Source organism: Cetorhinus maximus, chromosome 18 (assembly GCF_964194155.1).
Source record: "Cetorhinus maximus chromosome 18, sCetMax3.hap1.1, whole genome shotgun sequence".
Taxonomy (NCBI): domain Eukaryota; kingdom Metazoa; phylum Chordata; class Chondrichthyes; order Lamniformes; family Cetorhinidae; genus Cetorhinus; species Cetorhinus maximus.
In genome coordinates, this window is record NC_135896.1 from 92,373,636 (window position 1) to 92,481,591 (window position 107,956).

Consider the following 107,956-nt stretch of genomic DNA (forward strand, 5'->3'; position numbering starts at 1 on the left):
CTCACTACTCGTAAATGCTATGCCATTATCAGAAATGACTACTTCTGGTAGTCTGTGAATGGAAAAACCTTGATGTAGCTTCTCAATTGTAGCAGAAGACGTTGGTGACTTCACCTCATATATGTCCATCCATTTTGAATAGGCATTGACAATGAGCAGAAGCATTATTCCCATGAAAGGTCCCACAAATGTGTAACCGCACCCATGGTCTTTCTGACCACTCCCAAGCGTGTAACGGAACTTTTGAAGGCAACTTTTGCAGTTGCTGACATTGCACACAATTCTTCACTAAACTCTCTGTTTCACCATCCATCTCAGGCCACCATAGGTAGCTACGTGCTATGGTCTTCATTTGGGATATTCCTGGATGTGCGCTGTGTAGTTCAATTAAAAGTGGCTCCCTTCCCTTTGGAGGTACCATCACTCTTGCTCCCCACAATAAGATGCCATCCTGGCTGGTTATTTCATGTCTTCTGTTGAAGTACGGTTTAATTTCATCAGATACGGGCTCCTGTGACCAACCATGAAACACTTGTTCTCATACTTGAGATAGGGCTAGGTCCTGATTTGTCCAGTCTCTGATTTGTCGAGCGCATACTGGCGAGGAATCTAAGAAATTTAATAATAAAACAAGTTCCTGTGGAACTGGGGCATCCTCATCATTTTCTTGCAAAGGCAAATGACTAAGAGCATCGGTTTGCGATTTGATTTCAAGGCCCACGAAAGTGTATTCATATGCAGCCAGGATTAAAGACCATCATTGTATTCTTGCCGAGGCTGTGGGTGGTATAGCCTTGGCCTCACTGAACAATCCTAGCAATGGTTTGTGGTCTGAAACAATGTAAAATCGCGGCCGTGTACGTACTGGTGAAATTTCTTGAGACCAAAGATGATGGGCAGGACTTCTTTTTCTATCTGCGAGTATCCCTCTGTGGTGAGCGTTCTTGATACGTAACCTATAGGCCATTCCGTGTCATCGTCCATCCGAAGGGAAAGCACTGCTCCCAATCTGTTGTCAGCACCAATTCTTTCGTCTGGTCATAATGCACTAATAGATTAGATGAGTGCAACAATTGTTTCACCTTTATGAAAGCTTCTTTCTTGGGCGCTTCCCGAGACCAATGTTGGTTCTTTTTGAGTAGATAATGCAGGAGGGCCGACAGTGTAGACAAATTGGGTAAGAACTGCCCATAATAGTTGATCATTCCTAGGAAGGATTTGAGCTCTGAAGTGTTTTTTGGCGCAGGTGCCTCGCTTATGGCTTTCACTTTCTCCTCAACTGGGTGGAGGTCCTGTGAATCTACCCGGTGACCCAAATAGATTACCTCCCTCGCTTGGAACGTGCACTTTTCTTCTTTTAAACACACTCCAGCTTGCAAGAAACGTTTAAGACTTCTTCTAAGTTTGCCAAGTGTTCTTTTTCAGTGAATCCTGTCACCAATACATCGTCTAAATAGACTTAAACCTGGGGCAGTCCCTGAAGTAAGCTTTCCATTGTTCTCTGAAAGGTGGCATAAGCGGAGGTGACACCAAAAGGCAATTGTGTATATTGTTATAAACCTTTGTGGGTATTATTTGTGACGAATTCTCAAGAGGCATTATGTAACTCCATTTGTTGATAAGCATGACTCATGTCAAGCTTTGTGAATGTTGTCCCTCCTGCCAGCTTGGTATACAGGTCTTCAATTTTTGGAATGGGGTGCCTGTCTAGCTTAGATACTTTATTAACTGTCAGTTTGAAGTATCCAGAAGTTCGGACGTTTTGGTTGGGTTTAAGGACAGGGACTATGGGTGCTGCCCATCCTGAGAACTGAACAGGTTGTATAACGCCCAGTTTCTCTAGTCTGTTCAGTTCAATGCCGACTTTTTCATGCAGTGCGTACGGCACTGGTCTTGCCTTCATGAAGTGAGGGGTGGTTTCCAGATCCACATGAATCATGGCCTGTAGGGCCTGGATTTTCCCCAGTTCGTCCTTAAAGACAGTGACGTACTTTCAAAGTAGCTCTGGTAACTCACTTACTCTCAACTGGAAAATTTCAGCCCATTTTAACTTAATCTCCTTTAGCCAGTTTCGCCCCGGGAGGCTTGGCCCCTTGCCTGCTACCATCACCAAGGGTAGCTTTGCCGATTGGCTTCTATAATGGACAGTTACTCTACTTATACCTCGGACTTGAATGTCTTCACCTGTGTATGTTTTTAATTGGGCAGTTTTACTTCTAAATTTAATTGATGTTCCCCATTATTTAGATTCCTGAAGGTATGTTCCCCAATTACTGTAGTGGAAGCTCCTATGTCCAGTTCCATTCTAACGGGTCTGCCATTTACTTTCACCGTGACAAATATTGGTTCTGTCTTTCCAACCTTCAGATTAAACAATGAGCAAATATTTGAATTTGTTGTTTCAGGCTCTTCTACATTGTAGATTTCATTGGGCTTCTTTTGTTTACAAGCCTGCTTGAATCTTTCCTTGCACTGACTCATTATATGTCTGTTTCAGTGACAATAAAAACATTTGATTTTTTTAAACTGCCAATCATTAGAAGACTGTTTGTTTCCAACTCTATTGAAATTCATTCTTTGTTTTTGCTGCTAAGTCATTTTTTTCTCATTTTCCGCTTCTCGGCAGAGTCTTGCATTCTCTTGCCCTTTTAGGCTGAGGTTTCCCGCCCAATGTGGAGGACAGCACCATTTTGCGCGCTCTGTATGGCTTTTGAATCTCTTACTGCGCTTTCCATGGCTAGTGCTATCTCTAGCGCCTTCTTGAAATCCAGATTCATTTCAGGCAATAAACTATTCTGAATCATGTCCTCATTCACACCGCACACTAAACAATCTCTGAGCATGTCGTTTGGAGATGTACCAAACTCACAATGTGCCGTTAACTGCTTCAAACTTGCCGCATAGATGCAATTGCCTCCCCCGGGGCTCTATTTCTCGGGTTAAACTTGAACTTTTGCATCGTTACTGAGGGCTTTGGTTGATAATGACCCTTCACGAGGTCCACCAATTCATCAAAATTTTTTGAATCTGGGGCACCGGGTGTTGTCAAACTATGGATCAAGCCGTAGGCTTTATTCCCACATGTACTTAAGAGGATTGCTCGCCTCTTTTCTTCCCCTGTTTCTTTCTCTTTTCATTCACTTGGAAAAAGACCACGAGGCATTCAATGTAATGAGAACAACTGTCTGTGGCTGGATCGAAAGGATCAATTCTTCCCAATTGCGGCATTCTGAGAGGGAATTACTTCTTCAATTCGAACTGAACTTCTATTTACAATTACTGGGCGAGGTATAGTGCTGATTTCTTTTCACCCAATTTCTTCTGTTAAACTTGCTTTCTTCCTTGTTGTCAGTTTGTTGTGAGTAGTGGCCGAGTTGGTACTATCGATAGAGTTGATCAGCAGACACTTTTTAGGTGGAAACTTTAAGTTTATTTACAAAGCTACTCAGCAGCAACTACACGTGTGCTTTCACTTCAAACTCTATCTCTACACTACTAACTACTAACTACAGAGGTAGCCCACGCTACTCTCCTATTGGGTACTAAAGATCATGTGATCTTCCTTAACAAGCATTATTCTTAAAGGTATATTACGCACTAAATAAAACCATAATTACCGCAAGTATGCACTATCAACATATCTTACGTAACAAGAATAAAGTCAGCAAACATAGATCGTTACTTATACCTGAGGCAAATGTAGTACTACAAGTGCAAGCTTTAGAGAGAATATGAACCACACACTTTATTTCATTCAAAAAAAAAACATCGGCTTATGTTAGTGTTTTGACACATTGTACATAGAGGAGAATACAACAGCACATTTTGCAGTTGTCAATATGGTTGTGCAAACAATATACACTGGTGGGTGGATAATTTAGCAAGAATCCCAGGGGCATAGTTGCATCAGGGCACATAAATAGGAAGTGGCCTTTTGGGCTTGGGTCATTTCTCTGTGTGGGCTTTAACATTAAATTGTTGTTAAAATGTGACCACTTCTCCCTGACTTGTGGAAGGATGGAAGGGTCTTTCTTACACTATGATAGTTTAAAGTAAAATGCTCCATACAGCTTGGTACATCCACTTCTCCAGGTTGAGTTCTCAGTAGAATGCTTTCTATTGGAACCAATGGTTCAATATTTAATCCTTGAGCTTTTTTTTGCTCTGGTGTGTTCATCTAAATCTTTTTTAATACCGCACCTGAACGACATTACAGATATGTCAAGCAAATCAATTAACAAGCTAGGCGTTTTGAAATACACATAATGAAATCTCCGCATGAATTGCAAAAAAAAAATGGCCAGCCACCCAGACAGGATGAAGCATCAAGCGGACCCCTGATTTTTAATTTCCTGAGCTGTCCTTTATATGTTGTGCACGAACACACAAGGTATGACTCATGGTGTTCAGCAAAGGGGTAGTCGCACTGAGCTTTGTGCAAAATTACCTTTAGCTGAACACAGATCACATCTACCGCACTATGAATAAGGTGATGTGTGACTTCAGAAGCAAACTTAAAATCCCAGCCACGTAGTCTAGTTCTTTGCTCAAATCCTACGGCAAACTTTTCAAGAACCAGGGAGCATTTACACTCCACTCAGATCTCCAGTAGTGTATTTTGTTTGGACTGTCAAAGGTTTCAAGTGGTTTCTTATCATATACTCAAGGCCGATTCGCTCCCCATGTTTTGTGGGTTAATTATTCACTCATGAGCATGAGGGACGGAGGGCAGGGAATGAAACATTTTCCACTGTTAATATTGAAAGCATTCCCAAGACTGGTATAGCTCAGTTAAATACAGAATAATGTTTTTGGCCCAAGAATGTAAAGAAAGACTTGTATTTGTATAGTGCCTTTCACGATCATTGGATGTCCCAAAGCACTTTACAATTAATGAAGTACTTTTAAAGTTGAAATATATGGGGAGGTGGTGTAGTGGTATTGTCACTGGACTAGTATTCCAGAGACCCAGTTTAATGCTCCAGGGACCTGGGATCAAATCTCACCATGGTAGATGCTGAAGTTTGAATTGAAAAGACTGATGATGACCTCAAAACCATTATCATAAAAACTCATCTGGTTCACTAATGTCCTTAAAAGAAGGAAATCTGCCATTTTTAGCCAGTCTGGCCTACATGTGACTCCAGACCCACAGCAATGTGACCAAGGGAAGATAGGATAGGCAATAAATGCTGGCCTAGCCAGTGACGCCCACATCCCATGAATGAATGAAAAAAAACAAATATAGGAAATGTGGAACAAAAACAAAAATAGCTGGAAAAACTCAGCAGGTCTGACAGCATCTGCGGAGAGGAACACAGTTAACGTTTCGAGTCCGAATGACCCTTCATCAGAAATGTGGAAGTCAATTTGCACACAGGTCCCACAAACAGCAATGTGATAATGACCAGATAATTTGTTTTTTTTTGTGTGCTCTTCATTGAGGGATCTATATTGTGCAGGCCACCAAGGATTACTCCCCTGCTATTTTTTTTATTCATTCATGGGATGTAGGCATCGCTGGCTGGGCCAGCATTTATTGCCCATCCCGAATTGCCCTTCTTCAGAGGGAAATTAAATGTCAACCACATTGCTGTGGGTCTAGAGTCACATATAGGCCAGGCCAGGTAAGGATGGCAGATTTCCTTCTCTAAAGGACATTAGTGAACCAGTTGGGTTTTTACGACAATTGGCAATGGTTTCGTGGTCATCATCAGACTTTTAATTCCAGATTTTTATCGGATTCAAACTCACCATATGCCATAGTGGGATTCAAACCCAGGTCCCCAGAGAATTACCCTGGGTCTCTGGAATACTAGCCCAGCCTATGGAATACTAGTCTAGTGATAATACCGCTATGCCACCTCCTCCCCAAAATAGTTCCATGGGATCTTTTACATCCACTTGAAAGATCAGAACAGGCCTCATTATCACAATTCAAAACTCTAATACTCAAATATACTGCACCAATGTGGCAAATTTCCATTTCCCATGCCAGCCAACTTGCAGTCTCTCTCAACAAGACATGGATTTAAGGACCAAACTTAAGGCAGTTGTCTATGATTAAATGGATTTCAGCTGCAAATCATTTCAGACAGTTTATATTATTATAAAATTAATTTTACAGAGCCAAAGTGATACTTTGCGCCAAAGGAACCCATTACCAGTCCACTGCTGGCTAGTTATTGTTCGATGAGGTACTCTCTCACAGACTAGCTTAGCGAAGTCCAGAATTTTGTTGCTCCAGTTTACACACTTTTTAGTAGTGCCTAGACTTGGCAAACCTCTCACGTCTAGAGATTCATGAAGCAAACAAAACACACACTTATGTCTCTTTCCGTTAGCTTGTTTTTCCTGGAATGGGTAATTAAACAGGAGCCAGAGTTTATAGCTTGAGGGGCACCAGTCCGCATCAAGCATGTCTGGCTGGGACTCTCTCCAGCTCTTACCGCCTGCCATAGGCACGTTGGAAGGATTTGAAAGTTGTTTTGGCCATGTTGTGAACACACCTTCCACGGCCATCAAGTGGGACTTGAACGCAGAGCTTCTGGAGTCAAGGTGGGGTGTTACCCAGTGCGCCACAAGACCTCACAGTTCACACCATTTAACTGACTGTAGAAAAGCAATAATTAAATCTGTGCTGCTGCCTCATTGTGTGTGATTTTAAATTTTTCCATTGGCTTTCCATCAGCTATTATAGGCTTTCAGTGAGGACAGGGAGTGGAGAAAGCCTAGTTCATGGATTGACAGAGATGGTGTACTGAACCAACTACCTGGAAACTGTGTATACTAGAACTTTCAAAGAGTGAAGGATGCTGCACCTGTTGGCCTAGGTGAAAATTGTTTTCAACTGTCTTCCTGTAGGCTGCCAAATTTAAATTTATTCAGAGAGTGAATCTGACCCAAGTTCCTCCAAGAAGAGTCCAGGACTTAGGGCCAAATGTTAAAGTTAACTGGATAATTTTCTTTTCAGCATGTCTCAGAAATGTATTGCAGGGTTACAACTTACAGGGATAGAAAGATCACTCTGGGGCCAACCAGCAGCACACACCTGAACTGAGAGGTCTAAGGCCTGCCCAAAATTAGGCCTGAGCCTCACATTAACATTCAAAGTTTCAATGGGACTGAAGATCAGGATGTTATGCAAAAATGGCAGCTGATTCCCTATCACTCATTTTACACCAAAGCCCAAAAGTCAAAATGATCCCCCTACTGTGCTATTAGTGAATTTGCCAACCTACAAATCAAGTCTTCAATAAGTATAAATTTTCACAAACAAAGAAAAAGTGCTACATAAAACACTACGAAAGCTAATTGTTATGCAGTTTCCAGGTTTTTATGTTAAAATGTCTAAAAAAAGGTCCAGAGGAGAAAGTTTTTTTTTAACAAGTTCACCAACAAAATAGAGGGAACGTGCTGCGATCACTCACATGGCCATCAGAAGCTAGTTCATCTTCCAACTGTATAAAATGCCAGTTAGGCCACAGCTGGAGTACTGTGTGCAGTTCTGGTCGCCACACTATAGGAAGGATGTGATTGCACTGGAGAGGGTGCAGAGGAGATTCACTAGGATATTGACTGGGTTGGAGCATTTCAGCTACGAAGAGAGACTGGATAGGCTAGGTTTGTTTTCCTTGGAGCAGAGAAGGCTGAGGGGGGACCTGATAGAGATATACAAAATTATGAGGGGCATAGATAGGGTAGATAGGAAGAAACTTTCCCTTTAGCGGAGGTGTCAATAGCCAGAGGGTATCAATTTAAGGTAAGGGGCAGGAGGTTTAGAGGGGATTTGAGAAGAAGTTTTTTCACCCAGAGGGTGGTTGGAATCTGGAACACACTGCCTGAGAGGGTGGTAGGGGCAGGGACCCTCAAAACATTTAAGAAGTATTTAGATGAGTACTTGAAATGCCATAACATTCAGGGCTATGGGCCAAGTGCTGGAAAATGGGATTAGAGTAGATAGGTTTTTTTTTGTAAAAATATACTTTATTCATAAAATATCTTCAATCACATTCCAAACCATTTCAAAAACAACATTACAAGGGTACAATCCAGGTTAAACTTTTACAAAATGTATCACCAGGTGCATCAGTACAAACAGTATTACAATCATTTACAGCCTTTCATTTTGATCTGTACAGCCCGAGGGGCTCTAAACAGTTCCCAGTCTCTCGGTGCGCTGTGGTAGAAAGGTCTTAGACAGCGACCCTTCCCCATTGCGCCTTTGCGGCAGCTGCCCCAAGCTTTAGTGCGTCCCTCAGCACGTAGTCCTGGACTTTGGATTGTGCCAGTCCGCAACAATCGGTCGGGGACAACTCTTTGTGCTGGAAGACCAACAAGTTTCGGGCAGACCAAAGCGCCTCTTTCACCGAGTTGATGATCCTCCAGCTGCAGTTGATGTTTGTCTCGGTGTGTGTCCCTGGGAACAGCCCGTAGAGCACAGAGTCCTGTGTCACAGAACTGCTCGGGATGAACCTCGACAGCAACCACTGCATCTCTCTCCAGACTTTCTTTGCAAAGGCACAATCCACAAGGAGGTGAACAACGGTCTCTTCCCCACCACAGCCACCTCGAGGGCAACGTGCAGAGGGGGTGAGCCTCCTGGCGTGTAGGAAGGATCTGACGGGGAGGGCCTTTCTCACCACCAGCCAAGCTACGTCTTGGTGCTTGTTGGAAAGTTCTGGCGATGAGGCATTCTGCCAAATGACTTTGACAGTCTGCTCGGGGAACCATCCCACAGGGTCCACCCTCTCCTTTTCCCTCAGGGCCTCTAGGACGTTACGTGCTGACCACTGCCTGATGGACTTGTGGTCAAAGGTGTTTTTCTGCATCAATTTTTCCACCAGGGACAGGTGGTACGGCACGGTCCAACTACTTGGAGCGTTCCGCGGCAGCGTGGCCAGACCCATCCTTCGCAACACCGGGGACAGGTAGAACCTCAGCACGTAGTGACACTTGGTGTTTGCGTACTGAGGGTCTATGCACCGCTTGATGCAGCCACACACAAAGGTGGCCATCAGTATGAGGGCGATGTTGGGCACGTTTTTTCCCCCTTTATCTAGAGGCTTGTACATCGCGTCCCTGCGGACACGATCCATTTTCGACCTCCAGATAAAGCGGAAGATGGCTCGAGTGATCGCCATCGCGCAGGAGTCTGGAATGGGCCAGACCTGCGCCACGTACAGCAACAGCGAGAGTACCTCACACCTGATGACCAGGTTCTTTCCCGCAATGGAGAGGGAGCGTCGCTCCCACATGCCCAGTTTCCTTTTCACCATAGCCACTCGCTCCTTCCAGTTTCTAACGCATGCCCCGGTCCCTCCGAACCATATCCCCAGCACCTTCAGGCCGTCAGCCCTGACAGTGAAGGGGACAAAGGATCGGTCAGCCCAGTTCCCAAAGAACATGGCCTCGCTCTTCCCACGATTTACCTTGGCTCCCGAGGCCAGTTCGAACTGGTCGCAGATGTGCATCAGTCTGCGCACCGACAGCGGATCCGAGCAGAAGACGGCGACGTCGTCCATGTACAGGGAGGCTTTTACCTGAGTGCCTCCACTGCCTGGGATCGTCACTCCTCTTATGCCCGGATCCTTCCTGATGGACTCGGCAAAGGGTTCTATGCAACACACGAAAAGGACAGGCGAGAGAGGACAGCCCTGCCTGACTCCAGATTTAATCGGAAAGCTATCTGTTTCCCACCCATTGATTGAGACTGCGCTACTGATGTTAGTGTAGAGCAGTTGGATCCAATTTCGAATTCCCTCCCCAAACCCCATTTTGGAGAGCACATCCCCCATGTAGGTGTGCGATATTCTGTCAAAGGCCTTCTCCTGATCCAAGCTGATGAGGCAGGTATCCACACCCCTGTCCTGTACATAGGCAATCGTATCCCTGAGCAGCGCCAGGCTGTCAGAGATCTTCCTGCCTGGCACAGAGCAGGTCTGGTCAGGGTGAATCACCAATTCCAGAGCGGATTTGACCCGATTGGCGATGACCTTGGACAGAATCTTATAGTCCACATTCAACAGTGAAATGGGTCGCCAATTTCTAATTTCCTCCCTTTCCCCCTTGTGCTTGTAGATGAGGGTGATGATGCCTTTCCTCATGGATTCTGACATACTACCGGCCAGGAGCATACTCTCGTACACTCCTAGCAGGTCTGGGCCGATCAAGTCCCACAGAGCCGAATACAACTCCGCCGGCAAGCCGTCGCTTCCGGGAGTTTTACTCTTCTCCAAGGACTCAAGGGCCTTAGTCAGTTCATCAGGAGTTAGCGGTTTGTCCAGGCTCTCCCGCGTACTGTGGTCTAAGACCTCCGTGATAGAGGACAGGAAGGACTGGGAGGCCGTGCTGTCCGTGGGCTTCACGTCATACAATCCGGCATAAAAGGATTTGCTGATCCTCAGAATGTCGGACCGTGATGACTTTACTGAGCCGTCTTCTTCCTTCAGGCTGCTGATCACAGAGCGCTCTCTGTGTACCTTTTGGAAGAAGAAACGTGAGCACGTCTGCTTGATAGCCAGCATGGACACGATGGGCCGAAAGGCCTGTTTCTGTGCTGTATAACTCTATGACTCTATGGGTATAAACCGCTTTAAAGTATAAGAGAAGATCCCTTTTCAATCTTTCTAAGGAAAAAAAGAAGCAAATTTTAAATAAATAAATCATGTCAACAAATTAAAACAGGGCTTGTATGGAGCATAAACAGACCTGTTAGGCCAAATGGCCTGTTTCTGTGCTGTGAATATTACGTAAGACTATGTACTGCTTATTGTGGTCTCTGTTAGCAGTTCAAAGCAGAAAAGGAGTAAATAATATTTTAAATCTGAGACTTCCCTGAAATAAAGTTTTGAGAATTCAATCTCCAATTTTTTTGGGAAAAGCAATGAAAGTGACAAGTATCCACCAGATAAAGGGATTCATGCTGGTGCACACTAGAACATTCAGAACACTGCACTGTTCAGAATACAAAGAGTGATGTTGGGACATTCTGCAAACTTTGAGAAGAGGACAGCGCAAACTGATTGTCTTGGGCTGTCTTTGAATGGCGGCTTGGGATCAACGTTCTTCTGTTGGAGAATTAAGAACCATTTTTAGTCAGTAGCAAATATGTGAACTTCACAACAACAGCTGCAAGACTGTATGTTTTAAATGTTTTAAAGCCGGCCTGCAGTTTAGCTCAGCTAGATTTCAAACAGTCGCCTGTTCCACAGGGAATGAAGTGTGTCTATATCTGAAGGTGCATCAACGCTGGTTACGGAGTGATGGGGCATGGTCTGCCTCTCTTCGATACCTGAGAGTCAAAAGGTGGCGCCGGTCCAATACCATGCTCAAATATTCCTAGCTAATAGTTGCTGTATGTTCCTCTGAGTTAGTTCGATAAATGGTATGTACTGATTTGTTTGGGTTCATGTTATCCACCCTTGCGTTCCAAAATTAAACTGCAATGCCACAGGAAGGCAACTAGCAACATATTAAAAGTCTGTCAACATTAATGTTACTTCATGTGTAACAATTCTTGAACTACACTTTTAATGCAAACATTTCCTCCTCCTCCTTCAAGTATCATGCCCTAAGAGGGCATTGTCAACCAAGGACTTCCATTAGATTAGTCAACGATTATGCTTGGCAAATGACTGTGGTGGTTTGCTGTTGCCTTCCACAGTATGGCTGCACAGGAAATTCTCCCACTCTCACCCCCTGCCATCAGGTGTTTTGGAAGGATTTACAGGCTGATAACCAACCTGTTTGGCCACATTATCAATGCACCTTCCATGGCCATCAAGTCCTGAAGTGCAACTTGAACCAGGAGTTTCTGGCCCAGAGACAGGGACACTACAACTGTGCCACAAGACCTCCTGTGAATGTTTATCCTGGGAAAATTGTATTTCAACATATCAATGCTGACATTTTGCATCACATTGTTGCTAAACTAACTGTATCAGTTACAATTGTTGTTAGGGAAGAAAAAAATCAGCTATTTTTTTCAGTAACTGAAATTCTCAAGCTCAAAAGTTGAAAATTACAGATTTGATTTTGTGTCATTCAATGTCTTCCTTCATTTATTTTACTTCAAAACTCAAAAAGGACGTAAAAAGAATTTCTTAACATATTTGTGCATTCTGAGCATGTACAGTTTGCAGACTGTCCCAGCAAAATTCTGTCTGTGCTGAACATGTGCAACCTTCTGAATTTTCTGGTATGCACCAGCATGAATTGGCGTGCATGATGTGCAAAGTGTAACCCCTTATCAGGTGGAGATTTGTCAAGTTGCATTTCTTTTTCCAAAAGACTAAAGTTTGAATTCTCAAAGCTTTATTTCGAGGCAGTCTCACATTTAAAACCACAATTGGCCCTATTTTTGATGTTTCTAGTAATAAGACTGCACAACTTAAATAAAATTCAGCAGAAATAGTATATTTTTGCACTAGTGGCATTAATGCAAATGCTTCTCACATTTGGCTGATGATCTTTCGTCGACCTGAAACATGGGCCAGAATTTTAGGCTCGGTGTGCGGGTGAGCGCCCGACACGCCCAAGCGTAAAATGACGCGCGATGATGTCAGGCATGCGTCCCGACGTCATTGCGCACTTGTGCGATATTTCGTTCGGCAGGCCTGCGCCGGAGTCAGCTGCCCGCCCACCGACAATTGAAAGGTTTATTAAGGCCTTTAACAAGCCAATTAAAATCAAATTTACACTGCCCGTCCAACCTTACGGTTGGCGGGCACGCGAAATAGCCAAGTGGCCTTTAGATTTTTTAGGAAACCTCATCCATGAGAGGGATGAGGTTTCCTAAAGCAAGTAAACATTAAATAAAAACTTTATTTTGGAGTTAGAAACACGTCCCATCTCATGTGACAGAGTCACGTGACGGGACATTAAAAATTTTTTTTTACTGTCTTTATTCATTTTTCTAAAAAGCGCTTCAATCTCCCTGAGGCAGCTCCCTGTCTCGGGGAGGTTGAAGCGCTCTTTCGCGCACATGTGCGCCAGGCCCGCTCTCCCTCCTCTCCCCACCTGTACAGGTAGCGCTGAGCACTGCTGCTCACGATCCGTGCAGAGATCGCGGTGCGGAGCCGATCGTGGTCCAGAGCCGATCGCGGTCCAGAGCCGATCGCGGTCCAGAGCCGATCCCGGTCCGGAGCCGATCGCGGTGCGGAGCCGATCGCGGTCCGGAGCCGATCGCGGTCCAGAGCCGATCCCGGTCCGGAGCCGATCGCGGTCCAGAGCCGATCGCGGTGCGGAGCCGATTGTGGTGCAGCGGTCGGCTTCCCGACCCCTCCCCCCACCCCCGCCAAGCCCGCCCGACGAGGGAAAAATTCTGGCCACGAATTCTGTTTCTCCATCCACAGATGCTACTAGACCTGCTGACTATTTCTAGCATTTTCTGTTCTTATTTTAGATTTCCAGCAGCTGCAGCATTTTGCTTTTGTTGAAGTACTTTCTGAAGCGCAGTCACTGCTTTCCACACAGAAGCAGAACAAATTCCAGTGTAATAGTCAAGAGACTCACTGGAGAACATATTGAGCTACCATTAACAAAAGCTCACTAAAGCATGAGCTTGTTGTGGGGCTGGTAGCAGTGGGCGTGATACCAAACTTGCCCGTGCAAGGGGTTGACTTTTTATTGGGGAATGACCCGGCAGGCTGGACGGTGTTATCCCTAACAATTCAGGGACGGTACGTAAAGACTGAAGAGGTGGGAGAAAAACAGTAGAATTCTGCAGGGGTTCAGAAAGCTAGATAAGGTTCAGAGACCCTGCGGGGGCAGGGTAATGTAACCTATGAGGGGTGAAGTGCCTCAGGAGAAGCCACTCGAGTCAAAAGAGGACGAAACTAGGCCAGTGGAATTAAAATAAGTTGAGGAAGGACCCGTGGAATCTAAAATAGATGATGAAAGTGCTCCAGAAATCAGGGTGGCAGGCACAGTCTTCTCAGAGTTAAACAGGGACCAGGGAAGCTTCAAAGCAGGCAAAGGGACAGTGAGAGAGATGCCCCACTTGGTTGAAGAGCCAAAGGGCAGAGCAGGCACCTGTGAGCAGTGAAGTCCCAAAAGACATGGGGCAGATTGGGTTCCAACCCATCCCCACAGTAACTGAACTGGGGAAATCATTACCACTTAAGCAAAACTGTGCTTGTAACAGCCCAAAAGGGAGTTCAAGTGCTGCGGACACCTCCCAGGGGTTGAAAACAAATGCACCCTACTCCATCACATTAGAAATTCAAATCCTCAGTCAGCTGACATTTGAGTTAACAAGCTCCTGGATTTTGGATACAGCCAAGCAAGAGTTAACAGATTTACATCTCCTTTCCCAATGCAAGCAACATACTTTGCACGTTAAAAGCCTTCATACCAAAAGCAACCTGGTGACATTTGACACTGCTTTAAAAGCCAGCTCAAATTCAGAAATGCCTTCCAATCTTTACTGCCCTGAAACACCTGTGCCCAATGAAGTCACCAGTCTTAAAATGTTGCGCTTATAACCATTGATAACACATCACTGGGGAATATTAAGAGAGAAAGAATACATAGGAAACTGTATTGCATCAGCCAATTGTATGAGCGCTAAAATAAAACAGTGTTTGCGTTTCTTTATGTTTTGCTTTTTGAGGGAAAACGTAAAGAAGGAAAATGGAACTTCAGTTTTTCCCCATGATGGGCGTGTGTCACGAGTGTTTTTATGACAAGTGTTATAAATTTTGAAAACTGCATTCTTAAAGGTTACATTTTACAAAACAAGTGACTGACTTATAAATGGCTCCCAGAACATCCAGCTGGGAATTGTGGATTTCATGCTGCATCTCATCTTTCAACAGAACAAAGACCATCTTTAATTTAGTTATGAGTCATTGTAATCACATCCAGAAGGTAACAAAGTCTCGCGCCACATTGTGGGAATGTAAATTTCGCCTTGGTAAGAACAAAGGACTTGACCACTTAAAATACCGCAGGTGGGAAATGACTTCAGGTTGCTAATTAACATTACCCCCCACCCCCTGGCAACCCCCCCACCCCCCCTCCTCCCCACCTTAAGAGACTGCAATTTTGACCAGGTCAAATGGTACAGCGGCCATCTTAGCTTACCCGCTAAGAATACAAAAAAAGCAGCAAGCTGCTGAGAGACAGAACTCCATCACAGAAAGACTGCATCACACACACAGAGAGAGAGAGAGAGAGAGAGAGTGTCCAACAAACGCATTGAACTTCTGTAATCAACCAGGCTAAGAAAAGGGCAACACCGCAGTTTCTTGTAGGAGAAATAAGGGACTTCTTCGTTCTCCCCTACTGTGTCCAACCTTACCTCAAGCTTACCTGAGAAAAGCAACCTCCTGCAGATCGACTAAGGGAGCCATCGCAGCTGCGGAGGCAATCCTACCACCTCAAATCCTCCACTTCAGCCAATGTAACAACTCAACTATGAAATAACAGACCTGTATCAAAACAGAGACTGAGAACCATTCCATTTTTTTAATGTGTCATTTTTAAAATCTTCCTCTGTGGCTAATGTTGGTGGATGTATGTGTTAGTAACTTAATCTTTTCTTAAGTGACTTCCAGAGCAACAGAGTGAAATAAACTAACCTTGACTATTTTTAAGTGAAAAAGGGCTTTGCTGCTGGGTTAGTATAAATTGAATTACTCATTCCAGGGGTAAGAGATACACACTCACATACGAATACGTTGTTCACGGGCGACTTTGGGAAACATCTTTGAAAGCTTCCGTGACATAACGTTGAGATCCATCTTCCAGAGATAATCTGAGATTTGATCAATTATAAGCAGAGATTTCTGTTACATGCCTTGTGGGTATTAAAATAAATTCTTAACTCATTCAAATACTCAATACATAAATAAATAAGATCTTTTATCACATAAACGTGACTATGTCATGCAATGAAGGGATGATGAGGTGAGATTATAGGAATATTCCACTGAAAACAGAGAGCATAACAAAGCTCGGCAATAAAATTCAAGATGTTAAAGCATTGAGCAATGGGGAGATGGGGGTCCAATATGTTGTGCCATGAATTGGCAGGACACAAATGCTTGTTCTTCTTAAAGTTGTTGCAGAAGGAGTGGCACTTACGATCAGTAAAAGTGAAGCAAAAAGGTGAACCTGAAGTGTAGTAAATTTTGTAAGCGTGAGGTCTTTAAAATAGGCTTCCATTCTTCACTAAAACGTACGAATAGTTCTCCGAGGAAGAAATATCTGGTAGATCAGTGGGTTCCCAATGTGTTAAGTTCTGTTCGCTGTGGTAAAGGGGTGAGGGCCAATTGATTCCCCATGGGGAAGAGTGTGAAATTCTTGGGGAAACAACTATGGAAGCCATTATACATTTCATTTCAAAGCCGCATTGCGGAGGGCAGTGGGCTATCAGGGGAGAAATATGTGGAGAAAATAACATATTGCAGGAAAAGATGCCTCTTTTTATCGCAGTTATAAGGCAGAGGGTGTAAAATTGTTGATGAACTTGTAGTGAGGTTGACCACAATGATCCCAGCTGTTTCAAGCGCCCCCTCCTGGAAGTTCGTCTAGCAAATCTACAGCTGACTGAGACCCCAATTGAGCACTTGTACTTTTTATTCCATAAAAAAATAATAACATGCTGACATGAGTTCAAATGACACCAGGTGTGCAAGTCTCCCTCCACCAGCTGCAGTTCCCAGTCCAAACAAGCCCATATTCCAAGTACAAACAGCACTTTAGGCCTGGGAAATATGGATCTGCTATTTTGTTCTCAGGTTAAGGTGCCTGTTGGAGTAAACTGATTTTACTATCTTGGTCTCTGTGTTAATAGCAGAGGCCAGGTTGCCCATGGTAAACAGTTCCTGGTGTCCAGAAGTTGTTCCTGTAACAGGATCCTTAATGTTCAAGTACACAAGTGGAAGCGCCAACTGAGAAATGGGAGAATATAGAAGGCTATAAGATTTATCATGGAGAACATTTATTTCCCAATCAACATCACTAAAAGAACAGACCAGTCAGTATCGCGTTTGCTCGTAGTTGGACCTTGCTGTGTGCAAAGTGTCTGTTGTGTAGCCTACATTACAACACTGACAACTGTAAACATCACAAGGTTGTGGCAGCTGCTATATACATGCAAACTTTTAGTTCTCCAACTTAGATTCATATCACATTTAGTTTGTTTGTGGATTCCCATTTTGATTCAAACCAATTTTTAAAAAATTTATTTGTTCATGGGATGTAAATGTCGCTGGCTAGGCCAGCATTTGTTGCCCATTCCTAACTGCCCTCAAGAAGGTGGTGATGAGCCACCTTCTTGGATTGCTGCAGTCCATGTGCTGTAGATGCGCCCACAGTTGTGTTAAGAAGGGAGATCCAGGATTTTTGACTCAGTGATAGTGAAGGAATAACAATATAATTCCAAGTGAGGATGGTCTGTGGCTTGGAGGGGAACTTGCAGATGGTGGTGTTCCCATGTATCTGTTGTGTTGTCCTTCTAGGTGGTAGAGGTCACAGGTTTGGAAGGTGATGTCAAAGAACTCTTGGTGAGCTGCTGCAGTGCATCTTGCAAATGGTACACACTGGGTGGAATTGGCCCAGATGTGCATTAAGAGCAGTAGCGGGTGGAAAAAAGGACGTTTTACCCGCCAGCTGCAGTGGCGGGATTTTGTGTCATATTGTCCCAATCCCACCTCATTGATCATGCATTTCCGGGAAACACGCTGTTTCACTGGTGGGTGGCCTCCAATTCGCCTGCCACGCCATCACCTTGCTTCTTCCTCCTGCCAGCCGCCATATTTAAAGTGCAGCTGCGCGCACACCTCTCAGTGTTTCCAGCCCAGGACTGCTGCACAGGAGACCTGGCCCCGAAAGGCAAGAAGGCTGCAGCCCCCCGATTCAGTGACGCATCCCTGGGACACCTTCTGGACACCATTGGAGCCCATTGCGATGTCATCTGCTCTAGCCACAGGAGGCCCATCAGTGTCACCACTCTGGCTTGGGAGCTGGTGGCAGTGGTAATCAATGCCAATGCTGCACAGAAGAGGTTGGCCATCCAATGCAGAAAGAGGATGAATGATCTCATCCGTGCAGCCAGGGTAAGGCAGCCATCTCATCACTCTAAACTCACACACTCACAAGCCCATCACACATTCACTGACATCTCACTCACTGCCAGCTCAAGGGACATCACCACTCACTCTCTCACACACACCCTCACATCACCATCTGGCCTCATCTCCTCTGGAGACTGCCTCTTCAGCCCTCACCATCTTGAGGCCACTTGCACAGATCAACATGTGCCCCCACACACACCGTAGGATACCCCTCTTCCCCAGTAATGCCCTAGCCCTGCAGCTTCTTCCCTTACCTGAGGCCACTTCTCCCACTTCCCCAAACAAGTCCTAGCCCTGCAGCTGTTGAAAAGCCACCCCCGCCTTACGGCTGGTCTGGTAGGTAGAGACCTGCCTGTGAGCCCCCCTAAAAGTGATGTGGTGCTGTCTGTGAAGCCTGGCGCTGATGACTGCGAGTGCTGCCCGAAGCAAGGTAGGCAAACAGACCTTGAAGTCCCAAATGAAGTGCAGCTCTCCAGGTGCACGTCGCTTATGTTCAGTTGTGAAACACGTCGGTGAGCAAACATGCCGATGTGCCTGGATAATCCAGCGTGGAGGAGGCATGATTCTGGCGAGCTGGGCTTATAATGATATTCAGATGTATTACAATGAAGTTCCTGACATGTGGTGGTGGGAAACACGGCACGCCATTGACAGGTAGAGGGGACGATTGCAAACTGATTTCACAACGCCGTGAAACTGATTTTCCTGCCATATCGTCCGCTCACACATGCCAAGACGCCTGACGCCAGGGGGGTACGGAAAATTCCACCCACTGCTGCCATTGTCTGTCAGTAGTTCTCTAGTTAAAAATGCAATTAACAGAAACCAGCCAGTCTCTATTATGAAATTCTCTCATATTGACGTGCGTATTTTACCTCGTCTACACGCTTCAAGAGGCTAAAAAAGATCCTAACACAAAATGTAACAATGCCTTCCACTTTAAAAATACCACAGACTGGCCTTGCTTCAACTTAACTGAAAGGATATAATGGAAGTTTTTTATATATTATATTGTTTTAATGGACGCAGCACCATATCTGACAAAACCAGGTGGATCTCCATTTCATCAGATGTTTCTTCACTAATCTATTTCAAAATAAAAATGCTCTGTAATAAATGTAATAGTCCCTTTGTACAGTCAGTTCCATAGTTGAAGCTGTTATTAATATGGTGTCAGCTATGATTTTATTTAAACATAAGATTTAATACACACAGTATTTGAGCAGCAGTTTAAAAGGGACAATTGAGTTATATTCCCCCATTGGTCTTTGGGTAGGACTCTAACTTAGTCCCTTGCACTCTCTGCAGTTTGACCTCATCTATGTGCCTGTGTTACAAGCTTAATGGGCACAGTGCTTATTGTACGCTAACTTTATTAGGAATGAATGTAACATGGCTGCTTCCAGTCAGTGCCTCATGGTAGAGGTCATCTGAATACAGCAAGCCAGGTAGGACCTGTAGTACATGATTGCACTTCAATCCAAACATCCCCCCCTTTCATATTGAACAAAAGACAAATTAACATACTCTTTCATGTGCAACTGTGAGTTGCCTGAGTTATCCCCCTTTACAACAACTGTTCTCATGCATTACCAACTTGGTCATTATTCTAGTCAGTGTCTGCACCTGCATTGTCCAGGTCTCTTAATGGTACGAATGTGTGTTCCCATTGGCTGTTCATCCGGGTGATGTTCCCTCTACGGGGAGTGTCATTCCTTTGGCACTTTTTGTCGTGCTAACTGTTCTTGTTGTTCCATTTCCCTTGTTGGGGACCAGTGGACCTCTGGGGGTGATGGTCGTTCCATACTCTGCGCAGCTGGTAAGATCCCACCTTCCTGATTTTCCACCTGCAGTCAAGGAACAGCCTCTTTAGTTGTGCGTATATGCCTGCGGTTGGGCCGCTATATTTGGTCATTCACATCCAACATGTACAATCGAGGTGACAACTTCTCTACGCATGTCCCAAGTTGCCATGTGAGCTGACTCCTGTTCAGAGCATTGAAAGTTGTAGCCTGACTGGCTCTCTAATGCTCAACTCTGGCAATGGTCTGGCAGTTTTGTTGAACAAATTAGCCACCCAGCTTAAATCGCGGTTTGGGGCCAATCGCGGTTGGTCGTACATTTCCCGGCCGCTCCCGGGCCCACCGATTGCATGCGCCCGCCAAGGGTAAAATTCAGGCCCTTGTTTTTCTTTATTCACGCCCGTGACTACTTCTGGCTTCAGTACATTTATTGCTATTGTAAAAGGGTTTAGCTGCAGCGTGACATTAGTCTTTGGACTGGTCTACTTTCCATGCCTTCAGCCAGTGAGTTTCTCCACTTGATGATTGCTTTGCATACATCTGTGCTAGAGTTGCTCAATTTCATGATGATTCCTTTAGCGATTTTCACTGCCGTCTCAGCCTTTCCATTCGACTCGGAATAGTGCAGAGATAACGTGTAGTGTCAAATTTCCCAATCCTTTATGAAGCGGCTGAATTCTTCACTCATGAACTGAGGGCCATTGTTGCTTATCGCAATGCCTGGAATGCTGTAATGACTGGTGAACTTTCAGGTATTCTACAATCTCACCGGTATTTGTTGAAGTCAGCTGGTTTAATTCCCAGTAGTTCGAATAGTACTCTGCAGTGACAAGATAATCAGTTCCTGCTAGATAACATCTACTCCCAGCTTCATCCATGGTCTGTCTAGAATGTCATGTATCATCAGTGGCTCTCTAGTTTGTTTAGCTTGGTACTCATTACAAGCGCCACACTGGCTGATGTGGTCCTTAATTTCATTGCTCATGTCTGGCCAGTATAGCACTGCTCTTGCCTTCCTCAGACTCGACTCAGTTCCTTGATGGCGTTAACCGGATGCTGTACAGGCAGTGAAAAACGTACGTTAATTGAGACTTTAATGGCCTTAACAGGCCTTTTAATCGTTGGCGGTCGTGCTGCCGATTCCGATGCGCTCCTGCCAACCGAAATATCGCGCAACTGCGCGTTGATGTCAACGCGCGTCATTTTACACTCGAGTAGGTTAGGTGCGCGCCCGCCCACCGAGGTGAAAATTTTGCCCCATGTTACAAGCTCAATGAGTACAGTGTTTATTGTACTCTATCTTTATTAGCAATTAATGTAACATGGCTGCTTCCAGTCAGAGCCTCATAGCAGAGGTCACCTGACTACACCAAGTCAGTACATGATTGCATTTCAATCCAAACAGCCTGGTTCCTCCTGTTAAATCCTCTACCCTGAGAGTGGCCCAAGCCCCTACAAATATATCCTAAAAACCAAACTGCAGCAAAATTCATCTGATTATATATCTTCTATATCTCTCATTCTACCCAATCATGGGATCAGCAGATACATGTCTAGACCCAGACAACACCTCATAACCCCTTAGCTTTGTTTTTGGCCTCTGTAAGCTTTCCTTGTTTCTGCTTCTAATTAAACAAATAAAACTATAATCTGACAAATTTATTATTAAACTGCAATCTAGGAAAGCTTTAATACTAAAAACAAAGAGGGGGATTATAATTGATTATATTTCAACAAATACCAAGAGTCCTCTGGTGCACATGGCAACAGCTATGGCAGAAAACGAGATCACACTGTGGATAACTTCATGTCTCAAAGCTTGTAATAACAACCATCAGTCACTCTGTATCTTTTTTTTGTTCATTCATAGGATGTGGGCATCACTGGCAAAGCCAGAATATGTTGCCCATCCCTAATTGCCCTTGAGAGCAATTATTGTCTGGAGTAGGCCAAGCCAGGTAAGGACAGCAGGTTTCCTTCCTTAAAGGGCTTTAGTGAACCAAATGGGTTTTTATACAATCAATGGTAGCTTCATGGCTGAACTTTTTCAATTCCAGATTTTTATTAAGTGAATTTAAATTCTACCTGCTGCCATGGTGGGATTTGAACCCGTATCCCCAAAGTATTAGCCTGGGCCTGTGGCTTACGAGGCCAATGACACTCCCACTCTGCTACCATCTCCCATCTGCAACGAATTAATTTGAAAGCTTCAGTTTACTTTTTCAGGACAGTGGGCCTGATCTTACCCCCGTGCAACTGTTTTGATTGTATTAAAATTTTGCTTTAGATTTTTTAACCCTATCAAACCTAGTCCCTCTAAATACCCTCCTAAGTCTATGCTCTAACAACTGTTACGACAAGAGGAATGTTTTTTCCTCTTTTAAATAGTCAAAGTTTTTTTGTGGGGGCTGGGGGGAGGCATGTGGGAGTGGATGCTTCTCGTCATCATAAAAATGAGGGATGTCAATGCATTGCAATGGAACATTTTCTGTTTCCAAACTGCTGTCATCTCATTAAACTACCTGGGCAAGTTAATAGTCCCAAGATTCTGAAAGTGCACTGAGTGAAGATTGTGAGCAGCTTTTGCAAAGTCAACGCAGGGAGTTAGTACTGTGACATAATTTGTAGAATAGTAAGGAATGTATTTATCAATTGGGAAGCCACGCCCGTGCTATTACTGGAATGCTGAGAATGTTGTAAATTTAGAAAAAAAAGTTCAGGATGAAACCTTTGAACCAATAAAATTTCACGGAACCTAGTGCTCTCCACAGGCCTATCGAAATGTTTAACCCATGGTCAGTGGTCATTTAGCTGATCTGAGCCATGCAGTGCCGGGGTGTCGGGGGAAACGAGGTGATAATTGCCTTCAGCATCTCCAGATTAGGGATGGGAAAAAAAAATTAACCATTATTTCTCACTCCTGTTCACTGCTAAATGACTTTGATTCAAAGTACATGAGTGTGGGTGTCAGGTAAGAACAGGTTCAGGGTTGTAATGCTCGCCCACCATCACACCACCGTTTACCATCCCCCCCACCCCCAGTCAATCAGCTGGCTGACACCAGCTAGGCTCACAAATAAATAACTGCCTCTTGGGTAAGTAGATGCAAAACCTTGTGAGTTGCTGACTAGCAGAATGGGTAGTGTTATGAAGATGTGATGTATAAAATATTAATTTATGTCATTGGCTGGGCATATATTACTTTACAACGTGATCAACTGGACATACACATGTACTGAACCTTTTTTGAAAGAGGCACTTCTTGCTAAGCAAAGAACACAGGCTACAGCAGCTACCATGTTACATTCGCGAAGGACACAAGCCACTTTTATGGAGGCACAAAGTCTATGGAGCTCTCAGAGAGACGTCAGATGACCCAGTTCTTGGGTGTAAAAAAAGACACTGGATTTAGAATAGTGAGAGAGACTGCCGCAGGGGCAGTCCTTACCCTATCTCTCTTTATTCCCAAACCTCTTTTATCAAAACTGAGCTCTTTGTGATTTGAAAAACCCACCTGAAGACTCCATTGCTGCAAGGAGAATTCAGAATCAAAATCACTCTTTCCAGTGAGAAAGCCCAAGAACCAGCATCTACTGTGGACCGGGACCCTTCAGCTATGAACAAGCATCCAGACACTCCGTAAATATATTTTTTTTGCTGACTTACTTGTTACTTGGGCTAATTTTTAAATATTTGATACTCTGTAGAGTTTTACTTATTTTTTGTGTGCTGGGGGCGGAGGAGCGGGGCTAGCATTGTGTGTGTGTTGTTTTTGTATTAGTGGGCAGTTGGACATATTAAACATTTTGTTAATAATTTCTGCATCTTTACCAGAGTGAGTTTTAGCAATAAAACTAATTCTTTGCTTGTTAACTTAAGGAACTTGGCTGACTTATTTCTTGCACCAAACCAAATACATATTAAATTGGCCAAATCAACTCCCTTTCAAATTCAAACTTTGTCCCACTCCCAAGTTGGTTATAACAAAGAAAGGATTCAGTCCATTGGTGTTAACCTGGTTGTAACAATAGTGAGAGTGAGGGAAAATATCAGCAGGATCGGTCTCATCTCCCAATGATTAGTTGTGGTACAGGAGAAAACAGCAAACTGTTATATAGGTTCCCTGGGGAACTTTAAAGCAGCAGGAAGTCAAGTTAGGAAAGATGGGCAAGGTGAAATGTGGAGCAAGGAATTAAAAGGAATGCATCTTCAGAGGCTTTGCAGTAGGTAGGTAGCATTTTATACCATAAAAATGCCAAAATGCTCACATGACTGACTGGCACAGAATGCCACGCCCCTACCCACATAAAATCATGAATTGAGGCATTAAAGTACTATGTTGCATTCGGTTCTTCTCCATGTCACAAACACAAGCCCACCTTCTAGCTTAATGCAATATGTATATTTTATTTAGGAGATTTTTATGCCGTTTAGGTTCTCTGAATTGCTATTTCGTTATACCACTATTGTTAGACCAATAGTGGTATAACAAAATAACAGTTCAGAGAGTCTAAATGGCATAAATCTATGAGGTTGTGAGCAGGAGAAACGCCTTGCATTGTCGATATTTTCTGCTTTTGCTGCGGTTCCACATTCAGCCATCAGGAGGTGAGCTGTATTTATCTGCCACTATAAAGCAGTACATGGTAACCATGTTGAAAGCCACCCTAACCCCACTTGAATTCAAGTGTACCTAAGACCAGAATTCAAACTGAGCTGTGACACGAGCTGAAAAAATGTATCCAAATAGTGAAGGTCTTAATAAAGCTCATTTAATCTGAGTGTTTAAGACGTTCTAGGACATTTGAATAAATTTTCTTGGTAGCATTTACAAAGAATTTGATAACAAACAACCATTTTGATATATGGACAGGACTGCATTCATACCAATGAAGCTGAATTGAAATACCTGTATATTTTCACTGCAGAGTTCCAGACTCAAATAAACTGTTATGAATAAAACCATGTGTGCTAAATCATATCGTATATAAGTGATACTCTATATTCTCCTACTGAACGTGGGAAAAAGGGAAATCATCTGGCAAAGCAGTAATCTTCTGCACTACAGTGATGCAACATGACTTAACACTGTATTCCCTGATATCAGCTGTGCGACCTAGGACAAGAGTCAAACAGGAGTCAAGGTTCTTTTACTGTGAAATACATGCCCATAACTTCCAAGCTTCCAGGTGTCATAACTGGGGCTACCCCAAAACATGTGCTGGGGAACCTCCCCCCAGGAAGTCCCCAGGTAAGGATTGCCCGGCAATTACCAAACTAAGTACGATTTAGAGCTCAAACTTTGGATGGTTCCGACTACCTTCCAGTAATTGTTACCCAGGAATAGTTAGAAGAATTAAAACCACTTCTAACTCTGGGTAATTATAGTACTGACTACCACCCTCCCCCACCCCCGACACCCCCTTACTGACCATCAGAACAACCCCTCACCCCCACAGACCAGCCCTAAATGACCACCCGACCACCCCACACCCAATCCTACCCACTTACCTTGCAAACTTACCTTCTCCCTGGCTTCTGAAAGTGGCTGGACCTTTAAACTTACCTGCTCTCCGCAGCTAGCGCTGTAAAAAATGGGGCGTGGCTTCCTTACTTCCAACTCTCCAGCACTCAACTGAAGGCCCCGGGAGCGCGCTGCCCTACACAGTTCTCGCCTGGCCTGAGTTGGAAAGTCAGGCGAGAAAGGATCGGCTGGATTTCCAAGAAAGTAAGGAGGAGCAGATTGGCAATCTGACTCTCATTGCCACTCCAGGGTAGTTCAGGCCCATAGCGTTACTTCAGACCTCCCACGGCACCTTCCCATGCAACCACAGAAGGTGCAACATCTGCCCCTTTACTTCCCCTCTCCTCACCATCCAAGGGCCCAAACACTCCTTTCAAGTGAAGCAGCATTTCACTTGCACTTCCCTCAATTTAGTCTACTGCATTCGCTGCTCCCAATGCGGTTTCCTCTACATTGGAGAGACCAAATGCAGACTGGGTGACCGCTTTGCAGAACACCTTCGGTCTGTCCGCATGACCCAGACCTCCCTGTCGCTTGCCATTTCAACACTCCACCCTGCTCTCATGCCCACATGTCCGTCCTTGGCCTGCTGCATTGTTCCAGTGAAGCTCAACGCAAACTGGAGGAACAGCACCTCATCTTCCGACTAGGCACTTTACAGCCTTTCAGACTGAATATTGAGTTCAACAATTTTAGATCATGAACTCTCTCCTCCATCCCCACCCCCTTTCCGATTTCCCCCCTCCTTTTTTTCCAATAATTTATAAAGATTTTTCTTTTCCCACCTACTTCCATTATTTTTAAATGTATTTCCATCCATTGTTTTATCTCTACCTTTTAGCCTTTTTCGATTCCTTCACCCCACCCCACCCCCACTAGGGCTATCTGTACCTTGCTTGTCCTGCTTTCTACCCTTAATTAGCACATTCCTTAGATAATATCACCACCTTCAACACCTCTTTGCCCTTTTGTCTGTGACATCTTTTGGCTATCTCCACCTATTACTGGCCCTCTATCCAGCTCTACTTGTCCCACCCCCACTTAAACCAGCTTATATTTCATTCAAGGGTCATTCGGACTCGAAACGTTAACTGTGCTCCTCTCCGCAGATGCTGCCAGACCTGCTGAGTTTTTCCAGGTATTTTTGTTTTGGATTTCCAGCATCCGCAGTTTTTTGCTTTTATCTTATTCCCATCTTGGTAGGCAATTTCAGACCAGCATGGGCTCCAGGCTTGAAAGCAGATCGATCATCCTATCTCTGCTTGCAAACAATGCATGATGCCCTGAAACCAGTCGAAATACTAATGAGAATTCTCCTGCCCGCAATATAGAATGCAGCTTTTTAATTACGTGGACATGTTGTCTGCAGATTATGTTTCGCAAATGTTTTCACTTTTTCAGTCCCATTTTGCTGCCAGATCAGAACCAAGATGGAAATCCTACCAACAGCATTTCAGGGTGTGGTGCAGAACGGCATCATCAGTAGAATGCAAGACACTGGACCCTTAAGCTGAAAACTGCCCCGCAGTATCAACATTATCAATAGAAGTTAAAAATATGATTTGGGTGCTTTCTGCTGCTACTCACCTGAGCTCCTCACCTTGTTTTCCAGATGGGTGTGCTACACTGACAAAATGCATTTGGCAGACGATGGGCACTTCTTGTTTCTGTGTCAGCTTTCCAGCATTTGCAGATTTTGTGTTTTTTTTTAACATTTGGTTAATGCCATAGTTAAGTTGGAGGTGAGGTGGACGATGGAGGCATCGATAAAGTTAGGGGGACAGGCCTATTATTAAAAAAACACATGTTGGAAACTGGTCACAATATCTTGTATAATTAATGCTTTCAGCATATAAACATGCAGAGGTCGTGAAAGTTAATAAGCAAACGGGCAAGGGGTGCGTGATGCCTGATTAACTTGTGACCGATGCTTCTGATGCAGACAACATGCAAACTTCGTGGTGTCTGTGCATTTGAATGAATGCAGTGTGCAGATAGCATCAAATAGGCTTCACAACTGAGGAGGGTCACAAAGTCATGAGAGGCTGGCTCATAACATTAATCTGCACCACTTAAAGCCTGCGCCTCTTAAAGGGGAAGTGCTTCCTGGCAGAAGCAGATGCTAGAACTGGTTGCAGAAGACAGTGTGAGTATACAGAACACTGAATGATGGTGCAACAGGACAGAGAGTAAACTTCAAGATTGTCCAACATTGTCTTGGTTGAGCAGCTATCTGATCCGACTGCCTTCTGAGAGCTTTTCTGGCCTATCTCCTGGTCCTCTGTGGGTAGAGGACATCTCTCCTGCTCAACCAAGACAGACATCACTCAAACACATTGCACCACACTCACTAACACGCTCATTTAACTTCCCCTTTCTCTTGCAGAACAAGATGGTACAGAAATGGAGGCAGAAGGCACTAACTAGTGAGAGACAAGCATGGCTGCATGTCCTCACCTCCATGGAGGAGATGGTGCTCACCATTATCAGAGCTGCCATTGCTGAGGCAGTGGGCAGTCATGGGGCTCAAAACATCTACAAAGATGGCAACCTCATACCTAACCCTCCTTCTCACATCTCACTGCCCACATTCCACAATCTCTTCTAATTTTCTCAACTTCAGATATTGGAAGAATGCAAAAACAAAAATACCTGGAAAAACTCAGCAGGTCTGGCAGCATCCGTGGAAGGGAGCACAGTTAACGTTTCGAGTGACCTGCTGAGTTTTCCCAGGTATTTTTGTTTTTGTTTTCAATTTCCAGCATCCGCAGTTTTTTGCTTTTATATTGGAAGAATGCACCTTTTCTTCTATTCCCCTCAGTAAAACCATAACCTATCAGATACCCAAGAACTGTAACTTGGTCAGGCACTGTTGGAACAGAAAAAGGTGGAAGAACAGGAATCCACTGGTAAAGGAGAAACACCATCACTCGCTCTCAAATGCACAGTCACCAGCTCAGTTACTGACACTGCGGGCACTTAATGGTAAGACAATGAGCCTGCAGCCAGGGCAGGGTACCAAGGGAACCACAGGTTCCAGCTCACTGGACAGCAAGGTGGTACACGGGTTCTACTGCCGAGAACTCCAATGTATTACTATGACCTCTGAGACACTGCCCCAGTCGATTGGCAATGCTTCCATGGAATGCAAGCCTGCTGTTCTCTCTTAGGATGGCAACATTTGTCCTCCTGCCCCCGCCGCTGTCCTGTTGACCAGCCCAGACCGCTGCCGCCTATGCTAAAGTGGTGCAGTTTGAAGCCAGGCCTTCAAGGGTTAGAGCCGCTCAAGGTCATCTTCCAAGGCCATCTGCAGTTTCCCCCACTGAAAGTCATCAGCCTTCCACAAGCCATGATCCATTAGCACTGGGCCCGGAAGAGGCAGACTGAAGACATACACAGAGAGGGTGCACAGGGATGATTGACTTGTGTGCGAAATATGGCAAACTTTATTTATAATATTTGCCTTGCAAAGTTTGTTTTGCGGCGGCTTTTAATTTAAGCACAGCAGCCAAGTGCTGTCCTAACATCTGCTCATGTGGCCCAGCCGCCCAGTTCATGGGCAATTAGGGTTGGGCAGCAAATGCTGGCGTTCCAAGGAAGGATAAATAAAATAAAATAAAATAATAAAATAAAATAAATCAATAGCAAACGTTTTCCTCAAGCTACTCACTCCAGATCAACAGGTGAGCAGCAACACAGGCCAGGCAGGGCTGACAGGTGCTGGAGTGTCCACAGGGGGCGCACAACGCGCGCTTGCGTATTTGTCGGGAGGTTTGTCCCTGCCGAGTTCCTGTCGGAGCCGCCCGGTGACTGGGGAGCGATGCTGAGGAGAGGCTGAGCGGCCGGGGACGGGGAGGGGGTGAAAATCGATCTGATTCGGCTCGGCTCGGGTACCGCGCTCCCTTCACCATGGCCAAGACATTGAGATGCTGCCGGGAGGGGCACTCCAAAGAGAAAATGAAAGACGACAATGTGTTGACGGTAACTTCGGTGGAGCAGGTGAGAGAGAGGGAGGGAGAGAGAGCGGGTCCGCGCGATTGGTTTGGGGGGCGGGGGGGGGGGGATGGGGGAGGAGAGTGCCTTCCGGCTCCGCCGCATTCTGGGAGTTGTAGTCCAATCGCACCGGAGGTGCCGCCTGATGACTGGAACGGGAACTACAACCTCCAGAATCCCTGTCGCCGGCTCCACCTCCATCCCCGTCCGTCCCCCTGACGCCGGGTGAAGTGCAACAGTTCAAATTTGCCCCCCCGCCCTTTACATGCAACTTTGTAGGATTGGAGTTTGCTGCTGATAATCTATTTGGATCTAGGACTGCAGTTTCTCCACTCTGCACATTTATTGTTTTGCATGCTGAAATTTATTTCATTCAAAACCAGAAATATGGACTCTTTGTCTGGCTTCTATCACAACTTTCTGTTGTCAAGTGTTCTCCACAGGATATCTCAGAGCACTTTACACTAGGAGAAGATGGTGCTGTGCATTAGGAGGGAGGAGGCAACTGAAAGCTCAGAGTTTGGCCTTTGAAGGGGGTGGGGGAGAGTTAGTAAGGCAGAGGAGTAACTGAAATACAACCAAAAAGTACTGGAGAAACTCAGCAGGCGTGGAGGCACCTGTGGAGAGGGAAACAGGGTTAATGTTTCAAGTCCAATATGACTTCTTTGGAACTGCTGCTGAAGAAGAGTCATATTCGACTCAAAACGTTAACGCTGTTTCTCTCTCCACCGATGCTGCTAGACCTGCTGAGTTTTTCCAGCACTTTCTGTTTTTCGTGCGGCACCTGCAGTGTTTTGCTTTTATTTTAGTGAGTAACTGAAATAGTTGAGGGATGACCTCGGAGGATGTAGTGGCGATCAGCATTAAGTCATTTGAGGAGAAGGGTGTGGACTTGTATGGCTGGCAAAGACAAAGATAGAGCAGGGAAAAATTCTGGTGCAGAGTTCTGGATTAACTAGTTTATGTAGAGTGGAAGAGGAAAGGCTGGTATTTGAGAAATCTATCGACCCCAATCAGTTGTATTCCTGTAAATGTTTGTCTAGAATTGAAATATCAGAGCTGTGAGTGCAGCTTATTGATCTAGAATGATTGCACAACCATCAAATGTCATCTATGATTGAGGCCATCTGATCCACTATCTCTGCTGCTTCCCTCCCTTCTTCCTCCAAGGACCCCTTCTGCCCTAGCACAGAGCTCATACCATTCTCTAGTTTCTCTCCTACCTCCCCTCATGGCTCCTCTGAGCTCACCTTGTCCTTGAGACCCACCTCCTGTTCCCTTGATTCCTCCCTAAATTGTTGACTTAACTTCAATAACAGCAACAACTTGTATTTATATAGCTTTCTTTTCAGTAATAAAATGTCCCGAGGTGTTTCACAGGAACATTATAAAATAAAATTTGACACCGAACTGCATAAGGAGACATTGGGTCAAATGACCAAAAACTTGACCAAAGTGGTAGGTTTTAGAGAGTGTCTTAAAGCAGGAAAATGAGGAGCGAGGCAGAGAAGTATAGGGAGGGCGTTTCAGAGCTTAGGGCCCAGGCAACTGAAGGCACAGCCATCAGTGATGGCGCAATTAAAATTGGGAATGCTCGAAGGCCCAGAATTAGACGAGCGCTAATATCTCAGAGGATTGTGGGGCTGGAGGAGCTTACAGAGATAGAGAGGGGTTATCTGTGGAGGAATTTAAAAACAAGAATGATAATTTTACAATTAAGAATTTGCTAGAGCCAGTAGTCATTGTATGTCAGCGAGCACAAGGGTGATAGGCGTATGGGACTTGGTGCGAGTTAAGACACAGCAGAGTTTTGGGTGGCTTCAAGTTTATGAAGAGTGGAATGCGGGTCATCAGCCAAAGGTATGTTGGAACAGTCACGTAAGGAGGTAATAAAGGCATGAATGAGGGTTTCAGCAGCAGATGAGCTGAGAAAGGGATGAAAGTTGATGATGGTATGGAGGTGCAACTCAGCTGTCTGAGTGGTGGCGCAAATATGAAGTCCCCATATGGCTGATGATAACAGTTTGCTTTCCTTGGGTACTGTTCACTCTCCTTAAAACATGCCGTGGTTACCGCCTCCTCAAAAAAAAACCTTTAGCCCTTCCTTCCTTGCAAAGTCTCCAACGTCCTAGAAAGTGCAGGTGACTCCCAAATCCGTGCCCATCTTTTCCAGAACTCTCTGTTTGAGTCCCTCCAATCGGGCCCTGCCACAATATCAAAACAGCTCTTAGCAAAGTCACAAATGACATCCTATGTGACTATAATTGTAGTAAACGACCCCTCCTCATCCTTCTTGACCTGTCTCCACCCTTCGGCATGCTTGATCACTCCATCTTCCTTCAACACCTCTGTCACCCACAAGAACACAAGAAATAGGAGCAGGAGTAGACCATATGACCCATTGAGCCTGCTCCACCAATCAATGCGATCATGGCAGATCTTGGGCTTCCACTTTCCTGCTCTTTTTTTCCCTTGATTCCCTGAGAGACCAAAAACCTGTCTATTCCAGCTTTGAATGTACTCCATGATGGAGCATCCACAACCCTCTGGGGCAGAGAATTCCAAAGATTCGCAACCCTTTGAGTGAAGTAACTTCTCATCTCAGTTGTGAATGATCGGTCCCTTATCCTGAGACCCTGCGTTTTTGATTCCCTGACCAGCGGAAACAATCCCTTAGTGTCAAAACAATCTCTGAGTTGGATCCAGATGGGTGGGATTGCCCTTGTAAGTGGATTTCAACAATAAGTTGTTCTTGTACAGCACATTCCATGCAATCCTGATTCTTGTATCTTTAATGAGAAGCTATCCCTTTTCCCAGTTCACCAAGGCATGCCTTCTTAAGGGCAATTGGGGAGGAAGGCAGTGGCATTGTCACTGGACTAGTAATCCAGAAACCGAGGGTAATGCTCTAGGGACCCTGGTTTGAATCCCACCATGGTAGATGGTGGAATTTGAATTCAATAAAAATCTGGAATTGTAAGTCCAGTGATGACCATGAAAGCATTGTCGATTGTGATAAAAACCCATCTGGTTCACTAATGTCCTTTAGGGAAGGAAATCTGCCCTTTTTACCTGGTCTGGCCCACACGTAACTGCAGACCCACAGGAATGCGGTCGACTCTTTAATGCCTGGAACCTACACCACATGGACATTTTCTTTATTCATTCACGAGATGTGGGCTTCACTGGCTGGGCCAGCATTTATTACCCATCCTAGTTGCCCTTGAGAAGGTGGTGGTGAGCTGCCTTCTTGAACCGCTGCAGTCCATGTGGTGTAGGTACACCCACAGTGCTGTTAGGGAGTTCCAGGATTTTGACCCAGTGACAGTGAAGGAACAGTGATATATTTCCAAGTCAGAATGGTGAGTGGCTTGGAGGGGAACTTCCAGGTGGTGGTGTTCCCATGTATCTGCTGCCCTCGTCCTTCTAGTTGGTAGTTGTCGTGTGTTTGGAAGGTGCTGCCTAAGGAGCCTTGGTGAATTCCTGCAGTGCATCTTGTAGATGGTACACATTGCTGCTACTGTGCAGCGGTTCAAGAAAGCGGCTCACCAGCACCTTCTCAAGGGCAATTAGGGATGGGCAGTAAATGCTGGCCTAACCATCGACGCCAGCATCCCATGAATGAGTTTAGAAAAAGAAATGGGCTGCAAATGCTGGCCTTGTGTTGATGTTCCATCCTTAGATTTTACCCACAGGGTTAGATTTCTGATCTCGGCTAGCTCCCCCAGAGCAAGTGCCCAGCAATGCCTGTAGTTCTATTTCTTTTGGGCTGATCTGTTTTCACTTTTTCCAGTTGGTACTTCCCTTTTGTGCTCTCGCGCAAGTCAAACGTTTGGCCAAAGGAATGGGCTCCTAACTGGTTTGTTGGTATCAGTACTGCCGATTATTTACCTGTTGGGGAGTGTGGGACAGCATCTGAAATAATTACATTGTGTAATGGCTGCACACTGCCTACCAGCTGATCAGCTGAGCGTTCTATGAATATCACTTCAGAGACCTGCACCTGTGTCTAAACCACTGTATGCTCCAGCTTTTGGGTCACCCTCAGCATATTGTGTTAATAGGGTGGGGGCTGAGGGGGGATGGATGCAAATAAGGTCTTTCAAAATCAAGAAGGAAGTAGTTCTTGCTTCCTATTACTAAGATTAGGATCTATGAACACTGTATTTCACCTGTAAGTAAAAATTCCTGTTATAACAACTGTATTTCTTAAAGAAGTGTCCAGAATACCATGTTTTTAATAAAAAAACATGTCTCGCGGAATGTGTGACTCATAACTTGGGTGCAATTTGGATTATGAGTTTCACCAGAGCTGTTTCTTCCTGAAGTGCATCCTCCATGTAATTGTAGTTCAGTTATTCAAGAAGGTTCTCAGGAAGGCTACCATTTAAATGGTGATTAAAATGAGCCTTTTCAACAAATGTAAACCAAACACATTTTTCACATGCTGGAAAATCCTGCAAAATTCTTGAATTTTCCCTTTACAGCCATTAACAGTTAAATTTTGGACTCCAGCTTGTTATTGCTCCATTTTCTGCTTACTTTGCTTCAGGAAAATTAGTAATTTACTGCCCCCCTTCCTCTCAAAGGCATCGTCTTGACCCCACCCCCCCCTCAAAAAAAAAATCCATCTTTGACCCGTCTGTCCTTGCAAAGAATTCAAGACTTTGGTTCATCTAAAGCTCTGCCTGTATCCTATGCAGCACTGGGCCATGATCACACTTAACCTTACTGATTTACAAAACCTCCAATTTAAAATTCTGATTGTGTTGAAATTGCCTCATGTTCTCGCTCCTCCCAATCTCTGAAAACAGCCCTATAATTCGCCACCCCAAACTTGGTTCCTTTGGCTTCTAGAGTATCCTTCTTCATTCTTCCCATCATTGGTTAATGTGCAATCAGTGATCTAGGCCCCACTTTTTTTTTCATTCTTTGTCAGGATGTGAGCATCCCTAATTGCCCGTGACAAGCTGGTAGTGAGCCAACTGCGTGTACCAGTGCATTCCCTATAGTGTAGGTACACCCACAGTGCTGTTCGGATGGAAGTTCCAGGATTTTGACCCAGCGACAGTGAAGGAACGATTATATAGTTGCAAATCAGGATGGTGTGTGGCTTTGAGGGGAACTTGCAGGTGGTGGTATTCCCATGCATCACTGCCTTTGTCCTAGATGGTAAAGGTCAGGGATTTGGAAGATGCTGTCGAAGGAGCCTTGGTGAGTTGTTGCAGTGCATCTTGTAGGTGATACATGCTGCAGGCACTGTGCGTCGGTGGTGGAGGCAGTGCATGGTTAAGGTGGTGGATGGGTGCCAACCAAGTAGGCTGCTTTGTCCTGGATGGTGTCGAGCTTCTTAAGTGTTGTTGGAGCTGCAGTCATCCAGGCAAGTGGAGAGCATTCCATCACAATCCTGACTTGTGCCTTGTAGATGGCGAACTGGCTTTGGGGAGTCAGGAAGTGAATTACTGCAGAATTCACAGCCTCTGACGGTTTAAAATTCCCTGCCCTGCATTCTACCTATTCACTTTTCTGCTCTCCTATGATGCCTTCTCTCAAGCCCAATTCTTTGAGTATATTTTGGCTCATTCCCCCAATAACTCCTTCCCAGGCTTGGTGTTCATTTTGTCTAATTGCGCCTCTGATGTGCCTTGGGGTACTTTTCTATGTTGAAGTCTCTGTACATTGTTGAATGCTCTCAATGTTTTTACTGAAGATTTAGAGGCTTTTCGTTCTGTAGACCATGAAATTTTGCAATTTAAAACATAATATAATTTACCGCAAAGCAATGAAGACCATAATTGCAAAAGTTAATTAGAATTTGTAGGAATTCAACCAAGTTGATCCAGCCAGTTTTTTTGCTGTGGGAATGGGTTGAAAGAGTCGGGGGTTGAATGTCAGAAAGGAGGTTGGGAAAAGTTTTTTTTGTTCACTTGCAGGGTAACAAAATTTTGGAATGATGTGCCGTGGAAGATCGCTGAAACAGGCACTGCCTCAAGAACACAGTTGTACTGAGATTTGTTTCTGATGTGAGAAGGATCTGATGAGACTGTAGAGACTAACAAACAGAATGGGCATAACTGGTGGAGGAGCTAACCAGGAAGACTGCAAATGTAATCCTGCATCTAAACCAAGTCAGCTGACATTGCTTTAGGCTGGCAGTAATTGACCTTTGCACCCACTGGTGAGGCAGGAGAAAATTCGCTGGGGTATCTCACCATCGGTCATGTCTGTTGGCGGTATGCCAGTGTGAGTATCAGGTAATGAAAAGATCAAGCTTGTGCTGATATGAAAAGCACGCAAACACTTACACACGTCCACACACAGGAATATACGTGAGGAATGTCTGACTTAGCAAGTATTGATCCCTGTGGAAGCAGCAATGGTTTCATTCCTTTCAGAAGCAAAAGGAAGGTGTTGTGGGGGGAGGTGGAACCAACCCTGGCTTTAACATTGATTCTTACGGGAAACTATGCTTCACTTAAAGGGGTTTCATTTTAAATTGGTGATTTTCAGGAATGCAACCACCACTTTTCAGTGCGGACTCCCTGGTTCATCATAAATTTCCTATCATTTCAAAGAATTTCATGGGGAATTTTTTGCAGGGCAAAAATGCACGTGTTTCTAAAATTAAGTCACTTGAAGAGGGGAATGCATTGCGATGCTATTATATGATTGTGTACTACAAACAAATACTTCTCAACACAAGAAAAGCTTTAAAAAAAATACATTGGTGACTATCTATATTTAAAAACACTAATGAATCCAATAGGGAATTCAGGAAGACATCCTTTATCCAAAGAGTGTAAGAATGTGGGACTAAATACGACTTGGAGTGAGTAAATAGAAGTTAGATAAGTACTTGAGGGAGAAAGGGATAGGTGGGTCTGATGATAGGGTTGGATGAAGGAGGTCCTTGTGGAACATAAATGCCAAATTAGACCAGCTGGCCCGAATGGCTTGTTTCTGTGTTGTATAGTCTATGTAAGAGTGATAGTAATACTCCTGCAGCTAGAACTGACGGGTCCCTGTTTTGTGGTAGTAATGACGATTCAACTGTCAGCATTCACTATTGTTACTCCTTTGAAACTGGCAGCAACTTCTGGAGTCTGCACATGTGCAGTTAAACGTGGAAGGCGCTTCCCCATAGCGTGTGCTGTTTAAGCCCCTTCACTAAACTGACGAGAACTTCCCCTTTTACGCTGTAATACCGCTGTTAAAATCCCCAAAATAATTACACCTTAATATGATGACTTGGGCTTTTAATGGTTTACTAAGTCACAATTACTTATGAAGACCCTGATATAAATTCCGAGATTTTTTTCAACTCCTTTTTTTTGGAGTTTGTTTCATGATATTTCAGACTCTACTGTTTATGTCCCAATCTTTATTTTGGTGTTTTGTACAATTTATAAAACATGAAGGTTTATCAGTGCAGCTTTCTTCCTGATTTGCAGTCTGTGAGAATGTGTCAATGTGATTGGCTGCTAACCCTGCTTGATGACATCACTGTTGCTGAATGCATGGAGATCACCTTGACTTGGTGTCAGATTCAAGTTAACATCAGGAAAGGTGATATCCACACCACAGAGATAACTAGACCATTTCGGGCAACTTTCTTTGAGGCCAGCAGAGATCGCCACCACTTTGCTGCTACCCATAAAATCTGGGTCAAGGTTTCAGACGTGGACTTTGTTTTTGGTTAATTTCAATGTAAGACAATCATTATCATCTTGGTTTTGTTGCAGTCTGTCATGGATCAGAATCGTGTCCAAAATGCATCGTGAATTAAGTTGATGTGCTAAATGAAATTCTTCTTCCATTATTTTTTAATTGGAAACTGACAGTTCATTAGGCTCATTGAAGCTCGTTACACAATTATTTTTAATGAACTTGGCACTTGGCATTGCTTTTGGAGACCACAGCAGATGTTATCACCAATTTTCATTACTTGGTTCCAAATCCAAATTCATGAGGCTGTAAATTTGAGAGACACCTATCCTCCAATATCACTTTTCTTGACAGATGCTCTGAGTCATGTCAATGTGTCTAAAAAGAAATGAAAGTTATGTAACTATCCTTCAAATAAAAATCAATGGAACTGCTGTGGTTATTTTGAGAAGATGAGCTGCAGACTGCTAAATACTGTTATGACTTTCCTTTTCATGGCAGCAGGCTTATAATTAATTTATGCACTTGGAATACTGTATGGCAAAAGCAATTAAAAAAGATATGCAAACAGCATTGGCAAAAAACAATAGATTACTTGCCAATGGCAATTTTTCCATATTTAGATTGATTTGCTGTGACATTTGGTATAAACTGGTCAGTCAACAGCCATGGAAGCAAACTGGGGTGGGGTGGGGGGAGACTTTGAAGTCCAGTGGATTGCTAGCCTAACTGAGTATTGGGAAGGCTGAAGCCAACCTGGTCAGACAGCATCTTTGGGGAGGGAAACGTTAATTCTGTTTCTCTATAGATGCTGCCTGACCTGCAGAGTTTTTGCAGTTGCTTTTATTTGATTTCCAGCGTCCACGGTATTTTACTTTTGCTCTGGAGTTACTTCCGTTGCCTACCTGGAGAAAATAGTGCGTTGGCTTCAAAACAAGAAGCTTACGGATTATGACTCAATATGTGCAGGTTGAACAATTGGATAAACAAAAAACTTTGTTTAAAATATTGCTGATTGGACTGCATTTGCTTGTGTTGCATACCATGGATTGAATGCAGTGTTATGTAATGTTTGTAATGGGGCTATGAAGAGTTTTATTTGATAAATGCATCTTGTAGGCAAAAATATGGAAATTGAGTCTTGGTGTAGGCATTGCAACATTTAAACCAGGAGCTAAAGCTTTGTCACGGGTTCCTTTGTCTTGCTTTGATAACCTGGACGCAAAATAAAACTTTGGTTGCTTTTGTGTATTAACGTCCAATGCAAATGACGTTTGAAGTTGCCTTGCATTGTCAAAAAGTTAATTGTTTTCTGATTCATAAGAAGGGAAATCTATGTAACAAACTAGCTGCGGCCCAGGTCAAAATAAAATTTAGCACGGAAGGCTCGTGCCAATACAGCTGCTGACCCCTGATTCCCCTTTTGTACGGCCTGTCACTGCAGCAAATAACTCCAAGTGGGTCTATTTTCCTGGTTGAGAAGGATACTTCCGCTATACTTGCTCATGCATCAAAGCGGGGAAGGAGAGGGAGAGAGAGAGAGAGGCATATGATCAAGATGTTGCAACACGTTCTTCAGTTCATGTGTTGGCTTCACATTCTAGCAGTGAGGCAACTCTTCAAATATATTGGCAATTCCCATGGACCCTACATGTGGTTTCCTTAACCATATCTTTCAGCTAAATTAAAGAATCTTGGAAGACAATATTGAAATGTTGATTATGAAACTATGGAAACGTTACGGCCCAAAGAGGCCATTCAGCCCATTGTCTTTGCGCCGGCTGAGAAATTAAAAAACTAGCTGCCCTTTTTAATCCCAACTTCCAGCGCCTGGTCCGTAGCCTTGCAGGTAACAGCACTTTAGTGGTCTCGATATCAATTCCAGCAAGCGTGGTGATGTCATTATGGCTAGAATGAGGTTAGCGAGCAGTAAGCAGTTAACAAAACTATCAATTTCTATCGTTAAATGATGTGTTTCCTGTTACTGTGCCCAGTAAGTTCCAGATTATGAGAAACAGTTTTTAAGCATTGGTGAGAATAAAGGTGTGTGCTGTTTTGCTCCTGTATATTACTGCTTACAACAAAACTGCATTAAAGGATTTTTGCAAAATACTGCGGATGCTAGAAATCTGAAATAGAAACAGAAAATTCTGGAAAAAACTCAGCAGGCCTGGTAGCATCTGTGGAAAGAGAAACAGCGTTAACATTTTGGGTCCATATGACTCTTGTTCGAAGAAGAGTCATACGGATTCAAAATGTTAACGCTGTTTCTCTCTCCACAGATGCTGCCAGACCTGCTGAGTTTTTCCAACATTTTCTGTTTTTATTTAAGGGAATTTTACCTTGTACTGCATGGTCGACCAGCATGATGGTTGAAGAAATCTGGATGCCAATTGGGCAGGGAATATTATTTTCACTTTATAGCCAAGAGGATAGGTTTCGTTAATTACATTGTGGCATGGCATCTAATATATTTCACACTGAAGATTAAGTTTCAACTCGTAGGAGGTTTCATTATTCACAGATTTACATACAGGCATTGCCTTTTACAGTAAATATTAGGAAGATGCTCGAATTGTAACAGCTTTTGATTAATAGCATAAACAAATAGGTGCAGTTTTAATAGCTTCTCCCTTGTTTCTTACGTGCCTTTCACACAAGCACACGTAGACATGCTGGTGACTATATACTGCAGTGTTTTGCGTGTGGTGCATGTTACATGTTGCAGTAGCGGTGAAAGATAGGAGGAAGAGAGAAGGATCTTTCCCAGTAGCTGGGGATGTGTTTGCACGAAACTCATGAAACCGGTAGTAATTGCTGTTGACAAAGAAAGTACTGTGATCGGAACATTGTGGTTGAGAATGCTAAACAAACAAGAGTCCTTTCATACTTGTCTGCATTTTGCAGGCGAATTTTGAATTGAAGGAGCCAAAATGAAAAAAAAAAGTTAAAACAATAATGAACTCTCCACCCTTTGCACCAACCAAAAGTGGCCTTCAATATGCTTTGTAAATACAGTGATTATGCACAGATCATGAAAATATGTAGGGGACAGATACATTCTTCACATTTTTACATTGAGGCACAGCACAGTTTGAAGCATTTGTGTTTTATTTGAATATATGGACTGTCCTTTAGACCAGCGACTTTAAACTTCTCATGGCAAAAATATCTTGTCACTTTACAACCTATGAACTGATGCTTTCTAGTAATGAGAATTTAATATTAACAGTCATTTATTAGCTAAACCGTTTATAATCATAGTTTCATGGATGTTAACAAACAACGCTATTGTTTGAAAACAGTTGTTGTAACGTTTTTTTGTGCAGGATAAATATTCATCTTTGTTTTGGTATTTGATGCTGTATTAGTCATAATAAAACGTAAGCACATAAACTCTCCAGACAAGAGAGAGCACTTTGTTGCGAGTTTTATAATTTCAAAAAGAAAGCATGGGAGGAGCTAGAAATAAGATGGAAATTGAAGTTTAATTGTGGCATTACTGAAACAGCATAACCAAGTAGCTTACAACTCTAGATCTGACACTGTGATTTATATTGAGATGAGAGTCCCCCATGTATGATTTCTTTTTCTGGTGGATAACCCTCTGTGTCATAGAGTTTACAGCACGGAAAGAGGCCCTTCAGCTCATCGTGTCCACGACAGTCATCAAACCCCTATCTACTCTAAACCCATTTTCTAGCACTTGGCCCATAGCTTGTGGTCTTTGGTGTAAGTGCAAATTAACTTAAACACAGCAAAGAAAGTGAAAAGGGTCCCTACATTACTGATAAAAGCACTTAGCCTTGCTACATATTGGTCATGACATTGGGCAAAAGTCTATATGAAATTGAGCAGCATGCAGGAGAGTGAAGTGGAACGAATTGAGACAAGTACTGTTTCTGTAAGTACGTAATTACTTTGGGCCTTAAAACTACTAAAGTGATCCAAATAACAGTGTTAGCCTTAGTAGATTTTACAGTGGCTCTTGCTATCATCAAAGTTCTTGAAAACTTGCATTCAAAATTGAAATGCTTCATGTGGATGCTCAGCTGCTGAAGTAATGGAGGAGCAGAGAGCAGAACAATTGCACTTGCCTTAGTCTTGGGAGTTTTCAAAGCTGCAACCCTTACTATAATGCTGTGTTGCTGAGCGAAGATGGACAGGAATTGTGGCTTTTTTCCCCTGATTACTTAGCAAGCCTCCTTCAATCCCCTGTGCACGCACCCCTGCTTGGAATGAAAAACTATACACAGATGCACATGTGCACTCTACATACACACATACACCCAAAGATGCTCACAGACACACGTCCTCAGATCCACACATGGGTATATACGCATACCTGCATTATCACTCGGACACATACATGTAGTTAGGCACAAACGATTACTCAGATATATACGTGGACACACACGTGCACCAGGTTACTCCGATATACGCACGAGGGGCACATCGACACATACACGTTGATATAAATGAGTACACACACTAATACAAACAGCATACACACAAATATGGACAAATGTATGATGAGTGTCTTTGGCATATTTGACCATTGCCACCCCTCTCCAACACCTCTCCACTGTCATCCAGCTGAGTGGGACTGCACTCAACTTGTTCTATTCTTATTTATCTAATAGTAGTGAGAGAATCTCCTGCAATAGCTCCTCTTCCTGCTTCCATGCTGTCGCCTCTGGTGTCTCCACCGGATCTGTCCTTGGACTCCTCCTATTTTTGATCTACAGGCTGCCCCTCGGCAACATCATCTGAACACACAACGCTAGTTTTCACATGTACGCTGACAACCCCCAGCTTCTAGCTCACCACCACCTCTCCTAAACCCTCTCCCCCTGCCACTTCCCTCAATTGTCAGACTTCAGTACTGGATGAGCAGAATTTTTTTCCAATTAAATATTGGGAAGATCGAAGCCATTGACTTGATTTCCCACTATTGACTTGATTTCCCACCACAACCTCTGGCTGTCTCACCAGTGACTCCATCCGCCTCCCCGGCAACTGTCTGCGGCTGAACCAGACTGTCTGCAACTTCAGCGTCATATTTGACCATGAAATGAACTTCAGCCACATATCCACACCATCACTGACACCTATTTCCACCTCTGTAAATCTGCCTGACTCCACCCCTGCCTCAACTCTCCTGCCGAAAGCCTTATCCACGCCTTTGCTAGCTCCAGACTTGACTATTCTAACACACTCCTGGTCAGCCGACTTAAATTTGAGGTGACCCAAACTCTGTTGCCCGTGCCCTAACTTGAGCCAAGTACCGTTCACCCATCACCGCTGTGCTTCCTGACCTACATTGGACCTCGGTCCCACAATATCTTCATTTTAAGAGCCTCATCCTTGTTTTGAAATCCCTCCATGGCCTTGCCCCTCCCCTGTCTCTGTAACCTCCTCCACCCTGCAACCCTCTAAAATACCTGTGCTCCTCTAATTCTGGTCTCTTGATGAGCCCTGGGGCAGAATATTACATTCGGCGTGCGGGCCCGACACACCTGAGCGTAAAATGACGCACGATGATGTTGGGTGAGCGTCCCGACGTCATCGCGCGCTCACCATATTTCATTCAGCGGGCGCGCACCGGAGTCAGTAGCATGCCTGCCGACAATTAAAAGGCCTATTGAGACGCTAATTAAATTCAAATTTATGCTGCCCGTCCAACCTCTTCAATTTCAATCCATGGGCAGGGTGAGGTTTCCTAAAGCAAATAAACATCATCTAAAAATTTTGTTTTTGAATCAAAAACGTGTCCCAGCTCATGTGACAGAGTCACATGGGGGGGGGGGGAGTGGGGGGACATGTTTTATGACCATTTTATTTCCTTTATTATTTTTTTTAAACAGGGCTTCATCGCCCTGAGGCAGCTCCATGCCTTAGGGAGATTGAAGCGCTCTTTCGTGTGCGTGCGCAAAGATCGTGCTAGGCCTGCCCGCCCTCCTCCCCCCACCCGTGCAGGCAGCGCTGTCGTTTGCATTCCGCCTTAATTTGCCCACCAGCGTGAAATCGCGTTGTGGAGCCAATCGCAGTCGGCTTCCCAACCGCCTCCCGCAAGGGCAAAATCCTGCCCCTGGTTTTAAATGCTCCACCATTGGAAGTTGTGCTTTCAGCTGCCTGGGCCCCGGTTTAGGAATTCCTTCCCTACATCTCTCCGCCTCTCTACCTTCTTTCCTTCCTTTCAGATGTTCTCAAAACTCACCTCTTTGACCAAGCTTTTAGTCATTCTGACCAAATATCTCCTCAAGTACCTTTGGTACCATATTTTCCAGTGCTTTGATTATAAATACAAGTTGTCGTTGTATTATTTAGCTGCAACGCTGAGCTTGGCTTTAAAACATTTTTGTTACTGACCAGTTTAAGACACAGAAAGAATCAATTACCCTAGCTTTAGCAGATTATTGTTTCCCCCCCCCCCCGCAAGGTGCATTCAACTAGGCTTCATTTTTTCTGAAGTGCAGACTGGCACATTCGAAATGTGCTTCATGTCTGTGCCAGCTCTCTGCAGGATTAACTCGGCTAGTCCCACTCCCTTTCCGTTTCCCCGTAATCCTGTAATTTTTTTTTTTTTCGTCTTTAGATAATTATCCAGCTCCCTTTTTGGAAGCAATGATTGAATCTGCCTTCTCCACACTGTTAAGCAGTGCATTCCAGACCCTGATTGCACGTTGCTGAAAATAATTTTCCCTCATGTCGCGTTTGGTTCTTTCGCTATTCACCCTAAATCAATGTCCTTTGGTTCTGGGCCCTTCGGCCAATGGGAACAGTTTCTCCCTTTCTACTCTGTCCAGAACCCTCATGATTTTGAATACCTCTATCAAATCTCCTCTCAGTCCTCTCTTTAAAGAGAACAGCCACAGCTTCTCCAATCTATCCACGTAACTGAAGTCCCTCATCCCTGGAACCATTCTTGTAATTCTTTTCTGCACTCTCGCTAAAGCCTTCACATCCTGCCTAAAGTCTGGTTCCCAGAATTGGACACAGTCTTCCAATTGAGGTCGAATCCATGTTTGTCGAAGGTTCACCATCACTTTCTTGTTCTTGTGCTCCATGCCTTTATTTATAAAATCCAGGATCTTGTGTTCCTTGTCAACCACTTACTCAACCTGCCCCCGCCACCTTGGTCGATTTGAGCATACATACCCTGAGGTCCCTCTGCGCCCGTGTCCTTGTAGAATTGTTCTTTATTTTTTCTATTGCCTCTCCTCGTTCTTCCTGCCAAAATATATCACTTCACACTTCTCCGCGGCAAAGTTCATCTGCCACGTGTCTGCCCATTCCACTAATCTATGTCTATGTCATACAAACATATGATTTAGAGCACAGGAGTAGGCCATTCTGCCCCTTCAAACCTGCTGCGCCATTTAATAAGATCATGGCTGATCTGATTGTGGCCTCAAACTCCACATTCCCGCCTAACCCCATCCATGAAGAATGGATAGTATTATCATACATGGTGTGCCTGACTGCCCACATTCTAATCTTTGGTATGTACGGTTTCAGTTTGAAAAAAACTCTCATGATGGTCTCTTTGCCATTTTTAAAAAAAGATATTTCAATTCGAACATTGAATCTCCTGAAAACGTTTGTAGATTTTCTTCCTGTTGGAAGAGACACATTGTTAATTGTCTCAATGGAATTCAGCCTATATCACTAAATATTGGTCTGTGCAAAATGTTACCTTTTGGGGGGAAAAAAATGCTTTCTGAACTGTTACCTTTGTGACAAATTGTGATGCTTATTACTGCCTGTAACAAAGGTGGCCAGTCCTCATATACCCTAGATTGTGAGTGGCAGCTAATGCTTTAGAGATTTGTGAAGCTTTTTGGTGATCTTTTGTAGAATAGCTTTTCTGAGACAGTACACTTAATTGAATTGGGGGAAAATTTGCTGTCTTTAATATGCTTGGAGTAGCTGCTTTGAGGAAAGCAATGTTTTACTTGCAAGTAAGCCATGTATTCTTAACAATACTACTCATTCAGAAGGGTAGATTATTTACTGAATAAACTGTTGCGTTTAGCAAATGTTCTCTCATCCTGTTATCCTGAGATAGAGGGACATTGATACTCAGTTTTTAAAAATAGCGATTCTACTTTCTTTGAATCCAATTTTAATCTTAATAAAATGTATAGAACTTACCTTTTCCTTTCTGTTTCCGTATAACAGGAGACAGTAGAACGGAATGTGGGAGAGGCATACGATGCCTTCAGAGTTGATCGGAGCCAGCTACAGTAAGTACATGAATCGAAACCACATCAACCTTGCATTCTTAATTAGCACTTTTCTCAGACAAAGACCACCACCTTCAACACCTCTTTGACCCTTTTGTCTCTGACATCTTTTGATTATCTGCTCACACCACACCCTCAATGTGTCTCTTCCCCCCCACCCACCTTAAACCAATTTATATTTCTCCCTTGTTGAAACTATGCTTCAGTTCTGCTGAAGGGCCATGAGGGCTCGAAACGTTGACTGATTTCTTCTCCGCCGATGCTGCCAGACTTGCTGAGTTTTTCCAGGTAATTCTGTTTTTATTTTGTTTTGGATTTCCAGCATCCGCAGTAGCTTTTAGCTTTTTGTTTTTAACCCTGCAATATATTCACAAGGCTGTCCGTGTGTGCGCACTGAAGTCACCTTAAAGCAAAACTGACCCCACATGAATTCATCAGTATACGTGTTGAAGAACCTTGCATGTACTAACAACACTTGGAAAATAAAATATTTTGGTTACCTTATGGTGCAGTTTGAAATATCTGATGTGTGGCACCAGTTGGGTCAAATAGCATAACACCATATAACTGTGAAAATCATAATGTTGGCTTCAAGTTTACAGTGGGCTGTCGCTGTATATTTAGTGTCACACTGCGTGTTAGTAATTCTGATGCATTAATTCTTCCCCAACCTGAGTGCAGACTTCACATGAATTTCCTATGCACCACCAATAACTGGTGCTGGTGGATCAAACGTTTCTTAAATAATATATCGAGGTCATTGTGCTTTTTCTTGATCTACTCCTTACCCTGGAGGTAGAAGTTCCGTGAAACTTGTTTTGAAAACCAAATCTGATGGTTGTGGAACGAGTGAGACTGTTGGAAGTTGCGAAATATTCAAGTGAGAACATCGGCTGTGTCTGTTACCTAGCTCTGTGTCAAAACTATTTGAAACTCGGCTTGAAAAGAGCTCAATTTAGCTTTTCGTCACTGGAGGATGAGACATAGAAAAATGTCCTTACTGAGGCTACTTTGCCAGGTTCCCTCTACTTGATTGTTAGTTTAAGTGAGCTATTAATATTGTGTTTCTAATTTTTGTGAAAACATTTTTTCCCACAGTTGATGTTTTCGTTACAATCTGCACCAACATGGATTAAAAATCAAATTCAGTGCAGCTACTCTGTGAGCAGTGTGAATGTACTTATGTAGAACTTAAGCTGCTCTGATATTTCCTCTGTGGTTACTGCCATTTACATTTAGGCTTATCCTAGTTGCGGTTCTCTGCTTTGTCTCCAGTGCATACGTGTCCCTTTTTGAAGTGCGGGGCTCAGAATTGCACATGCTACTCCAGTTGTTGTCCAAAGCCTCGAGCTTAAATCTACAAAGATTATGCTCTGTGTTGTGGCAATTTATCCCCATATTTTATTTGCATTTTTAGTTGCCACCCCACATTGACATTGAAATTGACAAGTCTGTTGTCCTTTTTAAAGTCTCTCTCTGATAATTATAAATCCTTCACTTTATTTTTCTAGTATCTAGTATTTGAGGATTAAATTTGCATTATGTGGCAGCTTTGGCTCAGTGCTACCACTCTGATCTCTGATTCAGATGATCAGGGCTTCAAGCCCTACACCAGCGCACACTTTTGTATCATCAACAAACTTGCTGAAAGTTGTTCTAATGCTTTCATCCAGAATGTTATTATAGATAGGATTGCTGTTTTTGCTGACGCCCAGCCCTGCATGACTCCACTTGGAAACAGTCTCCACGCAGACCCACTGCCACTAATAACAACCCTCTGCCTATAAGAAGGCAGCTAATTTCTTATCTACCCCAGGACCGAGCTTTCCAATCGCATTGGACTCTTAATAAACCCGGTGTGCAGCATCTAGTCAAAAGATTTTTTGAAAATCCACAAGTACAATGTCCACTAAGCGAGTTTCATTATCCAACCTAGTAACCTTCTCAAAATATTCAACTTGACTGATGAGGCTTGAACCTTCTTTTCCAGAAGCCATGTTGCAAGTCTCTCATAGCCCCTTCTTTGTCCCAGTAGACATGCAAAGTACTTTAAATGCTCCCTTCTAGCAGCTTGCCTCTAATCAAACATTACAGAAAGTGGGTATGTACGGTAGATTCTCCGCAAAACAGCTTTTTAAAACATATGTTTTGTTTGATTCCTCTGCACACACAAATATTAAAAATGCACCTTGCATCAAACTTGGAATGAGTGAATGGTATTTTGTTGAGTTTTTTTTGTCTTTTTACCCACTTATCCCTGCTCTCCCCGCCCCCAACCCTGCACTTGAGGATCTGTCTTGTTTGCTATATTCCATCAGAACGATGCAATAAATTAGGTCCACCATTTACCAAAACACCCAGTGCGTTACACAAATTATGGAACATTTATGCATTTAAATTCAAATCTTCCAATTTGCTTTACCGTAATTGTAGAACTTATCAACTAATTTTAGCAGCCTGTGAAATGTGCAGTAAGCTAATGCATTACCCTCTCTTTAGCACCTCTAGAACATTATTGCTTCCTGGAAGTGATTCTGTAGTATTTCAATTATGTTATTCTCAGCTTTGCCTGCCTAACTCACTGTTCGTGGGCGAGTCTCTTTGACAGTCATTTTTGGTCTGTAACTAAAATGAGTCAATTTATTATCCTGAATTCTTATAATTCTAAATTGTCCTTGAAGTGCTCCTCTACTGTCATGTCAACTCATCAGTCCCATTCTGATTATCACAAGAGGGGGAATATAGGTTTGTTATTTATACGCTAGCCTTTAAATTGGAGGGTGGGTTGAATTGTATTCCAGACTGATGAGATACCAGTCTCCTCAGCTGATTGTAAAGCTCACAGTGTTGGTGGGTGCAGTTCAGCTTCACTCAGAGGCTGACGGATGGTGATACTAAAAACAGAAGCTGCTGATAATGCTCTGCAGGTCAGGCAGCTTCAATGGAGAAAGGCACCGAATTAACATTTCAGGTTGATGACCTTTTGTCAAAACTTGCGATGAAAACCCATCGACCTGCAATATTGACTTTTTTTTTGTTGTTGGAGCAGACTTGATTTTTCATTCTGATATGGGAGATATGCCCATGGCTTCCAAACTCCAGGGCGTCGTAACTTGTGGTGGTGTGGGGGGGGGTGTAGTAACTCAAAGACGCAGTGAGGAGCCCCCTCCCTGGAGATCACCGGGTAAGGATTGTACGACAATTGCCCGGGAAGTTCAAACTTCCATTGGGCAATTGCCCTGCAATGGGAACCATCTGAAAGTACGATTGCAAATCACAAACTTTGGATGGTTCCAACTGTCTGACAGTAATAGCTACCCAGAAAAAGTTAGAAGAATTTAAAAGCAGTTCTAACTCCTGGATAACCATAGTAATGACCTCCCTGCCCCAACTACCGACCAACCCGCCCCTACCATCCCCAATCCTACCCACTTACCGTACAAACTTATCTTCTCCCTGGCTTCTGAAAGTGGCTGGACCGTTGAACTTACCTGCTTTATGGGAGCTAGTGCTGTAAAAAGGGCTTCCTTACCTCCGACTCTCCAGCCCTCTACTTAAGGCCCCAGGAGTGCGCTGCGCTGCACAATTCTTGCCCAGCCTGAGTTTGAAGGTCAGGCGAGAAAGGAGTGGCTGGATTTCCATGTAAGTAGGAGCGGAGTGGAGTGGCAATGTGACTCTGATTGCCGCTCCACTGAAGTTACGGGCCACAAATTGAGATTTGAATGTCCAAAACGCAAAGTGTTACCTGTTACCCAGCATTAACATTTCTTACCCGGAGAACAAAATTCTCTCTCACGTTGCTGCAAGGAACCTGCAAACTCCATTGCTTCGTGGAAAGCAGGACACATATGGCAGGTAGTGGAAGAATGCAGAAATAAATTTTAAAGTGTAGCCACTTAAATTGTATCATCTTTGATGTTGCTGTAGTGTCAGGACAATCTTGACACACAAAGCAAATATCTTTAACCATCTGCAGTGTGAATGCGGGCTTTAGTCCCGATGTGGTGACCTTTAAATTCTGCATCATCTTGCAGCTGACTTGGTGGAAGATAAAAGGCAGTTTCATCATCAGAGGAAATACAGTTTTTGTTGATTCCACGTGGCATGCCACTGAGAAATGGGGCTGTGACCAAGTCTGTTCATAAAGTTTCTCAGCAGATGGAGACAAAGAGGCAATTTACTTGTTTTTTTATATTCTATCCATGTCTGTTTCATCCTTCAGTTTACAGCTATGCTTTCGCTTTTAGAATTATCAGCTTGGCTTTAAGTGATCCCGGAATTGGTGCAAAGTTTTCTGTTTTGATATTGTCATCTGAAGGTATATTTCTTTCCATGGAGCAAACATTTTAGCTTTTTATGTTAAACTTTTTAATTAGTTCTTCTGTGTTTACTGGAAAGACTTGGGGCTTTCTCTTAAACTGTAATTTTTAGATTTTCAGCCTAATGTTGATGTAATGGTTGGCAGTATACAAATGGTAATGATTTCACTTGGCACAAAGCATCGCTTTATATTTCTGTCAATAAAGAAAGAGAGACCCTTGATGATTTGGTGAGCTTGTTCACTTGAGACCAAGATGCCCCAGGTTTGATTTCCCAGACTCTGCTAAGCTGAGTCACGTTAGCCAGGGTTGGCTAGCTAGCTAGTTAGCAGTAGCACCGTTCCAGATGCCTTCAAAGCCCTGAGGTTCATGAAAGGGAAGGCTGATCCCACTTGATCGTTCTCCAGCAGCACCTGTTAAAAACTTTACGTGTGTGTGGAGTTCAGCTAAAGGCAGGATCGAGCTGGGTTGTAATACCACTATTGCAGTTAATTAGTCTACCGACATTGGCTGTCAAATCCATCGCTGAATGATGGTCACTTAAGAAAAGGATTACAAGACAAAGCGCCCGTGCATCTGTCCACTAATGAGGACTCCATGCTTTTTAGAAGAGAAGAGAAAAACTTGATAAACCGGATATGAAAAATTGGGAAACTAAATGTCCTCTGATATTCATTCGAAGGCTTAAATATTTCAATTTGAGAAGTCTGTTTCCTGCCAGGTTTCAGAACTATTTTGAATTTCTTGTTATTGCCAATTTCATCTGACAAGAATGTTCAGCATCTCCTCTCTGAACTGATGTGTTTTTAGCCCTGCTGTATGTGAGTTAAATAGAAAATGTGTTACGCTGTGGGTTGTGAAGAAATTACAATAAGTCCACCAGGAGATACTTGGGCTGACAGTGCTCTGCCATCAGAAAGCTGCTGATGATTCATTTACCTATGTTGTCCCTCAGTAGAAACCAAGCTATTAAAAAGTAGAGGCTGTCACTGATCAGAAATCTGATGCTTCTGACCTTTCAGTTTCTATTAAAGCTGCAGAATTGCTGCAGATGGAACCATAAGTGACGTTAACTGGATACCAGGCGATTACACCACAGGCCACAATGACTCTTGCAATGATCTGGGGATGGCAGTTTTTGAGTTTCTGAGAGTTAAGTTTGTGCGTTTCAGTTTTCTTCGCCATTGGCTTGTGCCATCATCTAAATATTTAGTTTTGTTTTATTTAGAAAACTAAGATAGTCTCTGTAATTCTCTGATCATGTGCAGAGAAAGGGCCGTTTGAGATCCATCTCAAAATGGTTTGAAATTTTAAGTAACTGTGATGACAGCACCAAGTAATGTTGTACCACATCACAAAGACTTGGAAGGTCCCAAGGCTCAATTCCTGGTCCCTAGGTTCAATTCCTCGTGTGTGCTGTGCTAATAAATCTCAAGGTCCTGCCTCAGTATCTGTGGGCTAGGAAAGGAAAATAAAATCCAAATTATTTGCTTTTGATCAGTGCTAGTAACCCTGGCTAGACAGTGGATGCCAGATAAAGACAGAATTGTGCTTTGCTACACCTGACTTCTACTCCCAAAGAGGAATGTCTTCCCAAAACGCAGGATTTGGGCTAGTGAAGGCATAGTTTTCTTTCCCTAATTGTGAAGTGTATCCCGCCCCAGCATAAATCCCATGCTAGGGGCGGGGGAAGCTGCTTTGAACTAAACATGGCTTGTCTCTTTGGTGTATTTATGTAATTTATTTTGTATTAAGGCAAGGGTATCATTTGAAAACTCTTGTCACTGTGCAATAAATTAGCTGTTATATTCAAGTGACACTTCAACAAAGGCTCATGTAAATTGCATTTTTGAGCCTCATCTCAGTCATTCAGTCTGCTAATGTTCAAGCGCTAAGGGACCTAGAAATAACGCTGGATGACTGAATGCTGAACACTGAGTCTCTGCAGTCCCACCTTGAGCACTTACAGGTCCCCGGTAAACAAACCCTGTAAGTGGAAATGAATTTTGAACATTATGAGGATTTAATGTTTCAAACAACTGAGTTTTTTAATAACTTGCCCTGTGAATTTACATTTCCAGCTTCCTGATTTCTTGGCCAAGCAGAATCTAAATGCATGCTGTGTACTAGTGACACAATCCTGCTATAGGGATAGCTTTCTTTAGTTGAGAGTGAAATTGTTTTGTGAAAAATCTCCTCTGTCTTTGTTTCGGAGCATTGCAGCATTCCTGATTGAAGACGAGGGAGCCTGTTCCCAAGCCAGTGTCACTCAACGCAGCTGTGTGGGTGCTTCATTCGAGTGGACTGTGGCAATACCCGCTCCAAGAGTTCTTTTCCTTCACTTCAGCGGGTTGAGTCTATTGATATTCATCCTCGCAGGACAATTAATAATTGTAATATCCTCATTAACCTTTTCAGGTCTAATGCCATTCGTACCAATTTTTCAAACAGTTGTTCATAATCAGAATATCTCCTGCTTGGTACAAATTTAGTGTATCCTTCCTGCAATACAGTGACCAGCTTTCTCTGTCAGTACTCCTGCCGTGGAGTTGCTTGTGCTGATTTTGGGACTCTGCTACCTGCTGTGACTGTGCCGAAAAGTTGGATGTGGAACTAAATTGTTTCCACAGAATTGATCTTTATCCATTCTGTAATGTTGTTTATATAATTTTCCTCCTAATTCAGCTGATAAATGGTTTGAGCTTTGATCTTGCAGGTTGTGACTTCCTCTTAATTTGCACCATGCTCCAGCCTATGCATTTGTTCAACGTACAGTACTTTTGCCAGGGCTAATTTATCCTGCTCAGATGTAACAATGGTGCGGAATTGCGTGCTGTCAGCTGAGGTTTTGCTCTGAGATTTACAGTGAACTAAATGCTGTATATTTTACTTCTGTTTAGTGGCTGCAGCACGAGCTCATCTTGCCTGATTAAGACTTCAAATACTATTAAACTTTCAGTTCCTTGAAAATAATATAATAAACTGATATGGGCTTGGAAATATGTTCTGAATTATGACATCCTCGCTCATGACTGTCAAGTGAGTTCTGTTTTTGGGCTTCCATATCTGAAACCTTAAGAGGTATACCCTTAAAAAATGTTCTTTTTTTTGAAAACTCCAGGAGGAAACATTAACTATAGTTTTTAAGAATTTTATGGCCAGCTGTCTCACTTTTATCAAGCAAATCATTATATGTATTAGGTCTGTAACATACAAAGGGTATAAACTTGCATTATGCTAAGATCTAAATGCAGTGTATTTGGGCTCAGAATCGATACGCGACAATACTGTAAATTCCTTTATATCACTCGGGTGTAAGAGTGCAAGATATTTAAGATTTACAAAACTGAATAGTAAAAGATGCAAGGCATCCATTCATGGTCTGGCATGGGACCTGGTACTGCAGAGCTATGCACTTTGCGGCCAGCAGTTGTCCGTGTGTGAACGCTCAGTTAGAATGTTGAGTACAGCCCAAATGTATTAATGAAAAATTTAATTGTACTGCAGTAGATAGAGGTTCAAGTGCTGCCTAGTTATCTGCATTGGTTGATTCAATCATGTGTATGCTGTTTTCCAGGCCTGTCCTTCAAAGGGAGAAACATTTCCAGTACTTGAAGAAAGGTCTGAGGCACCTCTCGGAGTCATATGTGGTAAGACTTCAGGCAAGGGAGGTGGAGGGGCAAGGATTGTGTGTCTTGATTTGTGTAGATTCAGTGTGAGGTTTGGAGCTTAGCTGTTGATAGCTGACTAAAATGCATCATTTTATTGGGGTACGCTGAATTTTCAAGTCCACTTTGCTTTCAGCCTTTGGGTAGCCAAATTTGAAGGGTTATAGTTGCTTTGTGGTTAGCTTTGGCAGGTCAAGTGCATTGAGATGACCTTAAGTTCTGATAGGAATAAAATGAAATATGAAAATACGCAACAAAAAAGCTAACCAATGCTTTGTACAGGCCCCGTACAAAAACAGCTGTCATTTTCACCTCTTTGTACTGTTCCCTTGGAGAATACTGAGAGGAAGTGGAAGGATTGTCATATTTATTTACAGTGTGACAGGGCAGAGTGTAAGCAATTATCCCATGAACTTAGCCGTCTTTTTAACTATCGATTGTGTGGTTAGCCCCATAAATCGGGAGGGATTTATGAGCTTCTATAACACAACCAATGAGGAGAGCGCGGGAGGCGACTTCCCTCTCTCACCAGACGTGAGTATCCCACTGCAAGTTTTTTTTAATTCGTTCTTGGGACGCAGGTGTCACTGGCTAGGCCAGCGTTTATTGCCCATCCCTAATTGCCCTTGTTTGGAGGGCATTTAAGAGTCAACCACATTACTGTGGGTCTGGAGTCATATGTAGGCCAGACCAGGTAAGGATGGCAGATTCCCTTCCCTCAAGGACATTAGTGAACCAGATGGGTTTTTACAACAATTGGCAATGGCTTCATGGTCATCATGAATTCACAATTCAGAGACTGAGTTCCGGTGTTAATTGGATCCCAAGCCAGATGTTGAAGAGTGACCCCAGAGGCTAATCCTTTTTCTTGATAATAGGTTTATTTACAGAATGCAGCATTACATATGTCTGCCTTCTAACCTGTCGCCAGCAGTTTCTATTTATGCTCTTTTGATACAGCAATAACAAATGAGCAAATTAACAAGTTAACTTAAAGTGATAGCCCCCATTTCTCTTCACACTCTTTTGAATATACCAGTAAAACGGGCACTAATAGATCAAATTAACAAAGTCTCTATTTATAAGTGATATAGTTACTTAATTAGACAATGCCCTTTACCTGTATAGCTCAATCATATAACTAATATATCTTCCAACATTCAGTCTCCACTTTTGGCATTGTCTGGAGTGGATTTTGAGCCTTGCGTCGTCTGACTTTGAAGAAGGAACACAAAGGCTCACTTCCAATTCAAGACAGTGAAGTCAATTCAGGAACACAGAGACTGATGTGAACAGGATCATGGGCAGTTATAGTTTGAGTAGTGGTGAATTTTGGCAATAATTGCAGAATGTTTGATGGTATTGGTGGCCTGACTTGGAGAATTATATAACTGTCCTTCCTTTGATTTTTTGATTATAAACATTATAGTCACAATGACTGTGTGAATTATCTTCACCTATGTCCCTCTCAAGTGTGAAGTACAGTATATGTGCAGCCAAGTAAATGCCAATAGAAAAAAAAAAATCCTTTTTGACAGTTTATAGTGAAGCAAATTTTTACCATCATTGTGTCTGAATGCATTTTATATCCTGAGATTTAATGGTAAGATCTGCTTTTCCCTGGAATATATTTTTTATGATTGAAGTTTATGAGACAGCTTCCCACAGTAGTATCCCCATTTTGGAAGGTACCAAAAGCAGATTTTACTATTAAATCTCAGGATATTAAACACATTCAGATACAATGTTGACAAAATTAGCTTCACTACAAACTGTCAAAAAGGATTTTTTTTTCTCTATAGGCACTTACTTGGCTGCACATCTTATGGATGTTATTTTGAATTGGTGTATAGGATTGTTTTATTGAGTGTGATTTTAATGTTTGTGCTGGATGTGTGGGTGTTGGCCCAGATTTTGCGGTCAGTAGCGAATAGAAAGATTTAATGGCCCTGCGGCATCGATTTCCCATTTAAGTCATCAGTTTATTCCTGGTGCCATCTCGCAAGGATCTTTGGTGTCTAGAAACAGTGAAATCATCAAGCGGGCTGCGCACTGAATCAAATTGAAGAATTCTCACAGGTAGCAAACTCAGACGTAAAAGGCAACAATTATCATTCAGCTTTACGGAGAGTGAAATAAAGATTGGGACACACAAGTGGGTTTAAAGTGGAAGATGAAATATCGTAAACCTTGAAGAAGGAAAAAAAAGATAATTTGTATTATTTTAAAAACCAATGGAATTTTTATCGTGGAATGGAGGGAATGAGAGTCCAGACTTGTAAGTTTGTTTTTTAGGGCCAGGGAGGTGGTTTAGTAACTATGGCTTAGAATAACGTTATAAACAGTATTACACCTCGTTCAACAAGCCTGCACATTTAAATTTTTTGATGGATTTTACAGTAAATGTTGCGCATAAAAAATTGAATTTACTGATCCTGTGCATTTGCGAAGACAACAGCAGTGCATCCCGTGGAGGAGCAGGGTCGTAACAAAGCGATTTCCATACTTCTGCAAGTTAACTGCGCACGTGCAAATGCCAGAAGTCGCTGTCAGTTTTACACAGTAATAAGCATGAAAGCTGATTGTTGTCATCACCATTACAACCACAAACACTAAGCCATTGATTGTTCCAATATTGTGCTCAATTTTATCAAATGCACCTAGGCTGGGTTATTCAAGAAAATGCCTGCTTTCAATCAGGAACATCAGTTATTTGTGTGTATTTTTCAGAGGGGGAGGAAAAGTACATTGCCGCTGTTAGATTGTGGAAGAGAGAAATGAAGGTCGGGATTTTCTGGCCTTGCCTGCCGCCGGGATTGTCCAGTCCTACCGAAAACCAATGGAATTTTGGCTGGGCCACTGAAACTCCCCTGTGGGTCCCGCTACAACAGGGCTGGAAAATCCTGGCCAAAGTCTCAAATTAGAATTGCAAATCTTTTTAAAAAAAAGTAGTATTCACAGTGGCAATTTAAACATACTATGTCCAGCTGAGGCTTGTTCGTCTTCACTTTATCTAACAGAAACTAATTAATGGAGTGTTATGTCCAAGTGATCCACTACAGATTAAATGCATTTAATCCTTTAGGGATTGTCGCACTATTTAAAGCTTAATTTAATCTTCTATGATGGTGGAAGGTTCTGAATTGAACAGCTGAGCTCTGAAGAGTCAGAAGATTCCTGGTTATTCACCAGTTTTGATCCTTGGTCCGTTTTGTTTGCTGATTTTATCAATGGTGGCAACGGGACTGCTGGAGTCACCCTTACTCTCTCTGGTTTAGGAAGGGGAACATCAGCAAGGATTCTGGCTGCACATTGCTATTCAGAAACCTCTGCTAGTGCTGTGCGGGTGTGAATGTAAGGTGAGGGCATGTTGGGACTTAGCTATGTCTCCCCTCCTCCATGGCCAACTGCCTGCTGACATTGGCAGTTTCACACATGATTAGTGGCCACTAGGATGTGACATTGGAAATAAAAGAAACCATGAAACTATATCACATTAACAAGAACTGTAACAAGGACAAAGAAAAGTGCTAAATACAAATAGGTTTTTTTTAAACTCCACAAATGTGCAGCAGGACATTTATACCTGTGAGAGACAAATAGCATTAGAATAAAGAGTAGTTCAGAAATAGGAAGGATCAAATATGAGGGAATGTGAGGCAGACTAAGATGAGTTTAGAATGCATGTGTGTAAATATCTGGTTCCTGGTAAATGAGGTGGTGAGCTGCAGGCACAAGTCACCACATGAGATCTGACTCAAACAAAGTGAAAGGATGGGCACTTAATATTTCTAGCTGCAATGTGTTCAGGAATGATTGGAAAGGGAAAAAAGGAGGGGGTATCAGTATTTATCTGGCAGTAAAGACACTACTACAGTACTAGAAACGGTTGCTGTCCTTGAGGGTTCAAAGGTGGAACCTCTTTGTTTAGAACTGGGTGTATACTATAGGCCAGCTAATAGTGGGAAGGAGTTAGAAGAGCAAATTTGCAGACAAATTGCAACAAATTTAGAGTTATGATTATGGGGAACTTAATTGTCCAAATGTAGACTGGGGAAATAACAAAAGTGCAAAGGGCAAAAAAGTAGAGGATTTCCTGAAAAGTACACGAGCAATCTCTTGATCAGTATGTTTCCAACCCGCAAGTAAAAAAGCAGTGCTGGATCTCGTTCTTGGGAATGAAGTGGGACAAGTAGAGCATGATTGGTGGGAGAGCTTATGGGAATCTGTGATCACAAGATTAGGTTTAGAGAAGTATTGAAAAGGACAATGAACAATCATATGTGAAAATACTCAACTAGAGGGGAGCTAATTTTAGTCGAAAAGGGTCCTGTTTCAGATGGATTAAATCAAAAGTTGGCAGGCAAAACAGTAAATGAGCAATAGGAAGCCTTCTTAAGAGGAAGTAGTTCAGGTCCAGACACACCACATTCCTACAAGAGGGAAAATAAGGACATCCAAAGCTTGAGTTCTCTGGATTGACTACAGGTGTAGGATTAAGATGATTGAGAAGATTTATGGTAAAATTCAGATTCATAATTTAGTAGTGAATCAAAATGTATAGGAGAGAACTGAGAAAAGGAAAGAAGGGGGCAACGAGAGCATGTTAAAATAGTTCCATGGGCAACGTAAAAAGGAATCCAAAAGTTTTTTTAGTAACCTGTAAGTAGTAAAAGGCTAGTCAGAGGAAAGCTGGGGCCAATGAGGGACCAAAAAGATTATTTTATGAAGGCAGATGATATGGCTGTAAGTGAGTACTTTGCATCTGTCTTCACTATACAAGAGGATGATGCAAATTTCACAGTGAAGGAGGAAGTAGTAGTGAAATTGGATAGGATTAAAATAGATAAAGAGGAGGGAGTTAAAAGTTGGCAGCACTCAAAAGCAGAAAAGTCACTCAGTCCAGATGGGATGCATAGTGGGTGGCTGAGGGGGAAGTCGAAGTTAAAATTGGAGAGACTCATGGCCATAATCTTTCAATCCTCCTTAGATATGCAATTCATACCAGAGGACTCTAGCACAGCCAATGTTACATCCACTTTCACAAAGCGGGAGGGATAAATTTGTTAAGTAATTCTACTTTTAAAGTTTCTTTTAAACTTAATGAACCACGAAACTTCTGCATATTTTAAATTGAGACTGTTAGAAGTGGAGGCAAGAGAACTGTTGAGTAATTTGGCAGAAATGAGAACAGGGAGTCAGGGTTGGGAGATGGTTGTGAGATTGACTGTGAGTTGGTGGTCCTTTTCATCCCTGGAAGCACAGAGTGGAATTGTTGGGCAGGAGATGTGAATAGTGAGGGAAATTAAATAGTGAGATGGCCTTGTCAGCAACTGAGATCTTGTGAGGAAATGAAGCTTCACGTGATGTGGCCAAAAGGACGGACCTAGGTATAACTGGAAGAGGTGATGCAGATTGTGATTGAGTGAGGGAAAAATGGCAGTGAGGTCAGGGAAGAAGGGCTTTCAGTATGAGATGACACTCAGAAACAAGAGCCCTCGCAACCTTTGTATGGAATGTGCTGTAGATGGTGTGGCCTTGGGAAGAGTGAAGAAGTGAATGTCGCAGATCTCGATTTCAAAAATGCCCTCTATATTGACAGTCTTAATAGGATAAGTAATGGGGAGACTTTGCATGTCAAGGAGGAATGAGGCCTCCTTACACTGGAAAAAGGGTAGTCTGAGAGAAACGAATGCAGGGAAAGCTAGTGGAGATATTTGTCAGAGGAGGGGCACGGGAGATTTTAATATTGGAGAGTCAACTTTGAGTGCTGTGAAAGAGGATGTAGAGCAAACTGAATCAACCATAAATAATGTAGAATCATAGAATGGTTACAGCCCAGAAGGAAGCCATTGGGCCTATGGTGAACATGCTGCCTCTCTGCAAAAGCAGCTCCGTTAATCCTGTCCCTGTCTTTTCCCTGTAGCCCTGCAATTTTTTTTTTCTTTGCAGATAATTATCTAATTCCCTTTTGAAAGAGCTGTCTCCATCATACCCCAGGTCCTAACCACTCATTGTGTAAAATAATTTTTCTAATGTTGCCTCTACTTCTTTTGCCAACCACTTTAAGGTGGTGCCCTCTGGTTCTCGACCTCTCCGCCAATGGGAACAGTTTCTCTCGATCTACTCTGTTGAGACTCCTCGTGATGTTAAACACCTCTATCAAAACTCCTCTCAACCTTCTCTAAGGAGAGTAGTCCTTGCTTTGACAATCTAACCATGTAACTGAAGTCCCTCATCCCTGGAACTATCCAGTAAATCTTTTCTGCACCCTCTCCAAAGCTTCACATCCTTCTTAAAACTTTTCAGGAAGGATGTGAAGCTTTGGTGCTCAGAATTGGAAGCTGAACCAGTGTTTTATTAATTTCATACTAACCTGGAGTACTCCAAAATACCATATTAAATGACACGCATAGCCCCTGTTTAAAACCAGCAACAAACATTTGTTTCCATAGTGTTTTGGAAAAGAGTACTGTATTTGTTTCTCAATCTGAAGTTCATATGTCGATGTCTGAGGATTGTCTTTGTTTTCAATATTCTAAATAAACATTTTATTTAGGAAATATGTTATTTTGGACAAATGTGGCATAATAACACATGAAAGTGCAATCACATTCCTATCTGTTTGATAATCTTTGTGTAAATCAGGCATTTCTACCTTTTTTTTCTCCAGCTGTGTTTCTCTTGTTGTTTCATGCCAATAAATGTTTCTGGTTTTGCTTCAGTGTTTGGATGCCAGTCGGCCCTGGCTTTGTTACTGGATCTTGCACAGCTTGGAGCTGCTGGGTGAGCCAATTGATGACTGCATGGCTTCCGAGTGAGTATACAAAGCCTAAGATTGTTTTTGTTGTTGAATGCCCGTTGTAGATGATTCGGTTTTACATCATATTTGAAGGTTTATATTGGTAGCTTGCATGGACCCAGCTTGTACTCGAACATTTTCACAAGTATCCTTGCAGTCATGCAGTCCCTATTCCTTCTATATTGTGGCAAAAGGTAGGTTCACACAGTAGCTGCTAATATTTGCGGGGTGGGGGTTACTGACTTGAGGGAGTTAGTGAGGCTCGCAGTGTTGGAGAACTCAATTAACAGTTTGCGAGAGATAGTCTGTGAGGCTTAAAACGTTAACTTATATCATCCAAGCATTCCTGTTATAAAGCAAACCAAAATAAACATAGCTAGACAAAAGGATATAAGAATTGGAAGGGCTTTGCTTGATTCACTGTTTCTCCTTACCATAAATTATCTTCTGCAGCTGGCACAGTAAGGATTGTGGGTTAAACAATGATTGTTCAGCAGATGAGCATAACGTCCTAATCTGTCTTGTGTCGGAGGTGACATATGATTGAGGTCACATTGCATCACATGCCCAGAATAGAGGCATCCAGCTGAACTTAAACTCGAAAGCTTCTTGCAAGTTCCTAACTCTTGGCTTCCTGCTTGAACATTATGAAGTATGTAGGCCAGTCTTGAAGTCTTCAGAGAGTGCTGATGGTCTGAGCTTCTTAATGGTGCCTGAAGTCAGTGGCAAACGCTGTTACTTCAATGCAGATGGCAAAATCCAACCCATTATCTCTTTATTTATAAAGTCTGATTGTATTACTGTAAAATGAGTTGAAACTTAAACTTTCATGCTTAAAGAAGACATTTATGTAGGCGTTTGATGCTTTTCTTAGGCTAGAATTATTTCCACTGATTTATGCCCATTTTAAGTTCTAATGTATTCAAGAGCAATGTGGGCATTAGTCAACGTTTTCAAAATGGGTGCATTTTTGGATTTAGCTACTGTGTTGTGTCTATGGAGGAAACTCCAGGAGTTGGGGATCACACTTGGGAATGGAGGGCAGCTAATGCAGATATTTTGTATAAGAAATGTACAGATACTTCCTCTTTTAACTGAAATGGTTCTTCCTGCTGATCAGGCTCTGTTTCAAAATATTAAAGATCATATACTCCACAGCAAATTTTGAGAATTGATAATAGTTTGACATTTTGATTGTCTATCAGTTCACAATTATATTTTCCCTCCTTTCTAAATAGCATTTGTCAATTCCTGACACGATGTCAAAGTCCAAATGGTGGATTTGGTGGCGGACCAGGCCAAGAGCCACACCTTGCTCCAACATATGCAGCAGTGAATGCGCTCTGTATTATAGGCACGGAAGAGGCATATAATGTTATTAACAGGTAAGCATGATTAAAGGATAGCACAAAAAATATCCTAACTGGAATATAGTTGGATTTTTATGGTGCTCCAAACAGGAAAAAAATGGATGTAAACTTTGTGCAGTGTGTGTTGTATACTAAAAGGCAGCAGGGAACTTGCATCCAAAATATATGAATTCTTCAATTTAGCTGCCATAAAAATAGCCATATGAAAACCTGTCATGTGTGTCTCATATGAAAAACATACTCAGATAACATGGCTCAACTCTGACTGACTGGCTTCCATAAATTTAGAAAGAGGTCAACATTTTTCCCTATCTTGGATAGTAACCCCCAACATTCAGACCCAAGGTTGACAGCAGCTAGTACTCAAGTGACTGGATTAGCAGCTAGGAACAGGAAATGGTGCCGACCACACCCTCAGTCTATGCCAGCAGGCTGACAATAATCCCGTTGACATGATGTGTTTTCATGTAGCTACTTTTGGACAAGATAAATCAGAGAATTTTGGCTTCCTCTTCAGGAGAACCCATTCTGCATGTTTTTCCATAGAGTTTTATGTATGGGGAAGATCAATCCTACTTCAAAGCCATTGGTCTCTTTCAACCGTACGAGGTAGTTTCTCTGCAGTGGTTGTCTGATGGTGCTCCTCTTCAACATCTTGGCATGTTTTCTACCTTTAAAAGTGCTAAATAAATGCACTATGCCATTATAATCACCTTCCCCCCGACCCTCCGCCCAACCCCTCCACCGAATATAATAACTTCAGTCTTGTGAGCATCATCTCTCCACTTTGCCCCATTACTACTGGAAGAATTTTCTGCTGCCTTACTTCTGCTCTGTGAACTCCTTCCACCCGCTTTTTGAAAAAAAAGACTTCTCAAGGCTCATTCCTCTGATAAAAGCTTTCAGTCACTTCTAATCAGTTCCTTCCTGGCTTGTCAGCTGTCTCTTTACACCTATTTGTGAAATGCCTTGGGAAGTTTTATATAAATGCAAGTTGTACAGCTTCTGTTTTAGTGTTTGGTGTTTTATGAAAGGAATCCACTTTAAGCTAATAACTAGAAAAAAGGGAGCGAGAAATAAACTATGGAAAGGAATTACTCCATTTTGTCATTGCTTCCTTATAGCAAAACCGTTTATAGCTACAACGAGACCTGGGTGTCCTCGTACACCAGTCGCTGAAGCTAAGCATGCAGGTGCAGCAGGTGGTAAAGAAAGCAAATGGTATGTTGGCCTTCATAGCGAGAGGATTCGAGTACAGGAGCAGGGATGTCTTGCTGCAATTATACAGGGCCTTGGTGAGACCACACCTGGAATATTGTGTGCAGTTTTGGTCTCCTTATCTGAGGACGGATGCTCTTTTATAGAGGGAGTGCAGCGAAGGTTTACCAGACTGATTCCTGGGATGACGGGACTGACATATGAGGAGAGATTGAGTCGGTTAGGATTATATTCGCTGGAATTCAGAAGAATGAGGGGGGATCTCATAGAAACCTATAAAATTCTAACAGGACTAGACAGGGTAGATGCAGGAAGGATGTTCCCGATGGTGGGGGAGTCCAGAACCAGGGGTCACAGTCTGAGGAAAAGGGGTAGACCATTTAGGACCGAAACGAGGAGAAATTTCTTCACCCAGAGTGGTGAGCCTGTGGAATTCGCTACCACAAAGTAGTTGAGGCCAAAACATTATATGTTTTCAAGAAGGAGTTAGATATAGCTGTTGGGGCGAAAGGGATCAAAGGATATGGGGAGAAAGCGGGAGCAGACTATTGAGTTGGATGATCAGCCATGATCATAATGAATGGGGGAGCAGGCTCAAAGGGCCGAATGGCCTACTCCTGCTCCTATATTCTGTGTTTCTATGTTTATTTGTGTACCACATTTTATTTCTAAAATTGTTGCTGTTGCAAAAATTAAAACTTGTCACCAAATGTAGAAAATATCTTAACCAGCAATCAAAATGCCAAGTGCTATAATTGAATAAATGGACCAGAAAAATAATTTTTCAATCAGCTGCAGAGTACTTGCATCTAAATTTGAAAAGCTGACAATGATCCTGATTTACTATCTTACTGATGTGATCATTGCGTTCCAGAGCATCTTGGGATAATATGCCTGTTGTTTAACATTATGAATTGGAAAATAGTTTTTCAGTGAAAGACAATCGCTGTTAACAATGAAACAAGAACAAAGAACAAAGAAAAGTACAGCACAGGAACAGGCCCTTCGGCCCTCTAAGTCTGCGCCGATCATATTGCCTGTCAACTAAAACATTTTGCACTTCCGGGGTCTGTATCCCTCTATTCCCATCCTATTCATGTATTTGTCAAGCTGCCTCTTAAACACCACTATCGTACCTGCTTCCACCACCTCCTCTGGCAGCGAATTCCAGACACTCACTACCCTCTGCGTAAAAACCTTGCCCTGCACATCACCTTTATAGTTTTCTCCTCTCACCTTAAATCTATGTCCCCTAGTAATTGACTCTTCCACCCTGGAAAAAAGCTTCTGACTATTTACTCTGTTCATGCCACTCATAATTTTGTAAACTTCTATCAAGTCGCCCCTCAATCTCCGTCGCTCTAGTGAGAACAATCCGAGTTTCTCCAACCTCTCCTCATAGCTAATAACCTCCAGACCAGGCAGCATCCTGGTAAACCTCCTCTGCACCCTCTCCAATGCCTCCATATCCTTCTGGTAATGTGGTGACCAGAATTGCACGCAATATTCCAAGTGTGGCCTAACCAAGGTTCTATACAGCTGCAGCATGACTTCTCAGCTTTTATACTCAATACCCCTGCCAATGAGGGCAAGCATGCCATATGCCTTCCTGACTACCTTATCCACCTGCGTTGCTACTTTCAGTGACCTGTGGACCTGTACACCCAGATCCCTCTGCCCGTCGATGTAAGAATAAATGCCAGCTTCAAATGAAAAATGTTGTACATCTGTATCACTGAATGCACATTTGTTAGCATTTAGGGATTCCACTCAATTGTTTACCTACAGTTTTCATGGACAATCAAATTTAAAACTCATATACTGTAATGTGAAATAGCAAAGAACAAATTTGTGTCAAATGCACAACTGAAAAATCAAAAGAAATTCGAATGTTTGTATTGGTTACCAATGTGTTTGCATATACGTGAAATGTTCCATTCTTATTTGGTATTTTTATCACAAATTGTCTTTTGTACTGAAAATAGTAGATGCAAAACCCTTGATGGCGCTGAATGAAACTGTACGATCATAAATACTAACAGAAAATGCTGCAATAACTCAGGTCCGGCAGCATCTGTGGAGAGAGAAACAGAGTTAATGTTTCGAGTCTAATATGACTCTTCATTAGAACTGAATTCAGTCATATTAGACTCGAAACGTTAACTCTGTTTCTCTCTCCACAGATGCTGACAGATCTGCTGAGTTTTTCTAGCATTTTCTGTTTTTATTTCCCATTTCCAGCATCTGTATAGTGTTTTGCTTTTATATGATCGTAATGCAGCGCACTCTTTCCTCCAAACTACCCAGCACTAATTGGTGCACATTTATTTTACCTATTTGTATGCCTACGTACATCAGATGATTTACGATCAAAAGGAAAATAGTAAAAATGCTGATGCAGGGAATTCTGTAAAAATATAATTACAAAGCCATGGCCAATTTGAAGTTGGAAAATTGTTTTTTTTAATTGAGACAATATTGATTCACTTCCACCAGTGGCAAAACTCCAAGCTTTGGCTCAGAAAAGGGCTGTCTGCACAGTCCTTGGAAGCCTTAGACCAGTCCTTGAGGTTAATTAGCAGACACCAGCAACGCCCATCGCATGATGAACATATATAATATAGCAGCGGGTCAATCGAGTTTCCCCTTCAAACATATTGCAGAAATGCAATCTGATCCCCAATACTCCCCGCCTACCAGAGAGAAGCAGAAACCCAGAGCAAATCAGGGAATGAAAAGAAGTGCTGTAGCTTAGTGAGGTCTAAATGATGCTGTTGCAGCATATACTTTGTGTGGAGCTTATGCTTCACCCTTCCTGTATGCACGCTTAATGTTCCTGTGACTTCTAAATGTTCTACCACTAAAATACATTTGAAGTTATCATTTGTAGTTTGAATGATGAACATCCTCAGCAATCTTCACAATGATCATGACTGACAAATGAGGATCTATCAAACTCATTGAACTATTGAATGCCGTGGATTGATTGACAGGATAGAAGTTTGTATTGCATCCCTAACCTCTGTTCTCTGCGGGAAACGCTTCACAAGCCCTCCTCCCCCTCTCTCTCTCCTCGCTTCCAATAACCCAAGTCACTACCAAAGAGCTCCTGTAAGTGGTTAGAGGAAAGAAGCCTGTGAACATACTCCTTGCTTATACATCTGGTATGTGGCATTGGCTGTAAGAGGAGTCAAATCTTTCTGAATGTAACATCTTCTTTCTCAACCTTCTGCTTTATTACTTAAATATCCTAGTACCATTAAGCCATACAGCAGCTGACTTCCAATTCATCATCAATGTAGCCGTGCAACAATTTATAAATGATTGAGCCTGGATGATTTTGATATGTTTTTGTTTTAATTATTGCACCTTGCTTTCAAAGTAAGGACACAATCAGTTCGAATGTAAAGGTAAACTTTGATTATGACAAAAAATCTAAGCGTATTGCCTGATCATTTGAAGCAATAGTAATCTAACTTAAATCAATGATATTTTGAACTTAAGGCTGAACCAGGTCTGATTGGTGGTACCTCTTTGTTCTCAATACAGGGAAAAGTTGCTAGAATTTCTATACTCTGTGAAGCAGCCTAATGGTTCCTTCACTATGCATGTGAGCGGAGAAGTCGATGTCAGGTGAGTTTTGATTTTGATTGGCTTCTTATTGGAAGGCAGTAAGTGCTGGGAACTGTATTTAAACATGCTTAAAATAATTTGACCAGGCAATGGACATTTGGACAGAGGTATTAATACTTTCAAACTGTGTCTAATATATTCACTGTGAAATATTATAATTAAAGTAAACTGGGCAAAATAATATGTATGATATTGAGCCTTGGTCTCAATTTTTGAGTATTTATCTAATTCTGAATTTTTATTTTCCAGTGTTGGATAATTTACTCCATAGATCACATGAGAGTATTTTCCATTCTATTTCTTTACAATGCAACATTTCAGTTAAAAAAAACCAAATAAGACAGATTATTTGAATTCCCTTATCTTAAAGAACATCTTACTGTCTGGTGAAAGAAAAATGTCACATTCATTCTAATAAACACTTAGGGGATACAATATACAATGAGTGGAATATCTGACATAGGCCTGAATTTTCGTAAAGACAGAAGGGCTCCATGCCTAAACCAAAATGGCGCCAGAGTACCGATTCCAGAAGTCGTGCTCTTGAACACAAGACCCAACCATTTTCACTGGGACTGGGTGGGGGAGGAATGAGGGCGGGAGATATTTTGCACTTCCGTGGTTCATGGAGGCAGCGGCATATTTAATAGTGCAGCTGTCTTCAAACCAAAGCAAGTTTTGTTACTGGGATTTCCAAAACACGATTCATGGACTTTTGACATTTGAGGAAAAGGTCTGAACCCAATGGAGTTCTTTGGGAGAGATCAGCCACCCTTTTGGAGAGGATGTGTATGTATCCCTTCACGATTGTTAAGAATAGACATGAATGTGCATAGAAAGTGGATAAGCTCTGTGGGACTGTCAAGCTGTTAAGTCATTTAAACCCCAAAGCCCTGTAAATTTTTGGGAAAAAAGTCTGCAGTTGAAAAAGAGTGCTTGCAATTTCACTGTTTGTTGACAGAAGGATTAGTGTTGCTTGACTGTTTGCACAACCTATCATTATCGCAATGGGGCATAAGTTCATAGTTTGATGGCTCCAAGTGATTATAAAGAGATTAGCTCTGTTTGACGTGGGGCTATTAATACAAATGCTTGTTTTTATAAGGGATTAAGTACTTGAAGGGTTGACATAGAGGTCTGAGGGGTTCATGGGGGGTATGAGCTGGCATAGTTGGCATGGATGGGAAGGTAGTGAAGGTTGAGAAGGTGGTGGTGAACCACTGCAGCCCATGTGGTGTAGGTACACCAACAGTACTATTAGGGAGTGAATTCCCAGCAATGATGAGGGCACAGCAATATATTTAGAAGTCAGGATGCTGCGTGACCTGGAGGGAAATTTGCATATCTGGGAAACTTTGTATTTTCTAATGGCAGATGCCAGTGTCGTAGGCTAGAGGAATGGCTAGTTTTGGAGCGTAAGTCTTCAGCCCTACAGCTGGGATGTTGTCAGAGCCCATGGTCCTTGTTGTATCCAGTGGGCTCATCCATACCTTGATATTGCGTGGAGTGAATCCAGTTGGCTGAAGACTTACCTTGGTAATGGCGGGGACCTCAGGCGGAGGCTAAGGTGGACCCTTTAATTGTCACTTCTGGCTGAAGATAGTTGTGAACACTTCAGACTTGCTTTTTGCACTCATAGTTGAGGATCGGGCCCTCATGGAGCCGTCTCTTCCCTTTAGTTTTTTAATAGTTTATCACCGTTTACAACTAGATGTGGCTGGACTGCTGAACTTTGATCTGATCCATTAATGATGGGGTCACTTGACTCTGACTATAACATAACAAAAACAGAACTACCTGGAAAAACTCAGCAGGTCTGGCAGCATCGGCGGAGAAGAATAAAGTTGACGTTTCGAGTCCTCATGACCCTTCAACAGCTGCCAGACCTGCTGAGTTTTTCCAGGTAATTCTGTTTTTGTTTTGGATTTCCAGCATCCGCAGTTTTTTGTTTTTACATCTGACTATAGCATGTTGCTTCCGCTCTTTAGTATGCCTGAGCTGCTCCTGGCATGCTCTTCGACACTCATCATTGAACCAGGATCTGCCCCCTGATCAGATGGTAATGGTAGAGTGAGGGATATGCAAGGCAGTGAGGTGACAGATTGTGGTGGAGTACAGTTCTGCTGCTGCTGATCGCACACAGTGTCTCATTGTTGCCCAGTTTTGAGCTGCTGGATCTATTATGAATCTATCCCCTTCAGAGAAGTAGTATTGCGTAACAGAAAAAAGGGTGTCCTTAGTGTGAAGATGGAATTTTGTCTCCATAGCGATTGGGCAGTGGTCACTTCTACAGAAGCGTCAGCGCGCGATAGCTTGGTGTGAACAAGGTCAAGTATGTTTTTCCCTCGTATTGGTTTTCTCTTCATTTGCCACAAGCTCAGTCCAGTAGCCATGCCCTTCCGGTCAGTGATGGTGCTATCACACCACTGTTATGATGGAAATTAAAGCTCCACACCCAGAGTACATTCTGCGCCCTCGGTACTTCCTCCAAGTGGTGTTCAACATGGAGAATTATTTATTCATTTGCTGAGGGAGGGTGGGAGGTGGAAATCAGCAGGAGGTTTCTTTGCCTCTGTTTGACCTGAGACTGTGCAGCCTCTTGAGGTCTGAAGTCAATGTTGAATATTCCCAGAGTCACTCCCTCCCAGTTATACACTACCATGTCGCCACCTCTAGTCTGTTCAACTGGGAGGATAAGACGAACTTGGAGGTTGTAGTGGAGGAGTCTGGAATGTTGAAAAAGGATTATTTAAGCAGGGTGTGTGAATTCTGAATTTCATAACAAATAATTTTCCCTGTGCAGCAAATGTATCAATCTGAGCTCAATGGGTTTCTCAGTTGATAAATGCAGGATTTATATGCTTAGAACAGGCACAGTACTTTTCAGTATAGGCACTCAGCCTATTTGATGGAGCCTTTGCTGATTGAATGTTCTTCCCTGAAAATAAAACCTTAGTAAATCTGATTTTGTTTATCCCTGGTTGCCTGTGGCGAATCTTTCATTTTGTTTGCTTCTTTGACCCTTCCTGCATTAATGTGACATCTCCAGGCTTCAACTTATTGCCTCTCAGTGATAGCAGTCAGCAAGCACAATCCTGGAGAATCAGGGATATTAACCGGCATCTGAGTGTCTTTTGTTGTGTCGATTGGCTTATCAGTGCACCCCATATTGTCCACGTCAGAGCAATCTTTGCTTTCAGTACCCACTTTCCACTTATTCATAGAAAAATATGTATTTGCTTGAAACCTTTTAATTTTATGGATGAGAGACTTTCCAATTTTTATGTCCATTCCACTCAAAGCATCTTGGAGATGTGAATCTGATTTGTTGAGGCATGGTCGCTTTGCTGCCTCATTCACTGTTTTGCTTCCTTTTCACCTTGAATTATGAAGCACAATAAAAGCAACAAACTATTTGAAGGTGGTTAGGATTCTCGGCTACACTAAATATTTCCTTCTAAATGTAAAGGCCCACTCCATAAGTTGTCCCCTATGAACTCAAGTGAAACCTGGTAATATCTGGTAATGTTTCATTACCATGGTGAAGCATAATACGCATTGTCACTTGTTCACTGGAAATGACACGGGCTGTCAGATGATGTGACATTGGCCTTCATAGCGATGGAATAAGAGCTGATGAACTGGCTAAAGTCTACAGGATACATTTCTCTACCTAAGCACGGAGCTGTCAATCAACAAACAAAGCATCTGGCCGGCCATTTAACCTGGTAGCTTGGAAATTAGGCCTACCTTCCACTGGCTTCCAAAACAATGGCCACTTGCTGACTGAAGTCAGTCTCAAAGTCTGTCGGTGCCACATTGATACCTGAAACTGCCTTTAAACTCCATCCGCACCTGATAATTTGGATGATTCTTCAATCAGGAAACTGCCTGCAGTGGTTATCTATTTTCATAAACCTTAAAATTCAAGGGCGGAATTTCATGGTGCCCCGCCCACAGCTTTCCAGGCGCTGGGTCCGTAAAATTCCCGAGATGGCCTTGCCGCAGCCGCAACCCCCAAATCCACCCCCCTCCCGCCTGCCCCTGACTTGTCCGCAGTTTTATGTGGGGCAGTTGAGGCCTAGGGCGGCTCGCCCACCCTATTCCCAACTCAGGCTGAAGCCGTCATTGGCCACTTAAGGATCACATCCTGCGCAGCCTCGATTTTAAAGCTGGTGGGAGGAGTTCAGGGGCGGAGGGGGGGGGGGGAAGTCCAGCAGGTTACCCTGCTTGGGCCTCGAGCTTGAAGGTGGTTGGGGTGGGGTCACCCCCTATCCCGCAGGTCTCACCTCCCCTCTCCACCATGAGACACCCCTCCGACCCCAGCCCTGGACTTCGGGATTTAGAATCTGGGAGCTGCTTGTATACCCAGTCCTGGCCTTTGCTGTCGTTGGCCCAGTAAATGGCTCCAGGGCTGCTGTGATCTGCAGGGATGCACTGCCACCCCTCCCCGCCCCTGGGGGAGAGGGGGGTGGAGTGGGGTGACAAACCCCCATCATTAGAAAAATTCTACTCCATATGTCACTAAATGAGACAGATTTCTGATTAGATTCTCGATGGAATTTGCTTATGTTGCGTTCCACCTTGAAGACCATTTTGCTACTGAATTTCTGCGTTTGGAATTGCCAAATATTCTGTCATAATTGTGGAGGCAAACAATTTTTGAAAATTAATACAGGTACAGTACCTTGAATACAGCTGTCTGAAAACTGGCAGTGTCCAAAAACTGTACTTTTATTTTTAAGCGGGCCATGCAAGAACTTTTAAGCGTTATTAAATAAGTGAAAAAACTTACTGGCTTGTTCGGGGGTTGCTGCACTGGCACAGTGGCATGCCCGAGTAGTTATGTGCTTCGCCTGCCTGTCGTTTCCCACGCTCTGAGTGGTTGGAGCGACCCTTGACCCCATCCGACCCAGCTCGGAAAAATTCGGGGAGTTGCACTTCTCTGCACAGCTTCCATCCTGAGTGTTTCTCGAGTGCTCCAGTGACCTGAAGTGAACACAATTTTTAAGCTGTGGCCTTACCAAAGCACTATCCAGCTTCGGTGTGGCAGTGACCTATACTTGATCACTGTCAGTCTTTATCTAATTACACTATATAAACTGTGAAATGCCTCGGGACCTTTTTTCCGAAATCTGCAAGATCCTAGATTTGGCACGGGCTTGGTCCCAAATTGCCAGTGTTGAGCCTGAACCTGTAGTTCCTTTCTAGAAAGATTGAATTGAGAAAAAAAGTTAGAAAGAAATTCGATAACATCTTAAATGACAAGTCATAGACAATGCAGACTCTAAAAGGTTATTTCAAAAGGAGGCTGTGAAGAGCAGCAGGCTAACATTCTGTCCTTTCACTTCAAGGACTAGAGTTGGAGGGAGAATTACACTGTTGTACGTGATTTTTGTAGAATGAATTTGTCTTGTTGTCTGCTTTGATTAAGAAGTCATTTTGCAGCACAAAACTGCTGGTCATTTTTGCAATTTTGCTGAGAGGCTTTTAAGGATAGCTGTTGAAAGGGGCTGTGCTATTGGAGCTTGGGATTGAGATGCATTACTGGGAATGGATCAGGGAACGTTTATTCCTCAAATCGCTCATGTTTGTTTGGGTTTACCCGATGCTGATGCTGAGTTCTTGGTACCGATGTCTAGATGAATGCTAAACTTTGTCCAAAATGGCAATAGCATCAGTGTTGCGCTATAATAATAAAATTGCTCTAAAGAATTAAGCATTTTTTTCAGAGTAAATATCTTTGTTTATAATAATGCTACTAGTCTTGTCTGGGGTGTAAGGCGTACAGAGTCTGACAATGCAAACGAAGCAAGTCAAATTGTTAATGTACAGGATGCTTAGCTTTAATGCTTTTCTTTTGTTGCCTGATTAAAACTACAGAAATTGCTTATTTGCAAGGGGAAAGGCATTTGTTCAAAGGCTTAAATTTCCTTTTTTGATAAATTATTGACATCCGTGATATGAAGAATAGAAATTACAAATTCATTAGTTCGGAATGTTCCCTACTGATTTTGAACATTGTTGATTAAATGATGCAGGAAGCAAATTCTTTGTTCTACAATTTTGCAGGAGTACCTACTGTGCGGCATCTGTTGCATCCTTAACAAACATTATCACACCAACGCTGTTTGAAGGGACACCTGAGTGGGTGTTAAGGTCAGTACCTTTAAGAGGGGAAAAATCAATAGACAACTCAATTGTTTTCAAAGTGAATTAACAGCCTTGACGTTCAAAATGTTTTGCTTACATGTAGCTTCTAAATAATCAAGTAATGTGTGACGGCTATATTCAAACTGCTCAGATATGCTAAGATCCTTTACTCAGTTGCACTGTTTATTAGATACCTCCATGTTCCCCTTAGATGGGAGTCCTGCAGAATTGCACCCATGACCAGTTGAGCATAGCAGGAACAGTAGTTGAACTGTTGTGAAGAAAATTCTCCCTTTCTAAGATGGTCCCCTCATTCCTCTCCCAAAGAACCTGATAAAGATGCTGAAACTTCTTAAACACAGTTGAGACTGATTGGAATTTGGGTCATCTCTCTGTTTAATCAAATGCTATTTAACTAAAATGCTGTCCATGTTCACTGAACATGTTTGACTATCATTTGTAGCAGTTGATTGGGAAAATCGCAATAAATAGCTACATGTTGCCCTATTCTCTCTGCCCCTTCCTGCATCCATTAATTATTCAGCCCTCCATAGTGTACAGGAAGTATGGAATTGCTGTTAGCAGGGAGTCAAGTACCTCCTGTTGAGTCTCTGAACTATTGTGTTGTAGGTTTTTTTTATCCTCAAGACAATTCACGAGCATTTTTAGATCTGACCTGGAAATCTGTTTATAATAATATGTGATGTAAAATGCAAGTCAAATAATTACAGGTTTAAGCCTATGACTGTATTTGGAAAAAAAAAGATTGCTGAGAGTAAACAAATATTCAAGAAATGATCTCTTCTTTTGAGAAGCAGTCTTTTTGCAATTTGCCCATGATTTTGGACCAAGTTCAGGATTCATTGTTTCAAACTGATCATTTCATGTCAAAGCAAAAGGCTTAAAAACCACCGGTAAATATGAAGGATACACTGAGCCAGAAAATTGAGCATAGCCTTGCAGCATATGCCTTAGCGCGCCCCGCGGTAAGCAGCAGTTCAGAGGGATAATGTGTAATTGCTTGTGACAACCTTTGTAGAACAGTGACAACTTTCTTTCCTTTGCAGATGTCAGAACTGGGAGGGTGGGATTGGTGGTGTACCTGGAATGGAAGCCCATGGCGGCTACAGTTTCTGTGGTATGGCTGCCATGGTCATCCTTAAAAAGGAATGGATGCTGGACCTCAAAGCTTTGTTAGTAAGTCAGAATTTCTCTGCTTTTTTCCCACATGTTTAGTTTTGTTTTGTTTAAAATAATAATGTCTGATTGTGATCAGGGACCTCAGCTGAAAGAAGAGATTAGATTAAATGTTGGCTCCTAGTTGCAAGTACCAGAGTGACTACCTTGGTATTGACCTTAGGATGTCTAGACTGCCATTATATTTCTACCCTGTTGGAGCAGTGAACTACCATCTATTCAACAATAGTGACAGACCAGTATATCTAATTTTGTAATTCTTCAATCCTCAATTGACTGTTTTTGATTCCACTTTTGTTTATTCCAAAATTCGTAACTACTGCATTCAAGAGTTTATACATCTCGACAAAAATGATATTGTTTTAAGTGTGCTTCGTCATAACCCACTGAAAGATTTTTACTCCAGTCATTGAATATTAATCTTCTCCACTATTTTTATAGAGATGTATATACTCATTTATAGAGAATTTTGGATGATCACACAGGGCAAACATACTGAAATGATGATAGCTCATTTTTGTCCTCAAGCTTGCAAACCTATTAATACCAAATGGAACTGGGATTATTTTTTTAGTGACTGTGGAGATTTTTTTTTCTTTCCCAGAAAATGGTAACTGTCACTTGAACCGAGTCATATTTGACCTTTGGGTGGCAGCTGTTACAAGACATGCCAAAATAAAAGATCAAAGACTGTGTTCCACCTCAGTGTCAACTGATCTGTCTTCTTTCTTCGAGTCTGAAGTCACATCTTCACCATTTGCCTCGTGATATTTTCTTGAGTGCATTTCCTAGACATGAACTAGTTCACGTTAAACGCTTGTCCACTCTTGGACCCGGATCCCTGGACGAATTGGATTCTGGCGCACGTAATGCCCATTTTAAAAAAAGGGTGACTTTCTAACCTGTGTCTAACGCTCTAGCCAACACTGTAACTTTTATGGTACAGAAAATATGGGATTCTTCAATTCAAAATTAATTTGTAAATATCCAGCTGAAGAGAAAGTGATTAACAAAAGGATTTCGTAAAGGAAGGTCAAACTTACAAACATGGTGGAGCTCTGAGGAGTTGAAACTTTTGTGGGTGGAGGAATGCAGTGATGTGACACACTTGTATTTCAGAAGCCTTTGACGCAGGGAATTAGAGAAGATGGATTGTTGTGGGGAGGGTAGCAAATTTGATTTTTTTTAAAAAAGCTGGTTAGAAGGGAGAAGGCAGATTAAAAGTTAAGGGTATTTCTCAAGGTGATTGGATTTGGGTTGCACAGTTCTGTTCAGGGATCCCATGAATGACTTAGATATAGGACTAAACAAAGTGGTGTCCAAATTTGCAGATGACACTAAACTGGAAGGCATAGTAAATAATTCTGAGGTCTAAGAAAGCACAGTGGGATATTAACAAAATAGAAAAAAATGTTGCAGATGCTGGAAACCTTAAATGAAAACAGAAAATGCTGGAAACACTGAGCAGGTCAGGCAGCATCTGCGGAGAGAGAAACACGGCTGATTACCTGTCATCAGGGCCGGAATAGTTAAATTGTTAGAAATAGTTTTTTAAAAAAGGTGTAACCGGTTTTAAGCAAGTGCAGACAGGGAAAAATGGGGTGGGGATGAAAGAACAGAAGGGAAGGGCTGTGGACAGCAGGAGAGATCAAATGACAAATGAGTTGATGGGGCAAGGTGAAACGGGCTGGTAATGAGATAAGTAAAGTAACAAAGGTTGTGTCTAGATGCGGCGTAAACATAATACCTGTACACTGTAACCTCCATTCTGGAAATCTACGATGCGGAAACACAAGTTGTCCTGGAAATTTTGAGCGGACCCCAGCAACTCTCGGACCCGCTACACAACTGTTCAGGGTGCTGCAATAATTACAGAAGGCGTGAACTCAGTGACCCACAAATATCTTTTTTATTGTCCCACAAAAAAAGCAGGGATGTTATTTAGCCCTATCTGCCTGACTGAAACCAGGTGGAAATCGCTGTGTGACATCCTCACTGACGTCTTCAGTATTAACCTGCCTGAAGCAGACGAGGGCCTTCTTTAAATATGCAGATCAGGGTAAACAGGCTCCAACTGCTCTTGAGCCTGAGCTGGGAAATGGTCTCTTTCCCATCAAATGTCCTTCGACCAGCTGCCACATTGCACCCATTTCGGGATGATGATGAACCCAACAGTTGTAATCGCCCAGGTCTTACACAGCCGAAGCCAGTGGAGGAGAGTTTGCTGCTCACCTTGCATAGTCCCTGCCTCTACCATCCCTATTTCCATTCCTGGTTAAATTGGGCTTTGTATTTCTAATCCACTAATTAGCTACCCCAAGTTTTGAATACTTTTGTGCCTCCCTGAATGTCATCGGCATCATTTTAGTGTAGCACTTTGGGAGCAGGAACCATAGAAAAGTTACAGTGCAGAAGGACGCCATTCGGCCCATCTTGTCCGTGCCAGCCCGAGGACACCCAAGTGCCCTTTCTAATCCCACCTTCCTGCACCCGGCCTATAGCCTTGCAGCTTACAGCACTTTAGGTGCAGATCCAGGTACTTTTTAAAAGAATTTAAAGTTTCTGCCTCTACCACCAATTTAGGCAGAGAATTCCAGACACCCACTGCCCTCTGTGTAAAAAAAAAGTTCTTCCTCATGTCCCCCCTACACCTCCTGCCACTAATCTTGAATCTATGTTCCCTGGTTCTAGAATTCTCCATCAAGGGAAACAATTTTATCCTGTCCACTCTATCTATTCCCCTCATAATTTTGTACACCTCAATCAAATCACATCTCAGCCTTCTTTGTTCTAAGGAAAATAACCCCAACCTATCCAATCTCTCCTCGTAGCTACACTTTTCTAGCCCTGGCAACATTCTTGTAAACCTCCTCTGCACTCTCTCCAGAGCTATTACGTCCTTCCAGTAATGTGGTGACCAGAACTGCATACACTACTCCAGTTGTGGCCTCACCAGTGTTTTATACAATTCCAACATTATAACCTTATTTTTATATTCTATGCCTCTGCCAACAAAGGAGAGCATTCCAAATGCCTTCTTTACAACCTTGTCTACTTGAACTGCTGCCTTCAGGGACCTGTGTACTTGTATGCCAAGATCTCTCATTTCATCTACCCCTCTTAGTATATTCCCATTTATTTTGTAATTCCTGTAACTGTTTGACCTCCCTAAATGTATGACCTCACACTTCTCTATGTTAAAATCCATCTGCCACTTTACCGCCCACTCCACCAACCCATCTATATCGTTTTGGAGATTATGACTATTCGGCCAATCTTTGTGTCATCTGCAAACTTCCCAATCGTGCCCCCCCATGTTCACGTCCAAATCGTTAATATATAATATTAACACAAACAGCAAGGGTCCCAACACCGAGCCTTGTGGAACACCACTTGAGGCAACTTTCCATTCGCAAGGGCATCCATCGACCATTACCCTTTGTTTCCTGTTACAAAGCCAACCTTTTATCCAGTTTGCCACATTACCCTAAATCCCATGGGCTTTTACTTTCCTGACCAATCTGCCATGTGGGACCTTGTCAAACATTTAATATACAGTATTTGAACGAGTGAAACAATTTTTTTTTGTGCTGTGTTATGACGTTTTATCAGTTTTATGTTTCAGGTGAATATTTATATCAACATTGTTTTCCAGTTCACACATCTGTGGTTAGGCATTCTAATGTTATTCTATAATTCAGAAAATTGTACAACCCAGAAATGACTTGGTCCAAAGCATTCTGGACTGGAGAAGTTACAGAATAGTGGAATTATTCCCAACAGCTGCTGTAAAAATGTATGGGAGCCCAGATTATAATCTGAAATTGTTGGAATCAATGTTGAGGCTGACACTAATTGATGCAATACAATTCCTCCAACTTACATTTAGAACAGTGTAGGAGGCTAAGAGCAGCAGGTCAGAGTGGGACTGAGACACAGAATTAAAATGACAGGCAAAGGTGACAAAGCAGTCACCTAACCCTGTGCTTGGTCTCCCCAGTGTAAAGGAGACCATTTTGTGAGCAGCAAATACAATAACAAAAACTTGCATTTATATAGCACCGTTAATGTAATAAAACGTTCCGAGGCGCTTCACAGAAGCATTATAAAACAAAATATGGCACCAAGCCACTTAATGAGGTAACAAGTCTGATGACCAAGAGAGGTAGGTTTTAAGAAATGTCTTAAAGGAGGAATGTGAGGTAGAGAGGTGTAGGGAAAGTGCTCCTGTGCTTAGGATGTAGGCAACTGAAGGCACGGCCACCAATGGTGGAGCGGTTAAAATCGTGGATGCTCAAGAGGCCAGAGTTAGCGTGATGCTAACGTGGGGTTAGAGGAGGTTACACAATAGGAAAGGATGAGGCATTGGAGGGATTTGAAAACCAGGATGAGAATTTTAAAATCAAAGCATTGCTTGACCGGGAGACAATGTAGGTCACCAAGCATAGGGTTGATAGGGGAATAGGACTTGCTGCGTGTTAGGACATAGGCAGCAAAGCTTTGGATGACTGCCAGTTTACAAAGAATCATGTTTGGGAGACCAGTAAGAAGTGTGTTGGAATAGTCAAATCTAGAGGTAATGAAGACATGAATGAGGGTTTCAGCAGCAGATGGGCTATGATAGGGGCAAAGTGGGGCACTGTTATGGAGGTGGAAATCGATAGCCTTAGTAATGGCATGAATATGAAGTCGGAAGCTCATCTAGGAGTCAAATGTGACACTGAAGTTGCAAGTGGACTGGCTTAATCTCAGACTGTTGCCAGGGAGAGGGTTGGAGTCGGTATCAAGGGATTGAAGTTTGGAGCGGGTCCAGAAACGACGGCTTCAGTATTTCCAATAGTTAATTAGAGGAAATTTCTGCTGATCCAGTACTGGATGTTGGATAGCAGTCTGATAATTTGGCAAAATGGAAGAGTCAAGCGAGGTGGTGGTAAGGTAGAGCTAGGTATCGTCAGCATACATGTAAAAACTAACATTGTGCTTTCGCTGATGTCACTGAGGGTAATTTGCAAAGTCGGCGAAGTCAAGCATTGGCTTTTTGTGGAGAGAGGGTGATGATGGCAGATTTAAAGGAGAGTAGAACAACACCTGAAGGGAGAGAACCGTTTACAATACCCACCAAGTTCCTGCCATCATCAAATTCTCAGCTTCTACTCTGTTTATGATCCAGTCTGATTGTGGTTCTCCCAGCCCTGTTTCTAAGTTCCATAGTTCTGTGCAGTCAGTTCTATGTAAGCTGAGACCATGTCTGCATTTAAAACAACTGCTTGTACTAATATAGCACCTACAATGTAGTGAAACATTCAAGACACTTCATAGTCATTGCTACAGTCTTATGCACTCCTTGAAAAGCAATAAGCATGATGGATTTTCTAAACACATTTTCTAGCACCGTTGAATCATTCATTTGAACTTGTAACATTGCTATTAATAGGAATTACTGAAGCATCTTTAGACAAATTGGCTTTTTGCAAATAACATAATTATGGGTTTAAAGTATATCTGTCCAATCATAGTGATTTGAAATTCTATTTGCTAAGTTATAATTTAGGAATGCAAATTGCCAAATTCATTACAATCTTGCATTTGGGCATGCTTGAGTTATTAGAATGAAAGTAAAGGTATGGCACCATCTAGCTTTTACGTTTAAATTGCAGCCCATTCCCTTAAGCATACAGGTTTATATCAGGTACGTCTCTGGAAATTCAAGCTTTGCTGAATGCTTGGTTGTGAAAGAAATTGTGCTAATTTGCTGTTCTATCACAATCCTTTGTCTGACAGTCTTCATGTGTATTATTCATCCATCTCTTGTTAGTAGAGTGGCACAATATCATTGGTACAGCTTATATGTTTGTAGTGGTGGCCTTTTGCTGATAAACTAGTTTAGGATGGGTTTGTATCTGAATACTTTTAAATGTTGAATGGAGTAAAAATTGTTTTTAAATGAATGCAGTAGAACCTAAAGTTTGCACTTGGAAATGTATGAAGCAGGAGCTTTTAAGAAAACATAATTTTTGAACATTATTCATCAACACAAACTTTTAATGAAATGCATTACATTAGTAACAAATAGAATAACATGACTGATACTGAGGCCTTGGCACCAGGCTAGGAGGTTACAGTTTGCTGCAGTTGGCAATTAAATGTTTACTGACTAAATAAGTGTTTAATAAACTACATGTTTACTGTTGGTGCTTTTTGTAAAAAAGAGTTTTCAAGAATCTACTTCTGCATATAAATTTGTTAAATTTATGATCAAAGTAGTTAGTTCTTAGTAACAAGTTAATCTGGGTAAAGATGCAGGATCTGCATTGTCCTTCTAATAGGTAGTTAGTTGGGTGTTGGGGAGTGTCAGATTAAGGTGACTAAGCCTTCAAGAGCGAGCCCAGACTGTTTTTTCATATCCTCAACTCAAAACAGGGGCTGAACAGCACTGATTTGGTGTGAGATATGTTGCACTTGGTAGTGCATGGTTATGCCCACCTCAGAGAGATTTCAGCTCCTTGCAGCTAGTAGCTAAAGCTGGTTAGCCTTTGTGTTTGCCTCTCTAGAGGGTAGGCTCAACAGGTACTAGATTTCATTCCTTAGAATTACTGAAGTGGTTACCTTTTATGGTCTTTCTATGTTCCATGGGAAATGGCTCATAACCCTCTCAATCCTTCTGGCTGCAGAACCAACTGTGATCCAGAAACAGAAGTGTGAAATTTGTGGCGTTCGCTTGGGACATCATGCATGTGTTGTATAATCTTGAGTTGGCCTCATTGCATTTTGCTGCAGAATTGTGTTGAGTATCTGACTCCAAACCCCTTGCTATTCTTTTTCCATTAACCACTGGCCTACGTCTTGTTTCCAGGTCCCCTAGGTTTTTTTCACAGAAGGAGTAGAGGTAGACTTCTGGGTGGGTGGGCAGTGGGGGCGCCATTGGGGCTTCTGCTGAGCCCGTAAAGTACTACTGGGTTCTGGAGGAAATGTTGAGTTCAGAGATAACACTAGTGTTGAGCTGGGTGAGATTTAATTTGTCATAATACCAGTGGAAGGTGCAGGTATACTTTATAAATAGTGATAGAGACTGCAAAAGTAATGGGGTTGTGTCAAATTTGTCAAATTAGGCCACAGTTGGAGTATAGTGCAGTTTTGCGCACCCTTTTATAAAGCGGGTGAAAGCCACAGAGAGTATAGTGTTTATTCACCCCAGGATAATATCAGGTAAGGGAGGAAAGGAGTGAGATACTGTTTCCCATTTCCATTGGAGCTGCAACGAGCAAGAAGAGATTTTGTACAGACTTTTAAATTGATTAGGGATATTGATAGTGACTGAGGAAGACTTCCTCAAATGTTGGTTTGGTGTTGGAACATCAAGGTCTGACTGCACAGAGAGAAGTTTGCACCAATTTGTCAACGCAATGGCTTGAAACGTGGAAGACTTTACCTACGAGGGAGTAGTTAAGGCAGAGACTTCGGCATCATTTATGGGAAGAACGGATTAATATTTAAGGGAAAGGAAAATATGGAGCTCTGAGGAGAGATCCAAGTTCAGAGAGTAGGGTTTTAGAAAATCCTGCACAGTAGCTGTCAGGCCGACTGTTTTCTCAGATTGTTACTTCTCATTTGATATTCACTGTCCTGAGATTAGGATATTGAATGATTTTGTGCGTTTTCTGGGGGTAGGAGAGGCGGGTGTGTGGGAATGGGGTGGACAGGTGTCCTGTAGTTCCTTGTTACATGCACTGTGACTTCAACGTGCAACGGTTAAAAATTCTCTGCTGATCAGAGTGGTGAGGTTCTCAATTTGCTTGAGTAATGCAATATTTCTGATTTTGCAATTGCCACCATAGGGTGCAAGTTGGAGCTTCTCCACCTTTCACCTGTTTGCAGTATTTGGCCCTAGTGTGACTGGAGAATCCCACCAACTGGTAATGGGCCTTTGCGTTCCTCCATGACACAAATGAGATATCTTTGTTTTCATTTACTTGGCTGTACATGTAAATCTAGTTGTACTGTATACGTAAGCACCTTAAAAACCAACTGCGGTTTGCATTCCTGAACTAATCTTATTTTACAATGTTGCAGAATATGTTGATTTACAAAGGATGGAAAAGAGATTAATTCAAACTTTAACAACTTTGTGTGATTTGGTTCCATCAATAAAAGATTGACAGCTCCTTTCTAATTTTAAATGGGAGGATATTCAAAGGCCAGGACATCCTGGTAGTTCTTTAGTCGGGAATACAAAAGATGGTGGGTCCGGTTTATAAATCTGAGAAGGAGATAAGAAATTATTGAAATTTCGAAGGAAAATTTTAGATTAGTAGGACTCCTATAGTGGAGAAATTAAATAAAACCAGACGATCATTTCAAACTCTACATACAAAGAATTAGCTTAGTTTTTAGAGTAAAGATTCTTTTTCATCATTCAAGGGAGTTGGTGCAAGAATGTCTACTATCAGTTTGATTGTATGATGTGATTACTTATTTGCTTATTCATCTTTTGTAAAATAAATTCACTTGATGCTTTTAACTTAAAACTAGGTCTGATGTGATGTCCTACTACTTTCGAAACCCGGAGTGAGATCTTAGAGGCACAGAGTAAATTCAGCAGCTTAAAGCAATTACCAAACAGAGTTTGCTGCTTGCTTCCCAGGCACATTACTGAAAGCCTAACTAGCTGGCAAGGCGAGGATAGACGCTGTCAAAGGTATGGGGAGTTGGGGCTCACCCACACAGTCACCAGAGCCAAAATAACCTTGATTAACAAGGTTAGAAAGGAACCAAAAATGTAACCGCTTCTCTTTTCGAAGCTCTCTGTTCCATACCTTTTATATTTTGTATCAAATTCCTCTGGATTTGTGCATACAATTTGGCAGAGGTAACGCTCATGATGCATCCTCCTTTATATGCCATCCTGGCTGCCTCCCACCACAATGTAGAGCCCCTGCTTTTCGGCAATCTTGTGTTGGGGGGGGTGGTGGGTGGAATTACCTCGAGAGAGTTGAAGGGTAATTGAAGAATGAACTGGGATGCTTATTGACCAGAGTGTACTGTTAAGTAGGACTTCTGTAATAAGAAATAGTTTACCTTGCAGCGCGACTTCAGTGACTTGCGTAGAAAGCGAATTCTTTCTTTGTGGGATGCAAAGATCGCCAACCATCCACCAGGATCATGTCGTTTCCCTCCAGTTTTTCTGGGCAGTCTGTGTCTATTAGGAACTTGTCACCCAAATAGTGGAGCGCCAGGTCTTCACCCCAGGTTAACGGAGTTAGTTGAGGGGTCAAGTTAGGGAAAGGTGTCCCTTTCCCCTGGCTGAAGGATCTAATTTGACCCTTTCTCCACTTACTTGGCCTGTGATTAGCTAAACCCTTACTTTATCCCTTCTGTCTGAGAAGATTCTGTGCCTTGATTTCAGGAGGCTGTGAATTCAAAGTCCATTCCGGGGCTTGAGCGCATAATTTAGGTTGAGACGACCTGGTGAGAGTACTGTATTTTTGCGAGTCCATTTTCTTGATCAATCTTCCTGTTTAAGTGGACATTGGTGTTGTGGCAGTGTTCGAAGAAGGCAGGGGTGTTCGTCAGGTGTCCTCGCCAAAAATTAATTGCTCAAACAATAGCACCAAAATAGATATCTGATTTCTCTCATTTGGTATCTGTGGGACCTTATGTGCAAATTAGTTGCCACAGTTACCTCCAAAACAGTAATGACTACCTTTTAAAAAAAAAAATAATCTATTGAAAGAAAAAGAAAGACTTGCATTTATATAGCACCTCTCTCAACCTTAGAGGTTTATAGCTAAGTAGGTTCTTTTGAAGTGCAGTTGTAAGTGTTGTAATGTAGGAAAAGCAGCAGTCAGTTTGCATACAGCAAGTACCCACAATGATGACCAGATAATCTGTTTTTGTGATATTGATTGAGGGATAAATATTGGCCAGGACACTGGGGATAACCACCCACCACCCCCCCCCCCCACCCAATTTTTTGATATCGTGGCATGGGATCTTTTATGTCCACCTGAGAAGGCAGACAAGGCCTCATCCAAAAGATGGCACCTCCAGCAGTGCAGCACTCTCTCAGTACTGCACTAAAGTGTCAGCATTGAGCTTTGTGCGCAAATCCTGGAGTGGGACTTGAACCTGGAACCTCCTGACTCAGACGTGAGAATTCTGCTCACTGAGCCTTGGCAGGCATATTCTGTCCTCTGTTGACGAGCTAGGAGCTTCACATGCTTTGGGCTGCAGTTTTGGGATGTTTGCCAGGTTCCTTATGATTCTCTGGCGATGTATTATCTGTGATCCAGTAATGACTTGCTCCCTTGTTTCTTCTGAGTTCTATTGGTGACTATGCTCGCAGCAATCAGCTCAGAGATCCTTAGTTACGTTGCTAGCCAGCTCATAAGGTCTTAGGCGGCTGTTTATAACTAGGCTTCTTTTCCAGTTTTTTTCCCTCATGCGGAACTTAAAAGCCAATTTCCATTTACTTAGCCCCCACTCCCCAACCAAACTGTGACCCAATGCAACCAATAATCTTGGATAATCTCGGGAAACGAAGTGTTCCTTGGAAAAAGTACGGAAGACCACCATACACTGCTGACCTTGACAACGGATGGAAAATACCACTGACAGGCCATAAGACTTGGACTGAAAATGGAGATTTGAGTTTACTAAAAGCTAAGATTAACAGCAACTAGGTTTAACAAACGGTGGAATTAACTGGATTGCAATAATTGACTTAATCCCAATGTCCCTTCCAGAGCAAAAGTCAAGAATCCAATATCATTTTACTACAGCACTGATTCACAATTGGACCATGCAAAGTTTTCGATGAAAAGCTTTTGTGTGAGAAGGGCAAGCTACAGAGTTCTCTGTTCAGCCTCTAGTTGATTTGGTGATACAGTGAAAGGGAACTTGGCTCCAAAGACTCCATTCCCAGTACTTCTCCCTTCAATCCAAGCTCATACAATTAAAGAAGCCAAGAAAGAATTCCTAATTAAAAAAAGCTATAATGCACTCTGAAAAGTTTCTTGAGTGCAGCACTGAACAGCCTCAACAACAAAAAACTTGAATTTATACAGCAATTTTAATATAGAAAAACATCCCAAGGCACTAGAAGTCAGCTTTCCATGGGTAGCCAATGTGGCCTTTTGGATCCCAGACCTTGCGCATACTTAAGATAACACAGCCATATTGCAACAGTCTTGCGTTCAAGGTCACCAGGGGCCATAAACAAGTCATTTTTGTGTTGGCAGATTGTAACCAAAGAGGATTAGTACTTGGGCCTCCGCTACATCAATGACTTAGATGAGGAGACCGAGTGTAACGTATACAATTTGCTGATGATGCAAAGCTAGATGGGAAAGCTAAGCTGTGAGAAGAATTCAGACATGCTGCAAAAGGATAGGCAGCTTAAGTGAGAGGAGAAAAGGTGGCAGATGGAGTAAATTGCGGGAAAAGTAAAGGTGAGAGATAAGTGAATGTCAGTATGCAGAGAGATTTGGGTACCCTTGTACATGAAAAACAAAGTTCACATGCAGGTACAGCAAGCAGTTAGGAAGATAAATGGTATGTTAGCCTTTATTGCAAGGGGGTTGGAGTATAAGAGCCAGGAAGTTTTGCTGCAATTTTATAAGGCTTTGGTAAGACTAGACCTGGAGTACTATATACAGTTTCAATCTCCACCTAAGGAGACCTATTTCCTTAGAGGGGGTGCAATAGATTTACTAGATTCATCCATGAGGAGAGATTGAGTAGAATGGACCTATATTTCCTGGAGTTTTGAAAAATGAGAGGTGATCTCATTGAAATGTGTAAAACTCTTAGAGGGTTTGACAGAGTAGATGCTGAGAGGTTGTTTACTCTGGCTGGAGAGTTTAATCTATGTGTCATAGGCTCTTGAAAAGTAGTCAGCCATTTAGGGAAATTAGAAATTTCTTCAGTCAATGTTGTGAATCTTTGGAATTGATAGATTCTTGAGCACTGAGGGAATCCAGGGATATGGGGATAGAGCAGGACAATGAATTTGAGGTTGAAGATCAGCCATGGTATTACTGAATGATGAAGCAAGCTTGAGGGGTCGTATGGCCTACTCCTTCCCCTGTTTCTCATAAGTCAGTGGCCAAAGGTCATAGATGGAAGAATAAATGATTCATGGCCCCGTGAATAACCTTTGTTGGTTTTGTCTTCTGAGTTGAGTTTGTATCAAGCAATGTGCACAAATAGTCAGATATTCCTTTTGAAGTGGGTACTTACACATTAGACAGCTTTGTGTATTTTTCACCTTCCCCCACATAGAGAAACACAGCTATCCAGAAAGTCAGAAATGGCATTCTTAATCTCAAAATATTGGCAAGCTATAAATTACAATTGAAATGAATACAATTGAGAAAATCTTCTGCTCTGACAGTAGATAGATTCTTGAGTCTGTCAGTGTGCTGGGACTCTGTAGCCAGACATTGGAGGAGTATGGGATACTAGGTTTGAGGTTTTGAAACATGAGGAAGCTCTGTCATTCACAGAATGTGCACAATGCTGCCAGGTGAATTCTTTCATATACTCATTGCTGTTCTCGTGTTTTGCCAACTGAAATTGAAGGCGAAGTTGGTGGGGAACCGATATGGTTTCTTTCAGTGCAATGCAATAGGTGAAATAGGCAGCTTCAGCAAAATGGGTTATGGCCTTCCATCGGATCCTTTTATAATCAATAAAGACCTCTCTCAGTCACCTCTTGGCCTTCTCCTTTCTAGGGAAAAGAGCCCCAGCATGTTCAAATTTTCCTGATGAATGTAATTTCTTGATGGCCATAACTTTTCAGCTCTGGTACCATCTCGTAAATCATTTTTGCACCTTTTCCAGTGCCTCTGTCCTTTATGTAATATGGGACCAGAACTCTGCGTGGCACCCCAGTGCGGTCTAACCAAGCTTCTATACAAGTACACAACCTCTCTGCATTTCAATTCTCTGTCTAGAAATGAACCCCAGTGTTTTGTTTTTTTTGTTCATTTTCCATGGTCTTATTAACCTGCATCATGAATTTCAGTGATTGGTGTATCTTTACCCCTAGGTCCTTTGCTCCTCTGCCTCCTTTGGACACTTACAATCCAAACAGTATGGGCATCCTTATTTTTCCTACCAAAATGCACCACCTCACACTTTATGGTATTGAAATTCATTTGCCAATTCAGCGAGTTTATATTCTCTAAACCTCTCAATTTTCCGATTTAAATAGCTACCCTTAACCTGGGGGCAGGTGCCAGAGGATTCAAGGGAGTGGCAAATGTGACACACTTACTGAAGAAAATGTGTAAGGACATTCCTAGTAACTACAGGCTTGTCAGTTGAACGTCGGTGGTGGGTAAGGTTTTAGAAACAATAATCAGGGGAAAAAAATCAAGAGGCATTTGAAGCGGTTTGAGTTAGTTACGGAAAGCCAGTACGCATTTGTAAATGACAGGCTGTGTTTGAGTAGTACAACTGAATTTTTTGATGAAGTAACAGGGAAGTTTGAAGGGAACGCAGTGGGTGTTGTCTATGTGGATTTTGACACAGTACCACATAAAATGGCTGATTAACACAACTGAGGCTCATTGAATAGGAGGGTCAGTGAGAGCTTGGATAAAAATTGGCTTAAGGACAGAACACAGCGAGTTGTGGTAATTGGTTATTTTTCATACTGGAGGACAGTAGATGTTGATGTTCCCCAAGGGTCAGTGCTAGGACCACTGCTTTTTTGATATATGTAAATGACTTGGATATTTGAATACAGAATAAAATTTCAAAATTTCCCAATGATACCGAACCTGGATGTTTGGCAGACAAGTGAGGATGATGACAATCGATTGCAACAGGACAAAAAGAGGGTAGCAGAATGGGCATTCAAGTGGCAGATGGAATTTAATACAGAGAAGTGTGAGGTGATGCATTTTGGCAGAAGGGATAGGAAGGGGCAATATATAATTAAGTGGCACAGTTTTAAAGAGTGAAGGGAAAGACGGACCTGGGGGTTCAGGTGCATAGATCTTTGAAGGTGGCAAGTCATTGGGAAAGCAGTTAGCAAAACATATGGGATCCTGGGTTTCATAAATAGAGGTATTGAGTACAAAAGCAGAGAAGTTATGCTGAACCTTTATAAAGCTCTGGTTAAGGCCACAACTGGGGTATTGCGTCCAATTCTGGTCTTTAGGAAGGATGTGAGGGTCCTTAAGAGGATGCAGAGGAGATTTACCAAAATGGTTCCAGGGATGAGGGATTTTAGTTGCATAGTTAGGTTGGAGAAGCTGGGTTTGTAATCCTTGAAGCAAAGGAGATTGAGGGGAGATATGATAGAGGTGTACAAGATTATGCAGGTTTAGGTAGTGTAGACAAGAAACTTCCCATTAGCCGATGGTACAAAGACTAGGGGAAACAGATTTAAAGTTTTGGATAAAAAATGCAGGGGGATGTGAGGAAGAACTTTTTTACGCAGCAAGTGGTAATAACCTGGAGCTTGCTTCCTACAGGGATGGTGAAAGTGGTGAGTGATTTCAAAAAGAAATTGGATGGGCACCTGAGGGAACTAAACTTACAGGGCTACGGGAATCGAGCGGGAGAATGGGTCTGGATTGCTCAACAGAGTGCTGGCATGGACTCGATGGGCCGAACAACCTCTTTGTGTCTCTGATTCTAACCCTTGCTCACAGTTTTCTGTTTGTAGGCAACTTCAGCCATTTTATTACTTGTCCCCTGACTTCATATGCTTTGACATTATTCTTGAGCCTTTCTAAGTGGTATTTTGTGGAATGCCTATTGAAAATCCAAATATATTGCATCTATTGCATTAGCCTTGTCTATTTTCTCTCCTAGTTCATCAAAGAATTTAAGAAGGTTGACCAAGCATGAGCATTCCTTTTGAAATCCATACCTTTAGTCTTTGTTAGATATTTTTTAGCTTCTGGATGTATTTCTGTTAAACCTTTGAGAAAACATCCCTTATCTTTCCTATCACGAATATTATACTAACTGGTATGTAGCTGCCTGGACTTGTTCTAGCTTCCTTTTAAGTATAGGAATAGCATTAGCTGTCTTCCAGTCCTCTGATACTATTCCCTCCTCCAATGAATTTTTATATATATGTGATCATGCCTCTGTTATCTGTTCTTGGCCTTTTAATGAGTGACGCAATCCCTCCAGACCTGTGAATTTTGTTGGGCTGGGTTATATGTTGAAAGCAGGTTCCCCACACCCCATGCCGGGGGTGAGCCCACTTCTGTTTTAGCCACGCTTCAAATTTTCAGACAACGGCCCTTTTAATTAGCATGAGGCTGGACTTCCATCCACCTCCAGGAGGACAGCCAGCCTTATAGAGCTGCTGACCAACTGCAGGCCAGCAAATGTGAACACTGGCACCACCAGTAGGCATGGTGGTCAGTGCTGGGTGGTCAGGCCAAGGAGGTGGCATTCAACGATGGACCTGGACATTCAGGTATGTCCAGGGAGGCAAAACTGGGAGGGGACGGGGGGGCCTCCAATTGGAAACGGGGGCCCAGCAAGAGGCACCTCCTCCCCTCTTTAACGGGCCAGCCACCCACAGGGTTAAACTTGTCGGACTGCACATTGAGCGCCAACCTCTCCCGTTGCCCTTTTAATCAGAGTGGAAGTGGGATGGGGCACTTAATTGGACATTAATTGCCCACTTAAGGGCCTCAATTGGGCCACGGGAGGCAACCCACCAGACGCTCCTCCCACCGCTCGTCAAGCTGTGGCGCAGGCAGGCAGGTAGGTGGCAGGTACACCACGTGGAGCGACGACCTAATTTGCGGGCCCACCCATGGGTGGCCTGTGAAATTCAGCCCGTTGGCTGTAATTTGGTTAGGTTAAATTTAAGTTGCTGCTGTTGATTAAGAATGCAATGTGTTTGTTGATATCTGCAGTTAGGATAATAAAGGAAAGGAGAGCCACGTAGAATTACAGATACAAAAAATTATCATGAAGTTAACTTAAATTGCCCTGCACACCAGTAAAGTTGAGGTAAATAGGGATGGATTTTAACTTGCGTGTGTCCTGGGAACAGGTGGGGAGTTAAAAGTGCAGAAATTGAACATGTCAGCTAGCCAATTCCTATTGCAGCGATTTCTGCAGTTAACTACAGTGCAGTCAGTTGCATGTGAGCAACACCCATCAGGAGAAGTGGGTAGTCAATTTTAATATGTTAATTAAATTAAAGCAATATTAACATAGCTTTTGAATCTTAATGTGGGTGCAGGGGTCTCCTGGAACTTGCCAGTGAAAGCAAGGTGAGAACATAGTGCCAATTGAGGTGGCTGAAGATATGAAAGGGAAATATGCCAATAAGCAGTGAAACTTCACAGCAGATTTCTTAGCTGATTGTGTAAAATGCTTTGCTCAGAGAACCTGTACTGAGTGGTTACTTTCACAAATTCAAAGGTTTGTACGTCTAATCTCTACTTTGGAGGTTTGATCTGTTAGATCAGCATGAGCTGTTTTGGTTTGGACCTGAGATGAGGACTAAGATAACCAACAGCAGGAAGAGCACCAGCAGCAGTCTGCTCCTCACAGACGTGCCACTCTATACGGTAGAGGGCATTACCAGAGAGGTGCAGGTCTCAGGAGGCTGTACCAACAACACAGGGTGTACAGACAGAGAATAAACTTCCTTGACAGCAGTGTCTAAGGATGGCCAGGGTCTGCTGGAAAAAGACCTGCTGCCAAATGGCCTTGGTGGCAATGCTTTACCAGTGGCTGCCACCCTCAACGACTTCTTTCCCTTGGGCTCCTTCTGCCAGAGGCCTACAACTGCATAAGATAAGGTGACTGATGACTTGTTTGCCAGGGCAGGTAAAGTTTGTCATAAATGATAACAGAGTGAGCAGGCACTTTGGTTTGTGACTCTGGCAGGCTTTTCACAGGTGCATGGCATCAACAACTACACGAATCTGGCAATTAAGGTATCCCGAGATCACCAAGGAGTATTCATCAACTGCAATGGCTTCCACACCATCAACATGCAGCTGGCATGCAACTATTAAAAAGATATTTATGCATGTGTGTACAAGATTCCCAGGCACCTGCCATGATGCTTTATTTCTTGTGGCACTCCACACTCCCTAATCTCTTCGTATCTTGAAGCAGACTTGGCTGCTTTGAGTTGAGGGATACCCACTTAAAACACAGCTGATGACATCTATGAGGATCCCAACCCATGAGAGCCAGGAGCAATATAATCAAAGCCATATGACAACCAGGTCATTAAGCAAGCCATCAGCATGTTGAAAATGCTCTTCAGGTCCTGGACATGCCTGGAGGCTCCCTTCAATACGCAATGTCTCCCGAATGGTTGTGGCATACTAATGCTGCACGACATTACACTGTAGCGAGGTTTGGACCAACAAGAGGAATAAGGTGCAGAGTACAGAACTACTTCAGACAGTTCTAAGGAGGAGACTGAGAGTGATGTTACCAAGACACCAGCAATGGGCACACTGTTGGCTAGGATGTCCTGTATTATTATGACATTCACTCGGGTTCTACCAGTCCACCCATCTGAGAATGACATGTAAAAGCTACTTTCCCCCCTCCACCCCCAACCCAAAGCAACCCTGCAAACAACCAAACATCCATTTCACAGCCAACACCTCCCCTGACGTCACTTGATATCGTGCCATTCATCACGCGTTCCAGGGAGCAACCAAAAAATGGGTAACATGGGAAAGTGGTGGACTGAAATACAGGTACTTTTCATGTGGCTCAAAAATTGAACAGAAACTCAACATTCTAATATTGTGTAACACATTCATATGCATAGGCTGTGCAACTACCAACTCTTCCTCTGCCTGCATGATGCAACCTCTGTGGCTTCAGCAGAGGTAGAGGCAGGCTGCTCAGATTCCTCCTTGAACTGCTGAGTTACTATTGGTCGACATCCTCAGGGTTTTTGAAGCCCACCAGGGTCTATGGCACCTGCACCTTTTGTAGGGGCAGATTTGGCTATCGGGGCATGAGGCAGCATGTGGTACTTCGACTGAAGTGGGGAAAATAATTGAGAAGTGCAAAAGCTTTGAGCCAAATCCCCACTTCGATGTCCACTTTCACCATCATCCCTCTCAAGGCCCACATACATTTCCTCGACAGCCATAAGCTGGAGAACCCTTTGTTCCGGATCAGTGAGGCGATGAACAGCCAAGGCTAGGGTTTCCTAGTGTGAAAGCCATTGGTACGGGTCTGCTTGTGCTCATTTGATTGCCCCATTTGATATTCTGTGCAGGAGGCCACTCTTTCCGTGAATGAAGATATCACCACAAAGGCTTTCGACATCATGCCTCATGTGCTTGAGACAGACTCCACTGGTCTCCCACCAGTGTGTGCACAGAGAGGCTGGAAAGCCATTGTTAGTCTGTGGAATTCTCTTCCTCAGAAAGCAATGGAGGCTGAGTCATTGAGTTTACTCCAGGCTTGAATTAGATTTTTTTTTTAATCAAAAAGGGGGTCAAAGGTTATTGTGGGGCAGACAGGAAAAGTGGAGTTGAGACCGCAATCAGGTCAGCCAAGATCTTATTGAATGACAGAGTAGGCTCAAGGGGCTGAATGGCCTACTCCTGCACCTAAGTTCTATGTTCCTAAAGCCTGCTTTTACACTGCATATTCTTCTCCAGATGTATCCTCTTTGTTTATGGCCCCCAGAGTTCAGCATCTGTGTCCAGCTGAGCAGAGCTTGGAGAATCGTGCTGACTCCGAAGCAGGCTTACTACTGCTGTCCCTCTCCGTGTCTTTTTTAAAAATTCATTCAGGTCATGTGGCCATCACTGGTTGGGCTAGCATTTATTGCCCACCCCTAGTTGCCCTTGAGAAGGTGGTGGTGAGCTGCCTTCTTGAACCGCTGCAGTCCATATGGTGTAGGTACACCCACAGTGCTGTTAGGAAGGGAGTCCCAGGATTTTGACCCAGCGACAGTGAAGGAACAGCGATATATTTCCAAGTCAGGATGGTGAGTGACTTGGAGGGGAACTTCCAGGTGGTGGTGTTCCCATGTATCTGCTGCCCTTGTCCTTCTAGATGGTAGTGGTCGTGGGTTTGGAAGGTGCTGTCTAAGGCGCCTTGGTGAATTCCTGCAGTGCATCTTGTAGATGGTGTACACCGCTGCTGCTGTGTGTCAGTGGAGTTAATGTTTGTGGATATGTTGCCAATCAAGAGGGCTGCTTTGTCCTGGATGGTGTCCAGCTTCTTGAGTGTTGTTGAATCTGCACTCATCCAGGCAAGTGGAGAGTATTCCATCACTCTTGACTTGTGCCTTGTAGATGGTGGACAGGCTTTGGGGAATCAGGAGGTGAGTTATGCTTCATAGGATTCCTAGGCTCTGACCTGCTTTTGTAGCCACAGTATTTATATGGCTAGTCCAGTTCAATTCCTGGTCAATGGTAACCCCCAGGACGTTAGTGCGGGATTCGGTGATGCTAATGCCATTGAACATCAAGGGGCGATGGTTAGATTCTCTCTTGTTGGAGATGGTCATTGCCTGGCACTTGTGCGGAGTGAATGTTACTTGCCATTTGTCAGCCCAAGCCTGGATATTGTCCAGGTCTTGTTGCATTTGGGAATGGACTGCTTCAGTGTCTGAGGAGTCACGAATGTTGCTGAACATTGTGCAATCATTGCTCACTTGTGATGCCTGATTTTGTTCACTTGTGATGTGTGAGTCACCAGGGCCCACCGAAGTGAGTGTATCTGAGCTGGTACATGGTCTGTATTAGCTTTGCAACGGTGCAGCCTTCAGAGTCAGTGACCACCTCTGAGGAGTCATCATCATCCTCCTTCAGAAGATGGCTGAAGTCCCTGTGGGAAACTAAAGACATGATTAGAACTGCCAAATTTCGAACGTTTTAAGTGATCATTATGCAAATGATCATATTTTACTCACTGCTGACATCAAGTCAACATGAATGAGCACTGTATGCCATGTGGCTGTCTGATATTTAATTCTGCTCCCAGGTAGCTGGCAAAGCATGCTGAGACTCTGGAGCTATGAGTTGTCTAAAGAGCCACCTCCAGGTCTCTGCCTTTTCCGAGTGTTCTGTGCTGCCTTCTGCTGTAAGGAAGGGGCTGGGAAAGGAGAGACCTGTGAATGATTGTATGGCTTGTGTAGAATGGACGGTGAGCATTTGTTGAGGGTGACTATGAGAGAAAGGTGTGGCTTTGCGTAAAGATGAGGGTGAACGCCAGTGGTGGATGGACAGATGGAGATGTGAGAGAGTGCACAATAACGTAAGAAATAGGAACAGTGGACCACCTGGCCCTTTGAGCCTGCTTCACCATTCAATAGGATCATGGCTGATCTTGGGTCTCAGCTTCACTTTCCCGCCTGCTTCCCATATCCTCTGATTCCCTGAGACCAAAAATCTGTCTACAATAGATACACCTGCAGGATAAGTGGGTGTAATGAGTGGTGTGTGCTGGAGTAGGTTTGAGAAGGCAGAGTGAAGAGGTTGGCGTGATACACGCATCAGTAGTCAATATGTGCCACTGTCCTCGCCTTACTTGCCTGTTGAGATCATTAAACTGCTTATGACATTGAATCCTGGCATGTGGCACCACACTCCTACTTGCTGACCTCCTCCACTACCTTCTTGGTTTCGCTGGCAGGCTTCTTACTCCCATCAATAGGAAACAGTATTTCCCAGTGGGCCCTTATGACCTGCAACATCACATCTGGGGAGCAACTTTGGAATGTGTGCACTCCATTCTGTCACTTCTTTGTGTCCAGCTCCCAACTCCAGAATCCCTCAAATTTCATGGTTTCCCTTTAAGTACTGAGTTGCAATCTAATCATGGGCCACAATTTTTCATTCATCGGGCGGGCGCGCGCCCAACCTGAATGAGCGTAAAATGATGCGCGATGACGTCGGCCAAGTGTCCCAATGTCATCGCTCACTCATATTTCAGTCGGCAGGTGTGCGTGGGAGTTGGCAACGTGCCTGCTGACAATTAACAGGCCTATTAAGGCCATTAAAGTTATAGTAGAACTTAATTTTTCGCTGCCTGTCTAACCTTAACGATTGGCGGGCGGGCGAAAAGGCCAAGCGGCCTTTGGATGTTTTAGGAAACCTCATCCACGGGCGGGATGAGGTTTCCAACAGCTATTAAAAATTAAATAAAAATTTTAACATTTCATTAACATGTCCCTGCTCATGTGACAGTCACATGAGGGGACATGCTTTTTAACATTTTAAAATTCTTTATTTTTAATTTTATAAATCTTTATCTCCCTGAGGCAGCTCTGTGCCTCGAGGAGCTTTTCCTGTGCGCACGCGTGAACTTGCGCACTTGCCCTCTTTCTCCCCCTCCCCACCCCCACACAGGCAGCACTGCGGCGCCCGATTTACACTGGGTGGGCCTTAACTGGCCCACCAGCATGAAATCATTATCGCACGTGGCTTCCCGACCGTTCCCACTTGCCCCCACTGTGTCCGCCTGACGAGGGCAAAATCCTGGCCAGTGTGTTGTCATTGTGCCTGGTCAACCTGATTGGTCTGAAAATCTGGAAATAATATATTATTGCAGTGGCTGAGTTAAAACACCACTGACTGACACACTGCCCTTACTCCCTGCGCGCTATTGTATCCTTCCCCTTCCTCTTCCTGCTCTGAGGTGTCAGCTGTGGCTCAGTTCATAGCACCCTTGCCTTTGAATCAGAGGGTTGTGGGTTCATGTCCCACTCCCGGAAACCAAGAACTGTGATTGTACTCGAAAGAGTTGCAATCTGTGACTGTTGATAACTCGAAAGAGTTTCCTCTTCCTGCTCCCAGCACATCACAAAGCTAAAATCGAGCTCCTAATGTCCAGGCGTTTGCAGATAATAATAAACAGGAGCTGTTAACGTATGCAGTAGTTTTGTGTTATTTTTGTGAGAGGGTGGGTAGCCGGGTAGGTTGAAAATTAGTCACTTCAGTATAACGAAAATGAAATAATTTTACAACAAATGCGGTTCTTTTTCTTAGCATTGTGAAAAGGAATGATTACTTTGCTCTTGTATAGGGAGCTGAGGAGGGTTCTAACTGAAACATAGGTGTACATGTGCCTATAAAATCTGTGTTGAATGATGATAAATGGGCTGCCAACTCAATATTGAGTAAATGGGGATCTGTTTAAAATCATGAACTTCAGGCAAAGCTAATGATTTGATGAGAACGGTGGTACCTTGATATTCTACACATTGACTTTCTGTTTTATACAGCGCTGGGTGACAAGTCGGCAAATGCGGTTTGAAGGTGGATTTCAAGGTCGGTGCAACAAGTTGGTGGATGGGTGTTACTCATTTTGGCAAGCTGGACTCTTACCTCTTCTGCACCGTGCACTACATGTAGACGGTGAGTGTAAAAGCGTCTGGTAAACGATGATGCACACTAATTATCATGGGCACACTTCCACATACTGCAATTACTGTTCAAATTGACTAAAAGACCAATGGGCAGATATTGGGTTTCAAAAACACCAGTCAAAAGAATGTGGGCTTTATCTGTTGAAATTACAGAGCGAACATGCTGTAATTTTTTTTGTGTGCATTACGTATAAATGATTTGGAGCAACAGTAGTTTTATCATGTTTCTAGCATTGATTTTATCATGGTGTTAGCATATTTTTTGGTCCAGAGTTAACCTCAAACTTGAGTCAAATCCAAAATTTGATATTTGCTGGAAGTCGTGTGGTGAACTGAACACAAATTTGTCAGTACTTTACTGCTAAGACTAAGTGAAACAACAAATAGCTTTTATTTATGTAGCACCTATAATATTTAAAAAATTCCCAAGGCATTTCACAGAGGTATAAGAGAAAAAATGAATGGCAAGCTAAAAGAGGCTTGTGGAGGGGTAGGGGTGGGGTTGAAGGTGGAGGGTTTCGGGTGATAATTCCAGAGAATGGGATTTGGGCAATCCCTTCCTAACAGCACTGTGGGTGTTCCTACAACACATGGAGTCCAGTGGTTCAAGAAGGCAGCGCACCACCACCTTCTCTGGGGCAATTAGGGATGGGCAGTAAATGCTGGCCCAGCCAGCAACACCCACATCGCATGAAAGAACAAAAAAAATTGAAGGCATCAGTGGAGGTGCAAAGGGAGAGGGTGCTGCACAAGAGTTGTGGGCCTAGGGGTTGAGGAAATTGTTGGGCTCAAGAAAGGACAAGGAAATCACATTTAATGGAGTTCTTTGAAGAGGTAACATGTGCTATGGATAAAGGGGAAACCGGTGGATGTACTGTATTGCAGAAGGTATTTGATATGGTGCCACATCAAAGATTATTGCAAAAACTAAAAACTCATAGTGTAACATATTGGCATTGATAGAAAACAGGAAACAGGGTAGGCATAAATGGGTCTTTTTTCTGGTTGGCAAGATGTATCAAGTGGTGTGCCACAGGGATCAGTGCTGGGGTCTCAACTTTTTATAACTTATATAAATAACTTGCATGAAGGGCCTGAAGGTATGGCTGCTAGGTTTGCTTATAACACAAGATACATAGGATAGTAAGATGTGAAGAGGACTCAAGGAGGCTACAATGGGATATAGATAGGTTAAGGAAGTGGGCAAAAAGACCTGGCAAATGAGTATAATGTGGGAAAGTGTGAAATTGTCTATTTTGGCAGGAAGAATAAAAAAGAAGCATATGATCTAAATGGTGAGAGATTGCAGAGTTCTGAGATTCAAAGCGATCTGGGTGTCCTAGTACATAAATTGCAAAATACTAGTATGTAGGTACAACAAGTAATTAGGAAAACTAATAGAATGTTATCATTAATGCTAGGGGAATTGAATACAAAAGTAGGGAGATTATGCTTCATTTGTACAGGACAAAGGCAAGACCACATCGGGAGTACTGTGTACAGTATTGGTCTCCTTATTTAAGGAAGGATGTAAATGCGTTGGAAGCAGTTCAGAGAAAGTTTACTAAACTAATACTTGGAGTGGGCGGGTAGTCTTACGAGGAAAGATTGGACAGGCTAGGCTTCTGTCTGCTGGAGTTTAGAAGAGTAAGAGGCGACTTGATTGAAACATAAGATCCTGAAGGGTCCTGACAGGGTCGATGTGGAAAGGATGTTTCCTCTGGTAGGAATATCTAGAACTAGAGGTTACTGTTTAAAAATAAGGGGTCGCCCAATTAGGACAGAGATGAGGAGAAATTTTTTCTCTGAGAGTTGTGAATCTTTGGAACTCTCGTCCTCAAAAGGCAGTGGAAGCAGACTTTGAATATCTTTAAGGCAGAGGTAGATAGATTCTTGATAAGCAAGGGGGTGAAAGGTTATCGGGGTAGGCGAGAGTGTGGAGTTGAGGTTGTAATCTGATCAGCCATGATCTTATTGAATGGCGGAGCAGACTCGAAGGGCTGAGTGGCCTCACTCCTCCTAATTCACATGTTCATAGGTTATGAAGGGCTTAAAAAACGATTAGAATTTGAAGTTTCAGGCATTAGGCGACCAGGCCTTGTGAATGTCAATGACGACGGGACTTGATTTGTGACAGAATATGGGCAATGGATTTTTGCACGAGTTAAGTTTAGGGTGGGTGGAGAATAGGAGACTAACTAGGAAGGCATTGGAATAGTCAAGTCTGGAAGTGGCAGAAACAAGAATGAAGGTTTGAGTAGCACATGGACTCCATGCTATGAAAGTGGATGTAAGCAGTGATTGTGATGGAGAGAATTTGAAATTGAGAATGCAGCTCAGGGTATAATAGGGCTTTGAGGCAGGGAACATTCTGATTCAGGCTGAGGAAATGGATGGAATCAATGGTATTAGGTACACAGCTGGTAGTGGTAGCCAACAACCATGGGGGAAGTTTTAACATGTGTGATCATGTGGGCTTGGGTGGAGAGGCAGGTGGCGTTAAGTTGCCTTCAACCCACTGACTTCTGGGTTTTACCAGGGCAGAACAAGGGCTGGGCGGACTTTGGGGAAACATGGCAGCTCAAGTAAGGCGAGGACCACTATGGGGACCAGTTAAGCACCTTTTACAGCACTGCTTCTCCCACCCACCCAATGAAAGACACCCAAGGTATGGGATCAGACCTAGTTAGTCCTGCGGCCTGCTCCAGAGTGCTACCTGCTCAACTGAACAATCCTGTCAATCAGAAAGGTTTCCTGCCCATAAATTAGTCAGGGCCAAAAGATACACGTTGCTGAGTTGGAACTCTATAGCACGTGGCAAAACTCGGACTTCCATCCGAAATGCCACACAGTGCCTATGTAACCCAGCCCAGTAAACATCCAGTAAATTGGTCTTAACAGCTTTCAACTGGATGAAATTTCGGCTCATCCATGATTGGATATTGGTCAAGTAGGCTGACAATACAAACACTGCCAAGGGGTTGAGAGAGATGACAGGAGGGCAGAGGAGGGTGTTGTGAGCAGACATGTGAATGTTGAAATCATGTCTATCGATGATATTGCCAAAGTGAAGCAAGTAGATGAAGAAATGTAGGAAACAAGAATAGATTTGGAAGTACTGGGTTAGGCAACAACCCTGGCAACAATTTAATAACTAAAAGTATAACCAAGTGAGGATCGTCACACTAAGCTGGTCAAAGGAGCTTCCTTGGAGGAGAATGGTGTTGTTGACCTTATCAAAGACTCTAGAGCAGTTCAATAGGAAGAGGAGGAAAAATACACCATAGTCCCAATCACAGAGGATGCTGTTTGTGATTTTGGTGAGGGCTGCATTGGTGCTGTGGCAGAGGTAGACATCTGATCGGAAAGATTCCGAGATGGAGTGGCAGGAAGTGTGGGCGTGGATTTTGGAGGCCACTGAACTTTCAAGAGGAGATTAATGATGGGGAGCAGGAGGCTGGTCTTTTGGGTGAACTTGGAGAGGACATGAGCTCAGACCTGAGCAAAAATAGGACAGAATGTAGTTTCAGACTAGGATAGGAAGCTGGGGCAGGTCTGTTTTGCTGCAAACGCAGAAGGTGGCAGGGGGACTTTATTATTATTTTGTGGGATTTGAGCGTTGCTGGCTAGGACAGCATTTGTTGCTGATCCCTAATGGCCCTTGAGAAGGTAGCGGTGAACCGCTACAGTCCACATGGTGTAGTGCTGTCAGGAAGAAAGTTCCAGGATTTTGGTTCAGCAACAGTGAAGGAACAGTGATATAGTTCCAAATCAGGATGGAATATGGCTTGGAGGGAACTTGCAGGTGGTGGTGTTCCCATGCATCTGCTGCCCGTTTCCTTCTTGGTGATGGTGATCGCAGGTTTGGAAAGTGCTATTGAAGGAGCCTTGGTAAATTACATCTTGTTGATGGTACACACTGCTGCCACTGTGCATCGGTGGTGGAGGGATTGAATGTTTAAGATGGTGGATGGGGTACCAATCAAGTGGGTTGCTTTATCCTGGATTGTGTCGAGCTTCTTGAGTGTTGTTGGAGCCGCACTCAGCCAGGCAAATGGAGAGTATTCCATCACACTCCTGACTTGTGCTTTATAGATGGTGGACAGGCTTTGGGGAGTCAGGAAATGAATTACTCTCTGAAGAATTCCCAGCTTCTGACCTCCTCTTTCAGCCACAGTATTTATATGATATCCAAAGATCCTTCTTGAATTTTAATCTCTGAATTTTCCCTGTGATACCAATTTGACATTTCCATTCCAGTTTATCACTTATTTCCATTCGTAATTGGGCCCAAGCTGCACAAACTTGGTTCAGTAAGAGGAACATTTCATCCTTTCATTCCTTCAACAGCACCTTCCAAACCCATGACCTCTACCACCTAGAAGGACAAGGGCAGCAGATGCATGGGAACACCACCACCTGGAAGTTCCCCTCCAAGCCACACACGATCCTGACTTGGAAATATATCGCTGTTCCTTCACTGTCGCTGGGTCAACACCCTGGAACTCCCTCCTTAACAGCACCACATAGACTGCAAGGGTTCAAGAAGGCAGCTCACCACCACCTTCTCAAGGGCAACTAGGGATGGGTAATAAAAAAATGCCCACATCCCGTGAAAGAGTTTTTAAAAATCCTGTTGCTCAAGGCTGGATTCAAGCCTAATTCCAGAGAGACAATGCTACACATTTCTTGTAATTAACATAGATGTTAAGGCATTGATGTCAGTAGACACAAGAATGTTTGTTAATTTCAAAACATTTGGTACTTTAAAAAAATTCTTAAATAGGATATGGGTGTCGCTGGCAAGGCCAGTATTTGTGCCAATCTCGAATTGTCCTTGGGAATAAATTATCAGATTATTTTTTTCTCTTGTTTCAGATAGATGTGTACTAATTTTACTCTGCTGTAATGTTTTTGTAGGGAAAGATTCTCTCAGTATGATGCACTGGATGTTCCATCAAGAAGCACTACAAGAGTACATCCTACTCTGCTGTCAGAATTCTACTGGAGGACTGCTTGACAAACCTGGAAAGTGAGTGATGATTTTATATTGGTTGCACATTATGTTGTCACTTGGCTTGATATAGCTGATGTGTGGGACTAACCAGCACCTGACTGTTCAAGTAAAATACTAATTGGAGGCCTATCCTTAATGAGTGGCTCTTGTAGAGGATGCATGTGAAGTGCCTACTTGGCAGCTTGATTGTGGAATGAACTGTAGCATAGGGGACCCGAAAAACTGGAAAGAATGGAAAGAAACCGAAAAACTTAGCTGGTGGAAGAGGAGATATGTTTAAAATTTTGTGACATACTGTGCTACTGAAGTGTAAGCAAAAATTACCAGACAAGATCTGGTTGTCTTGGTTCATTGTGAGACAAGAATGATGTGCGCTGATGTCCTGTGTTAAAATTGCCCCCCAAACTTTTAGGTGCTCCTCAGCATTGCTTCTGAACTGTGACCAATTATTTTCTGTTTCATAAAGCCTTCTAGCTTTTTTTCATCAATGTTTTAATGTCTGTGCTTGTTAATTGGATCCACTGTTGAACACAGACACACTTTCTTGGATTCTGCTCAGGCTCACCAAGTTTGGCCGATTGCAGGTCTTGTTGGCTTCCAAGATGTATGAGGTACATTAACTATTTCGTTTTGATGGCGAATTGCAGAAACAGGATAACTGCAGTTTAGAATAATGCTGCAGTAACCTGCAGCAAAGCAAACCAGTTCTATCATTCATTAGATTCAGATTGTAAAGAAAAATACAATCTCCAGATGTTGATTAATATCAGGTGTATTCTGGCAGTTTTTTTATTCTGTCATGGGATGAGGGTGTCATTGGCTAGGCCAGCATTTATTGCCCATCCCTAACTGCCCTTGAGAAGGTGGTGGTGAGCTGCCTTTGTGAACCACTGCAGTCCATGTGGTGTTAGAGAAGGAGTTGCAGGTTTTTGCCCCAGCGAGTTTGCTGTAACGTTAACAGTAAAACCAAGTGCATGAGTGTAGTGAGCCTCCTCTCCGATTTAACCTGTGATTACCTCAGATCTCCCAATAGGTTTGACTCAGGAGACTTAATAACTAGAGAAATTGAATGTGGGCCATTGGACATAGTAGCTTTCATGGACTTTAATGCTATGGTGTTGAACCTCATCAAATGTGTCTTCCCCCCACCCGACCCCCCCTACAGGTCAAGGGATTTTTACCATACCTGCTATTGTCTAAGCGGGCTTTCGGTGGCACAGCACTTCGGTGGTGGAGAACTTCTGCACGAAGTTATTGTGGGTGACGTAAACAACCGACTGGTAAGCAATGTTTGACACATAGAAGAAATGTGGGGCAAGTAAATGAAACCAACTCCGAAAGGATGGCCATGAAATATGCAATAATTGTTGCTGGAAAGTTATAGTGAGCAATCACACTCAAAATATTTTTCCCATCCATTGTTTTTAATATAACATTTGTGATGTAGATGTATTGAATTGTTAGTGTTGCCTTGAATAAGGATGATTTTATATTGTTAGCATTGACTGACGTTTGTCAAGCCTTTACTGTATATTGAATCTTCCTAAATTGTACTTTGTTTCACCTGATACAGTTAGCCATTCAGTATATAGTATTGTATCTTCAATGGATACTAACACTCATTAAGAGAAAATATGTTAGGCAAAATTTGCATGCTAGTCAAACGGCTGAGCAATATGGTTGTAGAAATCTGAGGAATTCCTCCATTGTAACCCTCCATGCTTAATACGTTTAAAGCAATAACTCTCACATAGTTCAGCTGAGAATTTCTTTCATCTCCACAATTTTTTTAATAAGCTAGGCTACAGATCCCAGTTCTGACAACAGACAGCCATGTTCAAATCTCTTCATTGATAGCCACTTATTTTCTTTGTAGATGCTCTCATTTGAACCAATGCGAGTTCTGGTCACCATCACAAGCTTTGTAATATTTGCAACATTTTACAAGAAATGATTAGTCCTTTTCTCTAAAGCTGCTTAGACCTTAGATCTTGCTTAGTGTCAACTGTGGCTCAGTTCGTAGCACCCTGACCTCTTGAGTGAGAAGATTGTGGCTTGGGGATTCAGTCTAGGGCTTGAGCACAAAAATCGAGGCTTACCTTCCAGTGCGGGACTGAAGTAGTAAAAGATCCCATGGCACAGTTTCAAAGAAGAGCAGGGAATTTATCCTCAATGTCCTGGCCAATATTTATCCCTCAATCAACCACATAAAAACAGGCTATCTGGTCATTTTGCTGTTTGTGGGAGCTAGCTGTGAGCAAATTGGGTGCTGCGTTTCTTGCATTGCGACAGTGAATTCACTTCTAAATGGCTGAAAAGTGCTTTGGGATGATGTGAGGTCATAAAAAGAGTTTGTAAATGCAATTTTTTTTAGATTTAAGAAGTGGTTACTTCAATTTGTTTGAAGGAAAAGGATGTCCATAACATTTGGCCATTGAGATTGACCCCTTGTCCCCACCCGCATTTGTACGTTTTGTTTCCTTGTTAGCAATTTCCCAATGACAGATATTTGGAATCATAAGATTATAATAAACAGGTGCAGGAGTAGGCCACTTGGCCCATCAAACCTGTTTTGTCATTCTAAAAGATCATGGCTGATCTGATTGTGGCCTTAGCTCCACTTTCCTGTCTGTTCCCCATAACCCTTAACTCCCTTGTCAATCAAAAATCTGTCTATCTCAGCCTTGAATATATTTAATATATTTAGTGACCCAGCCTCCACTGCTGTCTGTGGAAGAGAATTCCAAAGATTAACAGCTCTCTGAGAGAAGAAATTACAATCAAGTCTCTATTGCAGTTTTATTTATATTTACGTCCATGGAATAGATGTGGGAATATGTATTGTAAAATATATTTTTTTTCTTTCAACAGGAACCAATCCATCCTGTATATAACATTGGTCCTGAGAAAGTAGCACAAGCTATTATGCATTTCCTCAAGCTGCCAGTTCCACAGATGAAGAATAATTCAAATTAAATTCATTATGCATTTAAAATAATTAAATTTCCAAGTACTAATTGTGTAACCTGAGTGCAGAGAATTGTGGTTTACAAAGTAAAATGATTCAACATGAAGCAGGAACCAGTATCAAGTTATTTGCTTCTTACGACAGCAAAAAAAAACCAAAAGCCATCGGCACTGCCTATACTGTGGCTGAATAGTCCAGTCTATGTTCAGCAACTTGCTCCTGAATGCTGCAGAAGCAGAGACTGGTACCTGTAAGTGTTCTTAGTTCCATGACTGAATCTCCGACAAGTGAACAGGATTGGTGCAAATACAGCACTATGCTTTTTACTGGCTTCAGAAGTAATTTATCACAGTTGCAATAAAAGTAATCTTTTCAAGCATTCCATTTTGTCTGGATTAATTTTCAGCTTTTCAGAACAGTTCTTTGCGCTTTCCTTTTTCAAAAGGATGGTGTTGCGTACTGAATAACTCAAACTGTAGAATGACTTGAGTCGAACAGTTTGCTGTATGTTTTGCCAACCACAACATCATTAAAAAAAAATGGGTTTAATTGAGAAAATTATCAGTCGTAGGACCTTTATCATATGTGAAAATCATGTTGGGGAAGGCAAAGTAATCTATAGTAACTTTTTATAAACTTTGCCTTTATTTTATGCTGAGAGGGGCCCTCGGCACTGTTTAATGACAAAGACGTGCATGACTATTTGCGGTTCAAAGATTAGATATATAGTCTTATTGAATGCACGGTTGTGTCACCTAGCACTGTTCACACCACTCTGCGCGCACACATTGCAAAACATAGAAGATCCAAATGTTTCTGAGAATTGCAATTGGCGGTCCAAGTTTCAAAGTAACTGTGTTTACTGGAACTTGAATGACTCAGTCAGTCAGGCATACAAACCATTCCAATTATGGCCAGGTCATGACTAGAATCATTTCTGTATGCATGTAGCATGCTCTGTTGTCCTATGGAAAGATCTTGCATTGCGAGGATAATGTTTTTCTAATTACAGTTGACAGTGTTTGTACACTTGAATGAAATTGCCTCTCTTCACAATAGATTATTTGTGAAGTCACGGTAACAGATAAGTGCCTAACCTTCACTTGGTGCCTCCTCGCTACATTTTGTCTGTGATTCCGATCCTACTGCAGCCACAGTAGACGGGTGTACTAACTGCTGCGCTAAAACTTTTCCTCTTGGCTTCTTCGGTTAACTTATTCTCAACAGTTTGATTGCAGGTATAAATATTGAACTTCGTATTTAGCTATGGCCATAATGATGATTTTATCCCCATTACGTTAGTCCATTTTAAAAATGTGTGAGTGCTCTCTGAATTCTATCTGAAAATTATGATAAATGCATTGCCATGTTTGGTTTGCTTGCCATCGAAATTAAGCTTCCTCCAGGTTGTAAACAGTTATTAACATGTTCCATGTGTGTGTTTTTTACGAAAAGTGGTCAAAATTGACACTGTTGTAACATGACAAGTGAAGGTGCAAATGGATTTATTTAAATGGAAGCATTTGCCAGGACATTGTGACCTTGACTGCCTTTTATCCAAACTCGTGTGAAGTTGTGTGTTACAGCACAAAGCTGTACAATTTTTATACCTTTTTGACTGTTTAAAAATAAAATAAAGTAAAATATTGCCTTTGTTTTGAATTTCTAATCTTGCTTATAAAAGCTTTATATCCTGCTATCTGAATCAGAGGGTGAACCAGCTCTTAAAATAACATCAGCTGCAACTAGACAAACAAAGCTTTGCACCACATTAGCACAACAGCAACATCTGTATTAGAAAATGTTGTAGATATGCAACTTTTCACACCTTGCCCTTATCTGGTGTATGTTAATAAAAGTTAACATTCTGCTTAGTGCAAAGATTGGCCTGGATTTTGTGGTTGTAATGACAGCAAAGCTGTCAGTGTAAAACATGGAAATCCAGAAGCTGCTTTCAGTGATACACAGCTCTTCCAGGTTGTGCCTTTGTAGTTCCTACAGAGGAAATCCTTAGAAATCACTTGAATTAACATGAACATCCGCTTTTACATTAATATAAAAACCAAAATACTGTGGGTGCTAGAAATCCAAAATAAAAACAGAATATATGCATATATATATGGTAGTATCCGTGGAGAGAAAAACCAAGTCAATGACCTTTCATGAGTTCAGTCCAGCATTTTTTTTCAGATTTTTTTTTACACGATCATTCTTGCTGTTTAAAAAAAACTTTGATAAAAGTTACGCCTTGTTGAATGAAGTGTAACTGGGTTTTTAACGGTGCACTAAGTTCATAATTACTGCTGAACAACCTCTCTGACCCTGAAAAATGATAAAATCTCAAATTTATATCTAATGATATAAATGCCATAGGTTTTCAAAAATTGTTTTTGCTTGTTTATGATATTTCAGGATCTACTTTAATCCCCTGTCTAAGTCCTGATCTTTATTTCACTTTCTGTAAAATGGTTAAAAAGTGAAAAATAATCTACGTTTTATTTCCTGGTTATGTCTGTGAAAATTGTTCAATCTGATTGTCTGCTTAGCCTGCTTGATGACGTTAATATTACTGGATGAGGAAGATCTTGTATAGTTGGGAGCAGAATCAAATTAATGTTGGGAAAGGTGAAATCCATGTCACACGAGACTGCTACATTACCACTGACCACAAAATCCAGGATGTTATCTTGAGAGAGGTTCTTTTGGTTGATAGACATGACAAAATTCTTGTGTATTGTAGTTGAATTTTAAATTAAACATAAGCAGAAATGGATAATTTTTTCCATACTTCCAGCAATTTCAGTGAACAAAGGTCAATTGCCAACATTTTCTGTTTATATTTCAGATTTCTAGCATCCGCAGTATTTTGCTAAAGTAGGGCAAGTGCCTCAACAAGCCTTCATGTAAACCTTATACTGAAAATCCTATGGCTCCAGATACTTACTTATTTTTAAGTATCATCAAAGCAGAATAAAATGCAGCATTTTTCAAAACTGGATGCTATTTATGTAGCCACATATCAACTTAATTTGTCCTTTAAACATGAAAATCAGGTGTCTGATGTTTTCCCAATTTTGGCTCAAAATATGTCTTCCAATCACATGATGAATTGTTTCTTTTTCAATTCAGCAGTAAAACTCTGCACATTTCAGATTTGAGAAACTTTTTTTTGGAATAAAGGAAAATTTAAAGTGCCTAATGAATAATTCCAACTGTCTTTACCAGGCAAAGACAGGGAGCTTAACAACTGTAATGGGGTAATAGAGACCAGGATAACGTCAGGGAAAAAGGGGTGGGGGAGGGTGCAGGGGGACAACTAAAGCCACTATATTTGAATGCACGGGACATTTGCAACAAAACAGATGAATTAATAGCATGAATAGAAATGAGTGAATTTGATGTAATAGCCATTACGGAAATGTGTAGCAGATCAGCAAGTTTGCGAATTAATATTCCAGAATACTTGAGATAGGAATATAAGATGGAATAAAGCCAGATGAAACAATCTTGGCTTGGAAAATCAAGACGTAGAATCAGTTTGGGTAGGCTAAGAAACAAGTGGCAGTAAACAATTATAGTTTATGCGCCTCCTACAGCAGTTGTCGTCTTAGAGAATGAATCAGGAAATTCTGGATGCATATAACAAAGGTAATAATGTAATCATGGGGTACTTTAATTTTCATATACTTGGCATCTATATAGCATCTTTTAGGACCTCCAAGTGTCTCAAATCTCTGTAGCCAATCAAGTGCTTTTAAAGTGTAGTCACTGTTGTAATGCAGGGAAATCCAACAGCCAATTTGCTCTTCCACAAACAGCAATGAAGCAATGGCCAGATTTTTTGCTGACAATTATTCCAGAATAAAATTTGGCCATAACCGCACCAAAAGAACAGACTGTGCCTTTGTTTAACTTCTCACCCAAAAAGCATAACTTCTGACTGT

The 107,956-nt window shown here is 42.6% G+C and overlaps 1 protein-coding gene across 2 annotated transcripts; it reads left to right on the forward strand.

Annotated features, from left to right (window-relative positions):
• The first annotated feature begins 29,190 nt into the window (after window positions 1-29,190).
• Window positions 29,191-105,665, forward strand: fntb (farnesyltransferase, CAAX box, subunit beta). 2 transcript variants are annotated; one of them, XM_078563186.1, is made up of 12 exons: window positions 29,191-29,408; window positions 45,252-45,316; window positions 53,213-53,285; window positions 60,029-60,120; window positions 61,344-61,490; window positions 66,243-66,326; window positions 72,399-72,485; window positions 73,547-73,676; window positions 95,884-96,016; window positions 100,948-101,059; window positions 102,210-102,324; window positions 103,916-105,665. In XM_078563186.1, the coding sequence occupies exons 1-12, from the start codon at window positions 29,319-29,321 to the stop codon at window positions 104,018-104,020; spliced, it is 1,233 nt and encodes a 410-aa protein (XP_078419312.1). In that variant the 5' UTR covers window positions 29,191-29,318; the 3' UTR covers window positions 104,021-105,665. The 2 variants fall into 2 exon arrangements, with proteins under 2 accessions (XP_078419312.1, XP_078419313.1); XM_078563187.1 differs by lacking the exons at window positions 29,191-29,408; window positions 45,252-45,316 and adding an exon at window positions 49,359-49,488.
• The last annotated feature ends 2,291 nt before the right edge of the window (window positions 105,666-107,956 follow it).

Bases quoted from the DNA above. Each gene is read 5' to 3' on its own strand.
- fntb (XM_078563186.1), top strand. From the start codon at position 29,319: ATGGCCAAGACATTGAGATGCTGCCGGGAGGGGCACTCCAAAGAGAAA. The intron at 45,317-53,212 runs GTAAGTACATGA...GCTGTTTTCCAG, and splicing joins GTTGATCGGAGCCAGCTACA to GCCTGTCCTTCAAAGGGAGA. The intron at 72,486-73,546 runs GTCAGTACCTTT...TTTCCTTTGCAG, and splicing joins ACACCTGAGTGGGTGTTAAG to ATGTCAGAACTGGGAGGGTG.